The sequence below is a fragment of the Vigna radiata genome, chromosome 6, assembly GCF_000741045.1.
Source record: "Vigna radiata var. radiata cultivar VC1973A chromosome 6, Vradiata_ver6, whole genome shotgun sequence".
Taxonomy (NCBI): domain Eukaryota; kingdom Viridiplantae; phylum Streptophyta; class Magnoliopsida; order Fabales; family Fabaceae; genus Vigna; species Vigna radiata.
The window spans coordinates 6,457,032-6,569,427 of record NC_028356.1 but is presented as its reverse complement, the minus strand read 5'-3'; the positions used below and the strand labels follow the sequence as shown (position 1 = coordinate 6,569,427).

Below are 112,396 nucleotides of genomic sequence, written 5' to 3'. Positions count from 1 at the left end.
GCTAATTTTTAGCATGAGGATGACATCTTTGAATCTATCACTTGTTTTGAACTCCACAGTTTATTTTTAACCAATTTTATTGAATAAAATTCATTAATTATCATTAAAGAACACATTTATATCAAAGTTCATCCCGAAGGAAACATTTTTCTTTAAAGTGATGGTGCAGAAAGGAAAGTAATAGCAATGTATAAATAACTGGATAGTTTAAACTAACTTTTAACACTAAGAATGTATCTTTGAATCTGCCACTTATTTTAAATTCCACAGTGAATTTGCATCATTTTGTCATTTTATTTTTTAAAACACGTGGATCATCCAAAATATGACATGTGACGGTATCAAAAATTTGTCACATTTTAAGTGTCAAGATTACCCTTAAGTAAATCATCTCGGAATTTTAGTAAGATCAATCCATTTCACATCAAACCTTATGATACTATAAAGATTAATCATGACAAAGACACATCATTATCTTTGGCTTTAGTTATATAAGTAAAATATTTATAATTAAATTCACAAGATATATAAATAACAAATATTAAATTGTCTACTTTTTGTATCGCTTCATCCGATATCACAGTTTAATTAGACTCTATTAATATTTAGATTGATATAAAGAGATGTATCAAGTCTAATATAAAAACTAACTTTTTCTTTTTAAAAGGATATTTTTATCATAAAAATCATATGTTAAAATTAAATTTGTTATCTAGTTTTAAAAGATATTCCATACACCACTTAAATATATTTAACTCTTTAATTCTTAGTATATTAATTAGTTTTTTTTCCTCAAATTTTTATATTTTATATTTGTTTCCGCCTTACTTAATGATTTCATATATTAAAAAGTGAAGTTAAATCCAATTTAATTTATTTTAAATATTTATTAAAAATAAAACTATGACGAAATTTTAATGTCCAAAATAGGTAATACATTTATTTATATGAGAATTAATTTTAAGAGTAAAATGATCTATAATTACTAAAAATAATAAACGATGTATTGTGTATAGAGTTGATATCATTTCATTTCAAGTTCATTGTATTATTATTTATTTCTATCACCATTATGTTAACTTTTATTATTTTTTTTAATTATCAACTCTAAAAAATAACTCTATATCAAAATCCAAGAGTGCTTCTCCCTACACTTCACGATCTTCGTCTTCATCTCGTATAATTTTGACATTTTCAAATTTAACCCTTTCAGAAAAATATTTTGAAATTAAAAAAAAAAACTTGACTCTTAGTCAACCCTCTTCCTACACTCCTTTTCTCCATTCTTCGCATTTCACATTTTACATTTTAAAAACCTACATCCATTCTTATGCCGCATCACTCCTCACCCTATACATCCCACTTTTGTTTCTCCTCTCTTCCTCCTCTCCTCCAGTTTGGCTGCATGTTGTTGTTGTGGTGGTTAGGTGTATGATAAGTTAATGTTTTTCTTGAAGCTGCATTGCCTCTAGTGTTATTTGCTTTCTTTAGCCTACTCATATATAATGCATATTTGGTTATATGTTGGTATTGGTTTCTTGGGATTGATTTGGGGTTGGGGATTGATTTGGTTGGGTTGGTTGATCTGGGTGGCATTGGTTGCCACAGAATCGCACTTGGGAGGTGCGTTTGAGGGGAGCCGCACTTGGGAGGTGTGACTGTTGTTGTTTGCAGAGCATTTGGGAGTTGCGGCTGTTGTTAGCTGACTTTGCGAGGTGCAACAGAGGAAGTGAGGTGCGTTGGTGCTCGCCACAGTTGGTCGTGCGGTTGAGGGGAGCCACACTTGGGTGGTGCGACTTTGCCATGATTCTCACACCCACGACATGAACAAGATCTATGAAAAATAAGACGCCAAAAGGAACCAACCCGTTTTGCACATCTGTTTGAATGACGGATGATAGTGATTTTAGTAACAGAGTGAAGGAACTCGACTTTGTTGTCTTGATTACCCTAAATTTTTTGGGGTGAATTCCTATTATATGAGCTGTTTTCTGAACAACACAATGTGTTTGATCAGACACATAAACGACTAGGTCACATATTTTCTCTGCCAATGTGGTTAAGCATTTTATCTTTAGCAGCAACAAGTGTGACCAGAATGGCCTCACATGTTGTCCCTAACAACACACCTCCACCACTCCCTAAAAAGAGAGAAGCCTTGGGGAGATTCAGCACCTGGCTTAGCCAATCCATGAAAACACTTTCCACCTCTGTTGCAGCCGGTGATGACACCCATTTGAACCCTACCAAGTTGAAACATTTGCTCAGCATCTCACCAGCAAAACCTGTTGTGCTACCACTGGAAAGAAAGTAGGCAAAGTAATTAGGGCTTTTCCACTGTGTTATGCCAGGAACTATGTGGTGCTACAAATCTTGAAGAATGGTTTCAATCGGTTCGGAACTGAGAGAGGCAAATTCAGGCATGAGATTCTAAGATAACCTGGTTCTACTTGGTTTAACACTGGATAGTTGCCAATATTCTGGTAATAATCAGCAAGGAAGTCAATGATCATATGCCCTTGCCTCCTAAATTCTTTGAGAAGAAGATCTGCTACCTAGTTAACAGCACACTGCACTGCACGACCAACAAAGAGAGGAGGGAAAGCGGCTGCACTTTCAAAAATGGTAAAAAATCGGGAGGAGGGGAGGAGGGGAAGACAGGCAAAGGGAGAAAGAAGAAATATTAAAGGGGTGTAGGGTTTGCTTTGCTATGAGATACGATAGAGGAATTTAATTTTTTATAAAAGGTTTAATGCCTATTTTGGTCATACCTTTTATGGGTTTGGTTCAAAATGATCCTACTTTTTAAAAAATTTCAGTAAAGTCCCATAATTTGTTAAAAAATATTCAATCTAGTCCTTATTACTAACACCGTTAAAAACCTAACGGTGCAAATGACACCTTGACTTAACTTAACTGAAGTGTGGGGTTTGATGATTACGTGGCACTGCACTGTATGAATAATAGTTTATTATTATTACTTTATCGTTACCCAAAGTTAGTAATACAGAGCACAGAACAGAGCACAAAAGAGATGAAAGGCTCATGGAAACTCCGATGTGCCCTCTTGCTACTCATCTCCGTCGTAGCCACCGCCACCGACCACATTGGGCGGTGCCAATCGTGGGTGGAACCCTGGCCTCAACTACATTCTATGGGCCAACAACCACACTTTCTACGTCGGCGACCTTATCTGTCAGTCAAACTCTCTCTTCCTCAATACTACCTTTCTATAAACACTTTGCTCATAAAGTCATTCAAGATCCTTCACTTAACCTCACGGATCTGAAAAACTTTTCTTCGTTTATACTTGTCTTACATTTTCACTAAACCTTACAGATCTAAACATACTTTCTATTTTCTACTTTCATCATGGTTCCTCTGTTTTTCCTTACTTAAAGAGTAACAAATAGTAAAAAGGTTCAATTTTTTTTCTGGTTCTTCCTTTTGGTATTGTTTTCTGACTTTCCATGTTTTTTCAACAACATTTAGGTACCAGAAAAACCAATACAATGTGTTTGAGGTGAACCAAACTGGGTATGACAACTACGCCACTAAAGGGGCGGCGGGAAATTGGAGTAGTGGAAAGGATTTCATACCCCTGAATAAGGCCAAGAGATATTAGTTGTGACACCCGGGCACTGATGAGGGCAGGGAGTGATCGTTGGTGCAAGAGGCATGGTGTAGGGGGCACATACAAGGAGCGGCTCCTGACAGGCTTCAAGTGGAAGGGGCACATGGACGAATCGAACATACACTGGAATGAGAGGGATCTAGAGACTGTATAGGTATGTGACTATCAGTTGAAGGATAGCTTAAAGGAATTGATTTGGCTACTCATATCAACAAATGCATTTGCTTTTCGGTAGCCTAACTCATAAGAACTTCATGGTTAAGCGTGCTTAGCCTAGAGTAATTATGGGATGGGTGACCTTCCGGGAAGTTTTCTCGGAAAGTATGTGAGTGAGGACAAAGCACACTAGAAAGCCTCGTGTTGATGTGTGAGGGCAGTCAACAATCCCTGTAAGTTGTTGGGGCGTTACATTAGTTCATTTGTGGAAATGGCCAATGCTTCAGTGGGATGAAGGTGTCTATTATTGTGCATCGTCTTCCTCCACCTCCCACCTCCCACCTCTACAATTTCTGCTTTTTCACACAGTGTAGTGCCATGTAATCATCAACTCCCACACCTCAGACAGGTTAAGCCACAGTGGCATTTGCGCTGTTAGGTTTTTGACGGTGTTAGCAACAAGGACCAAATTGAACATTTTTTAACAAATTATGAGATCTTACTGAACTTTTTTGAAAAGTAGGATTATTTTGAACCAAACCCAAAAAAATGAGACCAAAATAAGTATTAAACCTTTATAAAACCAATTCACAGGCCTTGATAAAAGTAGACTTAGGAGTTAGGAATACAGTTGGTATTAAAGCAAACCTGAAAGGTGCAGGATGAAATTAGAAAAGTGCAAAGAGAATGACTCAAAACTCAAATGATGGATTGTAAATTTAAAATGCAATTAAGATACATTTAAGTAAAATACCTATATTTATAATAAATCTAATTGCGTAAATAACTTTTAACAAATATTTTAACAATTTTTGACAATAAATTATATATATATATATATATATATATATATATATATATATATATATATATATATATATATATATATATATATATATATAACAGAACAATCACAAATTATTACATAAACAATTATAAAAAAGTTATAAAAAAATTGTTAAATTTTTTACCATGAGTAAAATGCTCGTTTAGTGGAAAGGTTACACTTTTTTCAGGGGTTTTTTCGTCCTTTTCTTTGAAGGCGGTCGCGTGCATAGGGTAGTAACGGTGGAGACGCAGGTAGCGTGACACAGTCGCGGTTCGCAAAACAAAAAAGACCCAACAGTTTTGGGCGCGACGTGGTTCACTTGCTTTCTCTCCCTTCACTCATCTCCGAAGAAGAATGCGACGCAGCGGAAGCGCTTCCCATCGGAGGAGGCAACCCTCAACTTCAGGTATTTAACAACCTTCCTTTCTCTTATAACAAATTCTTCTACTTCTTCCATTCCAACTTGTAATCGGCGTATTGGAAGGTTTGTTTGCTTTGTTTCGTTTTTTAGTTTTTCACTTTTATTTTTTATTTTTTTGTAATTTTTCTTGGTTTCCCCCTAATTTTTCAAGTTTATAGTTACATGGTTTGTGGTTAACGGAAAGTGTAAACCTCCATTTTAGTACCTGAAAGTTTATAACTTTGTCACACTAGTCCTCCAAACTGAGAAAGTTTCAATAAGTTCCTGAAAAGGCAATCTGTCAATCACATACGTTGGTCCAAAGTTTTAAAAACGAAAAATCTGTGACTTGGTGATAATACTAATACATGTTTAAGGATCAAAATGATACTAAGGGTTTAAAAGTTTAGATGAAACAACTAGAAATTTCAGGAACTTGTTTGGATTTTTCATAGTTTCTAGGACTAACGTAACAACGCATTACACTTTTCGGGGCTGATGTGATAGAGTGTCTTACTTTCATATGCTTGAGTCGAGCTCTAGACTCATTTTCTTAGGGGAATTGAAACAACAAATTAATAGGAGAGGCATAATTTTCTTAGCTTTCTCCTAATCATGAAAGTCAATGCTCTACTCTTAATGTGCTCTCATTTTAGTTTTACACCATTTGATGGTAACATGAATATTTTTTTTGAGTATTTCCCGCCAATATTGCAGAAGATCAAACTGGAGCCCAACAAAACGCAGAAGATGGAAACAAATTTCAATCACCTAGTGATAATGGTTTGATAAAATCATGTCCAACAGCTATTACTGAGCAAAATTATTTTACTCACGAGTCATCAACGTTTATACTGAATTTCAGGAGCACTGACGGAAATATCTCGAGAGGCTGTTGGAAAGCTTCTACGCCGTGCTAATAAAGTTGGCACTTCCCGGAAAAAGAAGACAGTTGGTCCCTCTAATTTGTTATTTTTACTTATCGTAATTTGTGCTGTGCAATGCTTTTGGTGATTCAATTATGTGATTTGACTTTATTCTTAGGCGTTTGTATGTTTAAATCATATTATGAGTGTCTAAATTCTTAAAGCAGCATGTTATTCTTCTGATATTCTTATAGGCTGAGTTTGAGCCTGAACAAAATGGAACCCAAGTCTTGGATCCAATGCTTCAACCAAAAACTTCAGAGGTTGGACATTGTAGTAGAAATCCCTTGGGAAATGCTTCTGCTGGGGAGAAATGTAGTAGTTCAGGTCAGGACCACTTGGATAACAAGGAAGAGCTGGATGACTCCGATTGGGAAGATGGTGTAATTGCCAGGGATGATCATCCTGTAACAATTGAATTGAATATGAGCCCACATTCAACTGTACAGAAACAAGTCCGACGAGCTTCTGCCACGGATAAGGTCAATTGCTATAACACTGAACTTGGCTTGGCTTTAATATGAAAATAACATTTAGCTATTTGGTAAAAGTGATTTGTAAAATTCTTCAGGAGTTGGCTGAACTTGTACACAAGGTTCATTTGCTTTGTTTACTCGCACGAGGAAGATTAATAGACAATGCTTGTGATGATCCTCTTATTCAGGTTGACCATTGTTAATTTTTAATATTTTGAATGTATAAACACTTTATATTAGCATTTCCTTTCTATGTTACATCTGTGTTATCAAGCTTTTGCCTCCTTAGCACCACTTGTTTGTGGTAATCCATAACTCAACTACTGTATCAGATATTACTCTTTTTGTTATATTTTTTTAAAACAGTTGTTAATATAGGATTTCGTTATAACGTGTTCATTTATATGTATATGTTAAGCCAGTTCGTCAATTTTGATTGAGTTTACTTGTTCCTAATTCTATTTTATAATGGTTGATGGATATTTAGTTTGGAGAACATTTTTCTAAGCTATCATCTGAAGCTGCAAAAGAAATATGATGCTTGGCTGGCCACAATAAAGGCTAATCTAAAAGTGAAACAATTTAAAACTTTTTTTCTCTCCAAAATTGCCTGTCAAGTTGTGCATTTCTTGATAATGGCAGGCTTCTCTGCTTTCTCTACTTCCAGTACACTTGCTCCAGCTATCAAATGTGGAAAAACTAACTTCAAAAGCTCTATATCCTTTAATATCATGGGTATGGTTTAATTTAATTAGGATTTATACTATTTGGTTACATTTAATGTGCTATTTTATGTAAATTCATGCTATATCACTTTTTATATCTTGTTTGATTCCTTGTGTGAAACACATGCAGTTCCACAATAATTTCCATGTTAAAAACTGTACGAGTCGAGAAACTTCACCATGCTTTGGTTTGGCATCAGCTTTAGAATTACATGAGGGCAGTCCTGAAGAGGTACATCTATTTTTATTATGGCATTTTTTAAGATGTCTCACACTGCGTAGGAATATGGCTAGATACTGCTTATAGGACTTGTGTAGTCCTGCTCTCCCAATGTAGTATTTTGGGAGCAAGTTATGCTTAGTTGTGTTGTTCTCTAAAATGGTATGTAAGCCTCTTTGACGTCAATGTTGGGCTATTTGTAGATGTTCAGCTCCGCTAACTTTAGGCTCTAGATGTCCAATCTTGAGGGGTTGTGTGCTTAAGATAACCCATATTGATTAAGAATATGGTCAATACATTTTATAAGGCTTCGATAATGCTTGTTCCTTGAGCTGGCTTTTGGATGCAAGTTTGGCCCGGTCCATTTTTAATAGCATTTTTGTTAATATGCTTCACTAGATGTTGAGTTTGTCTTTTAATAAAGCTTCCATTCTCTGTCATATTATTACCCACGCATATAACAAATGCTCTAGTTCTAAGGTCGGAACTTGAAAATGCAGGGTATGTTACTACTAATTCTTTCATTACTTGAAAAAAGGATTTGATGGTCTTCTAATGATTGTCTTCATCTGATTATTATTCACTAACCTAAATCAGTAGTAAAATAAAGTTTCTTGAGAGTGACTGGGTTGGTTCTGGTATCTTATATACTTTATATAATTGCTTAGTGCCTTGCAGAACATTTACAACTTACAAGGGCAAGTATTTTATTTTTTCTTTTTAAATTGCAGATTGCAGCATTATCAGTGGCTCTATTAAGAGCTTTAAATCTTACAGCCAGGTATTAAAGCACATAACAGAATATCTTTCTATCTTTCCTGAATTACTTTTTATTTTGCGGATTGGAAAATTGTGTACATTAAATACATTAAGTGCAACATTAAGCTAGTATTTTCTATTTGATAGAGAAACACCCTGATATTACATATTTATATTCTTGGTTTCCAACTGCTGAAGCATTCCCTAATTTATGAATCATCCACTCCAAAATGCTTTCATATCTTTAACCACTTGCAGGATCGTGCTTTCTATTATTTGGGCTGGGAATGGTAATATGCAAACAGTGACAGTGCATGTAATGAATCTAGAAAAGGAATGATAACAATGATAACGTAGCAATTACTCTATTTTGACCTTCATGGTATAGAATGAAGATCTTATTCCAGACGTTATGGCAAGTCAGAAGTGTGCCTTTAAATAATTGGTAGAATAAAATATGTAAAACAAAAGATGTTATTGGATCAATACTATTACCATGAACAAGTGTCAGTAACGAAATTTATTCAATTTTTGTGATTCATGGACTTCTGAGGATATCTGCTGTTAAATTACTTATGAAATGCATATTTCAGGTTTGTGTCCATTTTGGATGTTTCTCCTCTTAAACCGTTTCAAGTTGCAAGTGGATCTAGTTGTGGGATATTTAAAACTTCTACACCGATGATATCTAAGCGAAAATTGGATTTTAAATCACCTCAAGAATCATTATCTTGTAGTGAGGGAGAGAATGTCTGTGAAAGTTCTCTTACCCCTTCTCAGAAAAATAAGAAATGTCGTGTGAAAAAGCATATGGATCAGTCTAGAGATCTTCCTATTCTTGAAGTAAGAAATGATAGTGTTGCAAACTTGAAAGCTTCTGAGACACAAGATAGTAACCTGGAATCGTGTCTCACTGACAAATCTCGTAAATCAAAGAGGAAAGGAGATCTTGAATTTGATATGCAGTTGGAAATGGCTCTTTCTGCTACAGCNGTTGAATCTATGGAGAGTAAAAACAAGTCAGCTGCAAATCCTGAGTCNTCGTGTTTTTCTTGTCCATCCAAAAGAGTGAAAAGGGTTACCGGTGAAGAATCTTCAACCTCCTCTCAAGTAATTTCTACAGCAATTGGATCAATGAAAGTAGGATCTCCTCTGTATTGGGCAGAAGTATATTGTAGTGAAGAAAATTTGACAGGAAAGTGGGTGCATGTTGATGCTGTGAATTTGATTATTGATGGAGAGGACAAGGTTGAAGCCATGGTGGCTGCATGCAAAACATCTTTGAGATATGTTGTTGCCTTTGCTGGGCAAGGAGCCAAAGATGTGACCCGCAGGTTTGNTATTTTCTCTATATATGTTAAGTATGACAAAGTGAAGCTCTTTTAACTTTTATATTATTGCCTAACTTGCTTTATTATTTGTTTTTGGGAATTTCAAATATTCTTAGAAATTAAGAATGAATTATTTGTGTTTCTTGGAGATCAAACAGAAATTCTCACTCAATACTTCTTGGAAACTAACTGAAGGACAATAGATGACAAGTTTTGCAGTGATTAAGAACTGTAGTATCAATTATAGTAACTTAGATTGTAATATACTATATTTTTTATTAACTCTCACTCAAGTGAGAGGAATACATTGGGAAATCCTGTTCACTAAAATATCCATGTTAGGTGGGAAATCTGGGGGCCAAAATCCCACCTTTCCCATTTTCAACCCAACCCTTCCCCTCCTCCCCCATCCCGCCCTTCTCCAATATTAGGACCAGTTTGGGGAAGAAAAGTGTTTTATAATTTCTGAATTGTGCTGATTAAATTGTCTTTAGATATTTTTCCCTCCCCTCCACCCTCTTCTTTGAACATGTTCATGATTACTTTTTAGTAGCTTTTCTTAAGGCTTGAGACACCTCTATATAAAGTTACATCTCATGGTGGCCTGAAAATGCTACTACATGTTGACATGTCAGGTATTGTATGAAGTGGTACAAGATAGCATCACATCGAGTCAATTCAACTTGGTGGGATCCAGTGTTGGCACCATTGAGAGACTTGGAGTCGGGAGCAACTGGAGGTGTGAATGATTTAAGAAACAGCCAAATCATTTCTAAGCAATCCAAAGCGAGGGATTCATTTTTCCCTACTAGGAGCTCTATTGAGGATATTGAGTTGGAAACTAGAGCATTGACTGAACCTCTTCCTACCAATCAGCAGGTAGGTCAAAAGTAATAGGAAACATGATGCTTAATACTCTACATGGTGATATATATCTTGACTTTTTATGCCTTTGCAGGCTTACAAAAGTCACCCACTTTATGCCATAGAAAAATGGCTTACAAAGTATCAAGTACTTCACCCAAAGGGTCCAATACTGGGCTTTTGTTCAGGTCACCCAGTTTATCCTAGGACTTGTGTGCAAACAGTTAAGACAAAAGATAGGTGGTTGCGAGAAGGACTTCAAGTTAAACCCAATGAATATCCTGTGAAGGTGTCAATTAGCTAGCTGACTATGTTAGCGTTGCTTTCCTGATTCTGTTGTATCCTTTCACTTTAATTAATGTAATTTATTATTTACCAATAAAATCCATCAGGAGCTTCAACGTTCCATAAAGCCTCAAAAAGTAGAAGATTCTGAAGCTGATGACTATGGCTGCAATGATTCTATGGACAAAATCAAACTTTATGGGAAATGGCAACTGGAACCGTTAAATTTGCCTCATGCAGTGAATGGGATAGTTCCCAAGGTAATGTCCCTTACTTTCTGGGTGTTGTTTAAATATTGGAAATAGCACGGATATGTATGGTAATGGGCGTATGAAAAATTCTATGCAAAGTATTCAACTATTTACCACATGACTTGCACACCGAATCATTGCAAAACAATTGTTGGTTTGACATTTTAAGATCATGTCAAGTAGATTTTGTGACCCCAATTATACACTCCTAGTGGTCTAGTGTATGAGTGTTCTAATGAAGTCTTTCTGTTCTTAGTTACCGCATTATCTAGACTAGAGTATGAGATGACAATGTAAAAACCTCAATCATATTAAAATCACAACACGTTAGTGACCGGGAGGCGCCTTTCAAATAGCCATTTTATTGTATGGAAGCAATTGGGAGAAAGAACTTTTATGTTGTGTTTGGATGAGGTAATTTAGAAGGATAATTAATTTATTTCAAGAATTTAAATTTCTTTAAACTAAAATGACTTGTTTGGATAAAGTCAACTCAAGTTAAACTCGAATCTGCTGGATTGATTCAGACTAAAAGTCGAGACAAGTTGTCTCAAATTAAAGACTAAAAGTCGAGACAAGTTGTCCCAAATTAAAGATTGAACTAATTCAACTTAGGTTCAATGATCGTTTTATCTTAAAATAAAAATTAAATTGCTTATCCAAATAAGAAAATTGAAATCTATTATATTTCAATTACTCAATCCAAACAAACTATTTAAGAAATGAAGAGAATTCAATTGTAAGTAATTCAAATATTATACATTTCAATTTTTTTGAATTGTTGAAATCCCTTATCCAAACACAAGGTTAGGCTTAAATTGAAGAGAATGGAACTAATGGAGCTTGAATACAATTACCTGCGTTAGTAGCTGCACCGTGTTAATAGACATTCACATGAACTAACTGGAAAGCGCTAGTGCACATTTGCTTGTTTTTGTGGAGATTATAGATGTTTTCGTATTAATGACTGTTATATTTCTTATTTTACATCCAGAACGAACGAGGTCGAGTAGATGTTTGGTCTGAAAAATGTCTTCCACCAGGGACTGTACACTTAAGGTTTCCAAAGGCATTTTCTGTTGCCAAGAGACTTGAAATTGATTATGCACCTGCTATGGTTGGTTTTGAATTTAAAAATGGTCGTTCATATCCTGTCTTTGATGGTATTGTGGTGTGTTCCGAATTCAAGGATGTACTGCTGGAGGTATTTTTATCTTTCTTGCTGAATAAATATTGTTGCAAATAAATTGAACTTTGACTTATGAAGCCAGTATATCATCTACTCTATTGCTCTCAATATAACTGTTGAATTTAATTTGATAAAATTTGCTTTGCCACGTATGATAGCTTTGGTAGGGTAAGTTTGATGTGGCTAGCAGTTTATTTAATGATATTCTTGATTCTAGAAGTTGTTTAGCCTCTTTTTCTTTAAGTTTATTTCTAAGAAACACTGAACTTGCTTCTTCTTCGCTCATGTAAATTTTAGTGAATTTTTGTAGCTTTTTCATAACGTTTATGATTTATGTTATTAATTTTATTTTACTCCTTTCCCTAGGCTTATGCAGAGGAAGAAGAAAGGCGACAAGCTGAAGAAAAGAAAAGGGATGAAACACAGGCTCTTAGTCGGTGGTACCAACTTCTTTCTTCTATTGTAACTCGTCAAAGGTTAAATAATCGTTATATTAGTAACAGTTTGTCTTCAGAGATGTCAACTGGTGGCCAGTGTATAAATAATGAGTCAAGTGTCACAGTTAGTGAGAATTATGACAAGAATCATAACGTAAGACACCAACGGCAGGTGGACCAATGTGATAATACTAGTCTTGATGCTTCATTAAGCCCTCCAGTAAAAGATCACGAACATGTGTTTTTGAAAGAGTTCGAGAGCTTTGACAGGGAAACCTCTTTATTGACAAAGCGATGTCAGTGTGGATTTTCAGTACAAGTTGAAGAATTGTAGTATTCGTTAGAAGATAATTTCATGTTTAGATCTTAATTCTCTGTCCATGGTGCTACAATCAACGCAAGACATTTTTTCCCCTTCAGTTTTGTAGTTTTTGGAGCTCAAGTTGTTAATTAGTGACTTGGGAGTGAATAGCTCTGATTAAACAACTTTGCTGTAAGGTATACACTTAACTAATTCCTAAAAAAATCATGATTATAGTATAAAATGCGCCATTTTATTTATTTTTTGGTTAGAAAAATCCTTAAGACACATGTTTATCAAATTATCTCTGGTTTGTTTTTCATTATGAGATTTTTTTTTTTTTTACTTAATCTCTTTAAATATGATGGGTTTCTTAAGGAGTGTTTGGATTTGGGAGTGTTTGTGAGATAGAGTGAGTTAATGAATGAATTTGAGATGATTAAGTAAGGATAGTGGTGTTTGAATTAAAAGATTTGAAAAGATGAATATAAGGATTTGAAAGAAAAGTTTTTGAGAGTTTATGAATAATGTGATGGATGTGATAAATTAAAAAATATATATATATTGGTTGATAAAAATAGGTGATTATTACTTGTGTAGAAATTTTATATATATATATATATATATATATATAAATTTAAGTAGTGATATTTATATTAAAATGAGATTGAAATGATTATTGATAAAAAATTAAATTGAAAAAGTAAATTTAAAATTTATAAGGTGGATTTATAAATTTAAATACATTTTCTTAAATAATAATTTTCATATTATTATTTAAATCATTATTAATAAAAAAATATATTAAATTTGGCATAGTAGATTGAAATAAATTTTAAATACAAACTCAATAAATTAAACTTAACAATTTTGAAAAATTATTTAATATAATGCATTAATTTAATCTTTCAAATTTTACAATCTTATATAGGTGTTATTGAATTATTGTCTCCCAATCAATGTTAAATTGGAAACATTATTCTTAATGTTTTCAATTTTGTCCATAATTTGTAAAAACTTGTCATCTTTATGACAGATTGCATAGAGTAATATAAAATGTAGGTTTGATTTTAATCTTTTATAAATTTCACCTCACTAGATAAAAATACATATATTACTTTACACAATAAAAATATTAAAACTCACAACAATAAAATACATATATATGACTTTTATTTCTATCTCTCGCATTTTTTTTTCCTAAGTATTTTCAAAAAGTACAATGATATTTTGATGACACTTTTTGACAATTTTTTTTATAACGGGATATGTGTCATCATTTTATTGGTCTATTTGAAATTATGTTTAAAAAATATTTAAAATGAACCAATCACAAGTTACCATGTATGCGTTGTCAAAAAGTTGTTAAAAAGTGTTATTAAAAGAAGTTTTTCCTTTTAAAAATTAAAGTGAAAAAAATAAGATAAAGAAACAAGATTTTACTTAAGATACCAACCAAACAATATATTAACTTACAAAATTATTTTTTTAAAATTTGTACAATTACACTCCATATATGTTATTTCCATTCACATATTAAATTAAAACTATCTAAATTGACTAACATTTACAAGATGTTGACAAACATAAACTTAACCACAAGCAAACAACACATTCCTTCCTTAAAGAAGAACCCTAAGTAGAAACCTTTTCTTTTTCCACCAAAATCACATAATAAGAATGCCTATAACCCAAGAACCATCACTTCAAATGTGAGCTTATTATGAATGAGGAGCACCGACCACTTACAAACACTGACCACGATCAAGAACCAAGGTACCAAAGCAATACCAAGAACAAACTTAAAAAACCACAAAACAAATGAATCACACTTTAAAAACATCATAGCACAAACATTCTTATGAACCAACGAAGGAAACAACCAATTTGAGGATACATTCTATTATAGCATAATCAATTTCATTATCAACAAATAAGAAGGGAATTGATTATACTCTCTTTGTAGTCACAAAAATGACATAATATTATAATCAAAGTTACACAAAACTGATTCCAGTAAAACCCTTAATCCATTCCAACACCAATAGAATTGATTTCACAAGTCTCAATCGATTCCAACACTAATGGAATCAATTCCACCACTCTCATAATTGATTCTAATACCAATGAGATTTATTCCACCACTCACATAATTGAATCCATGCTTACACCACTACACATAAACTTTATTCACCTCTCAACATAGCTAAATTAGATATGGGACTTTGATATGCCAAAATAAATACACCAAACCTTCACATTCATGACATTTTAATAGAACCACCAATCAATCTCTCCTCCTCCATTGTCAAAGACTCAGAAAAGACAAAAGAATCTGATTGCAGTGAATCTCATTGTATCCATGCAGGAATCTTAGTGTCTGCTGAAAAGAACAACCTTATTTCAAAATAAAGGCAAAGGTGGTTTCGTAGATGAGCAGTTCACAATTTTCGATCTTTGCAACTTACAAGGATTAATCCCCCCTCTCTCACGTAAATTTGCACACAACTATGAAAACAAACATGAGAATAGATGACAAATCCATCATCAAATTTCCCTGCAACAACATATTGACATATGAAAACAAACACAGGTGCCTCTAAATATTATGAGTATACTTGTTTTCTCATGCTCTTCAAACCTTTATAGATTCTACCAGAATTGTAGTGCTTCAAACTAGATGATTTACATGTCGAAAAATACTTCGCCAACATGAAAACTCTAAGATGTCGAAAAATACTTCAAACACAAAAAGAAAAAAAAATGAAGAAAATAAGTTCAACCTATTGAACAAGGTAACATTCAAATAGTGAACGAAAAGAAAACTATCACATTTACTATTAAGTATTGTAACTGTATAGTTTACCTTATTTACCTTTTCACTGTAATAATAAACATAAGGTTTAATACCTATTTTGGTCCCTTCTTTGGGAGGGTTTGTTCAAAGTGGTTCCTCCTTTTTTCAAAAGTTCACTTAAGTCCTACCTTTTGCAAAAACTGTTCAAAGTGGTTCTTTTTACTAACGCGTTAACTTTCTTAACGGCACCTGCCAAGTGGCTAATATTTGCTGAGGTGTAACGTTTTAGCTGTGCCGGCACTGTTGTGTGTTTTAAAAAAAATAATTAATTGTGACGTGGAATGTAATAAAATTAGATTTAAATTGAAAATTGAATTTGGGGTTAATTGGGGGTAATTAATTAAAAATCCCATTAAGAACCTTAATTGTTTCTGAAAATCTAAAATGGAGAAAAATCCTCAATCTGAATCCTAAGAACCCTAAAGTGAAACTAGAACTAGAAACCCTAAATTGGGGAAAAAAACCCTCAATCTATTTTCGTCCCTCTGTTGTTCGAATCATGAAACTGCCATTGTTTCATCTCCTTCAGTCTACGTATTTGTTTTTTGTTCCTCGTTCAGCCTTGGAAGAATGGTCGTGATTTGGAGAATCCCCAATCTACAAAACCCCAAATTCAATTTTTAGAGTTTTAGAGGGGGTAGCTTCTGCATAGACCAAGTCACCAAGCACAGCATTTTTCAACAAGTTCTCATCTTTACTAAAGAACCGGATCCGAACCCAAAAGCAAATATTTGTATATGACGTTGAAAGACAAGTCTAGAACCTTGCATTACAATTCAGCTTCAAAGAAAGGGATCGCCGGCGGCACCTTCCGAAGACGGAGATACACCTTCCTCCACCACTTTCTCGGGGAATAAAGTCCGAGCACAATTCATTGGAAAATTAAATTTGCGGTGAATTCACTTCCTGCTCTTAATTTCCCCCTAGCTTGTGGATATTGTTTTACCCTTCCGTCTATAGGGTTTTGATGACTTAGTTTTGTTTTTAAAGTCATTGATTGGTAGGGTGTGGAAACTAGAAATGTGACTGTTTTCAACATTTGAATTGTTGGTGCTGATCTACGACCTGCAGTTTCGGTGCCTTTGTTCGGATTTTCAGGTGACGGAGCTCGTGTGTTGTTGGTTCGATGAAAAATGGTTTTGGTTGGAATAAACTATGATGAAGAAGCTGTCATGAGAAAGAATAATTGGGATAAAGATGATAGGGGAAGTCTTTGTTAAACCTAATTTTAATTAACCCTAATTAACCCCAAATTCAATTTTTAATTTAAACTTAATTTTATTAAATTTCACCTCACAATTAATTATTTTTTTTAAAACACACAACAGTGCCAACACAGCCAAAACGTTACACCTCAGCAGATATTAGTCACCTGGCAGCTGTGCCGTTAAGAAAGTTAACGCCGTTAGCAAGAAAGACCATTTTAAACAGTTTTTGCAAAAGATAGGACTTAAGTGAACTTCTGAAAAAAAGGAGGAACCAAACCTAAACATAACATATCAATTCAAGTATATCTAACTTCACACAACTTACGTTGACTAGTTATACTTTTAATAAACCGCTACAAAAAATTATTTTGAAATCAACAAAATAGGTAAAATTTTAAAGAACATAAAAATGGATAAATTGTAGTTGAAAAGATAATTCCATTATACAGAAATCATTTTTTTAAATACAATTTCAGTTTTTTATTTTAAAATTAACATTGATGACTAAACTACGAATAATTTATAGAGCCAAACATACAAAATCAAATTTATCCGATAAAATATGTATTAAATTTTTATGAAAATGTTTTATGGTGTAAATTTTAGAATAATACATAATCCCGATCATATATATCACGAAACTTATTTATAATTAACTATATACTATTTTGTTTTTCATCGTGTATTATTACCCAATCAGAACTTCATTTTCATTACGTGCAATATTTTATATGACTTTCATAAAATACAAAATTTAGATACTTTATGATTTAATTAAAAAATGAAACACAATTAAAAAAAATTAAGAATGAAAATATATTTAACTCTTTCATTTTAAAAAAGGACCGTTTTGCTATTAAAAAAATGTTATAATTTTCAATAGACTAGATTAGTTTTTAATCGATAAAAATATAGAATTTTATAATACAGATCTAAATTAAATTGATTGGCTAGATTGTACTATCACATCTGGATATTAGAGTTGGGGATTTTCTTTGAAGAAGTAGAATTTTTCTCCTCCTGGTAGCAAAGTTCAAGAAGTACAATTTTTATCCTATTAATACCTATTTTAAGTGTTATTTTTTAACAGCAGCAGAGTATGCAGTGATATAATAACTGCGTCTATAGGGTTTTCGGCAAAGAATCCTATATTGATATCATGTAAATGAATTAAATTATACAACACCATCCAAATATACAATGATACCAATACTTAATTGTAGAAGGCAGTGTAAATTGAGAGCAAAAAAGTTTAACTTCTGTCTCTCACTCGTTCCTTGATAGATGTTTACTCAGAAAAGGTTTAGCCAGATAACTGAATCTCACACTAACATCTTCGGCAGATACAAAGTGCCCCAAGTGCACAATCTACCTAACATCAGATAGATGCATTGTTAATGTGCCAAATTGTAAATGATTTTTTTATGAATATAAATATAATAACTGGTTGTTAGCAAGTGAAATCAAAGAGTATAGTCAGCTAAAAATTAGAGGGGCTGAACATGATACGATGTATATTAAAAGAGAAAAGAGTGAGAAAAAGAAAGTGGAAGTGGTGAATTTATAGTGAAAATGTGCATGATCACGAATTGCCCATTCATAAAACTTCTCAAAGAGTATCACTATAGCAACATGTTCATTCCTCTACGTTTTACACTAATTCAATCGAAACATGTATTAAGTTATAACCAACCTACTTACTTACCAAAACTCAAGCCACAAGATAAAAAGATTAAACCAAAATGCAGTTTACGACCAGAATTTTGGGCAAGATTTTTCCAGCATTGGCGCATTTGTCCACGATCAAATCTATCTGCAATTTCCCGCTCCAGAGCTACAACTACAACAGCATTTTAAAACGCTAACGCTGAATATTGAGCATGTCCTTGGCCTCGGTCTGCTCCTCCATAAGCCCTTCACTCACATACTTATTCAACAGCTCCATCTTCTTCTTCTCCAGCACCCTCCTCTCAATCTCCTTCTCATCCGGCAGCGGCACGTGCACAATAAACTCCCTCTTCTCCTTCTCCTCCTCTTTCTCTCTTTGCCTCTCCTCCTCCACCACCTCCTCCTCCTCCTCCCTCAGCATCTCCCTAGCCACCGCCGACACCTCTGCGACCTCCCCACTTTTCACCCCCTTCCTCGCCTCCCTCCTCACTTCATCCAACCTCCTCCACTCCTCTGCCGCCTCCCGCCGCATCGCTTCCTCCGCCGGGCCCTCCAGCCGCTCCAGCACGCCATCCTCGTCATCACGGTAACCGTAATAACTCGCATCAATTCGCTTATAAATGTCATACCGCGTGCGCCGCTTGCGGAGCTCCGGGGGCTTCTCGAAGAGCTCCTTGACGCCGGGAAGCTTCTTCGCCGCGCCGAAGTAGCGGTAGCCGGGGCCGCGGCCGCCCGGATTGGGGACGTCGACAATGTTGCCGTCGAGGTCCGTCATTTTGGCCGAGTGCTTAGCGTAATTGGGCCCGCCGAGCTCCACGATTCGTCGCTCCCAATGAGACTTCTCCCGAATGAGCTTGTTGATCTCGTCGTTGAGGTCGCGCAGGCGGTGTTCGCCCAGACCCTCGTTCTGAATCTCCGCCACCTTCCGCCCGATCTCGCGCATGATCTGCTGGCGCCACTTGTCGGCCTCCGACAGGTCGCGGCACTCCGAAGCAAGGAACGGACGCCGTTCCTTCGGCTTCTTCTTCTCCTCCGCCTTCATCGTGATGAAGCGGTTCAGCATCGACTGCGCCTTCTCCTCGTTTCGAGCCATCTCCGATAATGAAAAGAAAAACCCTAACTGAATCTGAATGCAAAATTTTCACTGCTCCTTCTCTTCCTTGCGATTTGCGATTTGCGATTTGCGATTTGCGATTTGCGAGAACGAAACCCTAACCAAAACCCCTGTTTCGCTGTTTACGCTGTTGCTGTAGACAATCTCTACACTCTAATAATCTACCAAACCTCTTTCCATCCACCATTAATTTCAACCCTTGGATGTATCAAAGGGATCACATTTTAAACGCCAATATACTCTCCTATTAAAAAAAAAATCATTCATCAAGTATTCATAAAAAAATTAAATGTGTTGTAAAACTATTTTTCATTTAAAAATAAAGTAAAATTTTAAATACACAAAAATATTTATCATAAATATATTAAATACACTTTACATATTTAAAATTCGTATTATAAATTTTAATTATATAGAATAAATATTTATATTGATTAATAGTAGATAGACGTAAGGTCTATAAAGATTAATATATATTTTAAATATGAGATTTTAACTTTTAATTTAATCTGTTAGGTTCAAATTTAGCTTGAGTATACCGTTACAGTGGCAAATTGGTAATTTGACTAAACCCTAGTCAATTGGGGATATATATATCAAGATCCAGCCCCTTCTTCCTCGTCAGTAGTCAGTCTCTATTTTCTCAGATCTGATATTTTTTCCTAACCCTAGTTATCTCTTCAACGATTTTTCTGAGTAAGCATTTCTTTTTGTGATTGTAACTGCATCTTATATTGTTTTCTATTTGTATTACATTGGAATGGAAGGTACGAAAAGATGCGAAATTGAACGGTTTATCAATGGACTGGTATGGTCCCTGTTTTAATGGATATTATCTATTTCTCGTAGGATTCAAAATGTATAATCTTTTGTAGAGTTTGTGTTTTTCGCTTTCTGGTTCTTTTTTCATTTTTGTATAAAGAAATAATTCTGCTGCAAGTATTTTTTTTTATGATATTTTTCGTCTGTTAGGATGTTGTTCTCCATTATTATTCTTTAAAATTAAGGAATTTATGGCCAAATTTGTATCTGTAATTTTTGTTTGATTTTAAATGGAATTGTTGCATGTTATTCTTTGGTTCACTAATGTTTTTTTGTCTGTCATTGTATTTATATGCAATTGCTCGATGATGATTTCTTTGCTTTAACCACACTGAAGAGAGGCTGGATGGGACTTTTAGGGTTCCTTTTTCTTTAAGATTTGATGTGATCCTGTTTTGCTTGCTTCAGCCCTGTGACTTCAACTTCTAACTGAAGAGGTATTCAGTTGCCTATTCTTTTAGAGATTGGGTGAGGGCTTTCGCAAGCATTTGAGGGGACTCAGCTTAAATTTTAAGGGACTTTTCCCATCTTAAGTTTTCTTATGTGGAAAAAATTGGCCTTTCAACTGAGAGCAGTCAACCACTAAAACCATTCTTTATCTTTCTCTCTTCCAAATTGTCTGGACTTTATGAATGATTATGGGAAGAAGGAAAACAATTTAGACGAGAATGTCGATGAATTTGGAATTAGAAAAATTAATTCTAAAAGAAAGAGAAGGTTGGAGAAGTGTGAGCCTGATGTTGTTGACAATGAGGAGAAGATTGATCATAAACCATGTTGTGATGGCTATGATATTGAATCTGTTGAAGATAATTAGCCAGCAAATGGAAAGATTGAGTCCGTATAAAAGAGAGGATGAGGTGCAAGAAATTGATGATGGCACCAAAACCAGACAATTCAAACTTCAGAAACAAGTTTTATGATACGATTATCTATTCTTAGAATTGATTCGATTTTATGATTGTTATATTATACATAATATAATTTTAAAAATAATAGATGTTTCTTTAATGAAAGGATATACAAGCAAATAATAATCAACAAAATCAAATCATAAAGGAGACACTTTTGATATAATGAAAATTACAAATATGATAATAGATGACACTATTAATTTCAATTTCATATCATAAAACAATTTTTTTCCTATTATCAGCATTTTTTTTTACAGAAATATATTAAGACTTTTTCCACTGACTCATTTTTTGTTCAGTTGCTTTACATAACTTAACTATAGTTATAGTATAACAAAAAAAAATATAGCAAAGGTTATCACACAAAAACTTGAAATAGTTTCATGATATAAAATATTTTTTTATAAAAGCAGTGCTGGAATATTTTCCACATCACTTATCGTAATTGAGGAGTAACTAATTCTAGTTTTAGTTTTAGACAATACAAAATTAATTAAGTTAGCCGAAAAATCATTCTTTATTAATTAGTAATGAAAATGTTTTCACCTGTAAAATTTTTCAAAACTTATTTGAAATATATTTAATTATATTCAAGACACTTGTTTATAAAATGAAACACTACATTTCACTTTGATAAAGAAATTTTCACTCTATGACTGTTACAAGACAGATGTAATTAGAGAAAGTGAAAGTAGCAATGCATAAAATAAAGGAATGCTTATAACAACAATAACACATTATTAAACATATTAAAGAGCAAAAAAGTTAGAAAACTTTGGATCGAAATAATTTAAAATTTTATAATCCAAAATCCATCAGAGTCTCAGATTTTTTTTTTTTTTTAAGTTTTTTCATATAGTTTGACTCAAAACTGAAAGTTGAGTATTCTCATAATTAATAAATCTTCTAAGATTGAATTAAGATTGTTTAAGGATTGTTCACATATTTGTTTTCATTTCTCATGCAAATCAACTTGGTATTGATTAAATACATGAATGAATAAGATGTTTGTATTGAATCCTAACATAATAGATTATTTGTAATTATTGTTAGGGATTTAGATATGAGTTTAAAGTTTCACTATAAATAAAAAAAAGGTTAAATATATGTTTTAGTCCTCATATTTGTTCTCCATTCTCAATGAGGTCCTCATGTTTTTTTTTGTCCCAATTGCATCCTAATATTTGTAAATTTGAGACAATTAAGCCCTCTCCGTTAATTGGAACTAACGTCGTAGGCCAATTGAGAGGGCTTAATTGTCTCAAATTTACAAATATTAGGATGCAATTGGGATAAAAAAAAACGAAGAGGGCTTAATTGCCTCAAATTACAAATATTATGATGCAATTGGGACAAAAAAAAACATGAGGACCTAATTGAGAATGAGGAACAAATATGAGGACTAAAACATATATTTAACCTAAAAAAAACTAAGGTTTTGTAATGATTTTCTATACATCAAAAACAAAATTCAGAAACACTGGATAATAAGATTTTGTCATAATCTTTTATATCAATTCACATTTGTGGAAGAGACTCTTAGGCTATGTTAATTTTGGGAGTAATGTATTGTTGACAAGTATTATTATAGACTTATAGTCGGTCGATCAAATACGATATCATACTGACTTGAAAGGACAGAGCGGTCGATGTGTAGGAAAGAGTCTCACATTTGTTCGGTCTCGACAATAGTTGAGCAGAGTTAAAGAACAATTAATATTACAACGACTAGTGATGAGTGGTTAATGTTTGTATTAATGAGGGTTTGTATTAATGATTATTAAAAAGTAAATTAATTGTTCAGATTATTAATAGAGGTTTAATTTAGAGGTAAACTAACTTTTAATCATCATTGAATTACTTTAGACCTTTAGAAAAAAAAATTTTGACTTGTGTTGGAGTATATTCAGGTCATCTCCATATATCGATCGGTCATACAAAGCAGGGAGCGGAGTGAACATTCAAGAAGATAGGAATATCACAAGCGTCATCATCGTCCCATTACAACAGAACAAGTATTTGTGCATGCAAGATTTTGTGTTTTAAATTTGCGTTCGTTTTTAAGATTTGTAAGATTCCTTGGGTTTTTTATTTCTTGTTGATGGGCTCAAATTTGAGGATTATGTAAGAGGAAAATCTCTTTTGCCTTAGAAGAAATATACTAAAGGGGAACCTAAGATCATTAGGGTTTTACAATCGTTGAGAGAGTCTTCTCAAAGTTTTTTTAGGTGAGTTTCTTCGTTCATGGATGACATTTTTTATGGTTCACATAGTTGTGATGCCGGTTGTAGGTAAGGCAACTAATAACTCCATGGTCTTCCCAATGGAGAGGAGCTTGAGGTTGAAGACGAACCGGGAACCATTCCACCCAGTAATTTATTCCATAGTGCAAGCTGAAAGAGTTGAATCAATTTTACTATGGCTTTGAATGATGTCGTAACTGATTACGTGGCAGAGTATAACCAATTCCACCACCTTGGAATTGAATACGTGAATTTTGTAATTGATTCCACATTTCTTTAACTGATTTCATAATCACTTATGATTAAATTATATTTAAAAAAATATCATTTAGTAATTTTTATTTTTTATTTGGTAAAACATTTTTTAATCTATCACATCAATCAAATCCCACACAACTTTTGAGAAATTTTACTTTCAAATTCACGTTCAATCATTTCTAAATTTCTTAAAAAAAAACAACACACAATCTATTCTCAAATGCATCTACTTTCTTTTTCTCAAATCTCTATCTCAATTAAACACACTCTTAGTTAGAAGTTAAAGTGTAAATTAAAAGTCTTACATAATATCTATTTCTATTAATTATATATGATATCATAACAAAATTTACCTAGAGAACTATATAAATTATAAATATTTTACTTTAAAAAGAATGAAAATGATGATTCGAAAGGAGATGAAATTAAAAGCTTGATATAGTTAAAAATATAATTTTATTTTGATATAATCAATAATCTTATATAATTTAAAAGTAAAAATAAACCACGATTTACATATTTAATTTTTAAACATCAAAATATACAATACTTTAAATGACTTTATCTCTATTGATCTTCTATAGATTTATTTATATTTAAATATGATTCTTACAAATAATAAGTTGTTTTTTTTTTTTTTTTAATTTTGACCGATGATATTACAAGTTTTTTTTCTTTAATTTTGATCGATTTATATTTAATTACAAAATTTATTTTAAAAACATTTGTGTATTATATATATTATTGTTTAAATAATTACTATAAACTACAGCTAACAATTAGCCAGTTGTTTTAACAAGATTATCTATTGGTTTGATACTAAGAACTCATTCCTAAAAATATTAAGATCTATTTTATAAGTTAATATCTCTTTATAAATATTTTTCTTACGCATATGTCAGCAGCACTACAAAAACTAGTTTAATAGCTAGTAATAGAAAAATCCACAAAACAAATGTTTTTTATTTATTTTATTTTATTTTTGGTTAACAAAATTTAAATATTAAAATTTGTAATACGAATCTTACGTTTTTTTTTATGTGTAATGGTAATATTTTTTTATGTAGTTTTTAGCATATGTTTTTTCATCCATCCGTTTTTTAACTGAACAGAATCATTTTTGTTTTCCACGAGGATTTAATTCAACCTTATTTTTTTTTTTAACTGGGAATAACAAGCAATTAAACACTTAAAAATATACTTAAATTTGAATTAATCCGATTAATTTAAAATCTTAATCAAACCAAATGGATTAAATTAAACAAAAAAAAAAAAACAAGACATTAAAAGTGGTGTTGGTGCTAGGGTTTAAACATTCGAAGTCGTCGTGGTCTTCATCGTCCTCGTACACACCTGCGAGATTTCTCTGTCCTCACTCAAGGTATCATCAATTTTGGTTTCTCACGCCATCTTCTTCCTACTGTCATGGTTGAAAAAGGAATTAAACACGTTCCAATTTGCCTGTGACGATTTTTAATTGTTGCATTGCTTGTTAGGGTTAGCGATGCGGCGGAACAGTCCTGCATACTACAGTCCTCCGCGGCGAGGATACGGTGGCCGTGGAGGAGGGTCCAATAGAAGGGGATTCGGTGGAGGCAGGCGCAGGGACAACAACAATGGAAGCCTCTTGGTTCGGAACATTCCTCTCGATTGCAGACCTGAGGAGCTTCGTGTTCCTTTCGAGCGATTCGGACCTGTTCGCGATGTTTACATACCCAAAGATTATTACTCTGGGTGAGCAACTTAATTAATTGGTTATTTCGGAACGGTTAGGGTTTACTTTGAGTAAAGAGCCTTTTAGGGCTAGGTTTTGTTTCTGATTCAAACTGAAGGGAGTATATGAGCAGTTAATTGTTTCGGGCTGTCAAAGTGCTACTGGGTGCAGATGTTAACCTGGATTTTGATTTAAGTCGTGTTTGGATAAATTTTTCAATATGCACTTATAGAAGAATGGAATAAGAAGATTAATTGAAATAATTTTTTCATAAACAAAATTAGCTTATGCATGAGAGAAAGTCAACAACATGTAGAGAAGCTAAATGAGGGAGCTTTTCTACCAATTTGCTTATGCATATGTTAGTTTTAATTTGTGAAAGAAGCTTATTTCATTTTTCCTTTTATTTTGTTCTTTTATGTGTTTATTGAAAAGTTTATCAAAATATACGTAAGTGTTATTTTTTTATTTATTGGATTGTTGAATTGATCTTGGACTGGTTTGTCAGGGGGTATGTTGGTTTGAAATTGTTCAAGTTAAAACAAGAACAAGCCCCAAGTTTGAAGAGGAGATCTACTAACTCTTTTAACATATTGGTCCTCAAGTGTGTTAATGTTCATGCATCATACCAAGAGAAATTATATAAATACACATCACAATGAATGCAAGATTGGTTGGTTGGTTCTTGTCCCAATTGAAGGCTTCGTGCAGTTTTTTTTAGTTTGTTGTGGGAGCTTTGAGTTCAAGTGCTTCTTGTAAGTATAATGAGAGTATTGAAGAATTTTTGAAGTCTCTTCCGTTTACTACTTGAGTGTAAGTAAAGGAAAGGCCCGGTCACAACTAAGCTTTTGGATTTTTAGAAGATTTAGTAAATTCAGCATCCACTACTGTGTGTAAAGAAAGCTATACTAAGTAATGTGATTTGAGGTGGTTTACTGGGGTATGCAAATTCTGCCTAGTCAGCGTATTCTACAATCTGTCTGCCAATGTTTTTCTAGCAGTGTTAGAATGAAGCTCCACTTTTTTCCCATACAGAGAACCTCGAGGCTTTGCATTTGTGCAGTTTGTGGATCCTTATGACGCCTCAGAGGCACAGTACCATATGAACAGACAGATCTTTGCTGGAAGGGAAATATCTGTTGTTGTTGCTGAAGAGACAAGAAAAAGACCAGAGGAGATGCGACACAGGACCAGAGCCAGGTATTTTTTCTTACCTCCTCATCATTGTCTGGATTTTATTTTGCCTTAACTATTTTCCTTTAATTATATTTATATGTTTTTTGTATTTTACAGAGGACCGGCAGGCTATGGAGGCAGAAGGTCTTCTCATTATGGTAATATCAGTTGTCAAATATATATAACTTGGGCTTTCGTCTGTGTTAGATATGAAATTCTGTTTCACCTGCAACTGTTACGCATCTTTTATTCTTCTTCCATGTTAGGACATTTGTCCTTGTAGGGTGAACATGATAATGAAATGATAGTTTAGATGAATATCTGATTGAATTGATATCCTTGTTTTGTTTCTTAGAATATCAGTGTTTACTGCTTATCTAAAGATAACCGTTTGTCATGATTGTGACTGCTGCAATAATTAATCTTAAGTCTTAGACTATTGCGTATTTAATCTAAATTAGCATCAGTGGATTTAAGACATTTTTTAATCTAATCTGAATGTATAGGAGCAATGGTATTATTTTTCTTTCTTATAGTTGTGTATCAAGACTTTGTTATACTCTTAAGTTCTATTATCATATTGGTTGCTCCAGTTATTAATTGTGAGGACTTCTGAGCCTCTATAACCTTCCTGTTTCTCTAGAAGCTAATTTATTAAACATACTAGTTAGCTTACTGAAAACCATTTTAAGGATTTCCTTACTTTGGTGCTGGATCCCATCAATCATTATTGTGTTGGGGAACTGAAAGCTGCTAACTTGCTAAGTTCAGAATTAATAACTATTTTGTTTCACCGGACGCTTCCATTTTTTTTTTTTTTTTGAAGAATTGCGCTATATTGAAGTCTATTCTTCTGTTTTCTTGACAAGAGCTAGCCTTTTTGTTTATCAGGGCGTTCTCGATCTCGCTCTATTACTAGATCACGCTCACCACCTTATCATTCTGGTTCTAGAAGTCGGTATCGTTCAAGGCAAGTTTCTTCAAAGTTTAAAGTGCCTTCGTTTATGGCTCATTGAAGCATGTTATCATGGTTTTAATTTTATATTTATCAGGTCCTATTCTCCTGCTCCAAGACGGCAAAGTGATTACTCTGTTTCCCCTAGGAGGCAAGCAGAGCATCGTAGATCACCAAGAGGTCCTCCCAGGGAGCGAGATGGTGAACTAAAGCGTAGATCTTATTCTCCTGCATATGGCAATGGTATTGAACAGAATCAAAGCAATGGATATGCTGAGTGAGTCCATCCATTTTCTGTTTAGCTGCTTTAATTTACCGAGTGCATGTATTTTCCCCTTATTTGTGTTTACTTATGCATTACCATTCTATGAAAAAAGGAAATCTATGTACAAGTCTGAAGCTGATCGAGGCCAGTGGAAGTCATCGAGATCACCCCTTGGGTCTAGATCAAGATCTGCTGACCTGTCACCAAGGCGTGGAAGATGAGGTAAAATTTTAAGAGAGGGATTTTTATAATAGGAGATTGGATTTTCCTTGGGTTTTGATTTTTGTTTTATGGTTTTCTTCATGCAGGTTGCAGGTCACTGACAATGTGTTGCTGGGCTTCTGTACATTTCCTGCAATTTATCAAGACATTTGCAAAAACCTTGTATTTGCTTGATGTTTTTACCAATATGATGGATGAATGTGTAACAATTGACTTTATGTGCGGGTTTGTTTTCGACCATCTGAACTTAGCCTTACAACCTTGAATTATTTATTGAGTTTATGAGCCTATGATCTTAATTCAACTGCTGCTGTTTTTTGAGCTTGTCATTACCCAAAAATTGCGAACTAAGAGCATGTCTACATAGCCGTTTGGGCTCGTCCAACAAAATTAGTTTTATCATCTTGCTTTTAAATAAACGAATCCAAACATCAGATTATAGTAAACTTTTGATTAAAAATTTGTTTACAAATTCTAATCCAAACATGCACTAAATGGTTAATTGGATACTAAAGTAAAAGTAATAATCATATAGTAAAAGGAGTTTCCGAGCTAAAGTTATGGTTTTTATAAGTTAAATGGTTTTTTTCTTTACCAATATTTTCGTGGAACAATTAGGTTAGATTTGACCAATTTAAATTAGTAAAATGATTCAATAATTAAATAACCCACATTGCTTAGTTTAGTTCAAACTAATTAATTAAAAAGTTAATAATTTTATCACTAATAAATAATCCACAATCAAAAGAAGGGTAAATTTACGTGTGACTTAAATGTTTTAGACTCAATAAATAAGACGTGAAACTACTAATCAAATTAATACGCTCAATTAAATTATATAATTTTTAAGATATTAAATATAAGCACAAAACCTTATTATTTGTTGCGTGGGTAACTTGAGAGATATTTTGATTTAGTTGAAAAATAGCTGTAAAAGTATTTGAGGAGTTGTTCTTTAAGTTTTTCAGTCAGAAAAACGCTGGAAATTGTTTAATTTTTAATAACTATTCTTCACAAATATTGTCTTCTTGTTCCACGGTGAACCCAAAGGTTAATAAGAGTACTTTCCATTTAAGAATTTAATGGGCGTGTTTAACTTCTTTCATAGTGTTTGTTTGTTTTGCTGTTTTATAATACTCAAGAATATTAATCACTTTGCCTTTTATTTAAATAGTCGAATCTAATTTGAGTTTTAATTTCTTTTTAACGGCTAAGTAATCGTGCTTTCGTAGTTACTTACAGAAAATACGAACTTTTCGGAAGAACTACTACTCATTTAGCATTTTTCAAGTTGTTTTAATTTTAAGAATTCAACGGAGTTACTTACTTTTGCTTTGGACAAAACTTTCAGAAAATGACATATTTCCTAGAAGTTACTAATTTCAATTTCTAAGTTGTGTTGATTTTTAAGGATTAATATATTCATTATGTACTTACGATAAGTTTAAGAAACATGTTTTTATCTTGTTGATGTTTGAAATTGCACCATGTTTAATAATAAGGTCAAATAATGTCCTCCCTCGAGAAAAAAATATAAAACTTCCAAAAGATAGTGTGACATTCAAGTTAAGAATGGTTTTGAGAATTATTTATCACAATTGAATATTTGAGTTTTGATCAAACGTAAATAGAACGTACCTAACTTTTTGCCTTGATCTCATATTTGTAAGTCACATGGATCCTAAACTAGCACAGATCCAATAAAATAAAAACAAATTTATCTTTAGATTCGGTCAGTTGCTCATAAACAACTTATCAGATATAATAACTTTATTTTACCGTCTATTGGACTATTGGTCCAATAATAACTTAAATGCTGATCCAATTATGGCCAAACATCAATAAAATCATTTTGACCTGGTTTACCATTTTTGCTGTAGTGGATGGACCGAACAGTCCTAAATGTTAACTGTTTGGTCTCTACTATATGCCCTAGGTTTTGATGGTATTGACAGTGCTTTCCATCATCAACATTTTTAGGTGAATGAAGCTTTTTGACTGAAAGAAGTTCAGCGCTAAGAGCTTCCTCAAGGATTTTTGCCCTGGGTGCATTAACAGTTGTGTAATGATCAAACTTAGGCATTAGGGGGAAGTATTTTGGTCGAGAACCTCCTCCCTTGTTGTCGTCATTGAACGATAGTCTGCTGTCCTTTCTATTTCTGCTTACATCAACTTCTTGTTGTTGCTTTCTTTGTGAAATTTGCATATCCTCAACTGCTCTTTTTTGGAGTTCTTCCATAGTTTTTGGTTGTTGTGCATACAATTTTTCAGTAAAATATCCTAGTCTTAGGCATGAAGGCAAATTGTTGATGATAAAAGAGTGATTAATATCTTTAACTCGTCGTGAGGTTTTAGTATACCTTTTCAAAAAGGCCTTCAAAATTTTCCCCTTCTCCTCTTTAGTATTTACCAATTTTGCCGGTGTACTCTCCTGTTTTCGATTGGAGGCATATTGCCTTCTAAAGGGGGTTTCCACGGTGGCGAAGCAATCTACTGAGCTTGGGGGAAGAATGTTGTACCATTCCAAAGCCTCGTCCTTGAGTGACAAGGAGAAGGCTCTGCATATGACTGAATCGTTGTCCGTGTAGAACGCCATTGCATTGATGAAGATCCTGAGATGATTGTCAGGGTCGAGCCATCATACTTCTCTAATGCAGGAGGATTCTTTTCTGGCATTGGAGTTTTCATAATGGTCGCCGTAAAAGGAGTAAATTGGTAGGCTGAACGGTTTGCAGGGGCGATGGTTCTCTCCTTCCTCGACCGTTCGGGTTGGTGTGCTGGGATGACAGTCGATTACGACTTCCATCATTTTCATTCTGGTGGTTGTTACCCCTTTCAGCCGTGGACACTGAGTGTTGAGCTGACAGTTCGGTGTGACCTCGTTCTGCCCTTAGTGCCCAATCTCCTCTGTGTGCTTTTGTTGCATCTCATGTTGTGCTTGCGCCTGCGCCTGTATGGTTCGTGCATGTACATGCATCTGTGCTTACATCTGTACTATCAAATCTCTGGTGTTCTGCTGTTCCTCCATGCTCCTCGCGATCACCATGGGGTTTCTTCTGCTTTTCTCGGTCTCACGGTTGGCGCCAAAATGTTTCGGTAGATATTTTATAGGACCGAGAGGCGTACCTTTCTAACGTGATCTTTTTTCCTTCCAACGCTTGATTCGCCTCCTCTATACACTTCCACTCGTGACTGGACGGTATTAACGAGTGATCGAACATAAGTAGAACGTACCTAACTTTTGACCTTGACCTCATATTTATAGGTCATGTGATGGATCCTAAACTAACACATATCCAATAAAATAAAAACAAATTTACCTTTAAATTCGATCACTTGCTCATAAATAACTTATCATATATAATAATTTTTTATTGTCACTTGAATTATTGATCCAATAATAACTTAAACGGTGATCGTTGTTACTTTAATAGATAATCGTTGTTGCTTTAATAGATGAACCGAACGTTCGTAAATTTTAACTTTGGTCTCTAGCATATAAGATACACCTCCCTTCTTTCCTTATTTCTCTGTCCGCATAACTATCTAAGAAACAATTATGTTTACCCTCTAAATAACATTAAAACTGTCAACAGTTATTATATTATAGTAACTGTCAATAGTCTTAATGCAAAACATTAAGACTTTTTTCGGTTGAACCATTGGTCAAATACAACATTGCGTACTTTCAAGGTGGCCGACTTTTTTCATTTTTTCAGATAAAATAATTTCACTCGTTTTCACTTTGACGAAGGTAGGTTTAGGTTTCCCTGTCAATTTCTTAAATTAATTAGAAATAAGTAAACAAATTTTAAAGCTTTAATACCATATTTCAAATGAAAATTATTAGTCTTGTTAATATATAAACTGGTTATTATCATGATTTGTGGAATTTTCACTAATATACAGAACGTCTTGGAGTTTTGTTCATCCTCTGAAAATGCGTCTTGCTGAATTTGGGATGATGTGAAGATTTTGTCTTTTTTTGTTGGTATGTTTTGTAATAGTACATTTTAAACATACGTGATAAATATTTTACGTGGGGGATTAGAATAAATCTATTCCGAGGTTTAGTCGTTTGTCGTCGTTTGTACCGCTGGATTGTTCATTGACTATTTAAGGTTTCTTTCTTCATTGTAAACCAGGGAAGGTTCTATTCCATTTCCTTGTCCACTTAGAGAGAGAGAGAGAGGGAGAGAGAGAGAGAGAGATGGCATTTGGGTTCATGGAGGTGGAGCTGGTGAAAGCAAAGGGTCTTCATGATACTGATGTCTTTGGTAAACTGAATCTTTAGCTCAGATTCCTTTCTTTTCTCATATTCCTTTCCAATTTATGTTTACACACCATGCCCTTTTGATCAGATTTCAACTTTTTCTTATTCTAAAATTGGGATTTTTCTAAGCATTATTAATCTATATTAAATTCGTTGTTCAGCTTCTAATCTGGGTATCTGACATCTCAATTCCTTGAGTCCAGTGTAATCTAGATGGATTCAAGGCACTTCCATGATGATTTTAATACATTTCTATAATCTGATTCTAACAAGGTGCCGTGTTCTTTTTGTTAATCTCTTTTCTTTGTTGATAGCTCGTATGGATCCTTATGTCCTGTTACAATACAAAGGTCAAGAGCGAAAGAGCAGTGTAATTCATGGTTAGTTAAATGCTTCTTTTCCTAGAAATTTGTATTGCATTAACTATCAAGTCTGGAAATGCTTAGTATTTCAATACTTTTGTGTGGTTTGTGCTAAATTGTGAGAAGCTTTTCCAATACTTAAACTTCGTGTGAAAGTGCTCAATCATTTCATTCTGCTGGTGAGATTACAAGAGTAGAGGAAAGAAAATATAAATCAAGAATTTTGTTGGGCTAACTCTAGCAGGCATCTAGTGGTATGCTTTTCCTGATACAATACGTGGTTTCTTGCTTTCTTTTTTATGAAGCTTCAGAACAGTTTTTATTGTTGTTGTCCAATTAAAATTGAAGTTTCACTTCAATAATCTATGATGACTCCCTAATGGAAACCTTTATTAATATGTGGACTTCTGGTGTGAGCCTCTAACTCTAATTGGAGATTAACACTAAAAGCAACAACAAAACTGTATCTAGCTTTTGTCCTTTCACTATTTCCTTTGTTGAAGAAGATGGGTAAGCAAAAGAAAAATGAGTGTGCTTTGTTCCCTTTTTCAACTGCCTAAAATACTTACACATACGTTGAAACACTAAAATAGATGGTGGATCTTACCAGGCTTAAAGTAACATAGATGCTGATAAAAGCTGAGATGAATTTTTAATTTTTTTGCCATTAATAAGGCATTTGATTAGATAGCTTTTTTATTGATGCAGAGGGAGGCAGAAATCCTGTATGGAATGAGAAATTCGTATTCAAAGTAGAATATCCCGGTTCAGGTGACCAATACAAGCTCAACCTTTTAATCATGGACAAGGATGTATTTTCTGCAGATGACTTTGTTGGCCAGGCTGCGTAAGACTTTACTAGCTTCTTAAATATAGTGAATTTGTCATGATGAGTTGCTCTTATTGACTAGATGAAAATGTTACTACCTCTCTGTCTCAAAATTCTAAAGATATATGTAGTTTAAAGTTTTTTCACACATTAATGATAACAATAAATATGTCAGCAATTTCTCCAAATTCATTCTCTCAAGAAATACATAACTTTTATCGCCTGGAAATACAGACATTTAGGAAATTCCATTTGCATTCTTTTAATAAGTTAAAATTCCAATCATCTTGATATGAAGGAATTACTGTGTTAGTTTCTAAATTCTCATGATAACTTTTTGTTAAGGATTCAAATAAGCTTTTTGATTCCTCTATACCCAATGAAGAAGGGTTGCATAAAATGCAATAATGAGAAGGACACCCTTACATAAACCAGGATCATGAGAAAAAGATCATAAAGCATATTCTCAATTTTATTTGTTGTTCATAATAAAGGGTCAATTTTCTGTATCCAGAGTTTATGTAAAGGATTTATTGGCAGAAGGAACAGAGAAGGGATCGGCTGAGCTTCGTCCTCACAAGTATAGTGTGGTTCGTGCTGACCAATCTTATTGTGGTGAAATAGAAGTTGGTATAACTTTCACCTTAAAGGTAATATTTAGTTTGTGATGCAAACAACAGAAAAGAATCTAGGCTTGAGTTCATATGAAAAAAACATGCTCGTTAGTTATTATGCACAATGAAAATTTTGAAATGAAGTTTGTCAACATATGGTATATTATATATCATGTTAGGACTTTAGGAGTTTCTTTAATGTTGTTCTTGGAATTCACAGGAACAGGAATATGCTGAAGATGATGATGTTGGAGGATGGAAGCAAAGTTGCTTTTGATTCAGAATGCTTCAGATTTGGATTTTGGAACGTAACATAACATGATTACATGGAGACTACCTGTTAAGTCTTTTTTGTATGTAGTTGAATATGCATAGAATTTGAAATCCCTTCTAGTCTCTGTCTAAGATATGACGAAAACAGTTGGCATTGAGATAGTTGTTAATGAGTTTAATCGTAAAGTTTGTATTTATCACAGAGTGAATATACATAATAACTAAACTTTGGTCTCTGATTAAAACTCTGGAATATCTTTTTGCCAAAAGAAATGCTCCTTTGAGTGTTCTATATTCATTGGCCATTGTTCAACTGACATTTAACCACGCTAAATATTTTTTATAATATTATTGAAAAGGAAGAATATTTTTGTATTTCTTAAAATAACATTGTTTCATATACGGGTTTAGTGAGGTTCACACATTAATGTGTTTTCTTTTCTCTTGTTTTTTTTACATATTTTTTACATATTAAGAAGTAAACTTTATTTCTAAATAATGTGACACTTCAAACATAAACATATTCCTTGCGTAAAAGTAAATATTAATATATTAATGGATAATCTAATAATGTATGAAATAATAGATTCAATAAACAATAAATTTTGTTAAAATAAACTCATATCATATTAAAAAATAAATTTTAAATCTAATTTAATTTTGCAAAATTAGCTTGCATAATAAAATTTTTATATATATAGTTTACTATGTTTTGACATGAATTTAATAGATGGTTAAATCATTATAATCACAATAAAATTCAAGGTTGTCTTTATAAAGTTTTATTGTTTATAAGACCAATTAATTAAATGATTAAAGCGCTCAACTCATAATTGGCGAATTCATAGGTTCAATTCTTACTGGATGCATGTCAATGGGATCCTCCCTCCAAAAATGAAATCTTATTGGAACTGTCCAGTTTACCCTTTGGAACCATATCACATCCTCGATAGGATGAAATATGATGAATTGAGATGGTATTTTGTAAGTACATAATTATCTTGAATAAATTCACTATTTCTTTCTTTTCCGATCGCCTGGAAAAAGCAAGATGTTTCTTTTGTTCTTTTTCAACAATTTATGATCTCTAGTAGACCTATTATTAGGATTCGAACCTAGATGAAGTTCTGACCATCTGTCAGAGAAAAAAGAATGAGTGGATCTGTATCAATGGAATCTCATCATCCATACATAATGAATTGATGTGGTATATTCAAATCATAACATATGAACAGTAAAAACTAGTATTTTAATTGAGACTAGAACTCATAGGTATGAATGGAATAAAATATGCAGTGTTTACAGACAAAAGTATCCGGTTATTGGAGAAAAATCAATATACTTTTAATGTTGAATTGTGATCAACTAGGACAGAAATAAAGCATTGGGTCGAACTCTTCTTTGATGTCAAAGTAATAGCTATGAATAGTCATCGACTCCCGGTAAAGGGTAGAAGAGTACGACCTATTATGGGACATACATTATTACGCTTCAACCGGGTTCAACTTAATTTGTATTAATCTCATTTTATTTTCATATAAATTTATCATTTTGATTTTTTAAATAATAACTTACATTTTATATTAACATAATTTACACTTATTATATTTTTATTTTAACTTATTTTTATAGACAAATGAAAAATAACAATATTTTAATTTTAATTATTAAAATGTTTTTTTAATCGATCAAATTCATCATATATCAACAAATTTTCATAAACTTTTTTTACCATTAGATTTTTAATCCAAACAATCTCACTTCCATGTGTATATAAAATTATAAATATTATTTCTATATCAATTGAGTGTAAGACTTGCGAGAGAAAGCACGAAAAATTAGAGAATTTAGATTTAAAAAAAGTAATGATTAAAAAAAGTAATTAAATTATTTTTGTATACAATATTTTAACTTAAAATTCAATTATTATTTTTCGTTAACTTTAAAATCTATTTTAGTATTCATAAAAACTGATGTCTACATAAATACGTATGCAAATGCAACAACTATTTTCAGATTGTAATAATTAAAACCAACCAATTAAACCTAAAAATCTCCACATACATATAAGCTAAGGCAACACGAAAACAAACCTAACAACCATTTCCAATCCTCAGAAAAACACACTGTAAAACAAACCTAGCAACCTTCCTTGTATATAAGTTGAAATGAACATCACAAATATCTAAGTCCATCATTGTCATTTATTATGAACAGTAAAATAGGCTCATGCAAATACAGTCATAAAGAGTTATTTGAAAATTTATATATACAAACCTCAAAAATAGGTGTCACAATCTTAAATTAGTTTGTTAAAGATATAACAAAATTCAAATTCTTTTTGTATCACAAAAATTAATTTGATTTAGGATTAACATTTTATAACGTTAAAAAAAACAAAGTATCTTTAAAATATATATTTTAACGCATAAACATTGTAATATATTACAAAAGTACATGTATTGATTCACTTTATGCTATATAACAACATTCTAGAAAAAATAATGAAGAAGTTTGAAGTAAAATCCTAGTTGTTTGACCGATGTATTCCAAAATAGACCAGTTGTGACTGGTTGAACTGGTCATCAAATCTTATATGACAAAGACAAATAACATAATGACACCAAACAATATTAAAGCTTTGTCAACACTCGATTCTACCCTCGTCTTCAAAAGAGTTTGCTACAGCAATGTTTAATTCTTCAATCTCTCCAACAAGTTTAACATTAATAAAAAGTAGCAGCCATATGATGAGTAATAAAGTAAGAGTCTTACTGAGTCATTTAGTTATACTATTGATTATGTATATATATACTTTTCATAGAAAATAGAAAATAATACCTAGTTGTCCTTTTCAACATTAAATTATTTGCGTAGGTTTTTGGAAATTGGAAGACCAGACCAAGCTTGAGGTGCATGCGCGTACGGTCTTATTCTGTTCATTCTTTGATTTTTTGAACAATGCCAAAGTCTTGGTCATCCTATTAAATGCATAGTCACACTTAGAACCCTATATAAGCAAACCCAAGGCTACCATTTTTTCCAACTTCAACGCTCATAAACCTAAAACAGATCAAGCACGTCTATTGTAAGAATTTGGTGAATCAGAATCTTCATTCTTCAGGAACACAGACATGGCAATTGGTTTCATGGAGGTGCAACTTGTCAAAGCAAAAGGCCTACGTAACACTGATATCTTTGGTATTATTATCAACAACTGCATTTGCCTTTGCCTTCTTTTGCTTAATGTTTTTCTGAATTTTCCTCTTCTCTTGTTTAAAAACTGAAACCAATGGATAACAAGTTTTTTTGAAGAGTTTTATAAATAAACGATTATATACATACTAAAGCTGAATCAAAGATGGTATCAGTAATATGCTCAAATCGGATGTTTATTGTTTTATTTTGCTGATAGGTAAAATGGATCCTTATGTTCTGATACAATACAATGGCCAAGAGAAAAGGAGTAAAGTCGCTGATGGTACGTTTATGTCCTACATATTCAAGTTTATATATATAAAACTTAATTCTACAAAATAAACTTGTAACGTGTGTTGGGTCTATTGAAGAGAAAATTACATGTGAGTTACATAAACACCATAACATCTGAGTCTAACCATGTAAAGGATCGATACTATTTTTTACCAAAAACTTTAAGATAGTGGGTTAACGGGTTTTTCATTCTACTTTCTCATTCCAACGTGAGACTTAAACTGAAATTTGGTTCTATCTCTAATCGATATTTTCAATTATTATAGTTGTAAAGTTGAGTGCTTAAACTTTGTTTTCATTTAGACCTTCTTGAGACCCAATTTATGCTTTTTAAGTTTTTGTTGAACATAGTTTTGAATGGTGTTTTGTGCAGGGCAAGGAAAGAATCCGGTATGGAATGAACGGTTTATCTTCAAAGTAGAGTATCCTGGATCAAACGATCAACACAAGCTCATCTTCAAAATTATGGACAAAGATTTATTTAAAGACGACTTTGTTGGAGAAGCCATGTAAGACTTCAATGTTTATAATCTTAACTAAAAAGTGTAACATTTTGTCTAAGTTGCGTTGATGATTTAAAAAGAGATGTTTTGTATATGTAGAATTCATGTGGGGGATTTATTGGCCCAAGGAGTAGAGAATGGAGGAGCTAAGCTACAAACTCTAAAGTATAGAGTGGTTCGTGCAAACAAGTCTTATTGTGGAGAAATTGATGTTGGTGTTACTTTTACTCCCAAGGTATATATTCTTCATAAATTTCATTATCTACTTAATTATAAACTATAATCCACCCAGTGATTAATTAAATTTATGTCGTGTAGGTGGAAGACAAATTTGCTGAAGAACAGATAGGAGGATGGAAAGAAAGTGATAACTATTTAGCTTAATTAGATTTAGCATATCTAAATTGGAAGTAATTGTGTCACATATCTAACATTTTCAATTCCATGTTATTTCATTTTTTAATTCTTTCTAGCAAGACGCATTAATTAATTAACGAATAAGTGTATTATCAACTTAATTTAATTCCTATTGTTTCATCGTTTATACTTATCATTGTCGTTATCCCAAATCCGAATGCTCAATTCACCCTCTTGTTACAAGATGATTCATCATTTATTAACCTACTTTATATAATGGAGATTTAGTTATTAACTGTTTTGGTCAAGAGTTTGGAATTCTATACCTAAGAAAAAAAAAAAAACTTTTTTTATTTATGAGTATTTTCGTTACAAAGTCATATATTCTTTAAGATACAGATATAATGAAATATAAACAAAGGTTATCTTTTACTTAAAAAAAAATCTCCCTTAAATTATAGTATATACTAATTAAATCAAAACATCTAATTTTTGACCCTTTTTCGTATTTGGCTAGTCTTCAGACATGTCACTTTTTGTGTTATTCATGATATTTTTCTCCATGTCATTGAATACTAAGAATATCAATTAATTTATATTTTAAAAATATTATAGTTTTTTTAGAACGTAGTACTTATTTGCCAAAATAAAACCAAGCAGCTCGTTTGTTAATAAACTAACTACGATTGTTCATCTAGTTTCAAATATGCATTGTGTTAGAATAATTTTGAGCGTTTAAAATCTATTCGAATCTATTATACTTTTTTAATTGGATTGGATGGTTTTATTTTAAACTAATCTTAAAATATATTATAAAATACCCATATTAATAGCACATCACATTCAACATCTAACATAGAACTCACAACACCATCATTAACAATGTAAAATCATTCAAAATTTTAAATCAAAGATATATGATTGTAAGTTTTATAATAACTTGGACCCAATACCGTAGTTTAGAGGCCCAACACATTTTGGCCCGTTGCTTTGAGTGAAAGGCAGATACCTAGTGTNTGCGTGGCATATGTTGAGTGAAGACAGAGAGTTAGAGAGAGAGCGAGCTCCAGGCGCTCCGTCTGGATGAGGAGAGAGAAGGACCACGGTGGCCGGCACAGCTCCGACACGGCGGCGGTTGCCGTCAGCGTAGAAGAGAAAAGTGAAGATCGAAACAAGGTGAGTATGAAAAACTTCTCCTTTTATTATTTTGGTAAACATACAAAATACAATGAGAAACTGTTTCTGATAAAGGGAAAAGGAGGGAGGAACTCTGTTTATATAGAGTTCCAGGGGAACCTAACAACCTATCAAAACGGACCACTGTTTAACAAACAGTGAAGAACTGTCTTAACGAGATAGTTAAGAGAATCGAAGGATTCTCAATACCCTCCCCTCAAGCTGGACTGTATATATTGACCAGTCCAAGCTTGGGTATGATGTGTTTGAAGCTGACGCGGTGTGGAAATTTGGTGAAGACATCAGCCAGTTGCTCATCGGTTCGGACAGGGAGAAGATGAAGAAGGCCTTCCTGAATCTTTTCACGAANGACATGNCANTCAAGCTCAATATGCTTGGTCCGTTCGTGGAAGCTTTGGTTATGGACAATGTGACGAGCTGATTTGTTATCGCAATATAGGGCAGGAACTCCAAATTCTTCAATATGAAGATCTGCAAGTAGGTAATGGAGCCACTGTATTTCACATACAGTGGCAGCAAGGGCTCTGTATTCATCCTCTGTAGATGATCTGGAAACAGTCTTTTGTTTCTTAGACTTCCATGAAATAAGAGATGTCCCGAGAAAGATACAAAAACCCGTAGTAGATCTTCTGGTGTTTGGACAGGTAGCCTAATCTGAGTCACTAAAGCCTTTTAGGTGCATAGGAGAATCAGCAACAAAGAACAATCCTTCACTAGTTGTAGATTTGATATATCTGAGAACATGTTGAGCAGCCCTAAAATGGTGTTCTGTAGGAGATTGCATAAACTGACTAAGTAAATTGATAGTATAACATAAATCTGGTCTAGTATTTGTGAGGTAGAGTAACTTCCCTATTAGTCTTCTGTAGGGTCCAGGATCATCAAGTAGACTATCCAATTTGTATAAGGGACTTGTGTCTCTAAGAAATGGTGTAGTAGAAGGCTTGCATCCCTCCATTCCTGTTTCCTCAAGTATGTCTAATGCATACTTTCTTTGACACAAGTGGATACCCCTTTTTGATCTAGCAACTTCAAGTCCAAGGAAGTACTTGAGTTCTCCAAGATTCTTTATACGAAATCTGTTATGTAGGAGTTCTTTGATGCAATTGATTTCTTCTAAGGAATTTCCTGCCAACACTATGTCATCCACATATACAAGCAAGGCAGTAAAGTAAATACCATTTTTCTTAGTGAATAATGAGTGATCAGATTTTGATTGTTTGTAGTTGACAGAAATTAGGTAAGAGGATAATTTTTCAAACCATTGTCTACTTGCTTGTTTCAAGCCATATAGGGATTTATTTAATTTGCAAACCTGTCCCTTTGTATGAATACCCAGCCCTGGAGGAGGATGCATATAGACTTCTTCATGAAGGTCACCATGAAGGAAAGCATTGTCAACGTCTAATTGGTGTAAAAACCAATTATTTGATGCTGCAAGAGCAATTAAGAGTCTAACAGTGGTTAATTTTGCCACTGGTGAGAAAGTGTCAAGGTAATCTATCCCTTCCTGCTGAGTATACCCTTTAGCAACTAACCGAGCCTTGTGTCTCTCAATACTTCCATCAGCTCTATACTTAGTTTTATATACCCACTTACACCCTATAGGAGTCTTTCCTGGTGGTAGTTGTGTCAGGATCCAAGTGTTATTATCCTGCAGGGCCTTAATTTCCTTCTGCATTGCCTCTATCCACTCCTTTTTGTCTTTGGCTTCATTGTAAGTCTGGCGTTCTTTATTCCCAGTGATAGTCATAATGTATTTTGAGTGCTTTCCTGATAAATTGTCACAACATAGTAGTTTAGAAATCGGATAAGGGGTTTTGAAATTGTTTTTCACAGTTAAGGAATGGTTCACCTGGTGAACATAGTCTTCCAAATAAGCAGGAGTCTTTTTGGTTCTCTCTGGTCTTCTGTATCTGTGATTTTCTTGACTGTTATTTGTGGTAGTAAGATTGTCCAGTTCTTCCTCTTGGTTAATATCTTCAAGTTCGTCATGTTGGTCTTCATAAAAGGTATAATAGTCTTTTGAAGGATCACTGATAAACTCATCTGCAAACTTCTCATTCTCTGTACTTTGCTGATTGCCNTGCAAATTCTTATAAGGTAATATTTCTTCATGAAATATTACATTTCTGCTTATGAATAATTCCTTAGTACTTATATCTAGAACAATATACCCTTTGACACCATTTTTATATCCTAGAAAAACTCCTTTTCTGGCCCTAGGGTCTAATTTGGTTCTACTGTTTTCAAGTGTAGAAGCAAAACACAAGCACCCAAAGACTTTGAGATCTAAGTAGGTAGGTGGTAAATTATAAAGTATATTATAAGGACTCCTATTTTCAAGACTAGGTGAAGGCAATCGATTTATCAGATACACAGCGTGACCAATAGCATAGGACCAGTAAACTTTAGGTATATTTGAGTGAAAAAGAAGGCTGCGTGTAACATTGAGTATATGTTGATGCTTTCTTTCGACTACAGAATTTTGTTCTGGAGTCTCAACACAACTTTTTTGATGTATGATTCCATGCATATTATAGAAATTGATACAATTAAACTCTGGCCCATTGTCGGACCTAATGATTTTGATCATAGTATTAAACTGATTCTTCACTTTGATAACAAAATTCTGTAATAAGTCTTTGGTTTGTCCTTTATTATTCATTAGGAAAACCCATGTGTGTCTGCTGTAATCATCAACTATACTAAGAAAGTATCTATGCCCATGAACAGAAACAATACTTAATGGCCCCCAAATATCACAATGGATAATCTCAAAACACTTAGTAGTAACAGATAAACTTTTCTTAAAAGGTAGCTTGTGCTGTTTGGCAAAATGACAAGTATCACATACAATATCAGTTTTGATCTTAACATAAGGAAACATTTCAGATATTCGTTTTACAACATGATGTCCAGGATGACCTAGTCTATGATGCCACAGATTAACATCGGTCCTTTTAAAATTGAAAACAGCCTTGTCAATATCTCTTTGTTCAGATTTAGGAAAATCTTGTAGATAATAGAGCCCATTCCAAGGTTTAGCAAATCCAATCGTCTTCAATGAATGATTCTGCCTTATCTGACAATTCTCATAAGAAAATATTAGATTGCAATTTAAGTCTTTGATGAGACTTTGAACAGAAATCAAATTAAAACAGAAACTGGGTATGTAAAGAACATTGAAAAGGGCAAAATTTTCAGTAAAATGTATAGTTCCAGCATATTCAGCAGTGATGACAGTTTTATTTGGCAAAGTAATAGTGATAGGTTTAATTTTGTAGAAAATAGTAAAGTGGGTTTTATCATGTGTGACATGATCTGTTGCACCCGTGTCAAGAACCCAGGAAGAATTACCTAGTTTGTTCTGTGTTTCTTGCCTTTGAACTTGGTTAATTTTGTGAATGGCAGATTCTTCAGTCTTTTCTATCATCTGTTAAAGTTTTTGCATTTGTTCTGGCGTGAAGAGATTGGGATTAGAGCTGTTGTTAGTCTGATGTTGAGTCTTGAGAGTGCTTTTAGTGTCATTGTTGTTTTGAAAAGCATTGACAGTGTTCCAGTCACTCTTTTTATCTTCCTTCTTATACCATGGAGGATATCCGTGCTTAGAATAGCACTCATCAACCGTGTGATTCATCTTATTGCAATAAGAGCATTGCTTTCCATAATTTGGGTTTCTTCCCCTTCCTTTGCCTTGTCCACGCATTCCAGTACCACGTCCATGATTTCTCCAACTTTGATCAGGCTTCCACTGATTACTTCTTTCAACCATGTTAACCAGAATTTTGGTTTCTGTATTATGTTTTTCCTGCCTTTCTTGTTGGATAATCAAAGAGAAAACACGATTAACATTTGGTAAGGGATCCATTAAAAGAATTTGTGTTTTAACAGTGTTATAAGAATCATTTAAACCCTTCAAGAAGCAAATCACATGCTCCATTTCTCTATATTTCAACGAAACTTTAGACAAGTCACAGCAACATGGATTTTCACAAGTGCAGACTGGTATTGGTCTCAAAGACTCCAATTCTTCCCACAAAATCTTGAGGTTAGTGAAGAACTGGCTGACTCCACGCTCTCCTTGCTTAATTGAGTGTATGTCTTGCAATAAATCTGAGATTTTGAAGTAATCTCCTTTTGAAAACCTCTCCTTAAGCTCGTCCCACAATTCTTTCGCTTCTTCGACGTAGATGACGCTTTCAGCAATATGAGGAGATAGGGTCTTTGTCATCCATGACAGGATCATCACGTTACATCTTTCCCACGCTTCGTACGTATCGTCATTTTTCTGAGGTCTTTTAATTGACCCGTCAATGAATTTAACTTTGTTTTTTGAAACTAAAGCCCTTCTCATGGCTCTGCTCCATGAGGAATAGTTGTTTTCGTTAAGAACTTGAGTAATCAGTGTCAAACCTGGGTTTTCTCCCGGGTGTAGATAGAACAGACTCGCTGGGTTGAAGGTCTGGTCCGAATGCTCCATGGTGGCAAAAGAAAGATTTCAAGAACCCAGCCCAAGAAAGTCCAAGAAAGTCCAAGAACAGCAGCGATGGCAACGGAAGCAGAGCAGGTACTAGACCTGCTCTGATACCATAATAACTTGGACCCAATACTGTAGCTTAGAGGCCCAACACATTTTGGCCCGTTGCTTTGAGTGAAAGGCAGATACCTAGTNTNTGCGTGGCATNTGNTGAGTGNAGACAGAGANTTAGAGAGAGAGNGAGCTCCAGNCNCTCCGTCTGGATGAGGAGAGAGAAGGACCACGGTGGCCGGCACAGCTCCNACACGGCGGCGGTTGCCGTTGGCGTAGAAGAGAAAAGTGAAGATCGAAACAAGGTGAGTATAAAAAACTTCTCCTTTTATTATTTTGGTAAACATACAAAATACAATGAGAAACTGTTTCTGATAAAGGGAAAAGGGGGGAGGAACTCTGTTTATATAGAGTTCCAGGGGAACCTAACAACCTAACAACCTATCAAAATGGACCACTGTTTAACAAACAGTGAAGAACTGTCTTAACGAGACAGTTAAGAGAATCGAAGGATTCTCAATATTTTATTTCAATTAAATTCAAATACAAATAAAAGATTTTTTTTTTCCAAAGCAAACTCAAAACTCCTCACTTTCGAGCATCCAAATCAACATCTACAACAATTATACTACTTCGTTATAAGATCATAAAATAAATGTCATGACAACCATTATATTGCATATACTATAAACTTAATAAAAAAATCAATTAGTTATCTAGAAATTCTGAACATAGTTACATGGTTTTCACAATTCATTCAATTAAACATTAAAGCTTCAAGGTTTCTCATAATTTCATTCATATCTCAAATAATCATAAACATAATCTTAGATACAAACTCATTTATATCTAAAATAATCATAGACACAATTTTAGATACAAGCTCTTTCACATATCAAATAATCATAGACACAATAGTAAACACAAACTCATTTGTAAATTTATTCTACACCTAAAAGTCATAACCAAAATATATACGGACTGCATCTAATCGCAATTATTTCTGCACCCAAAAGTCATAACCAAAATATATATGGACCGCACCCGATCCACATTAAATGGTAAGGTCAATTCAAATCTCATTAAGAGTCGCCCACCAACCCTCTAGACATGAACCTTCCTTGACTCATCAGTCAAGATAATCTCAAGCACACCTATATTATCATTATATACCACACTATGATTCTACATACAATATTTTTTTTTCCTTAAGAAAATACAATTTTAAACCTCAGAACTAAATAAAAACTTAAGATCATATTCTACACATTTATCGATTCAACAATCCATATAATATACTTAAGATGCATCCAAGCTAACCACATATCATTTAATTCAATAGGAACATTTGTCATACCTCATTTGTTTTCTATTAATTACATCAAAAAGATAAAAAAAAAATAAATTTTTTCACTATAACCCTAAACCCTAAATTTTTTCACTATAAAACTCCAAAAATTATATTCTTACATTCAAATTAAAGATAATTGAATCGAGAACGGAATTCAAAAAAAGAATCAACTTAATAGTGTAACTATGGAAAATGTTATGCATCAAACAAGAAACAAAGGTCAAAGTTATCATCAATCAACACCAACAAAATCTTACATGAAAAATTGATCTCATTATAAACCTTCAATCGAATATCTGAATGGTCAAAATCATGAACCATGTGTCTAGGACCAATTGCCAAAGTTTCAACTCGATCCGATAGTTAACGAAATGAAAATCTTACTTTTCGCGAGATAACTTAGGACTGAAAATAGTGTGTCGTTTGAGGGAGAATATTGTTGTTTGGACTATAATTGTCTTGCTTGAAGAATTTGACAAAAAATAAGTTAATTTGTAGTAGTATTTTTACTTGAGTGAGAATTTGACAGGAACTAGGTTTAAGTTGTAGTGGTATTTTCGTTTAAGCAAAAATTTGTTTACTTGAGTGAGAATTTATTAAAGACACACCAAAATTACAATCATATATCAATTTTAAATTAGACTCATATATATATATATATATATATATATATATATATATATATATATATATATATATATATATATATATATATATATATATATATATATATATATATATATATATATATATATATAATAAAAAAATATTTAATTGTGGATAAGATGGTCGTGATCACCCAATTCATTTGAAACAATCACTATCCATCATTACTTTTACAATCTAGTTACCAAAACGAGGCTTTTTAAAATACTGACCAGCATGAAACTTTTTTTCTTAAAATTAATTTATTTGGATCTAAAAGAATTAAAGAAAAGGACTTTAACATGTTACACCGACAACATTCTTTGAGAAGTGGAATTCATCGGTGTTCATTCTAGAAAAGAACTTGTACATTAAATTGACGTACGTAAAATTTAAACTACTATTTCCAAATTTAACTCATAGTGCTTTTAGTGTGTATATAAGTTAAATTTAGAATAATTGAAAAAAAAGTGAGTTGAAATTTTCAGACCTTATCGACCATGATTCTAAGCAACAATTAATTATTTTCATACTATTTAAGCTCAAAGCGATGTTATGTGTTTTTGAAGACAATTCAACCAAACTGAGTCAGCTAATGGACATTATAGATTTGACCGTTGAATAAGAAATCCAACAAAAAAGGGACTCACGCAAGAAAATACGTAGCAGCCTTTCCTCTCTCCTAAAAAATTACCACTATTCATTTTTTATAGATTTTTTTATAGCAAAATTTAACTACTTGGTTTCAGTGGGATATTTGGTAAGAAGAGAGGTAGAAGATAATTTCATAATACAAGATTTTGTTAATACACATTGAAGCCTAAAATATAGTTAATGATATCCTTTCAATATTTGGATAAAATCATATCTGGGGAATATTAAGAGAATAATTTTCTTTACCGAGTATTAAAAGCTAATATAATATTATTATGATGACACAATTACAAAACTATTTTTGGATAGACATGTAAACTAGAAGTTCTTCAGCCTCAATTGTCACGGCAGGAAAGACTGGAATTTCTATTATCTAAAGTTGTCTCCACTACAAAATTAGTCAATTTTAATAAAACAATATGATGTATCATATTCAAATATACAATAATATTATTAATATTAGATTTGGTTTTGTGTTTGGAATACGAATTTAGATTATTGACTGAATTTTTTTATATTATATATGTCTTTAAAACTATACTAATTTTGATATTTAAAAATATATTATAAAACATTTTAATGAATGCACATAAGAGGGAAATCTAATATAAAATCTACATTCCAAAAATTATACCAACAAATCATGAATCAATTTATATGACAGATTTTTAATATCATCTTCAAACACCTAAAATCTTAAAATAATAAATTGACAAATATTTATATATATTAATTTTTATTTTTATTTCTATTTAACATGATATATTTTTTTATAAAAATATTATTATTAATAGTAAAAAAAACAAGAAAAGGTTAATATCATGTTAAGCAAAAAGAAATATACAAATTTAATTAATAGAGTTGCAAAAGTTGTTAATTAATTTTAAGAAAATGTTAATTAACATTACAGAGACTAAAAATATCAAGAACAAATTCACATCCTTTAACCATCAGAAGACTAAGTCATGTAAGGAAAAACTAATATCAAGGAGGTCTAATGATCATAACTGATAATAATCTTCTTTCTCTTTTTAAGTTGAATATCATTCAATTTTTAGCTACTTGTTTATACACTAGTGTTAATTTAACATTTATTTGACTTAGGGTTTACAAGTGGGAAGACCAAGTTTGAGGTACAGCGTGGTCTTGTTCTTACGTTGATTTTGTAGAACGTGTCAGTCTTCATCCTATCAAATGCTCATGCTAAGGACCTAATATTTAAAGGTAGTAAATGATGAACGAAAATCAATTCATTTTTACCCCATAAGCTCAGCACTTCTCCCAACTTTATCCCTCCTCATAAGCCTAAACAGATACTTTTCAAAGCACCTTGCAAAAGTTTGCTGAATTAGAATCAGAATCTTGAGAGACTCAGATAACATGGCAATTGGTTTCATGGAGGTGCATCTTGTCAAAGCAAAGGGCCTGCATAACTCTGATATCATAGGTATCTAGAAACTGATATATAGCCTTTGTTGTAAAACTCTTTTTCTTTTCTTTAAAACTCAAATGAAATGGATAAAAAGTTTGTATTTCATGTTTAAATCAGTACTTATAAAATAGTTTTAACAAGGTTTTCTGTTGTTTACTCATAGGTGAAATGGACCCCTATGTTCTGATACAATACAAAGACCAAGAACAAAGGAGCAGTGTTGCCATTGGTATGTTCTGCTGTAACCATATCATTTACCTTGTTTTCTCTGCTTTGTTTTAGAAGAAACTTGGCTATATTATTATGATAATTATGGTTTTAACCTTTAATGGTGTGTTGTGCAGGCCAGGGAAAAAATCCAGTATGGAATGAGAAATTCATGTTCAAAGTAGAATACCCTTTATCAAATCATCAACACAAGATCATCTTCAAAATTATGGACCAAGACTTATACACAGATGACTTTGTTGGAGAATCCATGTAAGACCTCATTATATGTAATTCATTAGTGTTGGAAACCAACATACATTATTTTCTTAATACAATGTTTATCATGTAGAATCCATGTAGGAGATTTATTGGCTCAAGGAATGGACAATGGAGAAGCTAAACTACAGACTCTCAAATATAGAGTGGTTCGTGCAAACAAATCTTACTGTGGTGAAATTGATGTTGGTGTTACTTTCAACCTAAAGGTATTTTTCACAATTTTCTCAAGTGTAAATGTAAATGTATATGTTACCGATGTAACATTTTTATAAGTATGTAAACAAAATTTATATACAGTAACATGTTATAATCCAAAAATACTAATTTAAATGTTAAGGTGTTTGAGTATAAAAATTCGTAAACCTACTTTAAGATTTTAGGTTAAAAGTACGTAGTATTAACTCTATCAAATCTCATCTTTCTTACGTCTTATCTTATATTCGAAAAACCTATCAAAACTTACGTTTCTAATTGGTTGCTTTTGATCTTTGTTGAAACTCATGCAGGTGGAAGACGATTATGCAGAACGTGACCACTATCTACCACAGATTAGCAAGGATATAGGATGTAGAAAAACTAAGTAGATGTTTTGGATTGTAGCTGTGTAATAGATTCAATCATTTATTTTCAATTGCACATTATATTTCATTTTTTTAATTCTTTTAGCAAGATAAATTTAATAAATAGTTGTTCTATCAAATCAGTCTGTACTATTCCTATAATTTATGTTAATTAAATGGTTTTCATTATTCCAGATCTGAGTATTAGCTAGTTTAATATACAAGTCATATAAATCCTATTTTCAATATTTAATCTATCAAATCGTTCCTAGTAACAAACAGCCGTCTTAGCTCAGTGGTAGAGCGCGTGGCTTTTAACCACGTGGTCGTGGGTTCGATCCCCACAGACGGCGTTTTACGTTAAAATTTGATTCTTTTTACCATTTTTTTTTTGTTTTGTAAAAGCTTGTTGTTGACTGGTTTATGTGCTTCACGGTACAACCACTTCATTCATGGACTTCACGTCAGCACCACCACCATATTCACACCTTCAGTAATGAAAATTCCAGTTCCAACATTCATGAGATGATCATGAATGTTCCAAGACACATTCTCCACCGTCCCAATCCACCGCACATTCTCACTATAAACTTACCACTTCCACTTTTGATGTTTGTTTTTCACTCTTTTAATTTAAGGGTCTTCATCGTATCATGTTCAACCCCCTCTAATTTTGTAGCTAACTATACTCTTTAATGTCACCCACTAACAACCAGTTTCTGTATTAATATACATCACTACCTTTGCTCCCCTTTATATATGAACTTCTTCACTGCCACCAACTTCCCCACACCAAAAATATATACTTTTTTACCTAAATGTCAAAGGGATCTTTCGGATTCACGTAAAGCTATGAAATTTGAAGACTATCTCATGGAGAAAAGCCAAGAGCCTCACAATAGACAGGGCCTTGAAAAAGAGGTGAGTCAGAGTACATAGCTCAGGATATGTTTGAATAATGTTTTCTGAGTATGATTTCCTTTATTTCGTATGTTGTCGCAGGTTGTTCAATTGCAAGCACAGTTGAAGTGTGAAGAGGCACTCAATAGGATCCTACGTTGTGCTCTTCATGGACCTGTTTTTTCTCTTCCACTCATTCCTCCATTGTTTCCACCTCAGGTATAGTAAAAACAAACACATAACATATATAGAAAAATAGCATCAGGTATATATATTTAATGTTCCTTTTCTTACATGGTATATCACATTGGACTATTTTGGCTTAAGTGATTGCAGATTCGGGAGCTTCTTCAAGAATTGGCAAGGGTTGAGGAAGAGATCATCATGTTAGAAAGAAAAGTTCAGGAACTGAAACTTAGATTGTTCCAGGAGAGGTACCAGAACATAGATTTGGAAATACAGCATAGGAGACAACAGCCTAAATTATATAAACAGTTCCGAGGATCGTCAAGGTATGGTTCAATGATTACCGAGCAGAGGTCAAGTTCTCTCGATTATGAAGTGATAAGTAAAGAAAGAAAGATAAGCAACAGAAGAGCCTCTCTAGGTTCTGCGTTGGATTTCCACAGCTTATTTTCCACACCAAGAAGGTCAACAGGTAAACATATATATAGCACAATAGAAGAGCCTCTCTAAGATGCTTTCATGAGTGATTATAAAAATGCACTTAATCTTGTCTAAGTCTTTTAAACAAACAAAAAAGCATTTGGCTGTTTTTTTTTTTTTTTTTTTTTCTGTGGGCCAATTTTCTCATTGTGGTTTGGATATTTGACGACAGAATATGAAGTGCCAAGAAGAAGTAGTGGTAAGATAGCAAGAGAGTACCCTGTCCATATAGAAGATGCCATTGAAAAACCAAATGAAATGTCAGAGGAACTGCTCAAGTGTCTGATAGGCATTTTTCTGGAATTAAACAAAGCACCATTGGACAGAGAAGAATCAGAAACTGTCCCTAGACTCACTCTTCCATGCATGAAGTCCACTGGCTTGATAGTAAAGACCTCATCAAACAGCAAGGCACCTTCAAATAGCAATGTCTCATGTCTTGATCCTTATGGCATATCATCAGATTTGGATTGCACTGCAAGAGATGTAGGACCTTACAAAGACTTCATTCAGATCACAAGGAGCTCATTGGATATAGACCGCTTTTCACAATGCCTACCAGCATTCCGGAAATTGAGGTTGATTTTGAAGTGTTTAAACATTGCCCACATGTGGTAGTGTTATTCTACCTTCTCTGCCCATTTGTTCTTATCATCTATGTCCGATTTTGTAGGGTGTTGATGCATAAACTATGTGATGTGGATTTAAGTTTCTTGACCTACAAGCAGAAGTTGGCCTTCTGGATCAACATCTACAATGCCTGCATAATGAATGTACTGTAAGGCATTTCATTTCAAGCCTTCATTGACAACATCTTATCAAACATCTCTTCGTGTTAAATCTCAGGAACCTTTGTGTTTTGGTCTAATTACAGGCATTTCTAGATCATGGCCTCCCTTCTACTCAGGAGAAACTGTTGTCTCTTATGAATAAGGTATATATGTCAATGTCAGTGAAAAGTCTACAGTAACAACTGAACAATGTTTTGATTTTCTGAGTTATGAAGCATGAACAGATATTTTCTCTTAGCGACTTTCGTAATTTAACTACTCAGCAACGTGTTGACACAGGCTGCAATGAATGTTGGCGGGATTGTACTGAACGCTCTTGCTATCGAACACTTTATTCTTCGGCACCCTTCTGAATCAAAACATGTATGATATATATATACATATATATTTTTGTTATATATGCAACAATAACTTCTCAAATGCCTGCACTATGCAAATGATGGAATCCGATTATTCCAAAACGAAGAACGTACTATAGAGAATAAAAAAAGTAATCTCGGTCTCTGATTGGAAACTCAAACATTGACATTTCGTGTACTTATAAAACAGATGATGAACCTTTGATTTCTTTTTCATCAATGACAAAGATTACTTATTTTATTCTTACTCCTTTTAGATGAGTAAAATTGTTGCATGTGACGTGTATTGATGTTCTTTAACACCCAACTAACTATATAGTTCACAAAAGGGTGCTGTGGACAAAAAGGAAGTGCTATTACGACATGCTTATGGTCTGGGATATCCAGAACCCAATGTCACCTTTGGTCTTTGTCGAGGCACCTGGTCCTCACCAGCAGTAAGTGTATTTAACAACCTTTGCTGAAGCACATTGACAAAAACTTTTGTTTGATAAACATATGTTACATATGTGGTGTTTGTTGCAGTTAAGGGTGTATACTTCAGACGAAGTTGTGAACCAGTTGGGGAGGGCTAAAGTGGAATACTTGGAAGCTTCAGTGGGTATCACAAACAAGAGAAAGATAATTGTGCCAAAGCTTTTGGAGTGGCATATGCATGATTTTGCAGATGAAATGGAATCGCTGTTAGAATGGATTTATAGCCAATTGCCACGCTCAGGTTCATTGAAGAGGGCCACCATGGAGAGCCTCATAAGAGAAACAAAATATCCTATGTCTAAGATGGTGGAAATTCAGCCATATGAATCTGAATTCCGCTACCTCCTTCCTATATAAACAAGAAAGTAAAAAGCCACACTTTTACCTTTTTCAGTCTATATGTTTGATTATACAGTTCCGTTTATGTTTCGTTAATTAGCTTAAATTTGTGAGCATTGATATAAAGTGAGAAAGTTTTGACAAGAATTTTAACGAATTGAAAATTTATCAACTTAAGGAGAAGAGATCATAAAGGAGGGCAAGGAATGTGTGTGGAGTTGGAAGAAACGGCTAGCACAGAAAGAATTTCATGGTTCTGATTTGTATTTGAAAAATAAAATAAACTGAGAGGGGATTAATTCTGTAATCCAACACAGATTACTATCACTACTTTTGGGTAATAAATTTTTTTATTAAGTTTTGTCATTGCTGTATTGGAGATCGACTTTGATATTTGGGAAACAATGTATCTTGTTTTGATTTTACCAAAATGTTATTCTGTTATGCAAATGGATGAGAAAAATTTAGATTTGCTCTTTGTTCTGTGCTGCTTAGGAAGGAAGTGAAGGATGTTTCTTTTGTTTTTGAGTTTGTTTTCTTAGTTCATAGTTGCAACTTACTATTTTGCTGGATACAAGGGAATATTTATTCGTATATACAAAATTATTATATTAATTATTTAAAATGTTGAATGGTAAGGAAAGTCGTCTTAGCTCAGAGGTAGAGCATGTGGCTTTTAACCACGTGGTCGTAGGTTCGATCCCCACAGACGACAATATGTTTGGTTTTTTACACTTATTATATATGTTCCAAAAGTTTTACCACTATATTTTAGTTTTTACAAATATAAATATAATTTGGTAAGTACACAATTTTGTATGAGTTAGGACGGTAAAGGAAAATGAAGTACGTTTTTATAGTTAATGCTTATTAAATAGTGACAATTCTTTTATTTAATATAAAATTATGAATTAATAAATTAATTAAATACAATGTAGAGAACATTTTTTAGGTGACTTTAAGATGCAAATTTTGTAAACATTTTGGATGAAAAAATTATTTGACATATCATAATTAGATGCATAAAATATATTTTTTTTAATTTATTTTTGTCAAATGCAGCTTAGATGACTAAACATATGTGAGACTATTACAAGCTTCAGAAAAAAAAAAATGAAGTTCGTTTATAGTGTTGAGCTTTGCCTATGAAGGATCGGAGGTTTTACACGTTCCACTTCGAGGACGATTTCCCTGTACTAAACTTCACCTACTGATTTGTTTGGATTGAGGACAATAAAAAAGAAAGTCAAATTAATTAGATTAAAAAAATAAAAATTGAATAAAAATGAATATATTTATTTATTATTATTATTTTTATTCTTATTATAAAAAAAATATATCAATATTATTAAAAAAGTTATTTAATTAGGTTAAATATCTAGATTATATTTTTGACATGACCGATATATTAACGACATAATGATTATGTATTTGCTTACCATGCAAATTCACCCAAAAGAAAACCTACGAGCTTCATTTTTCATCCTTCTAGGGTGATGATATTTGGATGAAAAAAATACTCACTTAACAATTGAAATCAATAATATTTTTATATATTTAGTTTATATTTTCAGTTATAATTTTAATATATATTATTGTATCATTAAAGAGTGGATTATAAAATAGATGTGCAGAGAGGTCAAAGTATTATTTTCATTTAAAATTTTGTAACATAGTATATGTATAGGCTGGACGCGGAATTACTTGTACAAAAATAATAGTTCTTTGTTACAACCAGAAATCAGAATTCAGAAAAATCGAAATGGTAATTTAATATTGCGTGACAGTGAAATTCCTTTCCACAAAAAGAAAGGAAACAAGAAAAGTTTAGAACAAACGTATCATTGGATAAATTTATTGAGTTAATTCATTCAATAATAGATAGAAGGGTAGCAAAACATATACTGATAAGAATTTGCTGATAAAAAAACATAATAATAAGAATTAGAAGATATAAAGTCAACGGAAATTAGAAATTAAACATTAAAGAGATTACAATCATTTCTTCTCCTTCTCAAGAATATTTAAAAAGGAAAAATCTGAATTCCAATGCTGCGTCAGAAGTCGTGAAAAAATATTCAAAACAATTACTTGGACAGCATGAAAGTTCTTCAAACATACCTACTTACACCCATAAACCATTAAGTAAATTTCTATCCGAAATCAAATCTTATAAGTGGGTAACAGAAGGCTCAACTAAGAAATTGACAACCCTATTTAAGAAATTTAACCCAAATACGGTCTCTTCACAGTTAACTTTTATAGAAACAATTAATGGGTCGCAGCATTTACCTTCAACAGTAACCGTAATTAAGCATGGCATTGAATTGCTCAAGATCTCACTGCTGAAACGCAAACACAAACCAGATGCATCATCCAGGTTGGTACCAACCGGCATATCCACAGACACAAGGGAAAGGTTTGCATTGCTTAGCATCTTCAGTGCTAACGTTTCACAGATCACAAGGAATTTGTCCTCTGTCAAAGAGTTGCTTCCCTTGTTCAGCTCAAGAATGTGATCAGTAAAAGTGCAACTGTATGCAAGAAAGTCAACTTTAGTATGACGACGATGAAACAACACGAAAGAAGTCTGGTCCCAAGAATGAAACGGGAAAAATATATTGGAGAAAATGTCAGAAGGTGCACGGAACATAAAAGCTCAAAAGTAACAGATATAATATAAGTGATGATTAATACACAAAATAGATTCTGTTTCTTGCGTCATTTAAATTACCAAGGCAAGCCCATCTCTACACAGTTTCTATTCAAATCAAGACGCAGCATTACTTTACCAAACAAGAGTTGCCTGCGTCAGATATTTAATATTCTGAAGCTACCAAACACTTGCAAAGATCATTTTGTTTGACAATTATAGATCCTAACGTCATTTTAGAAAAAATAGTGAAAAACTAGTTGGGCAAAATGCTAAGATAGCCTATCTGCATAGACATATAGGTAAAACTACTGGGGTCTATGTGCTTTGTTGAAATATTGTTCTATTCCATAATAATTACAAAATTGTGACACTGTTTTCACTTTGTTTCTTTGTACAAAGAAACAAGACATCTTTGTGTAGTAAAAATTGATGAAAACAAAAATCATGTTAAGTAACCAAACAGGCTCTAATATTCTAGATTCTAACAGTAAAAATCAACATGCGGGATATACTCATTTAATAAATTTTTTTGACATATAACCATTCAAAACAAAAACAACATTTTAGAGATGCTTTCCCAAGAAAGCCCCTACAGTATACAGAAATAAAACAAAGAGCTTGAATAAGTAGTATCCAGACGTTTCAAAATTTAAGCGTCCTTTATATTTGACATGACGAAAAAGCCAAATTACTAAATAAATGGCCAAAAGACCAAAATAATTTAAATTCACTCATGTCCCCCCTTTTAGTTATAAGAAGCTTCCATTTCTTTAGAGTTAAAATTTCCAGTTTTCTCCCTCACTCTCAACTTGCATATGGATGGCATATCACAAGAATTTGACCGATACCTAACCCTCTATTATAGTATTTAAGTTTTCAACATAATTAGTAAAATCCAAGGGCTATCGTCTACAGTTATACGATGAATCATTACTTTTCCTACAACTACAAGGCACATGAACAGATTTATCCAACAAATAACAAATCTCAGCCATACCTCCTCACGTATTCAAACATCCCAGGAAGATGAGATTCCTTATCTCTGAAATCTTCAATACTGATGGGAAGTGGTTTTACAAAGTATCCTATGTCAGGCTTTAACTTGACAGGGAATTTCTTGTCATTGCAAAATAAAGCCAGTTTTAGAGGCAAAAGGTGGTGATGGAAACGAACTAGCAGCATCCGGTTTGCTGTCTGACCAGGATCCAGAGAAGGGATCTCCTCCATGGAAATCAGTGCAGGTTTATCGACATGAAATTTCAAGGTACTGCAACAGAGACATAAAAGTAGTCTAAGCACTTCTAAGATAGCATGTAAAGACTTCACATGGGTAAACTAACCTGTTCACATACCAAAGTTTACACAATGTACAGGCAATCTAAATTCAAATTTTCACCCTAAAGTGATAGGTGCTGATTTATGAAAACCAGTTAAAGAAAAAAAACCTACACGTTAGTAGAACACATTAATAACACAAATAAGTGTATAAAATCTAAATTATAAAAGATGAAAAAAGAAGACAACCACCATACAAAATCAGAAAATATTAAAACTTACTTTTCGGTTGGTGATGATATTTGATCAGTGGAATCAGAGCTTTTGCTATACTCTTCGTCTATCAAGACTATATCAAGCATGGGCTCCAGAGAACAATTTTCAAATAATACTTCCAAACATACAAGGTGAGAGGATATGGTAGATGTATCGGATGAAAACGAATAATTCACTTTTAACCCATTTCCATTTGCAGGGTCTAAGAGAGTGTGGCATTTGGGTTTAACTCGGCTTCCAATATTTCCAATGGTTATTCGTGCTGAAGATCTACGAACTCGGCTTTGTTCTATCTCACTTCCTTTAGATGACCTGGTTGGTTCATCTAACCAAGACTCAAGAGACTTAGTTGACATCAAATCCTGAAAACCTGCTGTGCCAGAGGTAGCCCCACCATTCTGATTTTCGTGGACATTGCCTGTGTCTGAAATCTGAATCAATGGATCAACATTATCTTCAGCTTCATTGCCGGAAACAGATTCATCACTGTCACTGATGTCGCCTGAAGCAGTAATAGACTGTTCAGAACTATAATCTGAAGCACTTTCCTCATCCAAAGGCCCAGATGTGCCAGTATCCTCCTCATCTGAATCACTCTTAGCAGCTCCATCATACTGATCAAGATCAGTGTATGGCAGGCTACAAGGTTTTGGGAGAGGCTCATATCCTGGAGCTGCATGGAATACCAACTGTGAAAGTGACCCAGGGAGATAAAATCGGTTATCAATGGGTTCAGATGGAACTCTCACGGCTTTTGTCTCTCCAAATATGCATTCTGCAGGTATATAGGACTCTTTATTTTTTTCTGATTCACTATTTGCTTCTTCCCCATACTCCAAATTACTAGAGAGAGTTTTCTTTAAGAAACGTGCCCGATCACGAATATCATAATTAAGGTCACACTCAGCCAGTTCAATTACATAAGTCCAAATTTTTCTCACAGTCAAAATATCTTCCTCCCTAATGCACAGTAAGACCTGTCACAATCATAAACTTGTCACTTTCAATGGAACTTTTTCTCACCTTTTTTTCTTATATAAGAGAGAAAAGCACTAACAGACATGCACATAAAGTTCAGGAAAAAAAAACAAGGTCCTGAGTTCTAAATCAGTCGTTATATGGTCCTATAAAATTTAACATTTCTTTCCTCTGTATTATTAGCAGTCTTTAAAAGGCAGTCATTATTAAAAAAGAATCAATTAGATTTATCATCTTTCGCGAGTCGGTCTTAGATGGGCATTTGTCAAGGACAAGTTTGCTACACTCTATATATGATAGGCAATATTAATAACTGTGACTAGATCCTACGCTATGACCCATCAAGTTTGTCCAATTAACAAATCAATCAACTGATTAGCAATATTTAAAAAAACAAGTCTGTTTCATACAATAGTATAAAAATAAGTTGATGATATACCTTTGCAGTTGTATTAAGAATCTGAAGCTTTGCTTCTAATGCTTCTGAAGTAAAACATTGGGCAAGATACTTAAGTACTGTACTCAACATCTTGGGAACTACCTCACCCAAAGAGCAGTACTTCCCCAACATCCAAATAATTATTGCACGGGCAGCAGGAACCTTGATTTTATCCAAGCTACGGACTAACTGAATTATAACCTTTTAAAATGCAAAAGTACAGGGTTCAGTCATCAATGAACAAGCGATGTACCAAAAGATTGCAAGTATTAATCACTCAATTGAAATCCAACACACAAGAGACAATCCATATTGTATCTAGAAGCAAGTTTTAACTCAATATAATAATAAAATAAATAAAAAAAGAATAACAGAGCTGTGGGAGATGATTTTGTACAAAACAATACCTTCTCATAACTGGATGGTTCTAATTTTATAATTGATTTGATGGATGTAATTGCCTGAATGAGCACACCCTCTTCTCCATCCAAGGATCTAATTTCACCACAAAAAAATTCTGCAAATATGGATATTAAACCAGAAACATGATATAATGCGATAGTAAATAGACTAAACAACCATATTGCACACCTTGTCTAACCAGAGTCAACAATCCTTCCAAGCACACAGCTGCAATGTTAGGAAGTCGCTGAGCACATAGACCAATGGCAGCAACTGTGTCAGCAGCAAATCTCCTATCCGGATCTCTGATATAATCCTAGCAACACACTAAGAAGAGTGTCACCAAACAGCATGATTTAAATATCATAGGGAAGAGTTAAAGGAAAAAAACCATTAAACATAATGAACCCAATGAGCGGGTGATGTGGATGTCTGCATAACTTGGCAAAAAATACATATCAATGTGAAATACCTGAAACTCTTTATAAATGAACGAAATGGATGTATCCGTAGCAATAGAAGAAAGTATATCCAGTTTCAGTGCCTTTATCTGATAGGAATCTGAAGAGCATATGAAAAAATCTTGATAGTGTGGAGCAAAGAGAGATGGCATAGCTTTAGCAAACACTTGGATATTGCACAATACCTACAGAAGTCAAAGAACAGACAATAATTAATGCTGAAGTTAATTATAAATGAAATTGAGAAATAATGTTTTCTTGCCTTATCCAATTATGTGTTATGTGTACCCCATATCTCCTAATAAGCATTTTATATATAAATAAATAAAATTTTATTATTCAACAAAGCAATACTTCCCAACATTTTAAATTGGCAATAGTACTTTAATGGTAAAAGCAACCAAGTTATCTCCCAAGAACAATCAAACACCATTATCTCTCAAGGATCAGCTAAAAAACAAAAACCTTGCAAAATTCTAACACCCTGAAGCTACAAAGCTTTTTGTCATTACATTATGTAAAGAAATCACTAACTGCATCTGTACTTTGAAAATTTAAATGAACTGTTGGAAGTCTCATATCGACTAGAGATAAGACAAATTCATAGTATATAAATGGATGCAAACTTCACCGTACAAGCCGGTTTTGTGGGGCTGAGTTAGGTCTAAAACCCACTTCTAACATGGTATCAGAGTCAGGTTAAAAGAGTCTATCCTAGCGATAATTGTTATTTGTTGGGCATATTGTTTCACCTGCTATCGGACCACTATCAGACCACCCATTAGTGTCTAGTCCCACGCTCGAGATGTATATATCTCGACGTGAGGGAGGTGTGTTGGAAGTCTCACACCGATTAGAGATAAGACAAATTCATAGTATATAAGTGGGTGCAAACCTCACCGTACAAACCGATTTTGTGGAGTTGAGTTAGGCTTAAAATCCACTTCTAACATGATCGTATAACCAATCAAACATCACATTCATTCTAGAAACCGAGAATTCTTATTTAGATGTCTGAAAATATTTGTTCATTAATAATGCATATCTTGACAACTATCACCACTCACCACAACTGAAAATTTCCTTGAGTAAAAGTGAAATCAACAATTCCTAAAACATGACAACAATGCCATCTATGTATATAATAATAATTAGATCAAGCATAGAAAGGAAAGGGCAATAAAAATTGCTAAAATGTAAGGTTCTAGTGCTCATGAAAAGTTCCAACTTCATACGCACACCATCTATGTAGATATTTAGAAGAACTTGAGCAAATCATCAAAGTAGAGGAGTGGCTCCTTGAGGTGTCATGAAACCATCAATGTAATAAACAAAACACAGAAAATAAGATCATTACTAACTACCATGGGATGCTTAAGGTATATCCCAGACCACACACAAAGTGTATTCATTCAACTCGCATTTGGTGCATTGAAAAAAAGCAATTATCATTTAAAATTTATGTTGATCATAATTGCAAATCTAGACACATATACTAAGAAACCTATGATGTTAGGATATAGGGTATTTGGATATAATGGGAAATGGAATTAGGATAGAAGGCAGAGGAATTGTATAAATAGATTGATTGTATAGTTAGAAGGCAGCTTTTGAAGATTGTTTGTTGACAGGCCCTTAGACCTGTGAAGGGGATTATGCCCCTGTATCTTGACTGTACAGACTATTATTTTCTGTGAATAATACAAGATTCATCTCATTCTTTCTGCTATACTGGTGTGAGAGTGTGAAAGGGAGTTTCTTGATTAGGTTTCTTGTTCAAAAACCTATCAATTGGTCTGACCTGCCAGATCCCTTTGAGAGGAGGAAGTCACGCATGATGGAGGGAAGACTGGTGGTGGTAGAAGGCCAGTTGGAATCCGTAGAGATTGTTGTGGCAGAAATGAAAGCAGATACTGGGGCGCTGCGACATGAGACAGGGGCGCAGAGGCAAGACTTTGCGGCCATGCGCCAGAATATACAAGCGATTTTGAGGATGTTGGGGGAACGTAATCGGCACCAAGATTGCCAACAAACTGATGGAAGTCAGTCGTCTGTTAATGAGAACAGGGGTATATGTTACAAAGAGAGGGGAAGAAGAGGTGAAGGGAGTCAAGAAGGGCAACCTAATTGGAGGAAACGGGTGGAGTTACCCGTGTTTGAAGGAGGCGATCCGTTGAACTGGATTAGTAGGGCGGAAAAATTTTACGAAGTCCAAAGGGTGAACAAAGAAGAGAAGTTGCGATTGACCTTCATCGGCATGGAGGGGTATGCAGGTTATTGGTTCCGATTTTGGAGGGAGAAAACCAAGAACCATTCTTGGGAAGGATTAAAAAGGATGATGGTGATTTGGTTTGGAGGGAGAAATTGAGGGTCAGTTTTTGAGAGGATGGCAGCCATTAAGGAGGCGGGGCCAGTGGAGGATTACATTCGGGACTTTCAAGTTCTAGTGGGGCAGACAACTCGAATTCCCGAAGAGCAACTCCTGGGTTACTTCACGGCGGGCCTTTAGGAAGGGGTTCACAACCACGTGCGGCCACATGATCCGCAAGACTTGATGACGGCCATGCGAATTGCGGGCGACGTTGAGGAGTTGTGCGCCAGCGTGAAGACCGGAGGCGGGTTGACGACCAAGAACCAGGGTTCTTGAGGAAGGACGACCAGGGCAGTGACGCAAATCGAAACCAGTGGTTACATGCAAAGTCAAGGGGGGGCCGCGGAGAGTGTAGGATCAGTGAATTAGGAGGAGACCCAGGGAAGCGGAATAGCAAAACCCAGTTCCGATGGTAGGGCGAGAAACATCTGAAACTTACCTTACTCGGAGTTCGTGAAGAGAAGGGAGGAGAGAAGGTGTTTTAGGTGCAGAGGGCCGTTTAGTCCAGGCCATCAATGCCCGGAGAAGGGATTATGAATGTTGATATTGGCCGAAGAAGAAGAGGAGGATTTGCCACCACCCAAACCTCCTTACTTGAATTGAAGGGCATAGCCAGTGGGTTCCCTTCATGTGGTAACCCGATGAGGAAGCCATGAGACCAAGCTTCCTGATTCCAACCTTGAGGACAAGGTTGTTCTGCAGCGGGGTGTAATGTTAGGATAAAAGGTATTTGGATATAATGGGAAATGGGATTAGGATAGAAGGCAGAAGAATTGTATAAATAGATTGATTGTATAGCTAGAAGGCAGCTTTTGAAGATTGTTTGTTGACAGGCTCTTAGACCTATGAAGGGGATTATGCCCGTGTATCTTGACTGTACAAACTATTCTTTTCTGTGAATAATACAAGATTCATCTCATTCTTTCTGTTATATTGGTGTGAGAGTGTGCGAGGGAGTTTCTTGATTAGGTTTCTTGTTCAGAAACCTATCATATGACTTGAAAAAGATTAAACTGTTTGAGAGAAAAGATTTATATTGAATTGATTCAATGTAACCGAACATAAGCCTTCATATATAGAGATTTCTAACCATAGAGTAATGATTACAAAGAGACCTCTAGAATCTTCCCATAACACACTTGTAATTATTAGCATATCCTATTATAGCTTATCAAAATATTTTTGTCCTAAATCAACACTGCCCTTCAAGTTGGTGAATAGATATCTATCATTCCCAACTCGCATGTGAGATCATGAAATCATTTAGTGGGAAGACCTTTTGCAAACAAAGTTGTTAACTAAAGCCCATATGGGACATAAGAAATGATGGTAAGGCCACTATCTAATTTTTTTTTTTAATAAAGTGTCGGTCTATCTCTGTACTTGGTCCTATCATGATGAACTCAATTGTGAACAATGCTAATAGCCAAGAGAAAGGAAATAGACTCAAAAGGATTAAGGTCATCTAGAAGTCAAAAGGGTAACAAGATAGATAGCAATGAGGATAGTCTCTCTTCCATAAGATTTAAGGACACACATTTGAAAAAGAAGTGTTTGTGTCACTTCAAATATTTTTTCTTTCAACAATGTCATTTTGTTGTGGTATATTCACACATGAATTCATGAACAATATCATTTTCCAAAAAGAATTTAGACATACCATGATTTACATATTCTCTCCTATTATCAAAAAGCAAGTTTTTAATTGACTTTCAAAATTGTGTATTAGTCATATGGAAGAATTTGACAAATAAAGTAAAAACCTCAAATTTTTCTTTCATGAGAAAAACCCATGTGAAACAGGTACAATCACCAGTAAATGTGACAAACTATTTGGTACCAAATAAACTGTAGTTTAATTCAGGTCCCAATATATCCGATGAACCAAATAAAAAAGATGAACACTTTATTATTACAAAGAAGATAGGTGGCACAATGGTGCTTTTCAAATTGATATACATCACATTTGAATGATAATAGATTTTTTTGAAAATAAAGAAGGGTATACATAGACTTTATAACATAAAAAGATGAATGTCCTAAACAAAGGTGGAGAATCCAAATTTGGGAGGACTTAGACATAAAGCAAGACTAGAGACAAGAGGTAGTCGTTTGTGTACTAATACGATCCAAAGTTCCCAAGTCTTCAAGGCAATACAACCCATCCTACTCCTTACCCGTTCTAATCATCTTCCCAATGGAAAAATCCTAAAAAAACACAATGAGAAAAAGGTTATAGAAAAGTTTAGGTCATGAGTAAGCTTTTGAACAAATATAAGGTTATTAGAAAATTTTGAAACTCGAAGGACATTTTTAAGGTCAAGGGATGGCACAAGAGAAATATTACTATGTCCAGTTATTTAGATACAAATCCCATTGGAAACCGTAAGGTGGTTTCAAGGAAGAGAAACATATGATGTTAAAAGTGGTAAATAAAGGATCACGTGGTTTATCAAACCAAAGTTTATAACCCAAGAATCCTTGTGTAAAGTTTTAGAAACATTAAAAGAGTAATTAGAGTCCTTACCGATCATGCTTATAGAGCAAGTACTAGAAGATGGCTTACTGTTAAAATCCATGGGAGATTTAGACGTTCAATTTCAACAGGTAATGTAGGCATTTCTTCTTCAATTGAAGAGAATGAAGGAGTCTTGTCAGAATTTGAAGTTGCCTTATAAAATTTTCTTGAGGGCTAACCTTTTAATTATGCCAGAAGAAGGAAAACTTTATCCTTTCCATGCAATATAAAGCAAGTCTTCTTGGTGTGACCAAATTTCTTAAAATGAGAGCACCAACCATCCTCCTTTCCTTCTGAGTTGAGTTTCATGTTTCCGGGGTTTGACAGCCTTTCCAAGGACGTTGTAAAACCTTTAGTGGAGTGCTCATTCATCACAACCATTCAACAAGACTCCTCACCCGGGCAATGTATAAAACTATGCAATAGATAATTCTTCTCTACTGGTGGCTATCACATCACTTCAATGGCCCTACATCCAAATTTGCATATCCTTTCTAAAACTAATTTAAATGATAGCATACATATAGACAGGTTTTTTCTCCTTTCAGAGGCTAATAAGACTAATATGTTTCTCACTAAACTCATTTAAAAGTTTCACGAGCCACAAGGATGATAAGGAATAAAAATATAATCAAGGGGGGGAGTAGAAACATCATCTAGTAAAAAATCAATAAGTAATAATGTGATAAGGAGTAAAGAATAAAACACAACCTATAATCAAATTGTAGACATTTACACAAGGTTCTCAAAAGAAGGATTCATGTATAATTTATAAAAGTATATCCAATAACAAATAAATGAAAGTAACTGCCCATGTAGAAGAACTGAAGCAAGACAAGATAAATAAACTAACAAACGATTCAAAGGAATGTTGCATACCACATATCTTGAGGCAGATGATGATCGCAGCACAAACAAGAGTGGTTTAACAATTCTTTTGATGTCCTCCTTAGAAGCCATTATCCAGTGCACACTAGCAGCAGCAAGAACAACTGCACTGTTATTACTCCATAGCAATGGTGATGTACATTGCAGCAGGATCTTCACAACATTATTAGTGCAAGATGTATATTGCGAAGCATCTAATTTAGGAGCAACGGTATTTGTAGAACTTGAGCGTGATAAGTACTCGTCTGGCCCTTCAATGTAACATTGAAAGATCATTTTTGCTAATTCAGATACAGTCTTATCAATGGCATAATTCGAGTCTTCTTTTGAAGTAATATAGGATTCATCTTCCTCTAAATTGCCAACATCTTCATCAGACAAAGAAAACATGACAGATTCTTTGACAAGCCCATGCTTTGCTATCACATACCGCAGAAGGATCCCAATTAGAATTATTTGACCCCACTCTTCCACATCGGGAAGAATCTCACACAATCTTTTGTAATTTCTTCCGATCAATGAAAAATTGTTAGGACAAACAGAAGTAAATGCAGATGCAGCAGCTCCAACAACTCCAGGGGAATGGTCATTTAAAAGTAGTCCAACAATCTGCAGCATGAGAAGAATTGTAATTTATGTACTGTAAGGCTTTCCAACAATACATCGATCAAGTCAATTACCTGGCACAAACCCATCTTTAATAATGTTTATTTCAAAAGTATGTAGCCCAAGGAAATTGTTAGCTTTGGACCAAAAGAACCTTAGAGACGCATGCTAGAGCTATAGATTATAACTCAAAATCAGTAAAATTGGATGGAAAATTAATAAGATATGGTTTGAAGCTATTTACAAATGAGGATCCCTGGCAGGGTGGTCGACTCAATATCTCCTAGCGAAGGACAAAAGAGATGTGTGGCATCTCTCAACCTTATTGGAAAAATCACGATTTAATTGACCGTGAAGTAAGAAAAGATCCAGCCTTGAGAAAAAATTTAAACAACTTTCAGAAGGACCCTAATTCACATTGATGACCATACTCCAATGACTCATTGAACAGGGGAACTTGTACTACAAGAGAAACTGATGTTGTCAACCTCTTCTTGGATTCCCAAATTATTGGCTGAATTCACACCCCTCCCATGGGATAACATGAAGGGATTTAAAGGACCTACAGAAGGAAGGGAATGAAGGAGATGATCAAAAATTATGTAGCGGTGCTACACTTGTCAGCACAATGAATATCAAGTGGTACCTCCTGCAACCCTGTTGCAATTGATTCACATTCCCCTTGCTGTTTGCAAAGTAGTTCTAACTTTATTGTGAAGCAATCAAGCTTCAAGGGATATGATGATATATTGGTGGTAACTAATAGGCTTAGTGAGTATGATCATTTTATTGCATTAAAATACCCCTACTCAGCAAGAACAGTGGGAGAGATTTTGCTAGAGAGGTGTAGGTTAAATGAAATTTTAATGATTATTTTTAGTGATGACCAAGATCCTACGTTCACAAACCCTGGCAGCAGTTATTTTAATTGCAGGGATTCAGGGAAACATTTTAATAATGAGTGCAGTATACTGTATGTCACCTGAAGTCCAATGGACAAACAGAAATTGGAAATACATTTGTGTTGTTTTACTTCAGCACAGTCAAAACTTTGGATTGTCTCCCTTTGTTAGTTAAGAGTATTTGTATAATACTTAATTACTTGATATTATGGGGCAGCAGGATGTACTCTATTAAAGGTGGTTTAAGGCAGACCTCCACCTTCCTTTCCTAAATTCATACCAGGGAAAGTTTTGGGAAAGGTGGTCGCAAAAACTTAAAAATCTTTTGGCAAGGGAACAATGTGATATGAAGCACTATGCAGCCCAGCTAACATTCAGGAAGATGATTGAGTATTTATTTAAAAATTAGGCCAGGGAGTACACGACCAAGGTTATGGAAGAGCAAATCCTCATCTCAACCTTGAGGATAAGGTTGATCTTCCATGATGGAGGAAATGTTAGCAACAGGAATCAGTCATGTGAGATAACCCTTGAGTTGAAGGTTTATACAGGGAAAAAGAGGTGAGCGAAAGTAGCTCAATGATTAATAGTTAATATAGCTGTGAGTGTTCCAGGAACAACTATTATTTGAGTAATTAGGAAGATTAGTAGAGTTAAGCACGTTATACTGCACAGAGGCAAGGAAATAGACTATAGGATATAACTACGGATTAGGATGCACAAAGATAGTGTATGAGGGAACTACAGACAAAGCATTGTAATGTAATAAGGGAGATATCCCTTGAAATGTCACCTTGACTTTATCATTTGAATCAATAACAGTTATCCTTGATTTTTTTCTAGTGTTCATCTGGTTGCTTTTGCTTAATTTTTTAGGTTTATAACATATACCCTTACTGAAACATTACATTACTCGCTCCAACATTATTATGTCATGTAGATCAGTTGAATTATTTCAATAACTTTAATAAACAACACAGCATTAACATACCTCTTCAATTGCAGAAGCATGTTCCTCCATCCGCAAATCATGAAGCTTGGGAAGAGCATTAGCAGCACACTTTCTAACATATACAGAAGGATCTCTCGCGCATTTCTGCACAGCAACAAGAACAAGGGGTGCAATTACATGAAGGCGGATTCCAGCCATGGCCCGAAGTGCCCAAGCCCTCACCAATGGATTTGTGTCCCCAAGGTCCTTCTGAAAGTAATTGATCGACAACAATGCCTCATTCGGACGCCTGAATAGAAGGAACAAAATATTAAGTAAACAACATCTCTCATAGTTGACAAAATTTAAGACCGCACATGCCACAATTAAACAAAAATACATCTAATCAACTACCTGCGCTTATTTTTCAAGTCTGCTCTACACAAATCAAAGGAGTTATAAACTTAATCCAGGTACTTACTTTTCAGCATAGTGGAGGAGGTACAAGTATACCAGCTTCTTCACCTCCAAGGACTGAGATGCAACATTTTTAACAACCTGTATTCATAATTGAATAAGACCGAAGATGTGAACATAAATCAATTCGAATTCCAAATCATATAAACTGAAAAAAAAAAAAGAAAAAAAAAAGATAAAACAAATTTTATCCCAATCTATCTAAATGCAAAATCCTCTTCACAGAAAAAGGTGAAACTAAATGAAAGCAAAATGCGCGTTATATAAGGAAGAGGTCAATAAGGTGATGGTTGAGAAGGTGTACGGTACCTGAGGGAAGAAGTTAGAGACGTCGAAGCCCTGAGCGATGAGAGCAAGCAAGCGTTTGAGAGCTTCGCACTTCTCGGAATCGAACTTGCTGTCGAGGAGAGGACCGATATTGACGTCCTCGGGATCATCGTATAGGTGAGCGTCGGTACCGATCCGGAACACGGCCGTTGATGCCTTGCTCAGAGATTCCGCGGTCGCTCCAAATTGCGGAAACATCATTTCTCTCCTTTTTTATCTTTTTCTTAATCTCTGAATGGAATGAATAGTTGTTTCTGATCTGTGACTCTGCACTCCACAAGTGCTAGCTAGAAGAAGCCCCAGGGTGCAGGGAGAGTCCACTGATGACAGTTTAGATGATCCAAAAGCAAACTTAACATATTAGATGTGGTACTTCTCCAGTGAAATTTTCCTTGCAGATTTACCTTCAGTTTTTTCTCAAGAAGAAAAAAACTATGATGCTTTATTTTTTTAATTATTAATAATTAAAAAAATCACTTTTTTTAATATTTATTGAAAAAAAATAAGTCATTGTTAAATCAAACTTAGATTATTCTTAGAAGTATTAATTGATATTTGAAAGAAAAAAAAAATATATATTAATAATTATTTAAACTTTAAAAGTGGTAATTAAAAAGAATAAATTAGAAATATAAAAAAGACACTATTTTTTTTAAAAGTAGCAATTATTAAATTTATTTTATTGAAATAAAAAATATGAATAATTATTTAAATTTGAAAAAGTGGTTATTAAAATGATAAAATTGTAAAAAAAATTGCAGTGAGTAATTATAGTTACATTATAATTATATAGAGATGAGATTTTATTTAGTAATTATTGTTTTCTGTACACTTTTTTGTTAAAACATAAGTAATTGTATTTTGTAACTGCTGTTTTATATACACATTCTTTTTCCAATACCATCCTTATGCATAATTAATTTTATTAGTAACTGTAATCAAAATATATAATATTGTAAAAAATTATGAAAGTGTTAAAATACATGAAATATTTGTGATTCTGCAATTAATTTATATAATCCATTTAAACATATAATATAAAATATAATGTATAGTGATATTTCCGATGTTCCATCTCAACCAGTTCCCAGTGCCTCTCAAGTTACCAGGACAACTGAAGTTTTCTGTCCAGGACTTCAAGGGCAATGACAGTTGTTATAGCACGCCCTACACACCTCCCAGCGCAAAACCCTAGCTTGTGATTATCACATTTTTCCCCCTCTCTCCAATATCATCACTTTTCCTCTTGAATTTTGTCCTTGTTGATACTTATTTGTGTCAATTTGATGAATGCGAAGAGGAAGAAGAACAATAACAGTCTTCTCTGAGCTTCTATTAGTTCATCTGGTCTCCAATCAATCGGTATTTATTCAAATCCTGCATTTTTCATTTAGAATTCAGAAATGATCGCATGCGGTTGAAACCTTTCCTTTTTCCTTTTACCTTCTTTTGTACCGCATGTTGTCCGCGGGAAGTTCATATCTGTGCAGTAAATTTTTTATCTTTTTTATTTTTATGGTGTGATTGCTTTCTTTATGTTGTCTCCTTTGAAAAAAATCATTATTTTAATATTTTTTGATAATTTATCTCCAAATTTGTTTTGGCTGTGTTTTTGTTGCGTGACCATTTCTCTTTTATTTATTTGCTATCTGAATTGTGGAATGTCCGAGACCACTTCAAATTTTAGACAATGAGACATAGTTTCTTGTTGTTTAGGTCATGATACCACTTCAAATGATTAAAAACTTCTCATTAGATATAAAAAAAATAGAAAAGTAAAAGAAAAGAAGAGATTTCCTTCTGCTTTCATGTTTGATGGCGGTTGAATTTATAATATGTTAGAATGTTTATGTTATTATGTTTGTCTTTATCTCATTTTGACAGAAGTTAGAAGCTGCTTAACTGTGACTTAGGTTCTTAGATGCACTATATTTTTATAAAAAAAAACTGTACAAGTTCTTGTATTTTCCATCAAACATGGTTATATCCCTATACTTTCTTAGGGTTAACTTTGATCATCAAACTTTGTGAATGTAGTCTTTCCTTGGTTTTTGTGAACTCTGAGGATCAAAGATCAAAGTTATCAATACGAAAATATGAAGATTTTGAAATTTTTTTACTGAAATTATAATGACTAAAAGCGACATGAAAGTTTGTTTTTCCCTTTTGTAAATAATTTGATTTCATAATTAAAGACAAAATATAATTTAAGTAATCATGTACTTGCTTCAAATGTTTTATACTACAGCCCTTGTTGTGGTTTTGTCATGCCCCTTGATATTGCAGAAAAAAAAACAGACACCTGCAGTCAGTATGATCATCCCAAAACCTTGACAATACAGTCAAAATTGCAACAGAAGACAGTTTTGAAAACCTGTGTGCTAGTTCGATATGATATCTAATGTAGAAATCTGTAAAACCACAAAACAACTGATAGCATTAACAATCTAACATAATTTTAATTTTTCAGCTGGCATAGTATCAAGCCTTGGTGAAACCATAATGGTTCAATGCTCTAACAAGGATATTGACACAAGCGCATCTCAACTAAGTTGGTGGTATGTAGATATATCTTATCAAGAACTCAAGAAGGGAACTTACAAAGTGAAAAACTCAGATGAAACTTTCATTTGTCCATACTGTCCTGAGAGGAAACAAGATTATAAGTACAGGGAACTCCTTAATCATGCTTCTGGGGTTGGTCGGAGTAGTTCAGAAAAGAGAACAGCAAAAGAGAAGGCCAATCATCTGGCTTTAGTGAAATATTTGGAAAAGGATCTGGCTTATCTGGATGGCACCTCAAAACCTGCAGATAAAGGTCTCCCTGTTAATGAAGTTACTGAACAAAATTTTCATTTTAAATATTTTCCTTGTTATCTAAGCCGAAACTTGCCAATTCACAATAATCCTCAATGGCATAATGAAGATATTAAATAAAATAATATGACAACAGTCAATACTAACATTATATTTTTAACTTTCAGGTGTCAAATTATTCAGCACAGGAGAAACAGTAATGTCTCAGTGCCCTAACAAGGATACTGATACATCTCAAATAAGTTGGTGGTATGTAGATACATCTTACGAAGAACTCAAGAAGGGAAGTTACAATGTAAAAACCTCAGATGTGACTTTCATCTGTCCATACTGCCCTAGGAGAAAACAGGATTATTTGTACAGGGAACTCCTAGAGCATGCATATATGGTGGGTCGGAGTAGTTCTGAAAAGAAAAGTGCAAGAGAGAGAGCCAATCATCTTGCGTTAGTGAAATATTTGGAAAATGATCTTATTATTGTGGATTGCATGTCAGAGCCTGTTGATAAAGGTGAGTCTCCAGTTAATGGAAATGACTAAAACAAAATTTTGGTTCTATACTTTCTTTACTCCAAGTTACTGAATATACAGAAATGTGCCAATTCACAAATATAGTTAATGGAATAATGAAGATATATGTAAAGCAACATGACAGTAGCCAGTACTAACACTGTTTCTTTTGTTTCTCAGGTACCAACTTAGGACAACCTGAAATAGCTCAATGCTCTAACAAGGAGACTGGTGTGAGTGCATCTCCAGCATCTCCTACAATAAACTGGTGGTATGTGGATAAGTTTTACAAAGAACTCAAAAAGGGAAATCATATTGTGCAATCCTCAGATGAGACTTTTTCTTGTCCATACTGCCCTAAAAAGAGAAAACAGGATTATGTGTACAGGGAACTTCTTGACCACGCTTCTGGGGTGGGTCAGAGTACTTCACAAAAGAGAAATGTCCGAGAGAAGGCTACTCATCTGGCCTTGATGAAATATTTGAAAAATGATCTCATGCACATGAGTGATCCATCAAAATCTGTAAATGAAGGTAATCACCCAGTTACTAGAGTGGATCAGAGTAGTTCTCAAGAAAGAAGTGTCAAAGAAGATGCTACTCATATGGCTTTAGCAAAAGACTTGAAAAAGGATGTCATGAATGTGAGTGGTTCATCATCAAAACCTGTAAATGAAGGTGATCCCCCTGTTGTTAACGAAGAGATCATATGGAGATTCTGTTCAAGTTTTTATAGTTATTGATTATGGATTGACTAATTCAATTCACTATGGTACATAATGGAAGTAGCATGCAAAGTGATAATTTTTATCAAAATTAAAACATCAATGTAGGAACTCGAGGCAGCCAGTACTAATACTGTTTTTTTATCTTTCAGGAACCATAATAAGTCCAGGAGAAACTGCAATCAGTTGCTGCTCTGACAAAGATAGCAATATGAGTTCATCTCAGATGGGGCGGTATGTAGATAAATTTTATGAAGAACTCAAAATGGGAAGACACTGTGTGAAAACCTCGGATGAGACTTTCACATGCCCATACTGCCCTAATAAAAAGATAAACCGGGATTATGTGTACAGGGAAATCCTTGAACATGCTTCTGGGGTGGGTCAGAGTAGATCACAAAAAAGAAGTTTCATTGAAAGGGCCAATCATCTGGCTTTAGAAAAATATTTGAAAAAGGATGTTATGAATGTGGGTGCTTCATTTCCATCAAAACCTATGGATCAAGGTGATCCCCTGTTAATGAAACAATTGTAACAATGTTTATGTTTCTTCTCTGTTACTGATTATGTCATATTGGCAATTTCAAAATACTTAGTTGAACTAATATGTAAAGCAACATGACACGTTTGTTAGTTACGCTACTTTTTGTCTTTCAGGCACAGTAACAGCAACCCCAGGAGAAACCATGATGGTTCACTACTCTTATAAAGATAATAATATAAGGGCAACTCAAATAAGTGGGTGGTATGTGCATAAATCCTATGAAGCACTCAAAAAGGGAAGTCACATTGTGAAAACCTCTGAAATGACTTTCTCATGTCCATACTGCCCTAATAAAAAGAGAAAGCGGGATTATGTGTATAGGGAAATCCTTGAACATGCTTCTGGGGTGGGTCAGAGTAGCTCACAAAAGAGAAGTGCCACTGAAAAGGCTAATCATTTGGCTTTAATGAAATATTTGGAAAAGGATCTTATGAATGTGGATGGTACACCAAAAACTGCAGATGCAGGCAATATCCTTTTTGAGGAGCAGTTTGTGTGGCCATGGACTGGGATATTAGTTAATATTCCTACTGGACAGACAGAAGATGGACGTTGTGTTGGGGAAACTGGTTCCAAGTTGAGGGATGAACACCGAATCAGGGGATTTAATCCTTGTAGAGTCCGGATTCTTTCAGATATCCGGGGTCACTCTGGAACTGCAGTTATGGAATTCAATAAAGATTGGACAGGTTTAGCTAATGCTTTGGCATTTGAAAGAGCATATGAATTAGATCATCGAGGGAAAAAGGACTGGTTTGCTAATACTGAGCAAAAGTCTGGTATTTATGCATGGATTGCTCGACCTGATGACTACGAGATGAACAATATCATTGGGGAACAACTGCAGAAGATGGGAGATATCCAAACAATATCTGAGCTCATGAAAGAAGAAGCTCGTATACATGATAAACTTGTTTCCTGCTTGAACAATACTCTTCAGGTCAAGAAGAAGCGGTTAGTGGAGATGGAAGTAAAATACAATGAGACTTCACGTCGCTTGGAAATTGTAATGGAGGAAATAGATAAGCTCACTCAAGACCACAATCAAGGTATATATTAATCTAAGTTACTTTTTTCTCTAATTTGGACCGTGACTCGTTTGATGTTATTGTTGTTGTTATTGTTATTATTTTTTGTTTCCAATTTATTTTTAAGTCACAAAGGTCAAATTCTACAATGAAATTACTAATTGTGTACATTGACATAATTGCCGGTGTGTTAGATTATATATCACTGGATTGAATCTGGTTTTAACAATTTTTATTGGTAGAATCAAAGTCCAGACACTGCAAACTTCTGGTTGCATCACCCTCGTGGTTACACTGTAGAATTTATCTATGTAATAACAATGGTTTCCAAATGTCCTACTGGATCTTCACAATACACTTCTGACATTTTATTGTTTGTAAAGGATGGTGAACTATTTTAATGACATTTTATTATTATACCATGATTGATCGTATTCAGAGATGAAGAAAATACAATCAAGTGCAACTCAGCACTTCCAGAATATTTTTAGTGGTCATGAAAGGCTTAAGTTGCAGCTGGAATCTCAGAAAAGAGAGCTCGAGCTGCGGAGAATTGAACTGGAAAAACGTGAAGCACATAATGAAAGTGAAAGAACGAAGTTGGAAGAAGAGATTATGGAGGTGTAGTGTTATTATTATTGTTTTTGTTGCATCTTTTCTATCATGATGAGGTTGAGATTCCTGCGAAATAGAAATTGAAGGAAAAAATCATTGTTTAAGGATACTTAATTAAGATGATCAATATTCATTTGTTTTAGTGATTTTAATGGAAGAGTTGGCAAACAAAGTTAATTACTTTTCCATTTTTACTGTACAAGTTTGATGATCACCTTATGATTTGTATACGTTTCCAGTTGATTTGTGTGAGAACTAGGCCAAAGGATATTGGGAATGTAATTTAATCGGTTTGTATTATAGTAGTATGCAATTGAAGGCAACACATTTTCTTCTATGAAAATTCTTTTTGTTTTTTTGTTCAGTCAAAAGTGGACTACATGAGATTGTTTCTGTCAATGAATATTCAAATATTTTTTTAATGTAATGTATTCTAAAATGGATGTCAATAATAATGATAATAAGATGAACTCCATTTAGTTATTATTTGCTAAGGAGTTTATATGATGAAATTTAGGGAAGGATGGTTAAAATAAAAGCTACCTGTTTAGAGTTTTATGTCGAAGAATGTCTCGTAGGGAATTTTTCTTCTATTTTTGACATTATTTTGTCCCTCCCGGTAAGAACATTGCTATGGAACCTATAAACAAAAAGTTTGGCATTATGTTTTATTTGTGTTTTTGAAATCCTTTAATAATGACGATGTGGTTAAGAATTTGCTAGAATGTTATGTACAATGCTGATGTCTATTATCCTTTTAGAATGCATTGAAAAATAGCTCTTTGGAAATGGCTGTTCTGGAGCAACAAAAGGCTGGTGAAAATATTTGGAAACTGGCTGCAGATCAAAAGGTTCGTGTATCCTATTTTTGAGCTTTTCTAATAACTGAGTGTCATTTTCCACATCAGAATAGCTGGTTGTTAATGCTACTTGACAATATATTTATCCAGCGGCAAAAAGAACAGCTTCGTCATAAAATCATCAGGCTTGAAAAACAACTGGAAGTGAAGCAAAAACTAGAATTGGAGATTCAACAACTGAAAGGAAAATTAAATGTCATGCAATACATTGAAGAAGATGAAGACTCAGAAGTCCTGAATAAGGTGAATGCCTTACACACGGATTTAAGAGAGAAGGAACAGTCACTACGAGACCTAGATGCCCTGAACCAGACACTAATTATTAAAGAGCGTCAGAGCAATGATGAGCTACAAGAAGCTCGAAAAGTATTGATTAATGTAAGTGTTTTTTAAAGTCTTCTATTCCCACAGTTTTTTAATGTAAGTGGAACATCAATGACATTGGAATTTTGGAATTCCGACTTACTGGGTTGAGAGTCTGTTGTACAAAAACCACTCTTATCTCCTACACCACCCAAGCCTCCAGACCTGAATTTGCAGGTAGTAGTCAGTGGGTTCCCTTCCTTTAATAAGACAGTATCACAATGCTATCAGGAACGGTAGATAACATGTTGATGATGAGCCATGGGATCAAGGTTCCACTGGTCCCACCTGGAGGACAAGGTTGATTTTTGGAGGAGTGTATTGTTAGGACGGATGGAAAAGAGAAATTAGTTAAGATAGTTAGAGTATTCATGAGTCAGTTACTTGAGGTGTTAGATATAAATAGGAAAGGAGTGGAGAGGAGGAAAGAGATGAATTTTGTAGATTAAGCTTCACCATTTTGTGAAGAGAAACCTTTGAAGGAGAGAGTGCTCTCCTGTTTTTTGTTCTTTTCAGTCTATTCAATAAAAAACCCTTCTTTTCTTTCTCTTTTCAATTCTTGGTTCCTAACATGAACATACTATTTCTGTGGTATTCCATTATTTCTAATACGGGACATAAGGTGTGCAACCATAGGAAGAAGGAACAAGGGAGGTAAAGCGATGGGGTTCTCTTTACTTTGTTCAATTCACAAGACAGAAAAGGACTACCGGAGGAGAAAAAGCATTGAATCTTGTGAAAAGGAAGGAGAGACATTTTGAAGTCCAAACACATTTGGAAGAGAAAAAATTGGCATTTGTGAAAAATAGTTGGGAAAGTGAATCTTTAAATTGAAAAATATATATGAGAATATAAAAGAGGAAAAAGTGATGTGTTTGTTTAAATTTAAACCCTACCCTACCTGCTCATATTCCTTAAATTTCAAATATACACGTGTATATCTTAATTATTTTAAATGCTATAGAAAATATATTATATTGATAGCACATTAACTGATAGTTCAGAAGTATTACAAACTCAAACAGTATATCAACCGTGTATACGTCTCCTCCCGCATACCATTTTTGATGTAGTAACATACCTTGAATCACCTACACTACCATATTGAAGTGTATTGCAAACCAGTTAACAATGTTTAAACTATGATGCTGTTGGGGGTTTCAATACTCATTTGGTACTTTTGTGTTTTGAATTCCTCCAACTTTTTCTAAACTTTCTTGAAATGTTATATGTTGCAGGGCATTAAAGAGATATCTTGCCGTGCTGGTGTTGGTGTGAAGAGAATGGGGGAGCTTGATATTAGACCATTCCTTGAAGCTATGAAGAAAAAATACAATGATGAGGATGCAGAAGAAAGAGCTTCAGAACTGTGTTCATTGTGGGACGAGTATATAAAGGACCCAGGGTGGCATCCATTTAAAATTACCATAATTGAAGGGAAAGATCAGGTGTGCCTTACTTAAGCTTATAGATATCACTATTTAGTCTTAATCAAATCTTGCGTTTTCTGTTGTAAGCACCTTGAAGTCTACTTAATTAGAAACAATTGATATTTAGAAGCTTAGTCCATGTACCTTTGATACCTAAATACTTGGTTAGAATTATTTCGCCTCTGGAGGATGTGTTTCTTCGATCTTGTTTTCAAAGGGTTGATTTTACTTGCCTTCTTTCCCATAGATGAACTTTTCATGGTCACAAAATAATGCTGGATGACATTGCTATACGAACTATTCTGATTAGTATGTAGGTAGTATAATGATGTCAGATGATTAATTTTAGAACTAACATGGTGCCTATATTTAGGAAAGTCAATTGTGATGTTTTTCTAACTTGTATGGTTTCATGATTTTTTTTTCATGGCAGGAAATCATAGACAATGAAGATGAAAAGTTGAAAGCACTGAAAAATGAGTTGGGTGAAGGAGTCTACAAAGCTGTGGTGACAGCTTTGACAGAGATCAATGCATATAATCCTAGTGGGAGGTATACAACCTCTGAATTATGGAATTACGAAGAGGGAAAGAGAGCTACCTTGCAAGAAGGAGTAAAATTGTTATTGATGCAATATAAACTATCTAAACAGAAAAGAGGGACGGTGTAAATGCTGGTATGTATGTATGTATGTAATTGTAAAATAAGACAACTATAATTTTCTGTTGTAATCTGGGATAATATATGTAGAATCTTCCTAATTAGAGGAAATATATACATAATATTTTATTTTATTTTATTTCTTCCTAGGTTTCCTAGTTTCTCTATTTCCCTTTTTAGGAGAACTAGATTATTACAAATAGAAGGTTTGAGAATGTATTTTTCATGATTTGAATAATAAATCAGTCTTATTTTCCACATGGTATCATAGCTTGTCTGATCCGCTTCCGCTGTCTTTGCTGTCTGGCGGTGGCCGGCTGTCATGGCCGCCGGCGGCCTCCTAAAATTCTCTTTTTTAACCTGTGTTTTTAATGGGCTCCAATTGCCCTAGCCAAGTTCTGTTCTTTCTTTTTCTAGTATTGCCAAATAGAGAGTCTGTCTCAGTATCATTAGGGTGGGATTCGAACCCATTCCCTTTGGGACCGAAAGTTTCTTCTTCGAATAATCCAACACTACTGCCTTCGCTGCTTTTTTCACTGTGCACCGCCGCTCTTCACCGCTGTCCACCAAGTTGCACCGCCGCCGCTGTCTGACCATCGCCGGTGCCGCCGTCGCCGGTTAGGATCGTCGATAGGGCAGAAAGGTGCGCCCAACACCGGCGATCACAGAGCCAAAAGTCGTTCTGTCAACGGAGCCTTCACGCGCCGCCACCGTCGCCGACGCGTGTAGCCCACGCGCCCACCTCCAGCGAGACCCACTCACCGCTGACAGGGTCGCCGGAGCCTCCTGAGCCCATTCCTAGGGTCGGTGACGACTCGTTTGGGCTATATTTTAGTAGATCTGAGTTTTTGTCTCTGCTCCTAGTACTACTTCTCCCGCTTCCGTCATCTTCTCCTTTGAAAAGGGCTCTCTGCCTTCACGGGTTTTTCACCACCACTTTCCTCCTTTCTGGGGTTACGGTTCTATTTGTGATCAACCCCGATCTTTTTTCCCTTCGCGATTTGGACACCCAGTTGTGCTTCTTTTCCTGGGTGTCTTCTTATTTGGCCAATGTTTCGGTTTTACATGGTGAAAAAGTTTTAAAGGGGATTAATTCTATGTGGGTTTCCTTCATATTGGCCAATCAATGTTGATTGTATCATCAGTGTGGTTATGAAGTAATATGGAAGTGCTCTTTGCCAGGATAACCCATCAACGACAACATCAAGGACAAAAGCATCGCAGCACACTTCCGCATCACCAGACTGCGTTCCGCTTCAACTGCATTCCGATTTCTGTCACCACCAATGGGTTCTTCTCCCCTCTCTTAGGCAGCACCGATTGGTCCATCTTGCCATCGTCTCCACCGCTTGTGCCGCCAATGCACCAGCGCCTAGATTTGCACTCATCTCACTATATCCGCACCATGCTTCCGCCATGGGTCGACGATGATCCAGCTTTGCTGCAGGGAGGAGAGTAACCAACTCTTGTGGGTTTCGCCTTTCAGTTCCACTTTGCCATATTCTCTCTACAGCAAGGGAACTCATGTTGCAAACTCTCGCATGTACCACTCTTGATCTCGCAAGAGCCTTCTACCTTCACCATCAATTTGTTCAGAATTTTGAAGACCAAAAACGACCACTTTAGACGCAAATGCGTCAGTTCTTTCTTGGATCGTTGGTCACTTTCTTCTTGGGCTCAAGTTTAGCCCGTATTTTTTGTGATACAGTGTTAAGTATCACCATTTAGGAGTAGTCCAGCAGAGAACTTTGGACCTCCAACCTGTCTTTGGCTTTTTGATGCCATGGTGTTTTTTTTGGTTTCTGCCAATGCTTTGTTATAACAACTCACTCAGAGTTGTTCTTTTTTACTGACCGCTAAATTGACTCTTTCAAAGTTATGGGATTCAAGTTTGTCCCTCGTACGGATCGGTTCTCACCAGTTCTTCCACCTTCACGTTCTGCTGTTCAGTCGTGGGGAGGAGAAAGTTTCAGTCGCTGCAGGGTAGTGTAGTCCCTGCAGGTTTGTTGTTGTTTGCCTCTGTCAGGACAGATGTTTCCTGAAGGCTTGTTGCTGTTTAGGGTGGTTAAGTCCCTGCAGGTCTGTTGTTGTTTGCCTCTGTCAGGATAGATGTTTCCTGAAGGCTTGTCGCTGTTTAGGGTAGTTAAGTCCCTTGAAGTTTTGTTGTTGTTCGCCACTATTGATGGCAATCCAATCCCTGCAGTTTGTTGATATTTGCCACTGCAGGCCCTTCATCTGTTCTTGAAGTTTGTTGTTGTTTGATGCTACAAGTCATCATCCATTTTTGATGGAAATCTCTCTCGTCCATTGCTGTCCAAGTTGAAGTTTCATGGTGCTAGTTCGCCCTCATCCATTGCTATCCAAGTTGAAGTTTGATTGTGCTAGTTCGCTTTCGTCCGTTGCTGTCCAAGTTGATTTATTGGGCTTATTGACGCTCTCTACAATTGAGTTTGTCTATTCCAAGCTTGGTTCATACAATCTCGTATGATCCAGCTTGAGGGGGAGTGTTGTAATCTAGGATAATATATGTAGAATCTTCCTAATTAGAGGAAATATATACATAATATTTTATTTTATTTTATTTTTTTCTAGGTTTCCTAGTTTCCCTATTTCCCTTTTTAGGAGAACTAGATTATTACAAATAAAAGGTTTGAGAATGTATTTTTCATGATTTGAATAATAAATCAGTCTTATTTTTTCACATTTTCAATTTTCTTTTGACCTACACATTTAGAAAGAAATTTTTCTTACTGATATGCAATCTGGTTGCTGACAAAAAGTTAAGACTACCTGCAGACTGCATCTTAGAATATTGTTAGATAATTTACAGTGTTCAGAAAATTGATTTTTCCTCCTATCTATTTGATTGCTGTTTCAAGATAACCATGGAATATAATGCTGAAGAGTATGAATTGGTCACAGGAATATAAGCATGTCGCTCTACAACGTTATATCTCAATCTATTGTGTTCAGAAAATAGTTTTAGATTACATAGTTTTATGCATATTGGTTAGCCAGACATGTTAGGCCATAGGATGCCACTTTCTTAAAAAAGAAAAATGACTTATCAACCAGTTATTCTAAAGGTGTATTATGAGTTTGTTCTAATTATCAAATAATAAATTACTTCACTTATTATGTGGCCCTCAGAATGAAATAAAGAAAACATATTTTAACATACCGCGGAAGACATTAGATTTTTAATCCATGCCACCCTTTTATTTTGGCATCGAAGAAGTTAAGAGAAACAACACGGAAGGTATAGAATCTACTTTGCAAACAGTTTATGAAGAGACAAATACGGTGTATTAGCACCCATTTCCAGAATTTTCTTTTTCTCCTTTTTTGCTTTTCGGCGCAGTTAAGCGTGCTCATCAGCTTTCGAACATCTCGTGCATGAATCAAACACTTGTCAAATTTCAGTAAATCATAGTTGGAAAATTAAGGTTCAAGCAGTCATAAAACCCAGCTTAAAAGAGTTAAAAAGAAAGATTATAAAGATAAACACACTTGATCTTTTCATTAATATATATAAATATGTCTAAGAAATATAGCTGCGGGCTCTTACATTTGAAGCCACTTCAGCACCTTACAAGTTTCACATGATGTTTCCCTCCATTTTTCAAATCCTGTAACACTTCAAACTCGTATACCAAGACAACCCCAACTTCTTATCCCTCCACTTTCACGACCAAGACAAAGAAAGAAAAAAAAAGTCAAAAAGTTCACTGATCACTACCACCACTTACTTTACTTCCCTCCATTTTTTTCACCCTATATCCACATCCCAAGGCAAATTCAAAACTACATAGAGGTAAAGCTTTTTTCTTTCTTTAATAAGACAAGAACCCAGAAAACACGATCAGACCCTGAAATTTTTGCCGGTGAAGGTTTGGCCAAATTGCCAATTCGCAGGTACAATGTTCCAGGAGGTGGAGGTGCGCCGGTCACTGGCTGTGACCCTGAAGGAGAGTGACTGACCAACAAGAACAGCGTTTGATTGCCAATTCTGACCCCAGTTACGGCTCATACTCATCCACCCAGTCTTAGACCCTTTCACGCTCGTCCTCACCACGTCCCCTGCACCCGCCACGTTGGTGATCAAAACCAGGTTGAAGTAACGGAAGCCGTTGATCGTGAACCTCATCCCTCCCTGTTTTCTACAAGGCACCCTGCACATCCACGCACCCAATCACAATCGTCAGTGGCATCATTCGTAATAAAATGCATCCACGAGGTCAGACAAATACAATTACATATTTACAATCAAACCACCTTATTTTTGGTTGGTTTCGAGAATCGCGCAATTACGCGGCAAAAGTGCACGTTTGTCAAAATCCTGAACCGGTTTCAGATAAACGGTTCAAGTTCTCTCCAGATAGGGACCCACCAAATAATAATCAACGCTTCTGATCAGTTTTCAGTTTTCACTTTTACGAATTACGAATCACCTATTGTCTACTGTCTAGTCCCCTCCACTCAGTACACTCTGTCGGTTTATACGACGTCGCACTTCTGATTATGCGCTTTGCACCCTCAGAAGGCCAAAAGCCAAACAAGCGCGTTCAGTCTGTTTTTCTCTTATTCTCAGTTTATTATAAAATAATAAAACATCAAAACATCCCTTTCTTCGTTATAAATTATTAATTTTTAGTTTATAATGTCTGTACAACTGTCTGAAAAGAAAAACCACACCTTTACCAAACGCGGGAAATTCCGCCATACACTTTTCTTAACTCGTGTTTTAAATTACGAATTTAACTGAAAAACATAAATACTATAACCGAAATTTGAAAAAGGAAAGTAAAAACAGTAACTTTTATACGAGGGAGTAGGTTAATAGTAAATAACAGAAAACATATTTAAAATAAACGTAAGAGAGAGTGTGTTATGAACATTTAATAAAAATGTAATGAAAAAGTAAAAAGCGAAAATGGGTGAAGGAAAGGTTGGTTACCTGCGGTAAGAGACAGGGACGATGCCGGCGCGGTACTCTGCGATTTTGAGGAACATGGGCATGGCGAGGTCGAAGTGTGGTCTGGGAGGGTTGCACCATCCTCCATTGTCGCTGGGTAGAGCGTAGTTCGGAGGGCAGAAGTTCGTGGCCGTAACCAAGATCGAGGGACTGCCAGCGTGGCACCAGCTGGGGTCGTTCGCGCACTTTATCTCGAAGCACGCTCCGCAGCTCAGCCCGCTGTTGAACAGCGCCGTGCTAAGCGCAGCAGTGTTGACGCCATAGCCCTGGCTGTACAGGTTCCCGTACCCGCACGCGCCGCCCATTGTGCCCGAGGCGTCGCTCCCCCCGTAGAACGTGGCGTGCGCGCTCTCCCACGCGCCGCCACCGTACACGCCCGGGATTCGGGCGTCGGCGGAAGTTAGAAGAAGCGTTATGAGGGAAACAATGGAAATGATTGTTTGGAGCGAAGGCATTGCGAGTGGGAAACACTGAGCAGGGTTTAGTTAGGAGTTATGGGAAGAGGAACGGTTTCAGAAACTAACTTTGTGTTGTGTTTGAGTTCTGAGTAGCAAAGGTCGAAAGGTTCGTGGGTATTTATGGAGGGAGTGTGGAGAAAACTGGGCCCCACCGCGATCTCTTTTGGACCGTTGATTTTCACTCCCGGTCACTGTTGCTTATTTTGTTTTCTTCTTTTCTTTTTTGCGGATTAAAGTGGTACGTAGATCCAATAAGTAAGAAAAGAAAAAATAATGAACAATAAGGTAAAAAATAATTTTTTTTTTTTTTTACTTTTACTTTTTACCATAGATCTATCTGATTTACCAAATAGAAGCTAAACGAGAAAAGTGATGAGTGTAGGGGACAAAAGAAGTTAGGGACCTTAGGACCTGAAAATTGATATCAAATCACCTTGCTTCATTTGCAAGTTGTGCCTTAAAACCAAACCATTTTGCAATTTGAGGTTGTTCTTTATGTTACTAACTTACTATGTTTGTGTTCCTTCTTTCCTTCAATGTTTCAACTCGAGTCAAAAAGTGAGCAGGATCCAATACTGAAACATTTCACACTATGAATATACTTCTACCTACGGATGTGATTTGTTTTCCATATCAATATATAGTGCTCGGGGATAACACTCTTTCATTAGTATTAATATACACTTCTTTTCTTCCAAACATTATTATATTCATACATGCATACATTTTTAGTGTTGATAAAATGACAATGACATTTAACATACCAGATGATTATAATTAATACTGGTTTTAGTTTTCTTTATCTCCTTGAATTACAACCTTTCAGAATTAAAAAACACAGAAGATGTATTAAAAAAATGATAAAGGATATTTCTTTCAGTGGATATTAGAGTGGTGTTTAAGGAATATCCCGATCAAGTTTATGGTAATGCGATAATCATGATAGTAATAATAATAAAGTTGGTTCTGCATCAGTGCGTGTGATGGTAACAAAATCATATTAGCAGTAAACCAAAAACAGAAGCTAACATCAAAGGTTTAAGTTTGAGTAAGTTTTCGTGATTTTTAATAAAAATTTGAAGTTACCATAAAAACAATGGTAAACGGAAGTCAGAGTGAAGTCACCTTTCACGGCTACTGCGCCCGCCTGCACATACAGATACTTTCCCTTTTTCTTAATCACTGAGATAAAATGGAAAAAACTGCATTCGTTTTCATTGATTTTTCAATATTTTGAGGTGCAGAGTCAGAGACGCTGTAGCGAAAACAGCAAAAGTCGGAGAAAATGATAAAGTAAAACCTAATTTCATATTTTTATATAAAAAAAAAAAGCAGTTGAAATTATGAACTAAAAAAAGTAAGTAATTATTTTACATAAAATATTATATATAGTTGCTAAATTTGTTAGTCTTCTTCTTCACATGGCATTCCATGCCAGATTTGTCGAGTTCACACATTAAAGTAGTAACCAACTCGTACATGTTTCCTATTTGACTTTCAAATCTCATTCATATTAATCTCTTTGTAACAGCATTCTTTTTAATAGAAAGAATTGCATTTTAATTAATATACTTATAATTTTTAACCTAATATTAACATTCAATCCAATAATTAATATCATAAAAAGAGTTGCATTCTGATTAATATAGTTATAATTTTTAATCTAGTGACTAACATTCGATCTAATAATTAATATCATAACATTGATTTAATAATACATCTGTTATATATTTTTTAATCAAATGAGGTATTAGGTTTCCAAAATCTGATTTAAAGCAAAACATTATATTTATAGATTTTTTTCCCTAGGTCTTAAAAATTGACATGAAAATATTTTAAAACTAATTAAAATAATTTTAAATTCATATTTGTCAAGTATGATACGTGAAATTACGATACATTGTGTTTTTACATAAGATGGTAATTAATATTTATTCGCAACAAATCAAAACACATAAAGGTGTGCTCAAATTATCCAATGTTTGTAAATATATTTTTGAGTAAATGTGAGTATTATTTTTTTAATTTTTGTTTATAATCTGAAGTAATAATGTCTGGACCTAATATATATTTTTTATATTAACAGTAATAGAAATACTCTATTAAAAAAATTAAAATTTAATGAATTTAAGTTATTGCAAAACAAACATTTAAGAATATAGGGTTTCAAATTCAACTTATCACCAAAAAATATTATATAATAATTAATTTTAAAGACAAAAATAATTAATCATTATGATAACTAACTTATAAATTAAAAATTACTGATTTCTGAAAATTATTATTAATGTGAATTATATTTTAAATTGGATTCTAACATTTTTGTTATCAAAGTTTTAGCTATTTTAAAATGAACAAAAATTATGTCTAAAACATTATATTTCTTTTTTCGAATTGAATTAAAAAAGGAACATCTTAAAATAATAAATGTTTTGAAATAATAATATATTTGTCATATATAATACTTGCTGATCTCATTAAAAATTAAAATACTTTTATAGTGTCATACTTTATTTATCAATAACTTATCCTGTTCTACCTTTCCTATAATGCGAAAGTTGTATATTTAGCTTAATTTATCTTTAATATATTTCTAAAAATAAACAAATATAAACATGCTTACTCTTTCCTTTTTATATTTAAAAAGTAGTATTTTTCAATAACTTCGTATACTTTTTATCTAGTATTTTTGTTTAATTATCATTTATTACCTTTTTTTTTTGTTCTTTTTCATTCTTTTTTCAAACTATTAGGAATGTGAATTTTTTTTATAAATTTTTGAAATTAAATTATATATTTTTGTATAAATTTTAAGAGTATTTAAAGTATATTCTCACGTCATTAAGGAATCAAAATAAATAACACTTTAAATATTTTTTTTTCAACTATTTAATTTTAATGATGTCATTAATCCTAATTATGTCATTCGATAAACTTAAAATTGAAATAAAATAAATAAAAAATTAAATCATTTTTTAATATAACGGTTCCTTTCTAACTATTTAGTAATTTTGTAAAAAATGAGGAAAACAATTCATATTTGTGAAATATAAATGTTTTCATGAGAGAAAAATTATTAAATCCTTGTCTTAAAAAAATTGCTAATGTTCTTTGAACACAATAGTATGCATGTTCGTAAGTTGAGTTAAATACTATTATCGAAACATTTAGTGAAAAATACTTAAATAGGGAACTTTGAAGCATTTTATTTTTTTCATTATTGTATTTTTTGTTTTTTTGAAAAGTGAAACAAAAGAAGAGTTTGAAAGTTTAGAAATTGGTAAGGTGTGCGAAGAAGGAAGGAGATGAAAGAAATTCAACGAACATAGATTAAGTATGTGGGTCCCATAGTTGCAATCTAAGCATCCACCGCATTCAACGCTCCACGTATTACGCCGTGCATTTGACCGTACATTTGGGGACGGCGTTGAGTCTTCCCACATTCTAACGACTAACAATGTCACACCCACGTACTTCTGAACGCAACGGAACGGATAGATAATCATTCAATTAGCAAAGTAACCAAGTTTAGATCCTACCTAATAACATAGCATAATAGTACTTTTAGCTTCTTTTTTTTTGTTTGCACTGGGTAAAATATTTAAATTTTTAGTTGTATTTTTACACACATTTTTAGTTGTAATAATTAATTTTTTTTCTTTTATACTTTGATTCAAAAACAAAATCAAATTAATTGATAGAGTTGAGTCATTATGGACAACAAATAAGCTTTTTACATTGACTATATTAATAATAAAAGTTTTGGATATGGAGTCAAGTCACTTTAAATACCTATGTAATTTCTTTTAAGAAGTTTGTTCTTCTTATCCAGTCTTTGTTCTATCATTTGAAGGTGTACCTCTTAAAAGTTTTTCGATGTTTAAGTTAGTAAACAGCGAGTAATGGTATTTACAGTTTTTGATATGGGCTTGAGATTAGTGAAACCTTAATCTAGACTCAATCTCAGTCAAATATCTTTAATTATTATTTATCTTAATCCTTGTATAAAAACCTGCTTATTGACCATGGCCGACCTGTTTCTAACCGTTTAGCCTGACCTATTAGTTCTGTCATATTCATTCGTTACTTAGGTTCTTTTTGACCTTTATGACTGTTTGACTTGTTTGGTATGAAGTATTACATGTGACTGTTCAGATTATACGGTACAAAAACTAATTAACTTCTAATCTAGTTAAAATCGATTTAATTTAAGAATTAAGTGGTTCATATTCAAATTGGTCCAATATTTAAAAATGAGTGAATTTTTTTAATCCAATTTTTACGTTTTTAAAACGAGAAAGGAAAAAAAACATAGAGAAGAGTATGAAAAGCAAAGAGTAAAGACATGAATAAGTAATTATTTTGCTTAAATTGTAAAATAAAGGTTGAATTTTTGTGATGATGGGAATATTGAAATGTGATGAGTCTTGTGACTAGTGAGTGTGGAGTGGTGAGTATGGTTCTTTTGAGAGCTTGAGGGCGTGATTTGGTTAAATTATTGGATGGTATTATCTACCAAATCAATGAGAGCTGCCACGTAGTGTGCATAATTAAACCTTGTTGTTCAACAACTACGTACCATTACTCAATCAATGCCTATGAAAAACGTTATCCAGTGTTATCAGTAATTGACTTCAACATAACAACATCTCATATTCTAAATCATGTTAATTGGTTCCTTTGTTTCTTTTTCCTACTATTACCTACCAAAGTAACAACAACACATCTTAGTCACATTCGTTTTCTTCTCTGCCAGGGATGCTACCATTGTGCACCTGTGAAACTCTTTATTATTCCACCTAATATTATATTAAAGTTATTTCATACTCAAACGTTGTTTCCAATCATAACTCATGCACCACCAAAACCACGAACAGATTCTAATCATAAAGGACAACCTCTGTTACAACACTGGTCTCAATTTTAATGTAGTATGATAAATGGTTTAGCTGTTCATGTATTGTAAAACATGATGATGCATATTATCTTTCCTTTAGTGAAAAGTCTCAATCATACGATGGTAGGTAATTCAGTTGGCACTCAAAATTAACAGATGCCAAAGTAATCAATGATTAAAAGCCATTCTCTGCTCAATTCAATACAGAGACCAGATCAGTTCCTTGAACTTTAGATGTTGCCAATTGCATAAATTTTTGTAATTTTCTTGGTGTTTGAATTCATTACATGTAACTTCTTCACATTCTGCAATGTGCTACGTAATAAAGCAATGGATTGAAGTTTGGTTTCTAAGTTTACTTTGATCTCATCCAACTAAGTCAATTATTAGTGAAATATTTGCTTCCAACTCCTGATAATTAGATATCATTATACCATGTTGTGAAATGTGCAGTCTCTGCTGTTAAATCAATAGACTAATACCACTTGTGTTTATGGTCATAAAGAGTAATTATAAATCTGTATGGAAAGAATTCTTGTAGTTAACTCTTTGAAACAACAACATAAACAATACGGTCCAGGTAGATTTGAGCATGAACAATTTGTAGAAAACAAGGAGAGACAATTTTTCAAATGTACTATTGGAGAAGCAGTCTTACTGTTCCAGAAGTGTGTCATGATTGCACCATAAGCATTTAGTATTACATCATTAATCTAGAAAGGTATCATTGTAAAACATGATCATGGCCACAGTGGAGAGACAGTTGCTGAGGTGAAAATAAAGTAAGGAACTAATTAACATCCTATGACGACAAAAGCAAGAATTAGGAGTAAAAACATGATCATGGTAACTAGTATTTAGTATGATTTAATGCATCCGATCTGGTGATATGCATGGTGTAATGGAAAACGTGCCCAATCTTTGTGGGACAATGGTGGACCATTAGGCCCATTTGGAATGGCGTGTCTGTTCTTTAAATGAAATCCGTTGCTAAAAATCAGCAGGCTCTATTGAGCTTTACGCAATCCCCATAAAAAAAACCCTAGTTTCCCCTATAAGCAAGCAAGTAACTGCGAATCATATCTTGAACTTTTGTACTTGTTCTTCTCCCATGCATTCCACTCCCACAGCACAACCACTAACTTTTTCTTTCTTTGTGTTCTTTTTGAACTCAAGCTTCCTTTTAATCATTCATGGGTCCCAACCTAGCCCTCCCACACTCACCAAAGCTTGATCAAGACAAACTACCTGTTTATTTAACTACCCAGCATACATAATGGCCCAAGCATTTCTCACAATATCAGCTACCAATTTTGCTTTTCTTGTTTAACATTTTTAAGGACCTTTAGAAGTTGGTCCCATAAGATCTTCATTTGATTTGGAGTTGGTGTTCAATAACATATACAAACCCTCACATGCTTAATCTCTAATTTAATTTTTACGTAAAAATATTACTTTATTATAAATATTTATTTTGTTTCAAAATACTATTTGTTTTCCTTATTTATACTAGAAATATAGTTATGTATGAACCAACTATGATCAACATTAGAATAGTGTTTGGATTGAGGAATCATTTTAAAGAAAGTGAATTAATGAATTTGAGAGGTGATAAAAAATTGTATTTGAATTAAAATATTTGAAGGCAAATTTGAAAGTAAAATTTATAAAACTTATATGATAGATTAAAAAAATAATAAATAAAATTAGATGATTATTATTTTATTTTTAAAGATAAATGTGATATAAATTTAAATATAAATAATAAAAATTAGGGTTAAATATGTTTTTAGTCCCTATATTTTGGGGCGATTTTGGTTTTAGTCCCTCTTTCAAATTATAGTACAATTTAGTCCTTCAACTTTAGAAAACTCTGGTTTTAGTCCTTTTTACCAATTTTTTTAAACTTTATTTGTTGTTTCAAGCATGTTTCATTATAGTATTTGGATTGCTTACACTGTTTGACACATTTTTGCTTCAATGTTAACTGAGAAACGCGTTTGAAACAACAAATAAAGTTAAAAAAATTTGGTAAAAAGGATTAAAACCAGAGTTTTCTAAAGTTCAAGGACTAAATTGTACTATAGTTTGAAAGAAGGACTAAAACCAAAATCGCCCCAAAGTATAGGGACTAAAAACATATTTAACCCTAAAAATTATATTAAAATAAAATTAAAATTTTTATTTAAAATTATAAAAACATTATTATTATTATAATAATAATTATAATTATTATTATATATAATAAAAATGAAAACTAATTATTTATATATATTATAATAATTATTATTCAGATTTATATTATTATTATTATTAGTATAATCTATTACAATTATTAGTATTGATATTATTTGTAACATCTCAATAAATATATAAAAAAAATATAATTTATTCTAGGAGTTAACATAAATAATAAAGGAGAACAGTAATGAGCAAGCAAAGAGAAAATGAATAAGAATAAGAAATATGAAATACCATATAGAATTAAAACCTTTTACAAGAGTAGAATGTACACATAAGACCGGACGGTCAAGAGTTCACTAAGACCGAACAGTGTTACAGAAAAGCTATGCCGAACGGTTTTACAAAATATAAACAACCGAACGGTATTCTAACATTTCAAGAAATGAAATCTAAACTAAAGACCGGACGATCCAGCACTGTCATCAGGCACACTATCTACAGGCTGATCGGTCTGCAAAGCATCCTCCAAGGAATCTTCAATAACGCCTTCTGCTCACATCAAATGGATGATCATCATAGTGAAGAGAACAACTAAAGAACGACAATATAGACAAAGACAAAAAAGATAAGGGTAAGCTTATGTAAATTTAATTAATCATTTCCAGCATACATATAAACATGAAAACCGAATATTACAAACAACATCACATTGATAAACATCGCAGTGAAGAGAACAACCGAACGGCCAAATACCGAACGACAATATAGACAAAGACAGAAAAGATAAGGGTAAGCTTATGTAAATTTACTTAATCATTTCCAGCATACATATAAACATGAAAACCGAATAGTACAAACAACATCACATTGATAAAATCCTCATACATGCATATCTGTATAAACTGAACGTTCAAACTATCATAATCGACCACTTAGACACTGTCTGGATTGTATGAACCATGTAACTCGACGTCTCTAGCACCCAGTGTGGTGTAGTAGCTGGCATAACTCATCAGCTGCCACCCGAGGTTAGTCCTACAACGATTATCTGGTCTTATGACTGTGGACCTCCTGCCGTTCCCACGCATGAATAACCTTTCTCTACATGAGAAAGCGTCATCACGGAATATAAGAACAAAACGACAACAGAGTCTGACCATGTTCATACTTTACCAATCATCACCAATTATGAGACATTCCTCCCCTTGGAATTCTCTTACTTAACCAAATTCAACCAATTTAAAAGAGTACATACTATCACATTCAGAAGAATAGAAACTATTAAGGGAGTAACCGAACGGTCTAACACTGAGGGGAAACTGATTATCAAAGACTACTTTAGTAAGTGATCGAACGGTCTAACACTGAGAAGGACCGAGTAGTATACAAAGCCAAGTAAAACTGATAGAATACAAATGATTTATGAACATGACTGAACACTCAATAACTAATTTAAACTTTAGTGAGACCGAGTACTATATAATTCAGACCGAATGTTTTTGAAGTAAAAAAGTTCTCTTCAATAGTCTGAGTGTCCGTACAAGACCGAACACTCTTTGAGAAGTAAGTGTCAGTATAAGACTGAACACTTTTCCAATTAAAATATTATAAACCGAATACTGGAAAGATCAAGTGCTAGTATAAGACTGAGCACTAGTATAAAACCAAATACTTGAAAGATCAATCTTGTTTTTCTTGTTTAACATTTTTAAGAACCTCTAGAAGTTGGTCCTATAAGATCTTCATTTGATTTGGAGTTGGTGTTCAGTAACATATACAAACCCTCACATTATTAATCTCTAATTTAGTTTTTACGTAAAAATATTACTAAATATTTAATTTGTTTCAAAATACAATTTATTTTCCTTATTTATACTAGAAATATAGTTATGTATGAACCAACTATGATCAACATTAGATTAGTGTTTGGATTGAGGAATGATTTTAAAGAAAGTAAATTAATGAATTTGAGAGGTGATAAAAAATTGTATTTGAATTAAAAGATTTGAAGGCAAATTTGAAAGTAAAATTTATAAAACTTATATGATAGATTAAAAAATAAATAAAATTAGATAATTATTATTTTATCTTTAAAGATAAATGTGATATAAAGTTAAATATAAATAATAAAAATTATATTAAAATAAAATTAAAATTTTTATTTAAAATTATAAAAACATTATTATATTATTATAATTATTATATATAATAAAAATGAAAACTAATTATTTATATATATTATAATAGTTATTATTCAGATTTACATTATTATTATTATTAGTATAATCTATTACTATTATTAGTATTGATATTATTAGTTGAATTTTCTATACTCTACCCCTTTAGTTATCAATAGTATCAAAGTCAACATCAATTTTATTATATTTATATTAATTTTTAATACAAGTTTTTTTTTTTTTTAAATAACCACGACCTTTGGGTACTTCTCAAAATAGTATACATTATATGAAAATTAACATAATTTATGGGTATAATTACTCTACACAATTTCATAATGAATAAAAAAATTAACTCGAAGCAATACCTTTAACAACACATGTCAACAAACTAAATAGATTTAAAATAGACTAATAATGAAATCAGATGTATCTTTATACATAGTAATACGTGGAAAATTATTTTAAAAATTGTAATACCAAAATTTATGCAACTTTAATACACTCTTTAGAGTTTGGATAAATTTAATTTTACTTCATATTCATATGGTACAAATAGACAATTTCCTAATTATAATTCCATATAATGTGATTTTCATCTCCTAAAAACTAAGCAAATTTTTAGAGCCCGTCGTTTAGTGAGGAACATTTTCATAGCTCTTATTTAGCCTTTCCGACTTAGGGAAGCTTCCGTAGCTCTCACTTGAGTCTTTCCAATCTGGGAACGCTTTCGTAGCTCTCACCTGAGTCTTTCCGACCTAGGGAATGCTTCCGTAGCTCCTAGTGTCTGGCGCTCGGTAAGGAACCCTTCCACAGCTCTCACTTGAGCCTCTTCGATCTAGGTAAGTTCTAAGTGAACTCCTAGAGTCCGTCGTTCGGTCTAGAGAGGAGCAACGACTTAAAGCACATTGAAAACAAATTCTCGAATACAAACGTGAACGACCTCTCTCAAGCTCATAGTAATTCATGCACACCTCTTTCAATAAAGAACTTGATTGGGCTTGTGTACTGTACGGATATCTGTCAGGCCAATGAACTAGACAAACAAACAATCTCTTATGTTAAAATAGTCGTTGAGATAATTACAGGATAATCAATAATAATAACAATCATTGATTTGCGGTTAAGGAGAATTATTTACTAGTAATGAACCAAGACTTAGCCAAAGCTCATTTTAATATATATATATATATATATATATATATATATATATATATATATATACACACGTTTCACATGAAGGTCAGGTAACTAATTTTGAGTACTCACTTTCTATTAAATATTATCACGCAACGTCACTTACTTGAGTGTTGGAGTGCCTTTGACAGGTACCTCTGTACGGCTTGGACAAGAAAGAGAGGAAGCGAACAACGTAATTTGGATAATGGAGGATCATTAGGAAGCCCATCCCGTCTTCAGAATAACTTTGAGTGTTTTGAGTAAGGGATCTCAACCCCTACCCGAAACACATCATATTCATATCGTACAAATAAACAATTTCCTAATCATAATCCCATACATTGCGATCTTCATCTCCTAAGTTAAAGAATATTTAATTGATATATCTTAATAAGCATTTGTACTTAATTCATAAGCTTATATTTTTTTCATGTAACTAAAAGATATTGGAGCATTATCATGGATAGTTACTCGATTTCTATAATTTTTTCTTCAAAAAGAATTTCTCCATTTACATGTTTGTTTGTAACTATCCATATTTCTCCTTTACTATCATCAAACAAAGATAGAGGTTAATGATGTAGCTTCAACCTAAGTGTTACTCCCTCTTTTTATAGAAAATTGTTAAATAACCTATAAACCATTTTGGTAATTGATAATTCATCAACCTATTTGGTTATCCAAAATCTAATTCTATTTGATCACATTATAACATTAGTATCAAAATAATTTGTGTTTATTTTGGTTATATCACACTAGAGACATATGTCACAATGATTTTCCTCTTCTTATAATAAAAAAATTACATATGGCTTTATAAAAAAAAAATCATCTTAACTAAGGGTGGGCAAATGAAATTGTACTGCATTGTACTGTTAAAAACTGTACTAAACTAAAAATTAATTTGTTTGAACTGAACTGAACTGTTTTTTTGTTATTGTATTGTACTGTACTAAATTGTACTATAATATAAACTGAACTGAACTACTAACTGAATTGTAAATTTTACTAAACTAATATAAACTGAATTTAACTACTAACTGAATTGTAAATTGTACTAAACAATTCTTAAATTTTTATATATTAGTTTTACATTTATATATATTAGTTTTTTTTTTTGGATTTCTACATGGACGTTCGAAATTTTTGGATGAGTGGAAAATGATCAATCTTATATTTGAATGTGCTAAAATAATTTTTCATGCAAGTCTAATTATAGATAAAAAAAATTGGATTATCAATGTATCATTAAATTCTTTAAAGTTTCTATTTAATTTTGTGAATTATATATATATATATATATATATATATGTATATATATATATATTAGAAAGTGTTTGTTTTTTCTAATGCTCTTCTTCGATAAAATCAAGTATAATTATGACAATTTATAATGATCATTTAACATTTACAATAGAAAGAAGGTCTAATAATTGAAGTCATGAAAAGTTATACATGGTAATGAAAGCGCATAATAACAGCAAAAAGATGTCCAGAATACTGGAAGAAGAAAAAGAAATGGTGAAAAGGTTAAAAAGTAGAAAGACAATTAATACAGTTAACTGAACCAAAAATTTATTAAGTTTAGTTTTTAAAAATTGAACCATAAAATAGTATATTTAAGTTATAATAAAAATAGTTCAGTTCTTTTTAGTATAATATAGTACAATTAACTGTAGTACAATACAGTTCAGTATTTTTTGCCCAGTCCTAATCGTAACATCTCTCTTAGAAGTTAATTATAAGTTTGCCTTATCTTTAGTCGATATGAAAATTTCAACACACTTCTCAGAATAAGGAATATTAATGGATTATTCGATAAAGGGTTACACAATTGGTTAACATTTATATATTATAAATTCATCTTATTTCTAGTTCATATGAGATTTCCAACATACTCATGCTGAGATATATATACATTTTGAATAAGATTAAATATTATTAATAATGAATGACATAATAGACTTATGAAAAACAACAAATCTCATTAGAATAAACTTCGTATAGCTCCCATGTCATCCATCTCTATTTATAACACTTGATTAAATTAAAACAATGGTTAATTTTGCTTATAATAATAAATTTATTTATAAGATTTATTTTCTTTAAAATTACTTATTTCTCTTCTAACTAATTTCATCATAACACATTCTTTTTATCATTTAGTATAAATTGTAATTTGAGTCTTATAAAAAAGAAATTCTAAGTAATAAATTTGTAAAATACTAACCTCATATTTTAGTAGAATGGCCATAGAGTGTCCAAGATAATGATGTTGATCATTAACCGTGATACGTGATTTCCTAGGTTGAGTTGGGAAGTCATTCCTGGAATTGAAAATGATCTTGAAGAGTTGAATAAGTTCAATTAGTAAAAGTTTAAAATGAAAACAATATAAACCTTGGTTTGCAATTTTTACTCTCTCAAGAAAGAGTAATTTGATATTTTACATACATGAGTCAAGGGAAGTAAAATTTCTAAAATAAGGACTTGTTTGGGTAAAATTTTATATTATTTTTAATTTAATCGAGTTTTCATTTTTGTAAAAAGATTTAATATAGTGCTTTATGGTAAATTGACGTTAATATTAATTGAAAGTTATTATGTATCAAAATTTAAGTTTTTCATATGTTAAAAAATGAATTATTTTTTACCTTAATATTATTTAATACTGATATGTGATTTGTCTGAAAGAGAACATGACTATATGATAAAATCATATTTTAATATGTAATATTTTTAAACAATATTAACATTAATTTAATTAAAAATGTCACATGTTTTATTTTACAAAATAACTTAATTAAATCAATTTTAAAAAATAAAAATTAAATTAACTAAAAAATATAAAAATTAAAACCGTCAAAAAGTAAATATATACAAATCAAAATATTAATTAAACACAAAATTTATGTTTTATAACAAAGTATTTTGAAGAGTATATTATTACCATTTTTCTGATTAATGTCTCTACACATAAGTTAATTATTAAAAAATTAATTTAATTGAGTAAATTATGTGAATTAAAGTTTAAAGAGTTAATTGAATAATTTAGAAGCATTGGAGAGATGGGTGTGGGTGGAACTGCAGACTTTTTCTACAAGGAGGCTCAACGGCTAGGCTACGTGGCTCGCTCCGCCTTCAAACTTCTTCAGATTCAGAAGCAACATAACCTAATCAACCGTGGCGCCACCGTTCTCGACCTCGGTTGCGCTCCCGGAGGGTGGCTCCAGGTGGCTTGTCAGAGCTTGGGACCCTTCCACGGCGGAGGCTCCGTCCTCGGCGTCGACACCAAAAAAGTCAAGGTTCCCCCTCTTCACTGCGATTCTAGGGTTCAGACCATCTCTGCTGACGTCACCACCCTCTCTCACCACCGACTCAGAGCCCTTTCTCCCAAGGAAAAAGGGTTTTCGGTGGTACTCTCCGATATGTGTCCCTTAGTCTCCGGAATCACTACCAAAGACGCGGCCTTGTCGTTTGAGCTTGGGATGCGTGCCTTGGATTTGGCTCTCGGCAACAAAATTCACCTGGAGCCAATTGACGATGACCCTTCTTGTTCCGAGGACGGTAAAGGAGTGTTGAAGATTGGTGGGCACCTTGTTATCAAGCTTCTCGAGAGTGAAGATGCCAAAGGTGCTTCCTTGCTTACTTCTCTGAATAATGTCATTGATATGTGCCCAAAATAGAATTTGGTGTGTTCAGTTTAAAAAGTTTGACATTTCAGTGTGATTAATCCCTTAAAGTTTAATTGATGGACTTAATTAGTGACTGTATTAGTCGATCACACTAATTTCTTCAACTTGTATCAAAAACTGAAACTTAAAATGTAGATAAAGACTCGAAACTCTGGTGTAGTGTAGTGTTCAATTCGATTGCTTTGATTGTACTTGTTATGTGTTGTTGATTTCTTTGAATGGTTATTCGCTGCAGAAATTAACCAGCTTTCTAAACCGTTCTTTAAGAAGACATCATGGCTGAGACCTAAAGCTACAAGGCCTTCGTCAAGAGAGATTTATTTGATATGTCAGGGTTTAAAGCCAGATGCTAAGATATAGATTAGATTTGATGTTAAGTATGTCAAGAGAGTTTTGCTTCCGTTTGATGGTGGCAACTGGTGTGTTTGTGAAATTCATTATTTTTCTGGCTGGCTTTTGATGATCATTATTAGTATTATTTTCCAAGGCATAATACTGACCTTATTTCACCTCATCCTGTCAAATAATTATACTTCTATTTATGTCCAAATGTTTTTACTGTTTTAATATTAATTAATTTTTATAAAAAAAAAAACTAAAAAATCGTATTAAAAGAAACCTAATATTATTGAATGTTTAATATTAAAACGAAATATTCTCAGTTCTTTGATATTAAATATACAGAAAGAAATTATAATTATACATATTTTAAATTAGACAACTAAATTTATGAGAATCAAAATATTTATTAATTTTATAACGAAAACAAATTATAAAATAAAAATAATATTTTGAAAAAGTTATAAAAAAATATTAATGTTTACAAGTATTTTAAATGTACTTTTACTTCTTTCTTTAAATTTTAATGATATCTTTATATTTAAACTGATAAAAATTATAATATACCACTTAAACGTGATATACAAAAATAACAATTAAACTAATAATAATTAAAATTTAGCATAAATTTTTAACTTATCTATGTTGAATGATAATAAACAAAATTCACGACAATTATATTAAATTATTATATTATAACAATTAAACATCTTTATATAATTACAATAACAAAATTACACATGATAATGAGTTAAAAAGTAAAAGTAATTATATAAAAGTAATAAAAAATCATATTGATACTTGATAAAAAAAAACAAAATATTAAAAGAAAGTAAAAATGATTAATTATGTGATTTAAAACGATTTGATACATTATTGAATAAAATATATAAAAAAATAAATATATAATTAAATATAGATGAAAAATATTTTGAGATCTAAGAAGAGAAAAAAGAAAATAAATTTTTAGTTTACCTAATGAAAAAATTTATGCGATTAAATATTTAAAATTAAAAGTCAAACATTCATATGAAAAAAAATAAACAATAAACGAAAATATTAGAAAAATAAAAATATTTAAATTTTAACGTAATTAATTAATTATATTTATATTTATACTCCTAATCAATGCGAGAATTTTAATAAAATATAAATCCTTCTTAACAATAATATACATTCAAATATGGTTTATAATTTATTCTATATAATTTTTTTTTGGATACAATAATAAAGATATATATATATATATATATATATATATATATATATATATATATATATATATATATGTATGTATGTATGTTGCTGATCGAAGTTTAATTCTAATTGCGTATGAAAAAAGCCTTTTTAAAAATAGTACTTAATTTAATGAATTCCAATCTTTAAATGAATCAATCTCCAAGGGCCTTTGGAAAATATCATTGGTACAAAATAGCAAAAACTGCGTATATGTTTGTAAAATAATTGAGACGGTTACTTCTGCAACTTTCATCGGTGGCAGTGAAAAAAAATACTTATCATTTCCAGAAGTTGAGTATTTAATTGAAGATTAAAAAGTTAAGTTGATCTGTCTTCTTCAATATTAACATATTTTGTGCCAAACATAAGTATCTATTAAACAAGAAATAAAAAGGTGATGGCTATGCAGAGATTTGAGTTATATGGAGCATATGCCAACGTAAAAGAACAAACAGCAATGAATATGCCCACCAAGAATATGCTATTCACTGGATTGAAAATACTAGCTATTGCTGTGTAACACCATGCTTTTGTTGATGTTCTGATTCAACAAAAAGCAAGACAACATATCATACTACATGAGAATACTTTCTAAACAATGGTCGAAAATTGTACACAATGTACAGTCCTATACTGTGGCAAATTACAATGTATACCGCAGTTGATACCTGCGAAGCCAATCTTCACCCTTTTCATAATAATCCTGCCTATTGAAAGTTTGCATATGGAACTGTGAGTCTGAGGCGAAGGTAGCAGCACCACGCCATGCATCCATGACAGGATCCAATGCTCTTACTATTTTTATAGGTGAGCCACATGGTCTAATCATCCGAATTCCAGCTTCCAGACGTTCAACTATACCAGGGAAAAGAGAACTTCCACCAGTAACAAGTATGGAACTAGTCAGTCTCTGTTCCAAGGTTTCATCCTTGTATGGTAACCTCCTTATTGAGACATCAGCCATCTCGTCTAGTCCTACCTGATCAACCCCAATCCAGTTTGGATTAAACAGTATTTCAGGACATCTAAATCTTTCGACCCCAAGAACAATTTGAAAATCTTCTTTGGTCAGAGGACGCATACGTGGCACCTCAGCAGGTTGACTGGTGCCGGCTTCTAACTTGGGTATAAATGTTGGATCCAGGTCCTATCAAATTAACAGTGTAGAAGCTTTAGTGAATTGTAAATCGAGACCCATATAAACAAGTGCACTTGTACAATCATAAACTAATTTTATGGGATTTTATCCTGCAAGGCGATCTAACCTGTAGCCTAGAAGATATGCGGGCCAGCTCTGTTTCATCTTCATCAGGTTCTTCATCATCATCGTTACCATAATCTTTGCTCATCAATTTGTAAAGCTGCCAATCTTCATCTCTAGCACCAAATGTATCTTCACCCTTACCACGGTCAAAAGCTGCAGTTGTCAGGAGACGCATTCTTTCCCTCTGAGCAGCATTCAGTCTTTCACCACGGCCAATACCACCGGACACATTATTTGTGTTTGAATGGCCTCCGTTTGTCTTAAGTCGTTTTTGTTGGTCAACTCTTTCTGAAAGGTCTTTGTATTTAGCATGTAATTGCTCCAAATAAAGGTCCGGGTTCTCTCTACATTAAGCAGACAAAAAAAGTTTATATTAATCATTTAAAAAGCCTAGTCAAGATTACAATCATGCTATATTAATCATTTAAAGGTCCTGGGCTTAAGTAAATGCGGATAGTAAACTCTCCACTTGTTTTCTCCCATTTTACGTTAAATGAGGGGAAAATCTTACATAATCAAGCCACAAACAGAGTATATTTTTCAACTTCATAAAGAAACTAAAGCATCAAACGTACAGGCGTTTCTCCTCCTCTAGCTGTTGTTTTCTCTCTCGTTCCAATTCCTCTTCATAGCGCTTCTGTTTTAATCGCTGCCTCCCATCAGCCATAGATTTGAGTGACAACTGTTTCTTCTTTTCATTGAGCTGTCAAATATCAATATCGAAAATGCAATTAATATATTGTTAAACTCAGCACAACGAACATCACGTAAAGATGATATTTGAAAAATATAATCATATTAAGATTGTAAGAAAATGTGGCTCGGAAAAAATATTTAAGCACACGTTTGGGAAACCTTATTTCCCTAGATTAAAAAAAAAATCTCTGAATAAAACAGCAAAAGAAAAGAAAAACGCTTCTTTCTCCAAAAGAAGCAGAAAATGAGAATACACCATTCAGCTTATTTATAATGTAAGTGATCAGCTGTCTAATGCAAAAAGAGACCTGTTCTTCAGTCAACATGTCGTCAGGAATATTTATAAGAGAATACTTCTCGCTAGTGCCAAGATCGTCCTTTTCAGTTTCAGCTTGCTCATTCTTTGGTTCACCTTTTGCTTTCCGTAATGATTGCATAACCTTATTTCGTGCAGACTCTATCTCCTGCCTATTGACATAGCCAGTTTCTGACAGGAATGATAGTACCTCACTCTCATCCACTTGTTCAAGCTGATGTAAAAGAAACTCCAAACCATGCAATTCATTTTCCAGTTCATTAATTTTAGAAGACCTCTTTGCCTCAGCCATTTCTCGAAGCCTTTGACCTTGTTTCTCTTTAATTGCTGCCTTTCTTGCGATTTCTTCCTCAGAAGGAGGTTCGTCTGTAGGCGGTGGAACCCAAGGGAGTTGCCAACATCTGGTTTTTGCTTCGGCTTGCTCAGGTTCTTTCTATTATTAAGATCATTCAAGGTGTTTTAGAGGCAATAAAGGAACTTAGTCGAACAGGAAAAAGAATCCATACATGCACGAAAAAGAATCCATACATATACCTGAAACAAACTAGCTTCCGAGGCATAATTTGATGCAATGTAACAATGTTCCATCTTCAGGTCTTCAACCTTTTCCCATGTAAATCTAGTCCTGCATTGGTCATTCAATAAATTCTAAAACATTGCCCAAATTTAACATTCATTTAACTAGTCGAAGAACCCGAATGATTTGATACGCACAAATGATATGGATATTTAAGTGAAAGGAGTTGCTTCAAATGATTAGTCACATGAAATCCACCAACATTAGTACGACAGCATCCTTCATACACAGGCTCCCCGTCTACAAACTGAAATATGCAAACAAATAATATCAACAATAGGCACAATCTTTCAATCACATGCCCAGTGGATTTCTTATTTATTACAATATTGAAAAAATTTAAATTTGAGAATATATTTTTATGCTATTTATAAATTTTAATATATTTTTTTTCTTCTCCCTACAAGGGAAAATTGATGAGTGCACTAATAAGGAAGAAGAAAAGGAGCGAGAAAGTTCTAAAAGAATTACACAAAGCATGACCAAGAACCTTTGTTCTCATAGAAATGTCTTTATTCATGGATTCCAAAGGCTTAGGACCTGTTGTTTTACTTCGATTGTAATTGTATAATAGGATTTTTAATTGTGTTGTAAGTTGAATATATAGATATTTTGTTGGACCGTAATCTACAAATATCAATTGAAGGCTCTATCCGAGGACACATCACTGTTCAACGCAAGGAATAAATGCTAAAGAAACTCTAGGTTTGGAGTGTGCCACAAAGGAGCATGGCATGGAAAGCATGCTCCAAGGAGTGAAGATAAGTGTCAAGGAGAGCACGGAAAGCACCAAGTCAAGGAGGATCTAGAACTTATCCAAACGCATAACACAAGCAAGGAAAGCATGATCCAAGATGTGAAGCTAAGTGCACCAGTTAAGAGAATATTCTAGGACTTTTAGACATCAAGGTAGCACATGAGAAGAGTAGGAATATTCTAGATCTTGTAATAGGCAAGTACGATGCCTATCCAATCCAAGGCACCTGTGTGTCACTGATTACAAATAAAAAAAGTGAAATTTCTGAGAAATTGAGACTTGTGAGTCTTCTTGAGGGTCTGCCTCTCCCTTCTGAAGTTCTATCTTCAGTTTCTAGGAATTAAAGTGGTGATTCACTTCACTTATCTTCAATATACTCAGTGGCAGGATTCTTCCCTTAACTTATCTTGAGTCTACTAAAATGGCATGATTCTTCATCCCTTCCAATTCCATCTCTGGTTTTCTTTTACTTTTAAAGAGCTTTTCATTTGTTGCGCTCTTTGAATCTGAGTCAAGCTTGAATGAAAGTGGTTTCATACCCATTCTTGAACCATGCTCATGAACACCAAGCTAAGAGGAGATTCATATTCCATGGTGATGTTCTTACAATGATTTGATTCCTTTAATTCATAACTATAATTACTTTGGATTTAACTGATTACAAGGGAAGTGCCACTTAGTGGGAGATCCCTCTTCCATTCCCATATTTGAGGTTCCATCCCATATCCTCCATAAAACTGGTTTTCAACTGCCCGTACCCTCTTTTACAAGGATAAGATTACATTTATTTTAACTTATCTACTTCAAAACTTTAAAAAAGACCATATGAAGAATTTCCAGTTTTGGTGCATATCAATAATTGTTAATATTACCAAGCTACCTTGAAAAGTAATTATACAGATTATTAACACTAGTATGGTAGACATAATTCTAGGAAGTTAGCTACTGTAGCAAAAAAGAGCAAATGAGATATATTGAATAAAAAAATGTGGTATGCAACTGTTACTTAATATATGTGACAAAATAAAAGAATTGTCTCCACATTATATCAACCTCTAGACAAAAGACAATCTGAAGAGTAACTGCAAGTAGATTGATAAAACTGACTACTATAATTACAAAGTTGGTCATAGTATACAATGAGATCCTATTTACAAATTTAACCATGCTCAGGTGGATGATTTACAATATTCTGCAACAGAAATGACAAACTCATTTCATTGACATATAAGATCCTTTAATTCAGTAAATAAGATAAAAACAATACCGGAATCACATGGGTTGTGTTGAATCCAGGACACAAAGCAAGACCGTCTTTAGCACAAATTCCTTGTTGTTGATTGTATTTGTAGCTGAATGCCACGTCAACACCAAAAGCTGCCAGAACACAGAAACTCAACTAACTTTTGGAAGCAAATTACACACACAACATCTAGCAAAAAATTCCAGACATACATCCCTAATGAGAAAAACCAGTAACAATCATGTGAAAAAAACAGGGTACTAAAGAATTTTGTATTGAATCAGTTTTCTACTGAAAATCGCTAGTTAAATATGAAGTTTTTCTTTTGTCTGCAGGTTGCTAAGTATCAGTACCAATTGATGGAACTCCGTAAGTCTCAAAAAGAAGTTCTGCCATTTTACTACGAGATTGAACTGGGTTGCATACACATTCGGTGATCAGGACAGGATGATCAATCTGTTCAAGAGATAGACATTAAATTAGAAAGAGTAAGTTAAATTAACCAAATGCAGGAAAAGAACGTATACTTATTAAACGAAAGAGCCACTATGTACCAACTCAAGGACATTATGTTCAGTAACTAGCACACTGGATTTAGTAGTATCAACAACACTAAATACACCAAGGAAGAAAAGACAAAACTAACAGCTTGAAGGAACATAAAAAAAAAAAAAAATGAAACACTACTTCACCTATTTCCATACCTCAGTAGTTGCACCCATCCGGTCAAATCCAAAATCAAGAATCTATGTGTGAAAAAAGAAAAAAAAAATGTCAGTATGCTATCTCAACAGGTTTTTCTAAAATAATGAAGCGCAAAAGTTAAACATGAGACAAGAGGAAATTTACGTATTCCATCGTTTCAAACTGGTAGACAACATTATTGTCAAACGCAGAACGTGGCCCAGAGCGAGTGCAGTCAAAGTATTTCAGTAAGGCAGGATCATGGTCACCCACAATGGTGACTGTCTCTCCTGTGTGAAATAACAAGTATTCACCACACCACATAATTGTAGGCAAGCAAAAAGAACCAATGTTGGGACAGAAATTGTTAGATATAATATAGATAATAATGCAGAAACAAAAACACATACGGGACCTATTTTTTTTGAAAAATTAAAGATTATCCAAGAAAACAATACACAACACTAAAGCAAAAATTTACATAAATAAATATTAAAGCCAAAACGTTAGTCCAATACCCTAAGAAAACAAAAGCATGAAAAAAAAAAAAAAAAGACTCTTTATTGTATTGAAAGAAAAAATGATCTAGAAAAACGTTAATATCAAAATTAATTCTAAGCCGCTAAATAAAAAGTTATTTTTAGAAACCACAGATATCCTCCACGGAAAACAGCTATCTTTGAACCAGCTAAAACCGCTCAAAAGGCGAAATCTCCCGATGAGCATTTAAAGCAAGAACTCAAGTCATCTTATGCAAGAACGAAAAAGGTAATAAAGCAGTACCGGTTACTTTATGGCGTGGCCTTTGCACAATGTTGCGAAAAATAACACGAGGTTCGGGCTCTCCGGCCCAACTGAAAATTCACGAAAAAAAGAACGAGTCTTAACTAGTTAGATGAATTCGATTGGGAAATTAAACCAGAGAAACAGAAAGTTAGGGTTATAATACCCTATGCGGAAATAGGAGGCGCCATTGTCTATGACAATGGGAGTGTTGGAATCGAAGAGGTTGAAATCGGTTTGACGCTGAATGCTGGAAATAAAAGGCATGATGCACTCGTTTCTCGAGCTGGATTTCGGTTCTTGTGTGCGCGCAACTAGTGAAGAGCACCGAACCGGTTGGTTAAACCGAACCGGTTTGGTTCGATGGACGGAGAAGCGAATCCGCGTGGAGTAAGAGCAGCAGTGGATGAACACTATCACACCATTGTATTGACTGTTTTGCTTCAGCGTCTTCGGAGGTTAGAAAGGGGAAAAATTTCAGGAAAACCCCAAGTTATGAAAAATGCGCACATTTAAGTGTTCACTTGTCAAAAATTATATACTGGATCCATTTATAAGAATATATTCAAAAAATATTTAAAGAAAGTTATTAGTTCTCTTATTTTATATAATAAATGTATGTATAAAGTAAGAGAATAATTTCATGCCTATTAAAAAGAATACAAAACAAAAAACCATAAGCAATGACAAAAACTAAATTAATTTTTTTTTAAAAAGTACATAATGTAATAAAATTGTAATCTAATATAACTAAAAATTTCAATACTTACATAATCACGTATAATCTATCATTCATAATCTTGAGTTGTAACTGGGGTTTATATAGTGATAATATATTTACTAGTATTGAAATTAATATAACTTAACTTAGGTATAATATATATATATATACACTTTAGTTCACTATATTATCCTCCACCTTCTATCCAACTTACTTGCCAAATTTGAAAACATTCTCTTACAAAAGCAACTGTCAAATGTCAAATGTTTAGAAGACAAAAAAAGTTCAAGATGTGCTTAGTATACTATGAATTAATTAGATATTGTGAGATAAAATTGTACTTACCTAATTTGTTTAACATGAATAATTATTGATAATTTTAAATTAAAAAAAAAATTAGATCAAATGTATATTTTCTAATATTAATGTATACTTTTATACAATTTTAATTTTCTTCTTTTTCAATGGTACTTTAAACTTTACCTAGATACAATATAAATTTATAATTGAATTCATACTCATAATAATTAAGTTGAAAATTGTGATGATGCATATGATTATCAAATTTTAATCAAATAAAAGGCAATGAGTTATATTAGGATGAATATATAGGTAGTTTTTCAATTTTTTTTCATGTCGAGTAATAATTATTTATATTTTGAAGTTAGAAGAAATGTGATTATTCTTTATCTTTTACAGTTTCTTTTTTTCCATAAGTGGTTTCTTGAAGTCTTAGAGAGAGATAGTGTCGTCGCTCACATTGTTTTAAGCATATGTAATTAAAAGTTTCTTATATTTTTCATACAAAAAATCATTGTGTTCATAAGTTAGTTAATGTACTTTTGATTGATAGAGAACATATAAATTATTTAATATTTTACCTCTATGTATTTATTTAAAATTTACTAAAATCTATTTTTTGTTCTCTGATTCTTACCAAAATTCAATTAGATTCTTAATTTTTATTTGGTTCAAGTTAGTTCATAAGTTTTAGAAAATGATTCATTTAATTCATTTCCATTATATTATTGTTAGATTTCCGATAGAATTTATATATCAAATCACTTCAACTAAAAAATAAAATTAATTTAAATACTTAAACTTTCAAGTTGAAGTGATTTTATATATAAATTCTAACAACCATCTAATGAAAATGATCTAATTCGATCATTTTAAAGAACTAGAAAACTAAATTGAACCAAATAAAAATTAGGGATATAATTGAATTTTTTTATAAAAGTTAGAGGACCAAAAATGGGTTTTAGTCTTTGGATTTTTTTTCGTAATAAGTATAATTTGTCCATGTTTTAGAGTATAATTTTATCATGTTTTTGTATGATTCCACAAGTTTTGCATTCTTTTATTTTATTTTATTTCTTTTTAATAAATTTTCATATGATGACAAATATTTGATAAAATTTAGAATGTCAATATTACTAAGATGTCAAAGTTCATATTGATATTTAACATGAACTTATTTTTAACTGTTCATCCAAATTATATTTAATCTAGTATTTTTGGATGGACCATTTAAGTATTATTGACTAAAAAATGCATGTCCTGATAGTAATTCATTTTAATAATTCATTATGAAATAGTATTAAAGTAAAAAGTTTTAAGTAAAAATTGTTGACTATTTCTTTTATGTTTTATTACGTGTTAAATACCTCTCGTGATAGGAAGGAATGAGTCTTAGGGGTGTTATCTCTTTGTTTACTATGCACATAATTTGTTAGTTAGTTTTTGTAAAGGCCTATAAAGCTCATTCCAATATCTTAATAAATTATGCAGTTTTTTCACATTATTTGAATTGCTTCAGGAAGTTTTTTCTAAGTCTTAGCAATTGGTATCAAAGCTTTATAAGGGTCCTGATATGAAATGATAAAAAGGATGATATAGGGTGAGAAAATAGCATGAAGAAAGCATATAGATCCAATGCACAAAGTGTAGAGAGGTAGACAACTTAGAAAAATTCGTTCAACCAACTATCCAACGATTCAATAGGTACTATGACTTTTGGTCCATGACCATGAAAAAATTTCTCATATAGCAAAGAACTATGGCAACTTGTGGAAGACAAAATTCCAACGCTGAAAGCAACACTAATTGAGGCTCAAAGGAAAGTTGTAGCAGATTGGCATCTTAAAGATCTAAAGGTGAAGAATTTCCTGTTTCAGGCAATTGATCAAGAAATTATGGAAACAATGTTGGACAAAAGTACATCACATTCAATTTAGAGGTCCATGCAACAAAAGTATTAAGGTACAACGATGGTCAAACATGCTCGGCTCCAGGCCTTCCGACGTGAGTTTGAGCTCTTAACAGATGGTAAGAAAGTCGACAACTACCTTGGTCACATACTTTGTGTTGTAACAAAATGAGATCCAACAATGAATCAATGGACTTCAACATAGAGTTTAATAAGATTTTCAAGTCTTTAACATCAAAATTCAACTGTGGTATGCTCCACTGAAGAATCCAATTACCCAAGCACCTTGAGTCTTGATGAACTCCATGAAAGTATGCCCATGCATGAATAGAGATGCAAAATTATCAATCAGAAGAAGAGGTATTGCAAGCCAAGAAAGATGATCAGGCAAGTTGTGGTCGTGGCAGAGGAGATCGAGGATGTGGACAACAACCTTTAATATAGAACTACCCCTTGATCCTATAAAAGAAGAATTTGAGGAAGAGTCATTGCAATTCAAAGAACCTATGACAAGGTCAAGAAGCAAACAGTTGGAAGAACAAATCTCCTCAAGGCTCATGATGTTCCATGAAGATTGGAATTCAAGGGAGATGAAGATCATGACTTAGAGCATAATTATACAATAATTTAGACAAGTAAAAACATTTGTAATTTTCTTTTAATTGCAAACAATTTGTTTTCGTTTTTTTTTTATTTTCAAGTTATTTTTGAGTCCAATGTCTTTGGGCTTTCTTTTAGGATTTCTTAGGTGCCTTAAACATTTGTGCCTATATATAGGGGCACCAAATATATACGTAGACACTTTTGACTCATAATATATGCATTTACATTTTTTAGAGAATATTTTCTCGGTTCTTGGATTAGAACTTTGATTCTTATTAAAGATTAACATCTTTGTGGCGAATCTACACTTGACTTATCAATCGGCTAGATGGTGACATCCACATCTTTGTCTTATTTCGCATTTTTCTCAGATTTATTTTCACTACGCCTCTTGAGGATTCAAATTCAGAAAAAAAATCATATTCTTTCTTGGATAGAATAGTATCAACCTTTTAATAAAGCACTCGTTGTGTGTTTTTAGTACCATAAGATGGGTCACTTCCAATATGAACACCCTAGAGTAATAAGGCATGTTCAATACACGATGTACCCTACGTGACCGTCCGTCCATGAGGCCCACCCGGGCAAGCGAGACCGGACGCGTGAAAACCAGACCTTGAAATCCCCTCTTAACGCGTGACTAGTTACCGCGACCGGATCGCGCACGGCCGGTCGAAACTTCGCCCTGTCTTCGCGAAACGTGTATAGCCTAAGATGACGAGCCACGTTCAGCTGTCATGTCCGCATGAAGGACTGGTTCTCGTTGCCAGTGAGACGGCCGTCCGGCGAAGGTCGATGGAGATTTTGGAAGCTGCACAGCTTTAAGGTAAAACCAGATTAACCCCAACAGGCCTGCAATTGGGCCTTGATTAAGATTCCGCTAATCACTGGCCCATAGAAAAAACTATAAATAAAAGTCAAAGGTGAAAGGTAGGTGGTTACATTTAATGCACATTTATCTCACTTTCTCTTTCTATCACTAGCTTCTAAAACCGAACATTGACTTGAGCGTCGGAGTGCTTTTAGCAGGTACCCGACCGGACATTTCAAGACATCAAGAGGGAAGCGTCGATCGTGCACGACCAGAAGATCCGAGCGGACGGCAGTGGAGAGCCCAGACCGACTTAGACCCCTGAAGCAGAAACACACGACATTTGAAGGAAAAACAAAAATTGAGGACGAAATCATGTTGGTTACATATAAAAAGTTGACACACTCAATACAAATGGAGGATTGGTTTCTCAATTCATGTTTTAGCAATCATATGATTAATAATAAGCTTTGATTCACTAAAACACATGAGGAAGGACTCTATAAAATCATCAAGGTTGGTAATGATACTACATTGGAAGTGACTACTAAAGGGAGCATTCAGGTACAGTTAAATGACATTGCTTATGTCATCTCATACGTCTATTATGTGACTACTAAAGTTGTGCTTAATGAAAAAAAAATTCCCAAGAGTTTCTCGCTTGAGGTAGTAAAATGGTGTGTTCATGTCCAAAACAAAACGTCTCACAACTATAATTGAACATTGGACACCAAAAGAGGTATAAAGTGGAGTCAAACCTCGTGTAAATTATTTTTGCATATTTGGATGCATTGTGCATGTCCATGTTCTAGATCAATGACTAAGAAAATTGGATGACAAGAGTCGACAATGTGTTCTCTTGGGAGTGAGTAATGAGACAAAAGATTACAAACTTTTTTATACCATTGAAAATAAGGTAATTGTAAGTAGGGATATGGTGTTCGAAGATGATAAGCATTGAAATTGGGATGAAGGAAAAACAAAAAGTACACCTACTGCTCCTTATGTGGAAGACCAAGACGAAGATGAAAGTGAAGATTCAACACTTCAACCCATAGAAGTTGGAGATAACACAAATAATCCAGAAATAAAAACAATTGGACTAACCTTGTATTCATAATACATTGACACTTTAGATTAAGGGAGGGTAACGAGAACACGAAGACAACCTACATGGTTAACAAATTATGAAACTAATATGTTTGTAGAAAAAGAGAATCTACTGGCAATGATAACAACTAACTCTAAAGATCCTCAGACTTTTAAAGAAGAAAATGCAAGTTAGAAATGGAGGGAAGTTATGGATGCATAGATGAAAGCCATTGAGAAGAACAATAAGTAGGAACTAGTTGAACCATTTAACGGAGTGATACCCACATGAGTGAAGTGAGTTTTCAAAATAAAGCTCAATGAAAGAGGACAAATAGAAAAATAAAAGCCAGGCCGATGGTCAAAGGTTATACTCAAACCTACGACATCAACTACACGTAAGTTTTTGCCCTTAGGAGACTTGAAAATGTGAGGGTGTTGCTAGATGTGGTTGCTCAAAACGCATGGAAAGTTTTCCAACTTGATGTGAAAAGTACATTTTTACATGATGAAATTACAGAAGAGATTTATGTTAAACAACCTGCTAACTTTATTAAAAGAGGTATAGAAAGCCAACTTTACAAACTTCATAAAGCCTTATATGGGCCCAAACAGGCCCCACAAGCCCGATAAAGTAAAATCGAAGCATATTTTGTCAGAGAAAAATTTTAACATTGTGCTAGTGAACACATTTTTTTCATAAAAAAAGCTTAAAAGCATTATCTTAATAGTCAGTTTATATGTGAATGATCTAATTTGTACCAGAAACAACAAAGATATTTGTGAAGAGTTTAAATGATCAATGCAATTGAAGTTTCATATGATAGATTCTGGATGGATGCGATACCTTTTAAGAATAGAAGTTACACAAAATGAAGCAGGAATCTTCATTTGCCAATTAAGGAATGCATGCGAGATACTAGCTTAATTCAATATGATAGACAACAATTTCGTGCGTAATCCCATGGTACCATAAATCATTTTATCTAGAGATTATGAGGGATACAATATATGTCACAAATTTTGAGCAAGTCATTGGTAGCCTCATGTATCTAACAACTACACGACCAAATTTAATGTTTAGATACATGACCAATCCCAAAGACTCTCACTAGTACGTAGTTAAATGACTTCTCAGATATCTTAAAAC

General features: G+C 33.4%; 14 protein-coding genes and 2 non-coding genes across 22 annotated transcripts; 10 read left to right on the top strand and 6 right to left on the bottom strand.

Annotated features, from left to right (window-relative positions):
* Positions 1–4,874: 4,874 nt before the first annotated feature.
* LOC106762997 (DNA repair protein RAD4) lies at positions 4,875–13,043 on the top strand. Of its 3 annotated transcripts, XM_022781990.1 has the most exons (15): positions 4,875–5,025; positions 5,737–5,802; positions 5,885–5,970; positions 6,140–6,427; positions 6,517–6,609; positions 7,064–7,156; positions 7,277–7,378; positions 8,098–8,147; positions 8,719–9,459; positions 10,092–10,335; positions 10,415–10,609; positions 10,713–10,865; positions 11,851–12,060; positions 12,412–12,485; positions 12,655–12,830. In XM_022781990.1, the coding sequence occupies exons 1-15, from the start codon at positions 4,974–4,976 to the stop codon at positions 12,692–12,694; spliced, it is 2,487 nt and encodes an 828-aa protein (XP_022637711.1). In that variant the 5' UTR covers positions 4,875–4,973; the 3' UTR covers positions 12,695–12,830. The 3 variants fall into 3 exon arrangements, with proteins under 3 accessions (XP_022637711.1, XP_014502633.1, XP_022637710.1); XM_014647147.2 differs by having other exon boundaries at positions 12,412–13,043; XM_022781989.1 differs by lacking the exon at positions 7,064–7,156 and having other exon boundaries at positions 12,412–13,043.
* Positions 13,044–18,408: 5,365 nt separating this feature from the next.
* LOC106764053 (pre-mRNA-splicing factor ISY1 homolog) lies at positions 18,409–19,817 on the bottom strand. Its single transcript, XM_014648260.2, has one exon. The coding sequence runs from the start codon at positions 19,607–19,609 to the stop codon at positions 18,710–18,712; it is 900 nt and encodes a 299-aa protein (XP_014503746.1). The 5' UTR covers positions 19,610–19,817; the 3' UTR covers positions 18,409–18,709.
* A 5,310-nt stretch (positions 19,818–25,127) lies between these two features.
* Positions 25,128–28,503, top strand: LOC106763075 (serine/arginine-rich SC35-like splicing factor SCL30). Of its 2 annotated transcripts, none has more exons than XM_014647247.2 (8): positions 25,128–25,248; positions 25,364–25,601; positions 26,617–26,781; positions 26,875–26,915; positions 27,649–27,727; positions 27,810–27,989; positions 28,090–28,199; positions 28,286–28,503. In XM_014647247.2, exons 2-7 carry the CDS (start codon positions 25,372–25,374, stop codon positions 28,196–28,198), a joined length of 804 nt encoding a protein of 267 aa, XP_014502733.1. In that variant the 5' UTR covers positions 25,128–25,248; positions 25,364–25,371; the 3' UTR covers position 28,199; positions 28,286–28,503. The 2 variants fall into 2 exon arrangements, with proteins under 2 accessions (XP_014502733.1, XP_014502734.1); XM_014647248.2 differs by having other exon boundaries at positions 25,165–25,248; positions 25,370–25,601.
* A 1,521-nt stretch (positions 28,504–30,024) lies between these two features.
* On the bottom strand, positions 30,025–30,795 carry LOC106763326. The gene has a single exon (XM_014647527.1). The coding sequence runs from the start codon at positions 30,793–30,795 to the stop codon at positions 30,025–30,027; it is 771 nt and encodes a 256-aa protein (XP_014503013.1).
* Positions 30,796–32,095: 1,300 nt separating this feature from the next.
* Positions 32,096–34,803, top strand: LOC106764164 (elicitor-responsive protein 1). Its single transcript, XM_014648395.2, has 6 exons — positions 32,096–32,190; positions 32,345–32,476; positions 32,787–32,852; positions 33,543–33,681; positions 34,178–34,313; positions 34,498–34,803. The coding sequence occupies exons 2-6, from the start codon at positions 32,410–32,412 to the stop codon at positions 34,552–34,554; spliced, it is 465 nt and encodes a 154-aa protein (XP_014503881.1). The 5' UTR covers positions 32,096–32,190; positions 32,345–32,409; the 3' UTR covers positions 34,555–34,803.
* A 2,798-nt stretch (positions 34,804–37,601) lies between these two features.
* Positions 37,602–39,020, top strand: LOC106763325 (elicitor-responsive protein 1-like). The gene is made up of 5 exons (XM_014647526.2): positions 37,602–37,751; positions 37,966–38,031; positions 38,416–38,551; positions 38,645–38,780; positions 38,864–39,020. The coding sequence occupies exons 1-5, from the start codon at positions 37,685–37,687 to the stop codon at positions 38,927–38,929; spliced, it is 471 nt and encodes a 156-aa protein (XP_014503012.1). The 5' UTR covers positions 37,602–37,684; the 3' UTR covers positions 38,930–39,020.
* Positions 39,021–43,538: 4,518 nt separating this feature from the next.
* Positions 43,539–44,582, bottom strand: LOC106763324. Its single transcript, XM_014647525.1, has one exon. It carries the CDS (start codon positions 44,580–44,582, stop codon positions 43,539–43,541), a length of 1,044 nt encoding a protein of 347 aa, XP_014503011.1.
* A 3,995-nt stretch (positions 44,583–48,577) lies between these two features.
* Positions 48,578–49,196, top strand: LOC106764296 (elicitor-responsive protein 1-like). Its single transcript, XM_022781743.1, has 3 exons — positions 48,578–48,727; positions 48,876–48,941; positions 49,057–49,196. The coding sequence occupies exons 1-3, from the start codon at positions 48,661–48,663 to the stop codon at positions 49,194–49,196; spliced, it is 273 nt and encodes a 90-aa protein (XP_022637464.1). The 5' UTR covers positions 48,578–48,660.
* An 846-nt stretch (positions 49,197–50,042) lies between these two features.
* TRNAK-UUU lies at positions 50,043–50,114 on the top strand. Its single transcript has one exon. It is a non-coding gene; the product is annotated as a tRNA-Lys (tRNA).
* A 72-nt stretch (positions 50,115–50,186) lies between these two features.
* On the top strand, positions 50,187–53,651 carry LOC106764295. Of its 2 annotated transcripts, none has more exons than XM_014648565.2 (9): positions 50,187–50,682; positions 50,764–50,880; positions 50,998–51,319; positions 51,500–51,905; positions 52,001–52,100; positions 52,202–52,261; positions 52,398–52,481; positions 52,807–52,914; positions 53,003–53,651. In XM_014648565.2, the coding sequence occupies exons 1-9, from the start codon at positions 50,521–50,523 to the stop codon at positions 53,309–53,311; spliced, it is 1,668 nt and encodes a 555-aa protein (XP_014504051.2). In that variant the 5' UTR covers positions 50,187–50,520; the 3' UTR covers positions 53,312–53,651. The 2 variants fall into 2 exon arrangements, with proteins under 2 accessions (XP_014504051.2, XP_014504053.2); XM_014648567.2 differs by having other exon boundaries at positions 52,797–52,914; positions 53,003–53,168.
* Positions 53,652–53,936: 285 nt separating this feature from the next.
* TRNAK-UUU lies at positions 53,937–54,008 on the top strand. The gene has a single exon. It is a non-coding gene; the product is annotated as a tRNA-Lys (tRNA).
* Positions 54,009–55,247: 1,239 nt separating this feature from the next.
* LOC106764978 (AP3-complex subunit beta-A) lies at positions 55,248–69,178 on the bottom strand. Its single transcript, XM_014649443.2, has 11 exons — positions 68,783–69,178; positions 68,478–68,554; positions 68,057–68,306; positions 65,549–66,166; positions 59,792–59,965; positions 59,509–59,635; positions 59,325–59,434; positions 58,918–59,118; positions 57,507–58,477; positions 56,947–57,216; positions 55,248–55,827 (listed from the first exon to the last, which is right to left on the bottom strand). The coding sequence occupies exons 1-11, from the start codon at positions 68,999–69,001 to the stop codon at positions 55,464–55,466; spliced, it is 3,381 nt and encodes a 1,126-aa protein (XP_014504929.1). The 5' UTR covers positions 69,002–69,178; the 3' UTR covers positions 55,248–55,463.
* Positions 69,179–69,850: 672 nt separating this feature from the next.
* Positions 69,851–78,484, top strand: LOC106765222 (protein INVOLVED IN DE NOVO 2). 3 transcript variants are annotated; one of them, XM_022781987.1, is made up of 11 exons: positions 69,851–70,162; positions 71,271–71,618; positions 71,785–72,126; positions 72,306–72,659; positions 73,003–73,356; positions 73,508–74,443; positions 74,862–75,043; positions 75,799–75,888; positions 75,988–76,275; positions 77,499–77,708; positions 78,124–78,484. In XM_022781987.1, exons 2-11 carry the CDS (start codon positions 71,303–71,305, stop codon positions 78,358–78,360), a joined length of 3,309 nt encoding a protein of 1,102 aa, XP_022637708.1. In that variant the 5' UTR covers positions 69,851–70,162; positions 71,271–71,302; the 3' UTR covers positions 78,361–78,484. The 3 variants fall into 3 exon arrangements, with proteins under 3 accessions (XP_022637708.1, XP_014505247.1, XP_022637709.1); XM_014649761.2 differs by having other exon boundaries at positions 72,306–72,803; XM_022781988.1 differs by lacking the exons at positions 69,851–70,162; positions 71,271–71,618; positions 71,785–72,126; positions 72,306–72,659 and having other exon boundaries at positions 73,008–73,084.
* Positions 78,485–81,845: 3,361 nt separating this feature from the next.
* LOC106765085 (expansin-A4) lies at positions 81,846–83,881 on the bottom strand. Its single transcript, XM_014649581.2, has 2 exons — positions 83,308–83,881; positions 81,846–82,522 (listed from the first exon to the last, which is right to left on the bottom strand). The coding sequence occupies exons 1-2, from the start codon at positions 83,778–83,780 to the stop codon at positions 82,213–82,215; spliced, it is 783 nt and encodes a 260-aa protein (XP_014505067.1). The 5' UTR covers positions 83,781–83,881; the 3' UTR covers positions 81,846–82,212.
* Positions 83,882–97,285: 13,404 nt separating this feature from the next.
* Positions 97,286–98,429, top strand: LOC106763323 (ribosomal RNA large subunit methyltransferase E). The gene is made up of 2 exons (XM_014647524.2): positions 97,286–97,853; positions 98,151–98,429. The coding sequence occupies exons 1-2, from the start codon at positions 97,289–97,291 to the stop codon at positions 98,273–98,275; spliced, it is 690 nt and encodes a 229-aa protein (XP_014503010.1). The 5' UTR covers positions 97,286–97,288; the 3' UTR covers positions 98,276–98,429.
* Positions 98,430–99,849: 1,420 nt separating this feature from the next.
* LOC106765309 (actin-related protein 5) lies at positions 99,850–106,323 on the bottom strand. Its single transcript, XM_014649884.2, has 12 exons — positions 105,980–106,323; positions 105,814–105,884; positions 105,196–105,320; positions 105,051–105,092; positions 104,700–104,802; positions 104,371–104,480; positions 102,484–102,593; positions 102,304–102,394; positions 101,762–102,202; positions 101,333–101,460; positions 100,759–101,101; positions 99,850–100,640 (listed from the first exon to the last, which is right to left on the bottom strand). Exons 1-12 carry the CDS (start codon positions 106,078–106,080, stop codon positions 100,137–100,139), a joined length of 2,169 nt encoding a protein of 722 aa, XP_014505370.1. The 5' UTR covers positions 106,081–106,323; the 3' UTR covers positions 99,850–100,136.
* Positions 106,324–112,396: the final 6,073 nt, after the last annotated feature.

Excerpts from the sequence above, each read along its gene's own strand:
- LOC106765085 (XM_014649581.2), bottom strand. The coding sequence starts at position 83,780 with ATGCCTTCGCTCCAAACAATCATTTCCATTGTTTCCCTCATAACGCTT. Across the intron at positions 82,523-83,307 it reads GTCCCTGTCTCTTACCGCAG|GGTGCCTTGTAGAAAACAGG; the intron begins GTAACCAACCTT and ends GTGGATGTGCAG.
- LOC106764978 (XM_014649443.2), bottom strand. The coding sequence starts at position 69,001 with ATGATGTTTCCGCAATTTGGAGCGACCGCGGAATCTCTGAGCAAGGCA. Across the intron at positions 59,435-59,508 it reads GTTGACTCTGGTTAGACAAG|AATTTTTTTGTGGTGAAATT; the intron begins GTGTGCAATATG and ends CCATATTTGCAG. Across the intron at positions 57,217-57,506 it reads ATATCATCACCAACCGAAAA|TACCTTGAAATTTCATGTCG; the intron begins GTAAGTTTTAAT and ends TCTCTGTTGCAG.
- LOC106763323 (XM_014647524.2), top strand. The coding sequence starts at position 97,289 with ATGGGTGTGGGTGGAACTGCAGACTTTTTCTACAAGGAGGCTCAACGG. Across the intron at positions 97,854-98,150 it reads CGAGAGTGAAGATGCCAAAG|AAATTAACCAGCTTTCTAAA; the intron begins GTGCTTCCTTGC and ends TATTCGCTGCAG.
- LOC106764295 (XM_014648565.2), top strand. The coding sequence starts at position 50,521 with ATGAACTTCTTCACTGCCACCAACTTCCCCACACCAAAAATATATACT. Across the intron at positions 52,482-52,806 it reads ACCCTTCTGAATCAAAACAT|GGTGCTGTGGACAAAAAGGA; the intron begins GTATGATATATA and ends AGTTCACAAAAG. Across the intron at positions 52,915-53,002 it reads GCACCTGGTCCTCACCAGCA|TTAAGGGTGTATACTTCAGA; the intron begins GTAAGTGTATTT and ends TGTTTGTTGCAG.
- LOC106763326 (XM_014647527.1), bottom strand. The coding sequence starts at position 30,795 with ATGGCGTTCTACACGGACAACGATTCAGTCATATGCAGAGCCTTCTCC.
- LOC106765309 (XM_014649884.2), bottom strand. The coding sequence starts at position 106,080 with ATGCCTTTTATTTCCAGCATTCAGCGTCAAACCGATTTCAACCTCTTC. Across the intron at positions 105,093-105,195 it reads AGTTTGAAACGATGGAATAC|ATTCTTGATTTTGGATTTGA; the intron begins GTAAATTTCCTC and ends TTTCACACATAG. Across the intron at positions 101,461-101,761 it reads ACATGTTGACTGAAGAACAG|CTCAATGAAAAGAAGAAACA; the intron begins GTCTCTTTTTGC and ends GATATTTGACAG.
- LOC106764296 (XM_022781743.1), top strand. The coding sequence starts at position 48,661 with ATGGCAATTGGTTTCATGGAGGTGCATCTTGTCAAAGCAAAGGGCCTG. Across the intron at positions 48,728-48,875 it reads GCATAACTCTGATATCATAG|GTGAAATGGACCCCTATGTT; the intron begins GTATCTAGAAAC and ends GTTTACTCATAG. Across the intron at positions 48,942-49,056 it reads AAGGAGCAGTGTTGCCATTG|GCCAGGGAAAAAATCCAGTA; the intron begins GTATGTTCTGCT and ends TGTGTTGTGCAG.
- LOC106763325 (XM_014647526.2), top strand. The coding sequence starts at position 37,685 with ATGGCAATTGGTTTCATGGAGGTGCAACTTGTCAAAGCAAAAGGCCTA. Across the intron at positions 38,552-38,644 it reads GACTTTGTTGGAGAAGCCAT|AATTCATGTGGGGGATTTAT; the intron begins GTAAGACTTCAA and ends TTGTATATGTAG. Across the intron at positions 38,781-38,863 it reads GTGTTACTTTTACTCCCAAG|GTGGAAGACAAATTTGCTGA; the intron begins GTATATATTCTT and ends TATGTCGTGTAG.
- LOC106764053 (XM_014648260.2), bottom strand. The coding sequence starts at position 19,609 with ATGGCTCGAAACGAGGAGAAGGCGCAGTCGATGCTGAACCGCTTCATC.
- LOC106763075 (XM_014647247.2), top strand. The coding sequence starts at position 25,372 with ATGCGGCGGAACAGTCCTGCATACTACAGTCCTCCGCGGCGAGGATAC. Across the intron at positions 26,916-27,648 it reads CAGAAGGTCTTCTCATTATG|GGCGTTCTCGATCTCGCTCT; the intron begins GTAATATCAGTT and ends TTTGTTTATCAG. Across the intron at positions 27,728-27,809 it reads AGAAGTCGGTATCGTTCAAG|GTCCTATTCTCCTGCTCCAA; the intron begins GCAAGTTTCTTC and ends TATATTTATCAG.
- LOC106765222 (XM_014649761.2), top strand. The coding sequence starts at position 71,303 with ATGGTTCAATGCTCTAACAAGGATATTGACACAAGCGCATCTCAACTA. Across the intron at positions 72,804-73,002 it reads ATCAAAACCTGTAAATGAAG|GAACCATAATAAGTCCAGGA; the intron begins GTGATCCCCCTG and ends TTTATCTTTCAG. Across the intron at positions 76,276-77,498 it reads CTCGAAAAGTATTGATTAAT|GGCATTAAAGAGATATCTTG; the intron begins GTAAGTGTTTTT and ends TATATGTTGCAG.
- LOC106764164 (XM_014648395.2), top strand. The coding sequence starts at position 32,410 with ATGGCATTTGGGTTCATGGAGGTGGAGCTGGTGAAAGCAAAGGGTCTT. Across the intron at positions 32,853-33,542 it reads AAAGAGCAGTGTAATTCATG|AGGGAGGCAGAAATCCTGTA; the intron begins GTTAGTTAAATG and ends TTATTGATGCAG. Across the intron at positions 33,682-34,177 it reads GACTTTGTTGGCCAGGCTGC|AGTTTATGTAAAGGATTTAT; the intron begins GTAAGACTTTAC and ends TTCTGTATCCAG.
- LOC106763324 (XM_014647525.1), bottom strand. The coding sequence starts at position 44,582 with ATGGAGCATTCGGACCAGACCTTCAACCCAGCGAGTCTGTTCTATCTA.